The 105,274-nt window shown below is 40.8% G+C and overlaps 13 protein-coding genes and 1 long non-coding RNA gene across 18 annotated transcripts; 8 read left to right on the top strand and 6 right to left on the bottom strand.

Annotated features, from left to right (window-relative positions):
- Window positions 1–1,843: 1,843 nt before the first annotated feature.
- LOC115761389 (trafficking protein particle complex subunit 1) lies at window positions 1,844–3,267 on the bottom strand. Its single transcript, XM_030703141.1, has 3 exons — window positions 3,115–3,267; window positions 2,896–3,038; window positions 1,844–2,838 (listed from the first exon to the last, which is right to left on the bottom strand). Exons 1-3 carry the CDS (start codon window positions 3,211–3,213, stop codon window positions 2,643–2,645), a joined length of 438 nt encoding a protein of 145 aa, XP_030559001.1. The 5' UTR covers window positions 3,214–3,267; the 3' UTR covers window positions 1,844–2,642.
- Window positions 3,268–3,632: 365 nt separating this feature from the next.
- LOC115761246 (protein suppressor of variegation 3-7) lies at window positions 3,633–7,889 on the top strand. Of its 3 annotated transcripts, none has more exons than XM_030702945.1 (5): window positions 3,633–4,447; window positions 4,515–5,063; window positions 5,126–5,455; window positions 5,532–6,455; window positions 6,502–7,889. In XM_030702945.1, exons 1-5 carry the CDS (start codon window positions 3,765–3,767, stop codon window positions 7,865–7,867), a joined length of 3,852 nt encoding a protein of 1,283 aa, XP_030558805.1. In that variant the 5' UTR covers window positions 3,633–3,764; the 3' UTR covers window positions 7,868–7,889. The 3 variants fall into 3 exon arrangements, with proteins under 3 accessions (XP_030558805.1, XP_030558806.1, XP_030558804.1); XM_030702946.1 differs by having other exon boundaries at window positions 4,509–5,063; window positions 6,517–7,889; XM_030702944.1 differs by having other exon boundaries at window positions 4,509–5,063.
- Window positions 7,890–7,910: 21 nt separating this feature from the next.
- Window positions 7,911–11,006, bottom strand: LOC115761247 (TBC1 domain family member 5). Of its 3 annotated transcripts, none has more exons than XM_030702948.1 (8): window positions 10,491–11,006; window positions 10,027–10,431; window positions 9,864–9,966; window positions 9,661–9,806; window positions 9,464–9,606; window positions 9,047–9,408; window positions 8,454–8,988; window positions 7,911–8,391 (listed from the first exon to the last, which is right to left on the bottom strand). In XM_030702948.1, the coding sequence occupies exons 1-7, from the start codon at window positions 10,829–10,831 to the stop codon at window positions 8,500–8,502; spliced, it is 1,989 nt and encodes a 662-aa protein (XP_030558808.1). In that variant the 5' UTR covers window positions 10,832–11,006; the 3' UTR covers window positions 7,911–8,391; window positions 8,454–8,499. The 3 variants fall into 3 exon arrangements, with proteins under 3 accessions (XP_030558808.1, XP_030558809.1, XP_030558807.1); XM_030702949.1 differs by having other exon boundaries at window positions 7,911–8,388; XM_030702947.1 differs by having other exon boundaries at window positions 7,912–8,988.
- Window positions 11,007–12,124: 1,118 nt separating this feature from the next.
- On the top strand, window positions 12,125–13,103 carry LOC115761411. Its single transcript, XR_004017737.1, has 2 exons — window positions 12,125–12,345; window positions 12,847–13,103. It is a non-coding gene; the product is annotated as an uncharacterized LOC115761411 (long non-coding RNA).
- Window positions 13,104–17,913: 4,810 nt separating this feature from the next.
- Window positions 17,914–23,811, top strand: LOC115761270 ((11Z)-hexadec-11-enoyl-CoA conjugase). Its single transcript, XM_030702983.1, has 5 exons — window positions 17,914–18,235; window positions 21,585–21,903; window positions 21,987–22,323; window positions 22,414–22,760; window positions 22,825–23,811. The coding sequence occupies exons 2-5, from the start codon at window positions 21,585–21,587 to the stop codon at window positions 23,085–23,087; spliced, it is 1,266 nt and encodes a 421-aa protein (XP_030558843.1). The 5' UTR covers window positions 17,914–18,235; the 3' UTR covers window positions 23,088–23,811.
- Window positions 23,812–25,392: 1,581 nt separating this feature from the next.
- LOC115761470 lies at window positions 25,393–27,652 on the bottom strand. Its single transcript, XM_030703237.1, has 3 exons — window positions 27,587–27,652; window positions 25,920–26,319; window positions 25,393–25,865 (listed from the first exon to the last, which is right to left on the bottom strand). The coding sequence occupies exons 1-3, from the start codon at window positions 27,650–27,652 to the stop codon at window positions 25,393–25,395; spliced, it is 939 nt and encodes a 312-aa protein (XP_030559097.1).
- A 1,129-nt stretch (window positions 27,653–28,781) lies between these two features.
- On the bottom strand, window positions 28,782–29,238 carry LOC115761743 (protein apnoia). The gene is made up of 2 exons (XM_030703635.1): window positions 29,136–29,238; window positions 28,782–29,068 (listed from the first exon to the last, which is right to left on the bottom strand). Exons 1-2 carry the CDS (start codon window positions 29,236–29,238, stop codon window positions 28,782–28,784), a joined length of 390 nt encoding a protein of 129 aa, XP_030559495.1.
- A 3,352-nt stretch (window positions 29,239–32,590) lies between these two features.
- On the top strand, window positions 32,591–33,722 carry LOC115761625. The gene is made up of 2 exons (XM_030703455.1): window positions 32,591–33,330; window positions 33,394–33,722. Exons 1-2 carry the CDS (start codon window positions 32,592–32,594, stop codon window positions 33,720–33,722), a joined length of 1,068 nt encoding a protein of 355 aa, XP_030559315.1. The 5' UTR covers window position 32,591.
- Window positions 33,723–34,929: 1,207 nt separating this feature from the next.
- Window positions 34,930–36,629, bottom strand: LOC115761582 (wnt inhibitor of Dorsal protein). Its single transcript, XM_030703371.1, has one exon. The coding sequence runs from the start codon at window positions 35,863–35,865 to the stop codon at window positions 34,930–34,932; it is 936 nt and encodes a 311-aa protein (XP_030559231.1). The 5' UTR covers window positions 35,866–36,629.
- Window positions 36,630–38,008: 1,379 nt separating this feature from the next.
- LOC115761468 lies at window positions 38,009–58,719 on the top strand. The gene is made up of 23 exons (XM_030703234.1): window positions 38,009–39,219; window positions 39,300–39,397; window positions 40,119–40,436; window positions 40,505–40,623; window positions 40,722–40,807; window positions 40,879–41,284; window positions 42,138–42,792; window positions 43,705–43,938; window positions 44,016–44,371; window positions 44,461–44,608; window positions 44,679–45,212; window positions 45,281–46,218; window positions 46,297–46,937; window positions 47,385–47,398; window positions 47,460–47,496; window positions 47,558–47,973; window positions 48,709–49,079; window positions 55,989–56,136; window positions 56,197–56,718; window positions 56,783–57,075; window positions 57,132–57,275; window positions 57,337–57,828; window positions 57,891–58,719. The coding sequence occupies exons 1-23, from the start codon at window positions 38,034–38,036 to the stop codon at window positions 58,564–58,566; spliced, it is 8,832 nt and encodes a 2,943-aa protein (XP_030559094.1). The 5' UTR covers window positions 38,009–38,033; the 3' UTR covers window positions 58,567–58,719.
- On the top strand, window positions 43,732–47,083 carry LOC115761762 (glutamyl aminopeptidase-like). The gene is made up of 6 exons (XM_030703669.1): window positions 43,732–43,938; window positions 44,016–44,371; window positions 44,461–44,608; window positions 44,679–45,212; window positions 45,281–46,218; window positions 46,297–47,083. The coding sequence occupies exons 1-6, from the start codon at window positions 43,732–43,734 to the stop codon at window positions 46,973–46,975; spliced, it is 2,862 nt and encodes a 953-aa protein (XP_030559529.1). The 3' UTR covers window positions 46,976–47,083.
- Window positions 48,192–48,497, top strand: LOC115761231. Its single transcript, XM_030702923.1, has 2 exons — window positions 48,192–48,223; window positions 48,283–48,497. The coding sequence occupies exons 1-2, from the start codon at window positions 48,196–48,198 to the stop codon at window positions 48,495–48,497; spliced, it is 243 nt and encodes an 80-aa protein (XP_030558783.1). The 5' UTR covers window positions 48,192–48,195.
- A 16,865-nt stretch (window positions 58,720–75,584) lies between the features above and the next one.
- LOC115761466 (pyrokinin-1 receptor) lies at window positions 75,585–78,806 on the bottom strand. Its single transcript, XM_030703232.1, has 9 exons — window positions 78,440–78,806; window positions 78,214–78,379; window positions 78,019–78,151; window positions 76,874–77,072; window positions 76,590–76,804; window positions 76,420–76,530; window positions 76,179–76,349; window positions 75,896–76,100; window positions 75,585–75,766 (listed from the first exon to the last, which is right to left on the bottom strand). Exons 1-9 carry the CDS (start codon window positions 78,804–78,806, stop codon window positions 75,585–75,587), a joined length of 1,749 nt encoding a protein of 582 aa, XP_030559092.1.
- A 9,843-nt stretch (window positions 78,807–88,649) lies between these two features.
- Window positions 88,650–92,944, top strand: LOC115761465 (somatostatin receptor type 4). Its single transcript, XM_030703231.1, has 6 exons — window positions 88,650–89,136; window positions 89,209–89,374; window positions 90,918–91,050; window positions 91,121–91,319; window positions 91,835–92,058; window positions 92,129–92,944. The coding sequence occupies exons 1-6, from the start codon at window positions 88,650–88,652 to the stop codon at window positions 92,942–92,944; spliced, it is 2,025 nt and encodes a 674-aa protein (XP_030559091.1).
- Window positions 92,945–105,274: the final 12,330 nt, after the last annotated feature.

The raw sequence follows: 105,274 nt of genomic DNA, 5'->3' as shown, positions 1-105,274 counted from the left end.
AATATCGAGGAAATGTTAGGGCATGTGCTCATTATTTTCTTGTTTTCATTTTCCAAGTCGTTGCGGCCCAACAAACCGTTAATAACCTTGTAAACCATTCGGTTGACGAAAATGGAATTCATTGAGAGTGGTTCGTGATTTGCGTAACATTTGCGCAGCCCAAAACCACCAAAAAAATCAAATCAAATAAGATGAGAAAGTAGGAAAGTATGCGGCACGCCGATGATTTAATACCCTTGCAGATATTTGACTTTCGATTTTGCAGATATCTGCGAATAGTAAAGCGAATAGTAAATGCTGAGTTTGATGAAAATATTTTGCCTACAAGAAACTACTTTTCGATCGATCGTTCCTATGGCCGCTATATGATATAGTGATCCGATATTGATAAAATGTTGCTTATATGTGGAGAGCATGGTAGGACTCATAAATGCCAAGCTTGGCTACGATAATTTGAAAAACAAAACAGTTTTTCATTCAAGAAATTAATTTACGATTGATTGTTCCGACAGCAGCTATATGATATAGTAGTCCGATGTAATTAAGATTTGGTACATATATGAGGAGCATAATGAAGCTTATAAGTCCCTTGTTTGGGTAAGATATCTTGAAAAACAAAAAGGTTTATCGACTGATCGTCCCTATAGCAGCTACATGATATAGTTGTTCGATGCGACCACATCCGACATAAGTACTGCCTGCAGCAGAAAGACGGATCAATGCAAAGTTTCAACATGCTTTAAGACTGGGAGACCAGTTCGCAGAGAAACTGACAGACGGGCCATCGGACAGACAGAATCTAGAAAATATATATATATGTACCTGATGGAGTCGGAGAAGTCTCCTGCTATGCGTTACTCATTGCATGCCCTTCACAAGGGCATACAAATTGGGGAAACCAAAATGCATAGCACAAAAAAGCGAAAGAGCGTAACATTAGGTTCAAACGGGCTCGAGCCCGGGCTAATTGGGTTGCTGAACCTATTGTAATCGTGATCGTGTCCGCGATAAGCAAAATCAAAGCCAGCTAGCAAATTGAAAGTCAACGAGCAGAAGTTGCCGACTCCGACCAACCGGTATCTGTATTTGATAAACATAAATCTGAATACTTATATAAATGCAAATAAACTAAAAGAAAAAAAAATGAAAAACTCCCATGCATAAACGCAGTTTTGGAAAGGGCATTTTGTAAGATGCTGGCGCCTCCACGTGACAGTTCAGTTGATTAATTCAAAATAGGTTTGGTTTTTGTGTATCTATGAAATACTACTAGCCTGCTATATGACTATATCTTAGAGGACAGAAAAGTCGCAGGCCTAAAAACCCGCTTTGCGGTTCAATTTTTATTGTCTTCGCAGCTTTTGCAATGCACTGTTGAAACCCGGTTTCGAGTTTGACCCAAGCGACAGTGTGACAAAAATAAAAATAAAACAGATACAAAACACATTTAGACCAAAAACTGCAGATGACTTGCGTGAATTTTGTATAAGTGAGACATCGTAAAAACTAGCAAAAAAAAAAAAAGTACACCAAAATTAATAATTCGTATTTGCTGTGCCGAAGTTTAAATGCTCTGCAGATATCTGGAAAAATAAAAAAAGTTAAAAAAAAAATGATTCTATATATTTTCTTTTTGTTTTCTTTTGTACTATCAATACTTATTTTTAAAATAAATAAACAAAAATTTATAAACATAATTAACTTATATTTGTTTTGTTTAAAATTGAAAAACTGTGACGAGCCAAGGCTCAGACTTAAGCCTTGGCCATAAAATGGCTTATGCAGATTTTTTATTTATTTTTTTTAACATAATTATTATATTTTTTTGAAATCTGCTCGCTTTTTGGGCAGTTAGGTATTGCGTGTATCTTTGTGCCTGCATGTAGATGATAACAACAAAATTGAAATTTATTTAAAGCGTTGCACATTTCGTGACCCAGCTGAAATACCCATAGCAAGGGTATACATAAATTCACCAATGTTTACATAAATATGATTGTATGTAGGCATGCATATGTGGGTATGTATATGTATTAGCATGCCCAAAAGGTTGCTAACGGTGCTGCAGCGACAGGTTTTTTGAAAAGAAAACGTAAGCCAAAGTCGAACCTATAGTACATATATATGTATCTCTCTCTCTGTCTAGCTAGCTCTTCTCTGCATATGGCATCTACTTCTCTCGCTTGGCTCTGGGTATTTCCATATGCGCGCAGCCTGTGGCATTTTGCAAATCATTTTCCATAGTTATGAGGATTGCGCAAAGCCCTTGATGCGAGTGGAGCCAGCCTAAAAGTAACTGGCGTTTGGGGGCGAGTCGCGCACAGATTTAATCGCGTGCGGCAGCAGCAACAGTTGTCATATGCGAAAAGCTAACGAATTTCACGAAAATAAAGAAAAAATGATATGCAATTGCAAATTACAGATCTTAAAGCTGGCCCTTGCGCAAGTTTTGGCGGCGTCTTTCAAATGCCGCTGTGGGACATTTCGCATTTCCGTCGTGTGCTCCATTTGTACATATTTAAAACACGGGCATAATTGGAGGCCTCTGCAGCTGCCAACGACTACAATTTGGAGCGGCTGTGCGCTTATGACACATGATTTGGAGTTTTATACGTATCTATTAACTATACAGTGGGCTTAGTCTAAATATTTCTTATACCAAAAATAGGCGACTGTTTGATGAACTCGTCAAGTTTGCTCTGAAACAACTCCGAGGTGACCACTGTGCCGGGCGTCCACAGTGGATCGCGCACCACATACTCCACCCAGACCTTGGCGTATAGCTGCTGCAGCAGTTCCTTGACATTGATGGCTGCCGTGTCAGTGTTTAGCACAAATCTAGATAAATCGACAATTAAACTAAACTCAGCTCAGAGCAACTGTTGCACTACTCACTTTAATCCCGAGGGCGTTTCCAGATAATGCAGAGCATAGCGATTTGTTTTGTAGTAGAGAAACCCCTCACGCGGATCGTGTGGTGATATTTTGCTGACAAAGGACTTGATGGAGAATAGCATGCCATATGTAAGCTTTGCTTCCTGACAATATAAACAAAAAATAAATGTTGTTGTTGCTCGTTCGGTTTTTGTTAACATGACGTAGAACGGTGCCCACCTCCTCACGGGTTATGCCTGATTTTTTGGTACGGTTCCACTCGGCGTAATGCATCAGAGTGCCCATTTTGTCAAATATGTACAAATTAAAAATCGTCATGTTGCTTAAAACTTTACTAAATGCTATGCATCAGCAAGTTAACAATAACAAACGCCGTAACAGTGTGACCCTATTAAAAAAAAACTAAAAACTGAAAACTAAAAATATCGATAGAAACTGGTGATATGTACACAGACTATCGGCCAACTCTAGATAGCTGAGTTAGCCAAGATTGAGAATGAGCATTGCTGAAAATAATTAATTACTGAAAAATCGGGGTATTTTTAGCATTTAATAGTCAACAAATATAAAGTTGACATAATTGAGGTAATAAATGTGTGTGTTGTAAGTGTAAGTAAATGCGATATTTTTCAAATTTTCTTCGTTGTTGAACTATCGATAAATTCTTGTCATGCGCTTTCAGTTTTCGCAAAATCGAATGTTTTTCAATCGATGCCTATAGTCAAACGCTGGCTCCTCGGCTGCTGTGCAAATTTCTGCGATTTCAATTTAATTTAAAAGTGTAATTTTTTGCATTTTAAACGCATGGTGTGAACAGCGGTAAACTCGCTTTTTATAAAAAAAAGAGAGTAAATTCTGCTTAGGCAGAAATGGAATCGGAAAACGGACGAACTGGTGAGATTTGCTCACCAAAGCCAGACGATGCCGGCATTGGCAACAAAATGGCGTCGTCGTCCGCAACGCCGATAAATAAAGAAAAGACGGTCGAGCACGAGTTGAAAATATTGGATGTCGAGGGCGCAGTTACAGCGGAAACTACACTTACTATTGAGCTGGACGATGACGATGTGGAAGTCGTCAATGACCCCTCAGTGTCCGAATTGCCGACGGTATTAATTGATAATGCGCACGAGAACAAATCAACAGAGGATCCGCTGGAGGATGAGAAAGCGTCCACAAAGACAGAGCCCAGCAGTGACATTGAAAGTACCGGCTCTTACAATGGACCCGATCCTATGGGCCTGCTGGAACGAATTGATTCAAGCAAGGAAGTGGACGATGACGATGAGGAAGAAAGCGCTGATGAGGCAAGCAGCAGTGGCTCGCGTCGCATTAGCCGCAGGGAGCGCTGGCAGATTTGGATGAAACGCTGGCCCTGGCTGCTGCACGAGGAGAGCGACGGCGACTACGCCTTCTGCCTCTATTGCAATGTGGTTATAAATGTGAATAAGAAGCTCAAGCATGTACAACAGCACAATTTGTCGCTTTACCACCAGGAGCGTGAGAACAACTATTTAGCCTTTAAGAATAGTGATGATTATGCGCGGTTTGGGTTAGTAGCTATTATTGGTAGATGCCTTCTCCATAATTCTCCATTTCTCCCATTCCCCAAGCACTAGTGAGCATGAGGTCAAGCATGAATTCGGCACCGATAACTATGTGGCCGCCATGAAGCAAAAGCGTGCTAACGAAGTGGAGAAGCTAAACAACTTCAATTGGATGCGCTGGTTAAATTGGCATCAGTGGCTCGAGCGAATCCAGCCGGAGGGCACCATTGGTCTGTGCAAGTACTGTAATGTGCGTATGAACGTTGAGTTTGTCTACTTGCGCAAGCGGCACGAGACCAGCAAGGGTCACTGTGAGGCACAGCGGACACATCAGGAGAAGTCATCGCGTAAACGCAAGCGCAGTGCAAGCCAAGAGGACAATTCAGTTGATGCGGCGCAGGAGCCGAAAGCTCAAAATGAAGACTCAAACGTTATGACTATCGTTGGCGCCGGCTTAGAGTCCACGGATCCCAGTGACTGGTGTGAATTGTTGCCAGATACCAATCCGCAGCAATGCCGCTGCACGCTCTGCGACTGTCGCATGGCCATAACGAGCTTTATGCGTCACTTGAAGACAAAGGTGCACTGCAGCAATCTATTTGCACACAAGGGGACTCAGTCGTGCGTAAAATAATTATTCACGGCTTTAGTTTGTAATTTAATAAATTCTTGCTTTTCGTCAGGTCTAAGCTGAATCGAGGCATTTGGGCACAGTATGCGGAACAGCATCCCTGGCTAGTGGCCGACCCCACTGATCCCACTCTGGCTTACTGTCATATTTGCTCCAGGCGCTTCATATACGGACATTCTGAGATCAAACGCAAAACTCATGAAAATTCAGAGAAGCATCTGGCTGCGGTGGCAGCCTCAGTTGCTGCTGCAACTGAAGAAGCACGGAACGACGAGGAGGAACAAAGCGAACAGGAACAGTCGGAGGCGCAAAGCGAGGGTAGCGACGACGATTATGTTGACGAGGATGACAAGCTCTCCACGACGCCCAGAAGCTCCGCCGAGTATGACTCTCCTTCTATCTTTCTTTGTCTGTGGCAGTATCAGTAGTTATTGAATTTCTTTTATTTCTCAACACAGACCCACAGAAGTGACTGGCGAGTCGCGCAAGACCAAGCACGTGGTGCGGCATTTTTGGTGGTTGCGTTACTCCAGGGATCGCAAAATTCAGCAGTGCAAATTTTGTCGCGTGCGTTTTAGCAGCGAGTGGGCCAAGGTTCGTCATGAGCAAAGCGCTCGCCACCAAAGGCTAATACATCAGTATAAGGTGAGACAGGCAGCACGCCGCAAAGAAGCGCGCAAAAAGCATACGGAGGGTGCAGAGGGTGAAGCCGCCGAGGACGAGGAGGAAAACGACGAGGAGCAGAGCAATGGTGATTCAGCAGCAGTTGGTGAGGGCAATAACTCCGAAGCAACAAATCAACCCAAAGTGACCAGCAAAGCTGCACACAAGCCCGTGCCTGCCACTATGCAAGGCAAAGTGATGGTCTGGAAGGATCGCTTTCCATGGCTCTCTTGGAAGCGTAGCGAACCGCGTCACAACTACGGCTGGTGTAAGCTGTGCGAGGTGTCTGTCTTCTTGCCCAGCTTTAAGTACGCCTCAAAGCATCAGCGAAGCACGCGACATGTTCGGCTACGCTTTGAGCGCAAGAAAGCAGCACGCATGCCACCCACGGATGTAACGTCTGCGTCCACACCAACAACGGCAGCGTTGGCAACAGGCGAGGCGAAAAATAAGGCAGCAATGGCAGAATTGCAAGCCAAATACGATTGGTTGGAGCCGGATGCCATAGATGAGAATCACTGCCATTGCAAAACATGCGATACTCGGCTGCCCATCAAGCTGTTCTATTTGCGCCAGCACGATGGATCACGCAAGCATCTCGAGCAGTTGGAGCGACTTAGAAATAACAGCGGAGTCACTTCACTGACAGTCAATGTTGCGGAACCCGCCGCATCTGTAATGGATATGGACCAGGAGAGCGATGAGGCCCTAAGCGTCAAGTAAGTGAATGAATGCAGCAACTGTACGCTATCGATTTAATTGAAGTCCGTTTCTTTCTAGATCAGAGTACAGCACTGGGGAGCAGCCGCCATCCAAGCGAATGCGTCGTTCACTGGAGGTGCGTCGCATATTGCGCGTACTGCGCGACTCTGTGGGCAAGCGAAACGATGAGCGCAGCCAGTTGGATATGGCTAAGGACATGATATGCTCCTCTTTTGACATTGTGTCGCGTCTTCGTACACTAGAGCGTGAGAATGAATCACCTGCCACAGCGTCACGTAATCACGTGGAGTCCAACTCTTTTGCTGCACAGCCACGCGATACCATAGATCTGTTCTTCGAGAGCATAACACAGACCATGAAAACCCTGCCTGGGGATCTAGCAGCCGAGGGCAAGGCCAAAATTATGCAGATTGTTTGCGACTTGGAACTGCGTGGCATGCAGCGGAACGCTTCAGTGCCCACGATCGCCGAACCGGAAGCGGAGACCAGAAGTGCGCCACAGGTAAATGAAACAACAGCGTCATTAACTGCAGAGAATAGCTCAACCACGCAAACTTCCGAACGCATGACTTTTGAGGAGGTATTGGATGTGCCTCCCGCTTCGCCTGAGTCAGTATCCTCATCTATAACCATTGACGATTTGATGGACGATTCGCCGGCGCAGTCGAAACAGTCATTGTCTAACGACAACCATATAGCGGGCAATCTATCCGAGTTGACCGTTACGCCCAAGCAGCGCCCTACTATTCGTACCAATCCGAGTCCACCCGCATCAACCGTAACTGTTTCGGCAGCACCATCTGTTAATGGGCGTGTCAAGGAGGTGCCACTCAACATACGTCGCTACCTGCCCTCCTCCGTGCAGGTTGGCACCTCCAAACCGGACGCCTCGGATGCCCTGCGCATTGTGCCTATTAACAAGCTGACCACACCAAATGCAAATCCCAGCAATGTACGCAACAGCATGAATAGCGCCGGTCATTCATCGCCCTTGATGCAGCGTGGCGGCCAGCAGTCGAATCATGGTACGCCCAATTCAATTGTTATGCACACGCCGCCCAATTCCAACTCTAGCGTCCATTCGGACTTAAGCAATGGCACGTCCAGCGGTAGCGGTGGCTCCACGCCCATGTATCGTAAAATTCGAGTCAACAATGGCACTAGCACCAAGCTAATAACGTTCCAAAACTCTGGACAGCAGAAGCAGCAGTCGCAACAGCATTATCACCAGGTGCAGCCGCACCAGGTCAGTCAACAGCAGAAACTGCCCATGCGCTACTCGAGCGGTGGTGGCAGCACAGCTCTTACGCCGGTGCAGGTTCAAGCACAGGCGCAGCTGCGGGCACTGAGTGCAAACCGAGCTGTGGTGCGACAACTGCCCGCCAACAACAGAACGGCGCAACCATAAGGATCAGCAGGCGGGTTCGTTAATATAAAAATAGGATAAGTAGTTACGCCTTCCCCCCAACTGTTTTCCAGCATAACAAAAGCTGTCTAGAAATCAAATTTCGCTTTGCATGTGAATTACATATTCTGTTAAAGATTTGCATCACATATTTTAATAGTATATATTGCCTGATTTCGCGAAATTTAAATGGACTCAAGTCAATCATCTTGTTCACATACTAATGCCAGATAGTCTATAATTGAAAGATATTTTTTTCTTTTGTGTTCTTCGGCACAGTACGAAAATGGTAATTTACAAAAACCCTAAATGGGTTCGCAAATGTTATACGAGCTGTTTGATTGATATGGTTTGCACTCTAGTTAAGTTTACTAATCAGTTTTGTCATGTTTAAATTAAAAATATCTTAATTAAGTTATATATTAGACTTATAGCAACAGTACACAACATTTTGACATTGTTCAGTTATACATTTATAAGTATTTCAGCACTTCAAGTATGCATCCGTTTATTTCCTGTAATGACTGCTGTAATTCATACAAATAAAAATGAATTATTAAGGTTAATCAAGGATTCACAAGTTGTTCACTTAGTTTTAGCATATTCAGTCGATGGCAGCCGGCGGCGGCAATGCATCATTGCGGCCGCTGTTGCGGCTCAGCCGCGGGCAAACCATTTTGCAGCACCATTGTTTCCGGCCTCTCGTCGCTGGTGATGGTCGACAATTCAATCTCTCGGCGATCCCCCAGGAGCCTTCGTGTCGAGTTGTGCATGAAAGCATTCTCAGGCATCTCATAACCACTGGAAGCGGGCGGCGACAGCGGCATCTGGTTGATTGCCGGCGTGCTTACGGCGCTGTTGCTTCTAGTCGTATTCAATTGCTTGCGCTCATTGGCCTCCAGTGCCTCGTCAATTGGGGCGGTGCTCGCATGCAGGGGGAATACGAATTTGACATCGAGAAAACTGCAGAGCTCTTCAATGCCATCCAGAGTGCGATTCAGCTCCTCGTTGCCCTGCTTACCCATGTGCTGGCGCACAGTGATTAAATAATTGAACAGCTTGCTGCGCGCTATTTTGATGACAGTCTGTGCGTTCTTTAGCTCCAGGCGCATTAGCTCGGGACTCTGGAATAGAAAACATGGATTGCCTTCAAATATTATTTAGTAAATCCATTCAACTTACGTCCGCTAGGTAGCCATCCATGGCAACGTGATTGGTATCTTGTAGCTTGGCCAATGCGGCGGAGCTCTCAGCATTACGGGCCTTCATGTAGGTGATATGGCGATCAATGTGGCTGCCGCTGGCGACATTTGAACTTTCGGAGCTGGTACGCACACGCTGATTGGTCCCCTGTGACTCAGATGCGAGTGCACCGGCTGGGGGCAAATTGCTTGAAAAGGAAACACAAGAGAACGCATTCGCTGGGTATTCGAATTGCTTGGGATTGAGCATATGCAAGGCATGTCGCAGCACCAGATTTACATCCACATGGCTGGGATAGCGCATGAGATATGTCATCGAAGTCGTGTAGTCACTCAACAGAACTGCAAGAAATCAAATGGATGAGCAGCGGCTTTTTGGATCTAAGGCATTACGCACGCTTATCCCGTATGTGTACGAGCATGGCCACCAGTATGTAGTTGGGCAGATCAAAGCGATCGCTATCCGCGAAGATGGCATCCCACAGCAGCAACAGATCCAGCAGCATAAACTCGCGCCCAAAGAGCAGGCGCAGCCAGCGGCTGATAATTGGAAAATGTTGAGATTTTTAGCGTGGTTCAATGGCGGCCACTTACATGCCAAATATATGCAATGGTATTTCCATTTTGAGCAGATAATGATGTAAATGTTGATCCTGCTTGGCCAGTATTTTATCACGTATGAAATTCAGCTGGCTGATAACCTCAACCTCTGATTGCGGCTCAGCGTCAGCGCCCGAGAACTGTAAAGACGACAATTAATACTTGAAATAAACAAGAAATTGATTGCAATGGTTCACCTCGTCCAAAGTTTGCGTCTCCATGTGGCCGTCGGGTGTGGGTACTATGCTGGTAACGCGGTAGTACGACTCCACCGAAGACATTAGGCGGGAGAAGATGGAACTATCAAAATGAGAAAGAGATGATTTCAGCGACTAAAATGAATCCAAGTGCATAGCTCACTAGGTGTCCGCCTCGAGAAATGCCGGATCCAGCACATTCAACAATGTCTCACTTATGTTCGTCTTGGCAATCTCGCTGAAGTGCAACATCGACTGATGATCGCTGTAGAGCACAAATATAATGGGCGCCAAGATCTCATGCATGCCCTGGCGATAGCACATATACGGATGTTCGCGTGCATAGTAGAAGAGTATGTTCGTCATGGCATTTTGTATGAGGGGCTTGCGAAAGAAGTCGACACCCGGAAACGTGCGCACCACATCCTGACGTATGACCGCGAATAGCTCCTGATCGCTAAAGTATTGATTCCAGATGCTCTGTGTGGATTGCGATAATGGATCATCGTCTTCGGGTCCCACTAGTTCGTGAGGATTACGTACATAGTCCATACGAAACTTATCGTATCTGCAAAAACAAGATCTTATTAGTTTTGTTGTGCAATAAGCATGCACTTCTCGACTCACCGGCTGCGTTGCTGCTCACGCTGGCTGTGCCAGCTGCGATGATCTGCGTTTAACACTCGCAACAGGAGCGCCCAATGGATGCTGCGAAACTTTGACATTTTCAGCTGCCCCTTGAAGGCAGCTAAGCGCAAGGCTTCTGGGTTCTCATCCAAATTGGCCAGCAATTGTGTCCATTCCTGTCTATATCGCTCCACAGATGTCATGGCGTTACCTTTGTTAACAACAGGTTCTATTATGGCCCTACCCGTTTCCTCTCGTATGCTTGTTTTTATGGCTGCTGCTGCGTCTGCCTTTGACGTCGGCATGTACAATTTAATGGCTTCTATGCCGCGCACGGTCATTGCTTTGTTGCTGGCTGTGCACGAATTGTAATTGAGAGCATATTCCGCATGCCCGATCGCGTAAGAAACAATTTAATTTCAAAATACTATATAGCAATATGAGTGGTTTACAAAACAAAGCAGATTAAATTTGGCAACATTTGTGAGATAAGGGTGCAAGTGTGACCGAATGTCCATAACAATTTATTACATTTTAAAAGGTCTGGCAAGCTCCCAGGTGCTCCCCTAGTTTCGATAGTTTTTGGCATATCGATGTTAACGAAAGAATCGTTTTAGAATTTTTGTTATATGCAAAACCGTTACAGCCAATATTGGTCATTTTAATCGGTTTAATATTTTGAAATCTAATTTGAAATTTCGTCAGGTGCTGTAAGGTGTAATGAACAACAAACCAAAAAGAACATTACAAAAATGTATTCTTTTTAGAGACTATAAAATATCGCCAAAACGATAGTACGCCTCTCGTTTGTCCATTTGAACTTTAAACCGTTAAATCAAAATTGGTTAATGCCAAAACTGTGATAAGCTTTTTCCAACACAGATAATAAAGAATAATTTTATAAATCGAAAAGAAAAAAAAATGTGTATGGATGCGCAACGCTTACACACACACACACACACTCACATATTGAGGTCAATGCTTGTATCAGCGCTTCATACACAGCAAATTATCGATTATAATGTTCAACCGTCAACGAAACTGACAAACCAGGAAATACAGAAAATAACAATAAACAATGCCGCGCCGGCGCAGCAGCATTAGCGGCATTAGCATAAGCAACAGTTTCGGCAAAAGTGCGACCCCATGCTAAAAAGAAATATAAAAAAAAACGGATTGCAAATAACCTGCTGACTTTAGTTTTATCGCATCAAAACTCTTCTATTTATAATGTATTATGCTATGGCCATTGGCTGGTAGCTAAGTAAGACGGTCAATGCCGTTTTTTGATCTAGTCTTGAGTAATTTTTCTAACATGTTGTTGGGCCATTTTAAACTTGACCCAATGAATACGCCAGCTGCAGCTACAACAATTTACGCTGGGTGGCCGCCTGCTCGACGGTGCGTACCCAGCGTAAATGTGCTTATGAATGAGTGTTAAGTGTTGTCAACATGAGAACTATAACCACAACGTGCTCAGGGCCGGCTATTACATAATACAATGTATATTTGCATTGAACCATGAAATGCAATTTGACTGCCTTAAATTCAAATCACACGCCGACAACTTGTTTGAGGTTTTTTCCTGTTTCTTTTTTTTCTTCTTTTTTGCATATGAAAAAAATATTAAGTGCACACTTTGTCCATAGCGTGTCCAGTGCTTGTAGCGCAACCAAAACTTCGACGTGCACACACTTGCACGCACACGCATGCACAAGAAGAAGCATGCACACAGCAAGTATACGCCGCATTGGCTTCGATTTCATTTTCTCGGTCAAAGTCAATGTCAATGCAAATGCGAATTGCGAAGACGCAGTGGCTGCCATGGAGACGCATTAATTAACTAATCTATTGGGTCTCTTTTTTTTATATTTGATTTTTTAATATTTTTTGCTTATTGCTTTTGTTTTTTTTTCTGCTATTTTTTTTTTGTTTTGTCGATTTTCGTGCAACGGTCTAATGCGAACACGTTTGTATATTGGCTGCTTATCAACGGCGTTTGCTTTTTGGCCTGAGAACTTGTTTTTCTTTGGGCCCTGTTACAGTTTGCTTTGGCTGCTTTGCATTTTGTATTTCCTGATGTTTAATCAACCAACAGCTGAGCCAGCAATCAATTGAATAGATGGGTTTTCGATTTTTAAATGTTTTTTTCTTCTCATTTTTTTATTCGTTTGGGTTTTCGGCTTGGTTTCTTCTTTGGGGCTGCGGCCGCATGACGCAGCGAGGTGAACTTCGATTTTGCGCGACTTTGGCCTTTTTATATGACTTTGTATCCATTTACATATTTTCGTAGTAGTCGAGTCCACTTCTTGAATATGCTATCTTATTTATTTTCAAATTTTTGGATTCCTTACAGTTACATTTGCAGGTCGCTTGCTCGATACGCGGAAGACAAAGGGCGGAAGTAGCCCAACAAGTCCATGTCCAATGCCTCTGGCCTGTAATAATCGACTGAAATAAATAATAATTTTTTAGATAGCAAAGCCTGCGGCGTTGCCTTATTTAAATATATAATTTATGCATATTCTATGTAATATTCTAAATGTTAATTCTAAGTTCAAACCAATGTCAAGGTCCGCAATAAAAGAAGAAAACTTGTTCTTGTCAAACGAATCCCGCAATGCTGAGCAATAAATCAAATGTGGAATATCTTGAAACTGGCTATAAACCTAAATATTAGTGCCATTAAATGCTATGATGGACATACTCCAGATATTTTAGCTATGGCCTTGTCCTCTGCATGTATTTGTTTTTGGTTAACTTTAGTAACTGGCCCAACTGGTTTAGTCCAGACACTTGAAGGGCCGCTGTCCATCGATCAATATCAATACAGTTCTTAGTATTTTTTTGCTTCACTGCGAGCACAACTAGACGAGCTGAGCTGTTTGTATTTTTGTGTGTACACACACAGACATTCGTGCATATTTAACATAACAAGAAATCAAAAATTGAATATTAGAAATCCCGAATTAAATTCTAAGTGGCTTGGCTACCATAGGCCCAGGCTCTCAATATATATATATGTGCATACATATTTAAAACACGAATCAGGTTCTGCGGATTGTCTGCGATCCGCCTCTGAATTCTAAACAGCATGCGGTTTTGAACCCTATATCCATATGCCAAACATGATCGAGTTGTTAATGAAAATAGTAGTTTTTTTTTTTTTTTTTTTTTTTTTTTGGCAAGCTCTTAGCCAGCACCCAGCAACGGCTCGAAGACGGAGCGTATACGGAAACGATGCCAATAAAAACTGGGAAAGAATAATATCAGACGTAAAGTTGTATATAACGCGGGTTTTTGGCACGTGATCAATTTGCTAATATGCTCGGGCAGCTACTCCATTTTTTACCCATTTTTGCATTCTTTTGAGTTTTATTTTTTATTCTTTTTTTTTTAAAAGGTTACTCGAAAACCAAACCTAATTAAGTTCTAGAGAAAATTGGAAAAAGTCAAACATATAAGAAAAAAAGGGTTGCACATTTTGAATATTCTTAAATTTAGTTTAAATAAAACTCGATTACCAAATTGATCTTTTATGTTAGACGAGCAGAAGAAGAAGAAATGGTTTGTTGCTCGGAGCAAGCTTTAACTTGGCTCAAAGTATTATGCAAAGGAATGTACCCGATTTGGTACCTAAATAGAATCACGCATGGCCTTAACTTTACATAGCTTTGGGTACTTTTTATGACTCTCTGCAAATATATGTATGTGTGAATGTATGTACACATGTATATTTGTGTGTGTGCACATATGTGTGCGTGTAACAATCGTGTCTTTAATTGAGCTCTAATGGATTTTATTTGTTCTGGCCTACCTTTTGGATCGTTCAACCCAATGAATGCTTGATGATTGTGTGCTGGATAATCTTAAAATCAAGAAACATGTTCTACAGCCACAAGTTGTTATGCGACATCCAGCTTGTTTATACATTTGTATATATTTGTTGCAACCCTTTTGTGCGCTGTGTTTGTTTTTCTCAACAGATTTACACGGCACATTTGATGCGTATTGTTGACTCGAACGTGTGACATCGCGTTCTTCCTGTGGCTGTGTCTCATTTCGCAATTTACATAAGCATTTGACTTGAAGCGATCCAGCCTAAATTAGGTTTTCACGCACCTTAGACTTGGAAATGCAGCCTTTGCCTTGTCATTTTAGTGATCTGTGCATTTGCAATTTTAGTTTAAAACTTTTTATGCACGTCCCGCGGGCCGCATTTCAATTAACTTGCCTTACAAATAGTTCAAGCAACACAACATTTTACATAATAAAAAGGAGAAATCTGTAGGATTAGGCGAGCGTAGGATACCCTATATCAAGCTGCGAGCGGGCATCAAGCCAACGATGAAACTGCTTTACTTTGACATGATATTCCCACTGCGAAGGAGCAGGTATTCGTATTCCGGATTCGTATATACTATCTGATCATCTTTACCTTTATATTTACAACATTTAATGGCTCTAGCTATTATAGGTTGCCAGATATGCTCAAAAACGTAGTCTCAAAAACGATATTTATCGATTTCATGGCAGTAAGCAGGGCTATCGATGATCGACAAACCCTTGTGCGGCCTCCTACTGCAGCAAACTAATATACTCATTTTTTGCAACAGGTACAGGGTATAATCACAGAGTGAAATTGATGTCATGCCAAAGGTTAAACAGGCGCTGTTGATAATTGTGAGTTAACTAAATAACAGAGTTTCATAATTGTTTTAGTTAATTGACTTGGTTCAAGAACTCGCAAATGTTCTTGGCTTCACCTTGGCTGCTTTGTTGGCTCAACACGATTCTTTGTGCATCTTATAGATGGGGCTTGTTTCTTTATTTATTTTTTTTTTCATTTTAAGTTTCTGTTTTTTTTTTTTTTTTGTTTTTTGTGTTTTAATGCTGCAAGTCATTAAGTGTTTTGGCAGCGACATGGCCATTAGCTGCTAACTGCTGGCAGCCTTTCAATTACACTCAGGAAGGCTAAGACCTCTTCAAGGGGTTACATTTTATGTTGATGTTGCATACACTAAATGTGCTGCACAGTGGCACAAGAGTTAACATCGCAAACTGGCTAAATATTTCCAAATTAGCATTAATATTATTATTCGGTTTGATCTAATTTGCTTTTAAGGCACGTCCTCTATATACCCTGCTCTTATTTTTATAAATTGAGTTTCATTCAGTTAAAAAAACACAGAGAGCTGATATTTCATTCAGCAAGTGCATAAAACAAGTTGAATGCCCCATTTAATGAGCATTTATTCAATATTTGTGCTACGCACACGTGAGCACGTGCCGCAAATTAATGCTTTGATAATGTTGATTACACTATTAAATTCGCACATGCGTGAACTTGTAAATGCCGCCCAACTCGGGAGACAAACCGGTTGAACACAGCCGACGGCTAGTTAAGTTAGTTGTGTGTTAGTTGCCAGTTGACAGTTGGCAGTAGAGTGTAGAGTAGATCTATGTGCGGCTTGGCTGTTGCGAGAGCATACTCAACCACACTGTGTGCAACATTTGGCTGCCACTTGGCGACCTTCAGCTATTGCAGCAGGTTGCAAAATGACAGCTCATCGTGTGGGCCTTTTGACACCTAGAGACAGTCGGGGCCCGTCTGTCCAGATAGTAAACAATTTTAGTGGCCGTCACTAAACAAAATTAGACACAACTCATTTCAACAATAAACATCTGACCGAAAACTGTAAACAGTTTTTTTTTTTCTATTTCTTATTTTTGTTTTTTTTTATTTTGTACTGTCGCGCCACAAGAAATAAATACAAATAGTTATTGGCCCAAAAGCCTGCTAAGATTGTGTTGCCTCAGTTGGAGGCCTCGGCTTGAGTCTTTGCGGACTTTTGTCACTTTGTGAGTGGCCAAATATTGACGCGGATTAAACAGCAATTAAGTTTGGTCATGAAATGCTTATTTTAGAACTGTAACTAGACCAAAAATCGCCAGCAAACTGTGAAGATTAAAACCAAAAAACAGGTCGACAGCTCAACAACAGAAACTATGTGGAAACGTCTCGAAAGAGCGCCTTCAATTTTCAAATTTTGTTTTAAAATAAGTTTGTTGCAAACTTATTTAATTTTATTCATAAGATTGTGCTAAGAAATGTATGTATTCATGAATCTCAAGTTATTAAAAAAAAAAAACAAGAATTACCGTTTTATTTTTTATTACTTTTTCGATACATATAGTAACATATCAATATTTAATTAAACATTCTCTGTAGAGAAGCTTAAGTAACTAAGTCCTTGAGGCTACAGAGAAAAATAGAGGATCTGGTGGATCTGGATCGAAATGCGAAACTCGAGATCTGGGATGGATGAAATATGAGTTAGCCAATGGCCCTAGTTCTCTCTTGGGTGTACCATCGCGTAATGTTGTCCTCTCAAGAGGAATCCTCGCCTTATTGAGAAGGAATGGAAAACCTGAAGCACATAATATGTGCGTACATTTAAGGTACAACACATATCATACATATTCTTTGAAATTAGAATAGGTTGTTTAAGTCAACACGCGCCCGCTTTCACGAGAAACGGCAGTCGCATAAATGCGCAAATACGTGTGTGCCACATAAAATTGAAGTAAATCAAGAATTTGAAGCGTCAAATGCTGTTATTAGCCAGTTGGCATGCATATTAAAAAGTAAATGAAATACAGCAAATGACAGCTTAAGCAAGTTAAGCAGCCAACGCGCTCAACTTGACCGATAGGTGGATAGTGCATGACCTGCAGCTAAAACTGAAACCGAAACCGAAACCGAAATTGCCGACCCTGTTGAGTAAGCCAAAGTCGCGAGCGGGCCGATAAGAAGAGTCCACAAAAGTAAAGAAAACGACAAAAAAAAAAAATGTTGTTGGGCAACTTTGTCGCGAGAGTCCGGGCCTGAAGAGGCCTACGTGAGTTCGGCCAAATAGACGAGACGTCGAGTGCATGGCTAAATGCTAATTTCATGACGGTTCATGGCTTCTGCCCCGCTCCACCCGCAACAACAACCGTTTTTCACGAAAACTCAATTGCGGTTACATACAATTTACTTAGCCGCTTTTATCTAAATCGGTTTACTTAATATTATTCCCAAAATCAGCCTCAGCCACGCGTCGTGCATTAAGCCGAAATGAATAAAATACAAAAAATAAATTTAAAAAAATGAAAAAAAAAAAAACACATAAGCGAGCCAACGCAACCGCTGCCCCGATCCCAAAGACAGCGCTCGTCACAGCCCAAGAATTGCCAACGAGCCGTAGACAGAGCCGAGCCGAGCGGATGGCCGAGTGTTCATAAAAATCGGCTTTAAAATTCGGTGTTGTTAACTATTTGAGGCACTGTTGTTCGTCAGCATCGGAGCACCAAAGCCGAACTCTCAGCTCTTCGACTTCGCTGTTGTAGATCGGGTGTGTGCGAATATATATAAAATATATATGTATATATATATATATCTATTTTGAACTAGCCTAGCTTAAAAACGCTCTGCGACTCGTTCCGTACTATCATACGCCGTGCATTCTTTGCGGATCGTGGATGTGCCGTGTGTGTAGCCATATAAACAAATATCGAACATCCTTATAGGGATGCTAAACGAACTATTGAGTGCGTAGCTCGTAACTCGTAATTGGTGTGTGGTGATAATTGAAAAGCAAATAATCTTTAAGCCAAGGAGCTCTGCAACACGAACGGAATTTACCTGTGCATCAAATATATATAAACATATACAAACATATCTCTAGTCGAGTACAACAAAGGTGAGTGTATGCACAATGCAGAATAATGCAACAAAAGGATTTAACATATCAAAACCAAAGCAGAGATGCAAATTTGTTTTATTTTTTTCTAAAAAAAAATGAACAATATTTAAGCAGCAGCACAAAAGGTTAAACGGAAATATTAAACGTATGCATAAATTTAAGCATTGGCATTTATTTCCATATCATTGGCTGCGCTTCTTGAAATATTTGCGGAAGTAACAAAAAAGAGAAGAAGAATCATAAAATGCGTCAAGAAGCTATCACAAGAGTTTCACAAACAGCTTCAATAAACAAATTCGAATCAAGCGAATTGATTTCGAGCAACAAATTGTTTTGTGAATCATCCACAAGTAGGAAATCGCCGAGCAAAGATCGCAACTATGGAGCGCGGATTACGCGTTAAGAAAGAGAATCAAATAATTAATAAATTAATAAGTGAGGAATCACGTAGCATTAATAACAAAAATTATGCTAGCCTTAAAAAGCTTAGCTAAAGTCCGAATGGAATTCTATAAATTATGCAGATAAGCAGCTAGTTTTCATATCAGACTCATGATATATAAAGGGATCATGGTGAGGGGAGGGGGGCACAGGTCGTATACGCAATGAGCAATTGCGCCATTGTTCTGGGGCGGCTCCTTTTAAAATATTTCTATTTTTTAAATTCAATTTCTTTTGCGCACGCCGTATTTATGAATGCGACACAAGCCCAGCGTATGGCATATAGTATCGGTCCGAGTATAATGAATATTGATGCCACGCATAATGCGAACTGGGCATAGCTATAAACACATTAGAGCTGACCATGCATATAGAACAGTGGCCGGCTAAAGTCACGTTCCACTCCCCAACTGTGACTGGTCGCAGTCGCCGATTGCTATGCCAAAGGTGTCGTTAGTTGCGTCCGCTAAGCAAATCGATCAATGGACGTATGCACACAGTCATAGCGAAAGACATCGATACAGCTACAGATACAGATACAAATACAGATACAGATACAGATACAGAAACATTCAGCACATTGAGCGTGGCTCTAAGATTTATTATTGTTATTGCCATTGTGGCTGCAACGTGATTTTTGGTTGCTGTGCAAATGCAAAAGTAGCCAAATACCTATTAATACGATCCATTGATTTATAAACCTCAACCCAGCGAAAGAGAAAAGAAAAATACGAGCCACAACTCAAGCGCAAACCTCAAGTTTGTGGCCAAACTTGTTGTCATAAGCTAGAACCTTGATCCCAAAGCAAGTATCAAATAAATTTATATATATATATATATGTATGCATATAGTCAGATATATGTATATAAGCCAAACAAAAGCAGTTTCTTGAATAGGTAATTTGTTCTTGGTTATTTAACTATGCTAATAATTCCGGTAAGGATGGCAGCTTGCGATGTGCCTTATCTCAGATTGAAACAAGGCTGGCCAACTTCTCAACATATTATTGGCATTGATATTGCCCAAAACTTGTTTCGATCGCATATAAATATTTTGATAATATGCTGCACAGCGCATGTCAGTCAATAGCAAACTGCGTTCTCTTCTGGAACCCACTCTTCGAGGTAGGCATACAAATTCAGACTTTGTCTGGACGATGCACTCGCTGACTCTGCTGCATGATATAGTTAATTTTATTAATTAATTCGCATTGGCTGCAAAGTTGCAAATTGCACATGGCACAGGCCAAAGTTGCAGGTGAATGCTTGCCTTGGCTCTTGTAAAAAAAAAAAATATATATATATATATGCATATATATATATATATATAAATATATATATGGTATATGTGCAGCCAACAAAATTGTAATCAACTATTTGCGTATGTAATTTTTCGCAAATGTAAAACCGAAATGCTTCTGTTATTCAATGTCAAGGGTTTTTTGGTATTTGTTTTTTATTTTGGCGAAATATTCAACTGTTGGCTTTTGTGCACCTGTAATTCAATTTTCGATTAAGTGACTGCTTAACTTGACATTGGAGCCGAGTCGAGTTATTGACTTGAAAACGGGCTGAGAAAAAAAAAAAAAAAATACATAAGAACAATTTTTCGCGTTTCAAATGTGGCTATAAACAGCAACCGGTTGTCGATTCTAAAGAAGCTGCCAACTGTCTGCCAATGCCAGTTGCCTCCCCTCTAGCTCTCCTCTAACTCCCCTGGCCAACCAGCCAACCAGCCAACCAGGCAGCCAGGCAGCCAGTCAAGCGTTTAAGCCCAAAATCACACAAGCACTTGAGAACAAGTCGGGTAGCTGGCTGCAGCTGGCCATGTTGCATGCTGCGCGCGGCACACATTGCAACTGCAATTATCAATTCAATTATAGCAACAGATTCTCACACGGCCAATGTCAGCGAGTCTTGAATATTTAAGTGGCCAAGTGCTTTGGGCCAAGTGCATCAGATGCAGCCAAGCCAAGCAAATGCTACATGCCGTGCAGCACACAAGACGTCACAATCTCTGTCTGTTAATTGTTGTTGCAAAGATTATCAAAAGGTAACTCAAGTTTGGTGCAATGGTGTCGTATATCGAATCGAGCACCACGTGGCGTATGAGCAATGTCAAATTAAAGCTATGCATGTCTGAACTTTGCATTGTTTTGCCTATTAACAAATGTGCCTCACGGCCGTGTACTAATTAAAAACGACTGCATTAGAATTGCTATTTCTAATGGAATTTTTAGCTGGCATTAAGTTTAAAAAGCCTACCCCAAGGCATTGTATGGAACGCTTACATTTAAATTGTACGCATTTCGTTTATGTAGATGATATACAGATTAGTATGCGTAATTGTTTATAAGAGATGGTTTTTCGCTCTAGAAACCAATTCAATGCGAATTGGATTATTGATTGCTTGTAGAAGCCAACAGAATTGTGCTTAAATGTGCTGTTTTTCATCTTTTTTTTTCATATCTTATGCGTTGCTCTTTGCGATTTGCTTCCGGTTCGCTTTTTGGCTTGCCTTTGTATCGGTTTTTTTGAGTAGCAGCTGAAGTAGCACAACTATCGAAGGTCGTTGGTAATGAGGCAGCTGCCTAAAGCTGGTCCATAATTAGCCGAGCAGCTGTAAGGCGGGTGGCAGGTGATAGGCAGGGTGGGGGGTGGGCCTGTGGGTTGCCATTTATGAAGAAAGCCAAGAGACATGCTCCGCATAGCAAATGAGCCTGCTTTGCATCTGAAAGCTGCACACACACACACACACACACACCCGCGAATACATAATAGAGCTGTCAACAACTGGCTCTGACAGCCCATTAATAAGGAAGCAAACTATGGAGATGATTCATTTCTATTCCGTAAACATACAGACCACCATAAATATTAAGCTGTGAGCTTTGATCTTTTGCAGATGGCACCGAACATAATAGGCAGCACCTTCATTTTAGCCGAGACGGCCATTGCCGACACGAACAACAACAAGATGTCAACAACAACAACAACAACAACAACGGCCGCAGCTGCACCTGTTAAGGCAGCGCCCGCCAAGCTGACAAGCCCTGTGCCAGCTGCCGCTTCCCAAACGGATGCAAAGCCGACAGCAGCGGCAAAGCCCTTCAAGGCCCAAATTGTGTATCACAACATAGTGCTCTTCATAATCTTGCACTCGATGGCACTGTATGGACTCTATTTGATACCAGCTGAGGGCGCTTATCTCGAGCTACTGCCCAGTAAGTGGCCACTGTGCCTGTTAGCCGGTTAGCCGGTCAGGCAGGTCAACTAGACCACTAATTGGTTGTTCTGTCTATTTCAGTTTATCTGTTTACGTTCTTGGGCGGCTTGGGCATAACCGCTGGCGTGCATCGGTTGTGGTCGCACAAGGCCTACAAGGCGAAGATGCCGCTGCGCATCTTCCTGATGCTGTGCCAGTCGTTAGCTTTCCAGAACAGCATCTGGGAATGGACGCGGGATCATCGTGTGCATCACAAGTTCACCGATACAAATGCCGATCCACACAATTCGCGACGCGGCTTCTTCTTTGCCCACATGGGCTGGCTGATGTGCAAGAAGCATCCCGATGTTGGCAGCAAGGGCAAACAGATTGATATGAGCGACATTGAGGCCGATCCCGTTGTGATGTTCCAGAAGAAGTGAGCTTCAGCTGCCGGCTAAGTTTGAATCTGCAGGACTCTAACTTTCTCTCTCTCTCGTCTCCATCTACCCCACCCAACCAATTTTAGATACTATTTTGTTGTGATGCCAATTTGCTGTTTTGTTCTGCCCATGCTGTTGCCATACTATCTGATGGGCTCCTCGTTGAAGGTGTGCTTCTTCAGCTGCTCCATGCTGCGCTATTGCCTTTCTCTGCACGGCACCTGGCTGGTGAACAGTGCGGCCCATTTCTATGGCATGAAGCCGTACGATGTGAACATTAGCTCCGTCAACTCCAGACTGGTCTCAAACATCACCTTCGGCGAGGGCTGGCATAACTATCATCATGTCTTCCCCTGGGACTACAAAGCAGCCGAGCTGGGCACCTACAATGGCAACTGGACCACGGCCTTCATCGATCTGATGGCCAAAATAGGTAAGTCATTGGCCAAGCCGTATAAAGCCTAGCGATCTTATGTCACAATATTCCCTCAATATAGGCCAAGCCTATGATCTGAAGTTCGTCTCCAAGGAAATGGTCTATAAGCGGGTCATGCGCACCGGCGATGGCACCCACATTGCCGCCATGCTGGATGCTAATAATAATAACAGCAGCGAAGTGCCCACAAATGAGCTGGTGATGCATTTGGATCATGATCTGGAGGAGAATGTCATCTGGGGCTGGGATGATAAAGACATTAGCGAGGAGGATCGCAAAGGCGCCTCAATTGTGAACAGTGTCCTAGAAAGTAAACAGGATTAGAAAAAAGAGAATGTTAATGATTGCGTCTCTGATGCGTTAAATGCCCCTAACATATTGATAATTATGCGTGCCTCTCAATGGTTTTGAAAATTGGAACTTTTAACATTTCACAATAATATTCATATAATTGTCCATGCCCCAAACATGGAGTTGGTTACAAGCTTACAACAAATTTAACCAGAGAGTCCGCTTCAAGTCGAACTGTTTACATGGCTCAGCAGCGCATCGGGCGCAATGATAGAAATGGCTTCAATTCCAAAAAAGAAAAACAAAACAAAACAAAATAACAAACAAACCGGAACATATTCGAGATAAGTCCAAATTTGTAAGAAACAAAAAACAACTAACAAAAGCAGCTCTTTTTACACGTTTTTTTTACCACTTTATTACATACAAATATTGTTCTATGATGAACACTTAATATTGTAAAATATATGTTTTAATGACGCAAGAGGTTCTAGAGTTAACTGTACTTAATAAGGTTTACCCATTAAGTCTCGTAATTCTCGATTGGAGAGTGTAAATTGTTTTTAGTTATTAGGTGTGTAGGATATTAAGCATTAAGACTATTGTATATTTAATCACAACAATTGTAGAAGAACAAAATTCGAAAAACAAATCGCTAAAATTCCAAAAAAAAGAAAAAATATCAAAAAAAAAAATATATATAACGCTGTCTTTCGTGTTACACTTAGTCACGGGATTTAGGCACAGTCTGGCAATGAAATAAAACGGTTTTCTTTTTGCACATTTACAGGAAACTCTATAAAATATTCTTCAAAGAGCCCTGTACTAGGTGATCAAATGGTATATCTTCCTAAGATCCCCTTATATGAATCCCAGAACAGTTTGAAGAGTAGAGTCGATAACCTCCTCGTTTGTCGAGAATCGATAGTCGATAATCGATTAGTGAGCATATCTATCTATCTATTAAAAGAGCTGTAGAGAATCCAGATTGGTTTCTAGTACACACAAATAAAAGATATTTTATTGTATGGAAGTCTTCACTTTTAAATTAAAAATTTGTGCCATAAATTAAATAATTAAGGAAGCATTAATGTAGATAATATTCAAGAGTCAGCTTTTACCAAAGCAAAGCAGCTGCACAAAACAGTTGAGCTGTATAATTTAAAGGGTATCTGCTGGTCGTGCACTCTGCTACTTGTATATTACAGTTAGAATCGCATTAGGCAGGCATTATAATTATTATTAATATTTTTTTTTCGGGTTTTGCTTGAAAACCTTATTCGTGGTTTCATTTTGGTTGATTGGGAAGTACCAATAGCTTAAGTGTCATTGTTGTTGTTGTTGTTGTTGCCATTGTTGTAGTTATTGCTATTGTTGTTGTTAATAAAACTAGTTGCCTTTGTGTTGTTGCTTTAGACGCGCGTGCACCCATACATTTTTAATGAGCTGCGCAAAAAAAAAAGAAAAATACAAAAGCTCGCATATTTATCATTTAAAGGTCTTATTGAGTTTTAGAAAATGTATTTTTAGAACTGACGCAAAAATATTCAACTCTGTGTTGGACTTAACATAAATAATTAATTAAATAAAAACCTAAATTTTATAATTTAATTAACATTCTAGCCATAAATTTGCATTTAACAATTTTATAAAGTTTGCGCAAGCTGTTAAAACAATGCCGTTTTTAATATTGTTTTTTGATTGAGCCACTTTTTCTAACCTGTATATGAAGTCTGTTCCGCGTCTGCTTCGAGTGGAAACAATTTGTCTTTGCGGTGCTTGGGTCTACTCCTTATACGGATTTAAGTATCTATAGAAGGTTAGATTTATAAGAATTTTAATTATCAGAATATGTACTTATATAATCTCAACACTAGATGTTAGAGGAGGTCCGATCCAAATTTTTGATTTTTGTTAAGATAATTGAGACAATTGTAATTCACGTCTAAGCCAAATTAATTTGATATTTTAATTTGTAGATTTTATGCCATATATGCCTGCAATAATAATATAATCAATATTACCTAAAAGTCAGTTTACACTTCAAATCCAATATTCAATATCCAAACTTTTTCGAATATTCAAAAATTAAAACAGTTGAAAAACTTAAGAAAAATAATGTTTGCTTCGGGTTTTTGCACAGCATTTATTTATTTTCCTTTTTCGCGATTTGAGTCAATTCAGGGTCAAGAAAATTGAAATTCTTGACGCGAACCGGCTTGGCTCCCAGCCAAAAAAACGAAGCAGCTAAGTTAAGTAAAGTCATAGGACAAGAGACAGCCTTTATTGGAAGAGCATTGGAATCATACAACACATTAATCTAAATTACATTTTTGGATTAGTGAAAGCCATCGGTATAGCCATAGCTGATGTGCTGCGGCTGGTTGCTCGCGCTGGAGGCGGAGGCCGAGGCGTAGGCATAGAGCATGGCGGCCAAAAAGGCGCCGTTATTCATGAAGAGCGATAGGATTGTGGCCATTTTGAGTGTGGGCAGGACAAACGGTAACAGGCTGGCCAGCAGTATGGCGGGCAGCACCAGTATGGGCACAGCCACCTGCAACATTGTTGTCTTATAGGATTGCTTCTTCTTGCGCTTATTGAGCAGTCCACCCCCGCCGGCGGAATCGCCCGCATGAATGCCGGCACCCAAGCCGCCCTGCTGCTTGGAGTCACCCTCCGGCTCTGGCTCGTATGCCTCCACGCTGGCGCTGGTGCCGGCAACGCCGCCGGCCATGGAGGGCAGATTCATTAGATTCAGCTGCAGCTCCTCGGTGTCGCGTCGGCGTGCGCGACCCAATCTGGATTTGATGGCTAGAAGACACAGACATTGTCAGCGGCAGAAACTCTCTTAGGGCTGAAACTCACCCTTCTTCAGGCTAAATTTGAGTTTGTTCTCTTTGCTAGGCACAATCTTGACCAGCATGCCGGGCAGAAAGTGCAGCTTGATGTCGCGATTCTTGAAGAATCGCTGAAAGTTCTGCACCAGACGCTGGTTCAGCTCCTTCTCCGACATCTGCCGATACTTCTCCGTTATCAGGCTGCCCAGCTGCGTTTCCTGGCCAAAGAACTGATCCATAAAATCTCTGGTCATGTTGCCCGTCTGTGGCAGCTGTTTGCGCTCCTCAAGCTTCTGCAGCACAAACAGCTTTGTGCAGCGCAACATGCTGCTCTCATGCAGACACTCATAGATGCGCATCGGTATAGAAGAGCCATAATTTCGTGTCACGCAATTTGAATTTGTGGCATCGCAGGTTTTAAACGCGCGCTGCAAAGTATGCAACATAAAAATTAAGCGATGCGCCAGTGTGTGTGTGTAGCATAAGCTAGCATAAGTTCAATCTCTTGCATGTCTTTTGTTTATACATATGTATATGTTTTTTTCAAACGCTTCTAGAGGTAATTGCAATTTTGTCATGCAATGTGAAACGCATATAAGGAGACATCTCCGACCCCAAAAGTTGATATACTCTAGATCAGTTAATATAACAATGTTCGTCTGTCCAAACGTCCGTCTGCCTGTGTCTATGATAACAAGTCTCTTAGCATTAAGTTAATCGTCTTCAAACCGTCTTTTTGCAGGCAGTACATATGTCGGATCCGACCGGATCACACCACTATATCATATAGCTGCTATAGGACGTATCGGTCAAGAAGTAGAATCTTGTGGGGACAATTTTTTTTGTTCATCAAGATATTTTGACCAATCACGGCATTTACTACTTTTACTATGCTTCTACTGTATGTGCCAAGTCTTATCAATATCGCACTACTATGTTATATAGCTCTATAGTAAAAATCTTTTTGCATGCAAAATATTCGGTTTTCAAACTCAAATCTACGATCTTCACTATTCACACTTATCTGTAACACCGTACGGCAAATGTCTAAAAGGTTATTAAATTTTCGGCGTGCCGAAGATATTCTTACTTTCCCTCTTATATCTAATCTTGCCGAGAGTTGTTTTGTTTATTGTGTCACGAAATGATTTCATTTAGTACTTAGTACATATAATAGCCCATAAAGTACTTAATCAGTATTAATAGTTGTGTCCATAAAGCCACATCCAAGTCGGACGGATCGAACGGCTATATTAATAGCTGACAGAAACTATTGGTTAAATGCTTTTTCTTTTGAAATAAACTAAGGTCGGAAATGACAATATGCAATATATGGCAGAAGGCAACACAAACGTAAAGTCTTAACAGGATCGAACTTATATATTCTATAGCTGCAATAGGGCAGCACCTTTTTATTTTTACTCCAATCGAATGTAGAAATTAAGAGCCTAATAATGCTTCTAAGAAGTCTATATAATCTTCACAATATATATGTATACCACTATATCATTTTGATTCTATAATAACAATCGGTCGTAAATTTGGACCTGAACACCTTTGTATATTTTTAACTATATAAATGATTATCAAGTCGGCCATCTGCTTGTCAGGGAATTCTTTGCCCACCCGAACTGTCCCTTTTAGTTAGAAAATTATTTTAAGTTTTTATTATTTATTTTTTAAATGAATTTTTACCCAGTCTATAGCCTGCACGAGACCAACTCCCAGCAGGATATGCACAGCAATTAATGTAGCGCGCATTTTGAAGTATTGTTTTTTGAATAGTTTTGTTTTTAGCCAACTTTTAATCTCGATCTGGGCACAACTGCACGAGAGCAGCAACAGCTTTGAACTGAATGCAGCGCCCAGATCGGAGTCGCCACCAATCCTGGCCAGCTCTCTTGATCAGCTGCCGCTTTCGTCTGGCCAACTGTTGGCCAACTGGTTTGCTCGAGCTCAGTGCTCAGATTTAGTTTAGCGGGTCAAAGCGGCTGCTGCTGCTGGCTTTTGCTTTGGCATTGACTTTGGCATCGGCATCGGCATCGGCTTGTTGGCCCATTTGGTTGAGTTATGGCCGCCCCAATTGTTGGTCGCACAAATTTCAATGTCATGAGCCGAAAAACCAACTGGATTATCACACAATTTAATGATTGTTATTTAAGGCATGTTTCGATTTTGTAGCACACTCTTGGCGCAGCCTTATCTTATCAGCCAACTATGTTAGCCACTTAGCTAAAGCCAGCCACGAGCGTATATCAATCAGCCAGGGGGGAGATGCCAGCGTTTAGAAATTTGAAATTGTCGCAAAGTGGAACAAATTGTAGCCGGACTTAAACTGGTTGACAATTGGCTAGTTCAGATTGGCGGCGTCTTAATTAAGTGACTGCCAATCAAGTGAGAGTTCATTAATTAGACGCTGGCCATAATGAGATCTAAGTACTAGAGAAATTCAATAATTATTTTTGTATCGATTTTCTGCTATCTGCGACCCATTTTAAGCTGCATTTGCGACGGTCGGGCAGGGGGTCGGGGAGTACTTTCTATACGCCCGCTTCCAAAACTGGAACCGTCGCAACGGAAGAGCCAGCGAAAGAACCGTAAATCGTGGCTAGCTCCTGAGCTGCATACCAAATGAGAAGCCCATCAAAATTTCACTTTTCATGAAAAACAAGCAGAAGAAAAAAATTAAAAAAAAAATAAATCAAATGTATAAATATTTGATTTGATTGATGAGCCTTTCGTTGCGTTAAATAATTGCGTTGTGTATTAAATAAACGTTGTAAATAAATAATTTAAACTAGACTTAAATTATTATTTGGTTGCACGCTCGCTGAGGTATACTTTGTGGCCTGCTACCAGCTCGCTAAATCCTTAGACACGCCTCCATCTGTTACCACTCCTTCTCCAGCCAGACGGGCTGTTGTGAGTGCGAGTGCGAGTAGACAATGGGCACGGGAGCGGGCGCTGCGGCATAGGCGGCAGCGGCTGGCACGGGCAGGGCACGGGACAGCATCTGGCCAATGGCCAGCACGAGCAGTATGACACCGACGCCCAGACCCTTCATGGAGACCACTGTCAAAGCGGCCAGCAACGTGGTTATGACGCCCACAACAAAGGCGCCCGGCACCAAGGCAAAGCTAATGCGACGCAGAAAATGATGGCCAAAAGTGCGGCTCTCTGTTGGAATATAACAAAATCTGGTTAGCTTTGGTTAGTCAGTTAAAGCTCCATGCTAATTACTGACCGGCCACATCCGAGTCGTTGCCGGCCTGCTGCTGGCACAGCACCAGATCGCACACCAGGCACAGGCCGAGTAGCGTGAGGGCGATTTTCTGAGTGGCAGCCATTTTGTTGAGACTCTTTAATCCTTCGTTTAATCCGTTTGCTTTGAGTTGCGGCCCGTGTCCACTGTACACTGCTCCAGCACTGTCTGACAATTGAATGTGCTGTCCAAATTGACATTGGCTTTTATCAGGGCGTAGGTCTTGGCCACTCGCTGTTGGGGCTACTTGAAATTCGACAGCCGGACGTCGCACGAACGTGCGCCAAAACAAGCAATTCGTGCCGCTGCTTTGAGGAATGCCTCGCTCGATGCCCAATCTGACAACTGGTCACTTTTTTGGTATACCCTGCCATCCATTGAGAATGCTTAAAAAGTGTATGCCAGTTTCGTGCAAAGGTATGTAACAGACAGTAGGAGGCAACTTATATAAAAAGCGAACACTCAGGATTGCTTTTTCTAAATTCCACCATAAAGTGTGTACAAATTGCGGAATAGGTAATATACAAATTTTTGTTTGCCATCCGGTTGACCAAGTCTACTCCTCCTCGGTGAAAAATGTTGGTAAAAATCTTTTGGTCAAAGTCTTCAGTTTCGTCCGTTCGCATTCAAGCTTGTTTTCAAAGCTCTACGATAATTCCACCTGCTTGTCTTTACATCAACCGATCAATCTTTGTAAAAGTTTATTCAGACGTGCTTCACACTTTTCGCAAAATTTTGTTTGTTAGACTTTAAGCCTTAGCTTTTCATGGGTGGAAAATGGATGAAACAGTTATATCATAAATGTATTTTAATTCTAGTAAAGTATATTAACTCTAGATTAACGGTAGATCTGGCTATCAGATCGATAACTCACTCCGTTTTCTCACAATCGATTATTATCGATTTTAATTTTTCCGCAAGTTTAACTATATTTTAGAATATATGTTAAGGCAGCTCCGCGCTTGTTATAAGATATATTCTAGTCGGGCTTTAGGAGGGTTCTCCTTTAAATTTTTTCATAAATTGTTTGAATATGCATAAAGCTGGTGATGATTTTCACTGTGCACCACGGCGGTGGCGGTGGCGGTGGCAACTGCGTGCCCTTTAAGGTGCAAGCGTTGGAGTTTACTTTTGGCTTGCCTCTGAAGACTTCGACATGGGCATTCTTTCACGACGCGTGTCTATATATTGAGGGCAGCGCCCACAAATGGGCGGAACCATTCGCTTTCATTTCTTCTTTTGTTTTTACGCTGAAAAATATTGATTTATCAGCTAATTGACAATGAGGCAATGCATATTAATTTTACGTATTTAACTTACGTCGTCTCTAACGGCTTCTCATTGATAAATATGTTTATATACATATGCTGCATACACATGTACATATGCTATATGTGCGTACATACTTATCGTAGGCATTGTTCAAGTCCGCAATTCACTTTCGTTATGAACTGTTGAGCGCTAAAAACGTCTGTCTGGCCTTATAAAGAAAGAGAATTTTTACAAATTTTATGGCATATTGTATGCAATTTATTCTGTTATAATAGAGTGGACTAGACTAAAAAATCATAGAATCTTTTAACAAAATATTACAATTTTATTTTTCTATATACTCTATTATAAAATGTATCGATCTATAAGATAATGGCTCGCTCACCTAGAAAAACTTTCACAATATTTCGGAGTGTATTCATTAAAATATTATCCTTTTATATTATATTCTACATATATTTAATTTTTCCGCAAAATAAATAAATATATCGCAAAAATACAGATAAAAACAAAATTATTTTTCATTTTTGTTTTTAATAAACTATGCCCCAGACCTCAAGCCAGCTAAATAAAGATTTTAATATTCCCTAATATTTAGAGTATTATTTTCAAGCTTTTTCGATAAGCGCATCATTATCATATAGATATGAAACACGTCCCAAATGGTTTTTCATATAGATCATTGGTAATGAATTTGCCAAATCTTTGATCCCCACTTCCACCAAGGAGGAATGCATTTTTCGAAAAGTGTGAAACACCCCTCAAATGAATTTGAACAAAGATCTTTGAAATTGAGTTTGAGGCCGATTGAAGAGTAATCAAAAAAGTTTCATACAAACTTTTTTTCACGATTTTTTCACACTTATGGTTGAAATTTCCCGAAACCCCGTCTTAACGTGCAAATTGCACCTTCATATGGTTTGGGCTGTGCATTGATCATCAATCAGTCAGTCATTCAATCATTCAGTCAGTCAGGAAAAATAGTTTCATTTATAGAGTTTAAGAAAACTATAAGAAAAGAGAGTATTATAAAAAGATAGTTTCTATCAAAAAATTTATTTATATAAAAAGAAGAAAGAAGAAAGAAAGTCCTATAAAATTAACTCTTCCTCTTAAATGTAACTACTCTATAATCAAATACAAGGAATAAATCCAAGTCCACGAAATGAAAATAATTAATTATAAAACATTCAACTTCAGTTGTGTCAAGATCTATTGCGAGCCATTATATTACATGAAAACAGTTATCTACCAAATTCGGTTTCAGGTTTATGTAAATTATGCTGAAAAATGACTCAGAATCGTTTTACAACGGGTTTCAATAAACGACATCAGTTATGTGAAAGTTGTTAGTGGAAAGACCAAATGTGTTAAGCGGATTTTTCGTGCTACAGAATTTACTTTCTAGCCTGGATTTCCAATTCAGTTGTGGTCTTAGTAAGACACCCGCTCCTAGCTCAACCAGAGCAATTTCAGAAGACGAAGATGAAGAAGAATAAGCAGGAGAAGAAGAAGCAGGGCATTGGCAAAACAACCAATTCTGTCAACAACTTTCTCATGCTATAGCCGTCAGAGCTAATTGTCTCTGGTTATGGCCAAAGAATTACACGAGCGACCGTTACCATGGTCCACACCAGAGACCAGCTCAGACTACTTAACGTTTTCATATTATTTATGGCTAATAGCCTGAGGGGTTGAGTGCAGGGGGCGCGGCAATTACAGCTAAAAGAAATCAATGCTGGAGCTCAATGAGAAATTGCAGGCCTGCTCCAATTATTTTTCATGTTCGCAGCGCGAGAGTCCGACTATGTTTTGAACACAATTTAATTGAGGAAGATTCAGAACAGGCGCAGCGCGTCTCATTCTTCGATAGACACATGCGGCAGCTTGTTGCCACCGTTGCAGTGACACCGTCTAAAGCTGGCTGTGCCCAATTCCAATGCCAATTCCAGCAGAATGTAGCCAGATCTGGTCTTGGCTTTCCTCGCTGCGGAGGCTGCAACTGCAACTACAACTGCGACTGCGACAGCGACTGCAGCTGCAGCTCCAACTGCTTCCACTGAGTTGATAAAATACATGTGGCACATCGATCGTGCCACATTCTGTGTCTGGCCAGCGCGTGGTGTACACACAGTTTTCGTTAAGAGCAAGTGACATGCGCCAAAGATGAGCCGCTTACTGAATCTCCTATTGTTTTGTGCGCTGTGCGTCAGCTTTGCCAGTAGCCAGGACACCAGCGAGGCAAACAGCCCCATTCCAGAGGAGGCTGCCACGGAGGCAGCACGCGGCTTGGCCAGCAGCTATGAGCCGGAGGATAAGCAGGCGTTAAAGAAGAACTCGCACATTTATATGGGCATCTATAAGAACTACAAGAGCACCTATCTGGGCAACAAGACGACGAGTGAATACAGAAAGCGACTGCGGGAACGCGTGAGTGCGGCAAAGCTGGCCAACAATGAGGCGGAGGCTGCCACAGAGGCAGTCGAGTACCAGGAGCTGGAGCAGCAGCAACAGCAGCAGCTGGAAATTGATGATGCACTCGCGCAGGAGCTGCGCAACGAGGCAAATGCGGAGGCGCTGCTGGAGGCACAGACCGACACGCCCATCTATGATGACAATGAGACGGCGGGCGGCAAGAAGAGGCGCAAGCGCAAACGCAAGAACCGCAACAACAGCAACAACAACAACAACAACAGCAACCAGAGGCTGGAAGAGCAGCTGCTCGAAGCAGAGCCCAGTTTGGCAGAGGATGCCACATTCGATAACGTGCAGCACTACCATGTGGGACCCGGTCTCAATGTCAGCCTGGACATGAGCAATCACATTGTGCGGGTCAAAATGGATGGTGAGAACCTCAGAGAGATCATCGGCGCTCGCTGGCTGACCACGGACAACAGCGAGGAGGGTGAGTCCGCAAGAGATTATTGCATAATAACAGCCATGTTGAACAGTTGCATTTGAATCCTAGGTCGTGGCAAGAAGTACGATATGATCACCAAGGTGTTGCCGCTGTTCATATTGCCGTTTCTCATCCAGTCGGCGATTGTGCCGTTTTTGGTTACCAAGCTGAAGCTGCTGCTGGTCAAGTCCATATTGGTGGGCAAACTGGCTATATTCTTGCTCATCCTGTCGGCCATCAAGAACAGCAACAAAATGATGCAATCGTATGAGGTGGCGCCCTCGTATTGGGCCAGCGAGCCAAGCCGAAGGTCCGAACTGGCGGCAGCTGCCTCATCCGCAGCTGCGGCCTACAATGGCTACCGGGTGGAGGGCAAACCCACCACCTGGGTCAATTAGCGGGAGGGAGGCAGAGACAGAGAGAGAGAGAGAGAGAGTTTAGACAGCTAGTTAAAAAAACAAAACATACAAATTGCATAAGTATCGCATTAAGTTACAAAATATATAAAAATAAATAAAAACAAATCGGGTGTCTCGCTGTGTTTTTAATTGGGTATTAAAAAATAATAGATATTAGATATTAATAGATTAAAATAGCTTAGAAAATCATCTAAAAAAGCAATTAGATATAATCTAGATATAATTCTCATATAAGAGCTGGATAATGAAATTATCTGTTAGCATATAGATCTTTGATAATAGATTTATTATTTTTGTAAATAATTTACCTTTTTTTTTTTAAACATATATCTTCAATCCGTTGGTTCTTTGAAAAATGAAGCTAAAATATTAGTAGCTTCATAACAAAATTTGTCTATGCGATTGTTCTAAAAAATTTGAATCATAAACAACACGATATGTGATATGAGATGGTTCATAGTTAACTATATAGTAACTAGTAAGTGCTTAAAATTTCTTGAAACAAAAAATGTTCTTAAGAGAACCTAGTTTTTGACCAATCGTTTCTCAGGCAGCTATTTGAGATAGAGGTCCGATACGGCCTGCAACAGAATGTCGGACCTATGCAAGGCTACAAGACAATAGCTTTAAAGCTGAGAGATTAGTTCGCGTAAAAACAGTCAGACGGATATGGTGTATCAACTTGGCTTTCGCTGCTGATCAACAATATATATACATATATAAATTATAATACCTTCTACAAGGGTATACAAATCAAGAAACTACACTAATTGTTGGCTTTCAATGTAAAAATACCTTCGCAGACATACATACATACATGCATATATATTTTCTTTTCTATGGAAACAAATGAAAAACGTTTAGAAATAAACTATTTTCAACAGATACTTTACACAGACTTTACACATGTGCAAATAAATGCAGTCAATGTCAAGAGTTGCCTCAGTGATTTATGCACAAATACAAAATATCGATTTACAGTTACGTATTTATTTATTTTTGTCTATTGTTATTGTCTAGGTAATAAATTAGTGCTGAGTACAAATAAATTAACTTAAGTCTAGGCAACTAATTAAAGCTATTGTTGTTGCTGTTGTTGTGGCTGTTGCGTGGCTCAACCAGCGCCCCAAATTGACATTTCGCTCAGTCTAGCACTCTCTCCCACTCTCTCTCTCTCTCTGTATGATTAGTAGCAGCTGTATTGTCGCTCCAGTTGGACGCAAACATCGCACTGCAAACGAAATCCCCAGGCCAGCTTGCAGTTGCATCGCCGCTCGCTGCGCACATGCTGGGAACGCACACGGAATCCACAGACGCGGCACAGTTGTTGGCAGGAGAGACGCTCATCGGCGCTGCTGGCCGTATGTTTGGCGCACTGGCGGCCACGTGTGCCCGCCCAGCGTCCGCTGGCCTCGGGCTGGCAATAGTTGGGCGAGTCGAGCATGTAGACGAGCGAGTCCAGCGGTATGTTCTGCCACATGATCTTCAGATTCCTTGTGGTCGTGTCCAGCTGTATGGCATCATCGTACATGTTCAGCAGATCCTGTGCCACAGACTCGAAGGGCTTGAGCACCTGCACGCACTGCTCCTCGAGGCAGCCGCCCTGTGCGTTGTGCCGCTTGCAGTGGCACTCCTGCTCCAATGAACGCTCCAACAGGGCACCAACCACGCGCTGATTATGCGCCGGAGCACCGGCACCAATGCCATAGCGCTGCTCGTAGAGCTGCATCGCCTTGGCCGGCTCATGGGCGCAGGGCACGTTCAGGGCATTGTCGCTGCAGCCGCAGCCGGCGATAACACCATTGGCACAGTCCTTGGTTAGCGTGTGCAATATGGCGGCCATGGATATGGCGGCCACATAGACATCCTCGCGATCCAGCTCCTGGGCGCCACTCGGGGCCGTGCGTCGCCTTATAAAGTCGCTGCTGGGGCAATTCCAGCGCTGCCATTTGAAGCTCTGCTGGCAATTGCTGATGGCCTGGTCCAAGCTGCTGCTGCTGATGGCCTCCCAGGAGAGCGGCGCCTGGAATTGTGTATACTGATAGTAGTTCATCGGCTCCACTAAGCTGGCCGACGAAGCGCTACTGGCAAAGCTCAGGAAAATTTGTATGATATAAAACATAATGTCGTTGGATGTGTGTGTGTGTGATCTCTGTGATGTCGTTGGGTCGACTGTGGGCTGTCAGGAGCCCGGGCCTAGTTTTTATACCAAGTCACAAGCTTGGGCCGTGGGAAATACGAGGCGACAGCGAAAAACCGGAAATTTGCCTTTTGTCCACTTGGGACTTTTTCATGAACAGAAGAAACTCCCAGCGCCTTACAAATAACCCAACAGATCCTGGCCCGACGCAATTGCGGAGCAGCCCAGTTTTATTCCCCTCTACCTGCCCGGCGTCCGTCCTGCGGCGTCGATCCTCGTCGCCATCAACTTTCCCACGCTTAGGCAGGTAGATCTCCTACAGCGCACGTACGTGCTCATGAATGAAACTCAATCGAATCCATTCACTTTCGTGGATTTTCCCAACTGCTCAATATCAATGCTCGGCGTACGGCGTGCATTTTCAGCCGTACTCCGGGCTGTAGTCCTGTGTTTTGCCAACTCGGCTGGCAAAGCCAATTATCTAACAAAACATATGACAAATAAAAGAATATGGAAAATTAATTGCGCTTTGCGGTAAGCTGTTTGTGAATCCCTCGACCAGGCTCTAGCCTGCCAGCCAGAATTGCCCATGCTCGCCCATAATATTGGTATTTCCGGACAACAGTAAATGCCACGATTTGGCCAAAACGGCATGAGTCAGTCGCATAAGGCAAAGTTCAATTACAAGCCATTATCATAAATCAACAAGTTTTATGATAATTTCTGTAATATATGTATGCATGTATGTACAGACATACTGATACCCTGTACCCATTGAAATGGGTTCGCTTATACTTGTGAATATAGAATCTAGAAGTATAATTGGAATAAAAACACTAAAGTTATTTAAGAATACATATATATAAACTAAAATCGAACGATTGTTAACGATCTGGTAACTCTCAGTCGGACAGACTGGACTACTGTTATTTAGATAAAAATTGAATTCAACTAAAATTATTTATACACATTTGAATAGCGTGAAAATTTAATTTTATTTCTAGAAAAACTCTGAAGTTGTGAAAGAAGATATTTTAACTAAAAAAGGACATATGTTGCCGGTCTGGCAACTCTTAGACGCACAGACTGTACTTTAATTTGTCCACTGCTTTTTGGATAGATGCTTGATTAAACTAAAAATATTTCAATATACATTTGAATGTGTTCTTAATATATATGTAATATAAAACCAAATAAACACATAAGATCTGGCAGCTCTGTCCGACACATACGCGAGTCTCTCCTAGTGGATAGATTACCATTTGATTAAACTATAAATGTGCTTGTAATAATGATAACGGCTTAGTTCACTCACAACTCATATCTAATCCTAATTTATAGCCAAATTTCCAAATTCCATGGACGAGCGACAATATTATTGGCATAGATTAATGGATGTATATGCGCATGTTCCCGTAAATCGTGCCACACTTTTTTTCCTATGATAAGGGAAATAATATTACATATTGCCAGGCATTTGAAAAACATGCGCGGAAATTTCATGTTTTGGGTTTTAACACAATGAAAATACCAAAAGTCTCTAATTAGGCCGAGAATCCCGCGTTGTCGTAGGCACCGGAAAAGGGTTTTTTAAATACCTAAGGCGCCGGGGTAATACACAAAACCAAAGCCGGGCGAGCTGCTCGCAATCGATCAGGTAGTCAATTTGGGTAAAAACTTTGGTCAATTGGTCTCAACACAAATATAGGATATATATGTATACATGTACACACATGTGGGCGCCGGCGCTAGGGAAAGTTAGGAAGCTGGCGCCGGGAGTTTCTGCAATAATTTTTCAAAAGATTGGGAATTCTTGTTGCGCAGGAAAAACGCGCAGATTTTTGGCTTTCTAATCGAATCCGCTAATGCGGACAGAATGGATTGGCCCGTAAATATGCCAGATAAATATGTATATATATATGAAATACACAAACTTATGGCCGCATCGCAGCAATTGCTCTTGACGTGGATGAGTGCCGGGTTCGACTTGCGATTGCGATTAGATTAGCAATCAGTCCATGACGGTATCACTCAGCGTCCAATTAAGATATAGTGTGACGGCTCGTGAGCTACCTATCATTGTGCGTCCCTGCTGGGCGCTTAGTTGCGATTCAGATGTCGCCGGTTTTGGATTGAGGCCGCAAACGAAAATGATTATAACCGCTAAATTGATTAGTATTTTTCTGGGCGTCGCGCTGACGGCGTTTACCGTGTCCACAATTGTGCTGGCCGTGCAGAAGGCGAACTTGATAGCCGATTTGCGCGACGCACAGGATAAGCTCGATCTGCTCGAGGCGGGCCTGGCGTCCAGCACGGCGGCGCCGTCGAGCACCAGTGCGGGCCCAACTCCGGAGCCGGGCACAACTGCGGCGCCGGAACAGATTGACTATCGCCTGCCAAGCGCCTTGGTACCCAACAATTATGATCTCTATTTGTATCCAAACATTGATACGGGCACTTTTACTGGCGAGGAGACAATCAACATAACCGTCAACGAGGCCACGGACCAGATAATACTGCATTCACTTTATCTGGAGATCAATGGAGTGCATGTCTTCCAATCGGATGAGGCCACCATTTTGGTCACAGATCACACATTTGATACCGTTCGGGAATTCCTCATTATCAATTTGAATACGAAACTGACCGCGGGCGCCTTCGTGCTGCTCAATATCGAATTCTCCGGTAATATGGCCAGCAAAATTGTGGGTCTGTACAGCTCCTCGTATGTGAAGGCCGATGAGAGCCGCAAATGGATAGCCACCTCCAAGTTTGAGCCAACCTACGCTCGTCAGGCGTTCCCCTGTTTCGATGAGCCCGCTCTGAAGGCCACCTTTGAGATCACTTTGGTGCATCCGACGGGCGACAATTATCATGCGCTCTCCAACATGAACCAGGAATCGGAACTGGACAAGGGCACCTACACGGAGGTCAGGTTCGCCAAGAGCGTGCCCATGAGCACATATCTGGCGTGCTTCATTGTCTCCGACTTTGACGCCAAAACGGTGCAGATTGATACCAAGGGCATTGGCGAGGCCTTCGACATGGGGGTCTATGCCACGCCCGAGCAGATCGACAAGGTTGACTTTGCACTAACAGTGGGCAAGGGCGTCATCGAGTACTATATTGATTACTTCCAAATTGAGTATCCGCTGCCCAAGCTAGATATGGCGGCCATACCCGATTTCGTGTCCGGTGCCATGGAGCACTGGGGTCTGGTCACATATCGGGAGACATCGCTCCTCTACGAGGAGGCCACCAGCTCCACTGTGAATAAGCAGCGCATCGCCAGCGTGATAGCGCACGAGTTTGCGCACATGTGGTTCGGAAACTTAGGTATGTCCCCTCCACTGATAAGGAGGATTAACCCAACTGATATACATATATATATTTTTTTCGATTTTTCCTGCTATCAGTTACTATGCATTGGTGGAATGATTTATGGCTAAACGAGGGCTTTGCTAGCTTCATTGAGTATCTCGGCGTGGATGCCGTCTTTCCCGAATGGCACATGGTAAGTCGATCCATAAAGTCGGGCCATAAATTTATTTTATATATACATACAGTTTCTTTATTATTATTTTATTTATTATACCCTGAAATCATTGAAAATGGTTAAAAATATTATAGCGGTGCAAAGGTTTATATAGCAGGCAAAAGACAGCATCTGAGGATGCTACCCATATAAATATTCTTGATCAGCATCAACAGTCTAGTTGATATTGCCATGTTCGGCAGTCCGTATGAACTATATGATCACAGAAGCTATAAGAGCTACAGACTTCAAATAGGCCCTCCTAGTGCCCGCGCAGTAAAAGTTTGTTTCCGATAATCGATAACTCGCCTCGTTCCCAAACAATATAAGGCAATATAAGTCGATATCGAGATCCTCTATTTTGCGCAAATCTCTTTGTTTTTTTCACCATGGCAGTAGCTTCTAGTAGGTTATAAACAGAAGTATATTTCATGTCGGATGAAGGTAGTCACGGGCTTAAAACCGGCAATGTGAAATACATTTTTTAAAATTTTTTTTCATACCTTGTCCTTGTCCTTGCCCTTGTCCATTAAAAAGGTAATGAAAAGTGTGAAACTAAGGCATTTGGTGCTAGTGGAAAAAAGTTCTTCCCCTAATCAGGCACCTCCGACTAGGCCACCCTTAATTATTTTATTTTATTAAATATTATTTTTATTTATTTATGTACAATTTAATTAATATATATTTTTTTATTTTACAGCGAGATCAGTTTATCGTCAGCACTTTGCATTCAGTGCTTACTCTGGATGGTACTCTGGGCTCGCATCCCATCATTCAGAAGGTTGAGAATCCCGATCAGATAACGGAAATCTTTGACACCATTACGTATTCCAAAGGCTCCTCTCTGGTGCGCATGTTGGAAGATTTTCTGGGCGAGACAATCTTTCGCACAGCGGTTACCAATTATCTAAATGAATACAAATACGAGAACGCCGTTACAGACAACTTCTTTGCGGAGATTGATAAATTGGGTCTGGAGTACAATGTGTCTGATATAATGCTCACTTGGACAGTGCAGGTGAAGTAGATCGCTTTGTGCAGCATGCCCGCCAGATTTGCATAGACATTTAACCCAATTCGTTGTAGATGGGTCTGCCGGCGGTCACGATCACCAAGGTCTCGGACACGGAATACAAATTAACGCAGAAGCGTTTCTTGGCCAATCCGAATGACTATGATGCAGTGCACGAGTACTCGGAATTCGAGTAAGTTGCCCAGCTATTTATTGCCTTATCTTTATTTGTTTACTGTCTGGATTATCAGATTGAAATGTTCACACATATATTATCTATTATTATTGCAGCTATCGCTGGTCCATACCCATCACATATACCACCAGCGCAGATGCCACGGTGCAGCGCGCCTGGTTTTATCACGATCAGAGCGAAAGTAAGTGCCGGCATCTATATTCCAGTCCATACCAAACCATAATGATCACTATCAAATCAATCTATATACAGTCACCATTACTCTGCCCAGCGCTGTGGATTGGATCAAGTTTAATCACGATCAGGTTGGCTATTATCGCGTCAACTACGATCAGTCCCTGTGGCAGGCGCTGGCCAATCAGATGGTCGCCAAGCCGGACGCATTCAGCGCTGGTGACCGTGCCTCCCTGCTCAACGATGCCTTTGCCCTGGCCGATGCCACGCAGCTGCCCTATGAGATTGCCTTCGACATGACCAAGTATTTGGCTAAGGAGCTTGATTATGTGCCATGGAGCGTGGCTGCCTCCAAGCTGACATCCCTGAAGCGGACCCTGTTCTACACCAGCAGCTATGTCAAGTACAAGAAATATGCCACAGCTCTGATTGAGCCCATTTACACGTCCCTCACCTGGACTGTGGGCGAGGATCATTTGGATAAGTATGTGGCGATTTGTTAAAAGCTAAGCACACGGGGAATCCCACGGGGTTTTCTCTGGCAATGGAAATTTTTAACAATTTATGACAGGCAAAAGAAAGCTGCTCCGATCGTGACCGTCGGGTGAATGGTGTCTGCTTTAGAGGAGAGCTTGCCTAATAGAGGAGGAATAGTTGAAGCCGGACTAGAGTCAGAGAAGCCTAAAAGAAGTGTCCGTTAGTTTTAGCCTAAAGTAATTGCCTAGTTTTTACTGTGGTGCAGCACTGTAGTATAGTGAAAACAATCTTGGGCGAACAGCGACCAAAAGGAGCGTCCGCCCAATAGCGGCAAGTGAACTGAAAAGATCTATAATGGCTTAAGAGCTAATGTCCGCATAAAAGCGGTGCCCGACTAACAGGAGTATCTGTTTTTAGAGTTTTCATTGTGGAACATACCTATAAAATATAATTGATCATGAAGTCGGGCTGAGTCTAAATAAATTGATTTAAGACATACATTTGAGTTGTAGGTTATAAGGACTACATTTTCTTGATAGGTCTACGATATAAATATCGAAGCTTTTAAGAACTACAATATGTTAAATTTTATTTTAAGTAATGGATAACTACTGACATGTATCGGAAATCGATCAATTTCGATCTTAAAACCTAGATATACTAATTTTGGGATATAAACAGGCGAGAATGTTTCACCATTGAAAAATATCGTCACATCAGTTAAAAGCAGTGTACAGGGTATTTCGCAGTCGTGCACCCTTGACTATATCGTTTCTAATTTGATTGTTTGTTTTCTTTTGTTGCTCTACTACAATTTATCTAACTCGGATTCTCTTTCCTCGTTTGTTTTCTCTCTTCAGCCGTCTGCGAGTGACCGCCTTGAGCGCCGCCTGCTCCTTGGGTCTCGAGTCCTGCCTGACTGAAGGCGGTCAGCAGTTCAAGAACTGGCTGGCCACGCCCGATGAGCGTCCCAGTCCCGATGTGCGCGAGACGGTCTACTACTATGGCATGCAGTCGGCGGGCAATCAGGAGATTTGGGAAACCGTTTGGCAGCTCTTCATCAACGAGGCCGACGCCAGCGAGAAATCGAAGCTTATGTATGGCCTGGCCGCCATACAGGAGCCTTGGCTGCTGCAGCGTTACATTGATCTGGCCTGGAACGAAGAGTATGTGCGTGGTCAGGACTACTTCACCTGCCTAACCTATATCTCGGCCAATCCCATGGGTGAGCCGCTCGTGTGGGACTATGTGCGCGAGAACTGGCTGCAGCTGGTGGAACGCTTCGGTCTGAACGAACGATATCTGGGCAATCTGATACCTTCGATAACGGCTCGTTTCCACACCCAAACGAAACTCGAGGAGATGGAGCAGTTCTTTGCCAAGTATCCAGAAGCTGGCGCGGGCACAGCAGCACGCGTCCGTGCACTGGAGACGGTCAAAAATAATATTGTCTGGCTGGCCGAAAATCTCGAAAGTGTCGACGCCTGGCTGGACACGCAGGAGCAGCGACTGCACTAGGGCAGGCAGCTGACCAAGGGGGCTAACGGAACACCGCAAAAATGTCACAGTATCGTGCTCATCGAATTGCCATAATAAGAAAATACACGTTGCGTATACGTAAAATAAAGATTAAACGTTTCTTGAACAAAAAAACAAGCAAGGCTGCTCTAGTGGGGGGTGCCCGACTAGGGCATACTCTCAACCTTTCTCTATTAACAGCAAGTGCCTTAGCTTTTTACTTTTTCTTACCCATTTATTGGGTAAAGAAATATAGGACTTAATAAAAACAAATTAAAGATAAAGTAAGTTTTTTCCCCTGGGGAATTTTTGGAGCCCACAATTAGACCTCACATCCATACCAACAATTTGCTTGGCCCCAGAATGAAAGTACATACTATACTAGAAGCTACATGTCGAATCTTGTAACTCGTTGGTTATCAGGTCATTAAAAACATGTTTTTTATGTTATCTATTTGACATGTCGTTGGTAGCGTATCTGTGTGACATTTACACGTTACCGATTATCAAAGCTGCCAGTGGGCGTGGCACTTGGACAGACACAAGCCAAAATATGCAAATGGAATTGGTTGAATTGTACACAGCACAAGCCCAATAGGCCCACCCCTTGCCCCATGTGGTATGAGGGTAGAGTGTAACAGCTCGATAAGTGTCGAAATAATTATATTGCTTGCGACTCAGTTTGTCATCGCTGAGCGATCTCTGCTGCTCCATTAACTATGTTAGCTATCAGGTGGGGCAGCAGCAAATGGACGGCAAATCGCTTTTAGTTCTAGTTGTACGCGCATTATCGGCGATGTTGGCCATAAAGTGACTCAAGTGCCCATTATTAAAAATGAGCTTCAAAAATATGGCTACAATCGGTTGGCTCTATTATGAATATGGCTAAAGTGTCGCCAATTTCTTCAGTTAGCTGCCGTCGTCCGAGCCGCTAAGATGTTTCTGCACGGCAATTGTTTACGGGTGGCTCTGTTTTGGGCCGTTGCGGCCTTTGCGGCGGCCACAATTGTGGTCGCTGTGCAGCGCAACCAGCTGGAGGCGGATTTGCGGGATATGCGCGAAAAGATTGACATGTACGAGGCGCTTAATGGATCGCAGCTTGCAGTGGACAGTAACCGTCAGAAGCGTCAGACTCTAGAGGAGGTAAGTGTCCGTGTGTGTGTGTGTGTTAATGCTTAAAAGCGGGTCGGTTAGCTTATCAGCATACTCTGTCCAAGCAGATTGATTATCGCTTGCCAACGGCACTCGAGCCCCAGCATTATGATCTGTATCTGCATCCCGATTTGGAAGCGGGCACCTTTACGGGCCAAGAGAAAATCAAAATAAAAGTGCTAGAGGCGACCAACCAAATCGTTTTGCATTCCCACAAATTAAACATAACCAGCGTTTATGTGGAGAATCGGGAGCTGGAGAGCCATGAGCTGGACGAGGTGCGCGAGTTTCTCATCATCAATATGCAAGAGCAGCTGCCCGTGGATGCGGTCATCACGCTGGGCATCGTGTTCGAGGGTCAGTCGATCAACAAGCTGGTTGGGCTCTACAGCAGCAGCTATACAACGCCAGCCGGTCAGCTTCGGTGAGTAGAGCGCGGGCCTCTGGGCTTCATTGTGTCACAGCCTAAAAGCATGCCACACATTACACACACACACTCTCTCTCTCGTGCAGCGAAATTGCAACCACCAAATTTGAGCCCACCTATGCGAGACAGGCTTTTCCCTGCTTCGATGAGCCCGCCCTAAAGGCCACGTATGCCATCAGCGTGGTGCATCCCAGTTCCGGTTCCTACCACGCTCTCTCCAACATGGATCAAACGGTAGGTGAACGTGTGTGGATAGCATTGTTTTCTTTTTCTTCGAGCCTGGAGTTCATCTTATTTAATGCAGGAGACGACAAATCTGGGCGAGAACACGATGGCCACCTTTCAGACCAGTGTGGCCATGAGCACCTATTTGGCCTGCATCATTGTCTCCGATTTTGACTCGGAGTCGAGCACGGTGAATGCGAATGGCATTGGCAATGATTTCTCGATGCGCGCCTTTGCCACGCCCCATCAGCTGAATAAAGTGAAATACGCGTTGGAATTTGGCACAGCCGTCACCGAATATTACATACAGTACTTTAATGTCGAATATCCACTACCCAAGCTGGACATGGCTGCCATACCGGACTTTGCCTCCAATGCCATGGAGCACTGGGGCCTGGTCACCTACAGGGAGACTGCGCTGCTCTACGATGAGGACTACAGCTCCACGCTTAATAAACAGTCCATAGCCGGTGTGTTGGCTCATGAGATTACCCATCAATGGTTTGGCAATCTGGTCACCATGAAGTGGTGGAATGATTTGTGGCTAAACGAGGGTTTCGCACGCTTTATGCAGTACAAGGGCGTGCATGCAGTGCATCCAGATTGGGGCATGGTAAGCTCGAGCTCAGGGACTCATATCGAACAGTCCATCTTATTCGCATTCTCTTTATTCTCCTTTAGCTGGAACAATTTCAAATAATGGCACTGCATCCGGTGCTCTTGTTCGATGCCAAGCTCTCCTCGCATCCCATTGTACAGAAAGTCGAATCTCCGGATGAAATCACGGCCATATTCGATACCATCAGCTACGAGAAGGCGGGCTCTGTGCTGCGCATGCTGGAGTCCGTTGTCGGCGCCGACAAGTTCGAGCTGGCGGTCACCAGCTATTTAACCAAATTTCAGTACGCCAACACTGTCACCGATGACTTCCTTACGGAGGTGGCCGCTCAGGTCAGCGCCTTCAATGTGAAGCAATTTATGCGCACCTGGACGGAGCAGATGGGCTATCCGGTGCTCAACGTGCGGCGCGCAAGCGAAACCAGCTTCATCATTAGCCAACAGCGTTTCCTCTCGAACAAGGCCAGCTATGAGGAGGCGGTAGAGTCCACTGAATTTGGCTATAGGTGGAGTGTGGCCATAACCTATTTCCTGGACACGTCGGAGAGCAACGAGGTGCACAGCTCATTATTCGAATATGATCAGGATGAGGCGGACGTGCCTGTCACCACGGATGTTAAATGGCTCAAACTGAATTCCCATCAGCTTGGCTACTATCGCGTCAACTATGAGTCCAGCATTTGGCAGCAGCTCATCCAGGAGCTGGTGGAGCAACCAACGCGTTTCGATATTGCGGATCGTGCACATCTGCTAGACGATGCTTTCGCCCTGGCCGATGCCAGCCAGTTGTCGTACAGCGTGCCGCTGGAGATGACCGCCTACCTGGCGCAGGAGACGGACTTTGTGCCCTGGTATGTGGCCACCTCCAAGCTGCTGACGCTCAGAAGGAACCTCATGTTCACCGAGAGCTATGTCTCCTATTTGAGCTATGCGCGCACGCTGCTGACCAATGTCTACAAGGAGGTCGGCTGGACAGTCGACAAGGACAACCATTTGGGCAAGTGAGTGAGAATCATACTAAATATATATGGGATATATCCCAGCTGGCTGCAAGCTACTCTAACTCGCTCTTCCCTTAGCCGCCTCCGTGTTTCTGTGCTGGGTGCAGCCTGTGCCTTGGGCGTGGAAGATTGCCTGCAGCAAGCCGAGGAGCTTTTCACCAAGTGGCTAAACGAGCCAACCGCCGCCAATCGCCCAGCGCCCGATCTGCGCGAGCTGGTCTACTACTATGGCATGCAGCAGACGAGCAGCGAGGCCAGCTGGGAGCAGCTGCTGGAGCTGTTCAAGGCCGAGTCCGATGCCAGCGAGAAATCGAAGCTAATGTACGGCCTGTCGGCTGTGCAGGATAGTCAGCTGCTCTACCGCTTCCTCGAGCTGGCCACAGATGAGAGCATTGTGCGCTCCCAGGACTATTTCACCTGTGTGCAGAACATCGCCGCCAATCCGGTGGGTCAGCCCATTGTCTGGGACTACTATCGCGAGCAGTGGCCACAGCTCATCAATCGATTTGGCCTTAATGATCGCAATCTGGGCAAGCTGATAACCAGCATAACGAGCCGATTTGCCAGCGAGATAAAGCTGGATGAGGTGCAGGAGTTCTACACCAAGTATCCAGACTCCGGAGCGGGTGCCAGTTCCAGGCAGCAGGCTGTGGAGACAATCAAATACAATATTAATTGGCTTAAGGAGAACTCCGACGACATTGCCAGCTGGCTGAGCGGTACGGCCGCCCCATTGACCTCTAAAATCCCATTGTAAAAATTTGACCACAAATTTCCCATATTCAATAAATTCCGTTCCGTGGAATATTTCCTCAATTACTTGCATAATAAGGCGAATGGCCAAGAAATATAACAATAAAGTAGACCAAAATCAAGTCGTAAATATAAAGTATGCATTTTATTTTACACATCCGAGTGGCGATTTTTATGGCCCTAAAAAAACCAGGCACAGGCACTTCGATAGCTACGATAAAAAATGCCTGTCATACTCGTAAACCCAACTCCGAATCAGACCGGCCACGTCGGATATATGGATATATTGGACAAAATAAAGTTAAGAGCCCCCCATTATAATGATATCGCACTAGCCCCATATCGTTAACTATGGCCCAGCCCAATTGGCCAGATATCAATAATCTGTTAATCGAGTCCAAATTGTTTTTCAGATGCGACTTTTCCAGTTAGTTTGAGTCCAAACGCGCTGCACAGTGCAAGTGATTTGGCAAGAGCGCGAATCCTAGAGCAAGGACTTTATATTACATAAAAAAATGGTTGCCTGTGAGTGTTACAACTGCTATAAAAATGATATATATGGAATTTATAATCCATTTTCGATCAGGGCTAACGGTCAAGGCGGTGGCCATTTGCTTGGGCCTGACCACAACAGCCTTTTGTGTGGCCACAATTGTGTTGGCCGTGGAGAACGCTAATCTGGAGAATGATCTACAAGATGCCATGGATAAGCTGGAGGTGCTCATTTCTAGTACAACCACAGCCAGTCCCACCGTGGGCACCACGTCGGGAGTTACAACACCCAGCGGTGGCACCTCCCCAGGTACATCTCCGGGCGACTCAACACCAGGTGCCGGCACCACTCCAGGTGGCGTAACCACGCCCAGTGGCGGTACCACGCCCAGTGGCGGCACCACGCCCAGTGGCGGCACCACCCAAGGCAACACTACGCCCAGCTCGACGTCTGCCAATCCGAATCCCATCTACCCCACTCTGCCCACCGGACTGCCCAATCCCGAAGAGGTATGTACCTTGTCTTATTTATAGCCCCAGTCATTGTGCCGTAAAGGCGGCATTAGCACCAATTCACATATTATCATACCATATAGGCCTTTAGGTTTTTTTTCTGGGGTCGATTATCGGCTTGGGTTTTTGCCCAGTTTTTTTTTATCTTGCCAAAAAAAACGCTGCGCGTTGACCAGCGGTCAGTTTGGTTGCAGCCTTCGTACAAATTGGTAACTTAAAATGGGCAGATTAATGGCGAATCTAAAGGGTGAGGCATGGTCAATACCGAGAAATTTCTGGGCTAAAGCTTGCAGTTATATCCGTTAGATAATATCACAGCGGAGCGTGTGGCCATTTTCTTTGGCCTGCTGTCCACTTGCCTGGCCGTGGCACTGGTCATTGTTGTGGTGCACAGGGACAATCTTATGCTGCAGCTGTCGGAGGCCCGAGAGAAACTCGATGTGCTGGAGGATTATATACAGACCAATGTGCTGTCCGATCCAACAGAACAGTTTGAGGCGCACTTGCGCAGCGAATTCTGAACTATTTAACAAACTGTTCCCAGATATGGTTTACTAATAAAGACAAGAATACTTACGGGATATATGCGTCAGATATTATTGTGGCGGACTCAGTCCAGTTAGTTAAGATAGCGACCAATAATAATGTTCTTTATCGCGTGCCTTATCGTATTTTAACGACTTCCTTGTTATCATTTATGTATATTCACCTAATCTTTACAACTGCAACTAGATTGTATATCGGCTGCCGACTGAGCTGAGGCCCATACGCTATCGACTCTATATGCATCCCGATCTGGAGACTGGAACCTGTGAGGGCACCGTCTCCATACAGTTCCAGCTGGACGCAGTGACAAACTTGATAGTGCTGCACGCCAAGGATCTGAATGTGCATGGCATTAGTATTTTGAATATGATGGCGCGCATGCGCATCGCCATCGACAAATATTATTTGGATGATACGCGAGAGCTTCTGATCATCGAGCTGAAGGAGGTGCTGAGCATGAACAAGGCCTATACGCTGTCCGCTAGCTTTGACTGCAATTTGGACAATCTATATGGTGCCTACAGGAGCAGCTATACGGATGCGGATGGCAATAAGAGGTGAGTGTATTGAGGCATTTAGTTCAGAAATTAGATTTTAAAAAACCAACTACGCGCCTAAAATCCTAACTAAACTACGTTGAGTAAAAGCTCGTGAGCGTATTTACTCCTCTGACTGCTTGGTGCTTAATGAACTGGTGTGTGCTCAATAAATAAGCCGGTCTCAGCTGAGCTGAGCAAAGCTTTCGGGAAAGCTTGCACGCGGCCGCAGCTTTGACAGCCGACTTTTAGTTGTAATTCCAAAGCTGAGCGCGACGGTTGTCGTTTGTCAATGCGCATCGCTTCAACGAGCTCCGATCTCTACTCTCGCCCTCTCGCTCGCTCGTCCTCTCGCGCGCTCGTGCGAATGTGAAACGTGCGCGGCATCGATTTGAATTAAGTAAAGCAACAGCTTAAGCCGAGTGCCGTTATTAAATAGAGCTGTTATTGGTTGGGCATGGTTAATAATTAAGAAAAAAAATCTGCTGTCACACTGTCTAACTGTAAATCAAGTAGAGCTGCGCAAAGCGCAATGCCCACAAAAATTAGCCAACCAACTGTTAAGTGCGAATTATGAGCGTCTGTGTAATAGATATCCATATGTACATCTTACATACATACAAATGTATGTGTGTATTCGTGCAAATAATGCGAATGAATACCGTTTAAGTGATTTTTATTTCTAGGTACCGAACAGTTTTTGTTGTTGTTGTTGTTGTCATTGTCCAGGCGAGGGCAATGTGCCATTATATGACTAATTGAGCGCAGTGAGGCGAAAACTTATTTTAATACGTTTTCATAATAATAATAATAATAATAATAATATAACACAAATGCGGCCATTGAATTCTATGCCAACTTTGACTTTCAACAATAAACACAATAAATATAAACGCAAGCGGCAGCAGAAGTTTCACGCACGCAAAACAGGTTGCAACTGCGTTTGCGCCCCCTTGGCCGCCCCTTCTACTCAGAGCTAGCCGGCAAACAGGCTTCTGCTCAGCCTCTCTCATAGTTCACTTGCCGCGCAAGTTCTTGGCCTTAAAATCGGCCAATACACGACGTCGACGTCGACGACGACAGCGACTGCGACTGCGACTGCGACTTCGCCTCGCTTCTGTCTTGTGTTTACATTTACAAGCTGCGGCCAAGCGCTTGAATAGCTGCCAGAAGCTGCTGCTCGTTTATCTAGAAAGAAAAAAAAAGAAATACTTTCCTCAAAAGCTCAAACGAAATGGGTCGACATCGACTTTAATGTTGTTTCCGTTTCTTGTCGCAGTTGACTCTGGTTTTCTTACAAACTTCTTTTTGCTGGGTTTTCATGTTTTTGTTATGTTTTGGTTCTGAGAAGTTCGGGCAACGCGCTTTATTCAAACCTTTTTCGTTTTCATTGGCACTGATTTCTTTTCTTTTCCTTTCCTTTCCTTTCCCATTTCACTTTGACGCCTTTGGGCCAACTGTCAGTCGATCTATTTAAATTTCTTTCACTTCTTTGAAGTTTGGCAAAAAATGAAGGTCAGCATTTTTTGATAAATAGCCAAATTATACTCGAGCATGTGTCTGAGAGCTCAGTTTTTGATTAATTTGCATTTGTGAAAACTAATTCTTCAATCAAAAGTTTCTCACATTCATTCAGAATGCATGTGAAAGCAGTCAGAATAATCCAAGAAACACATTTTTCAATATAGTGAAATGTAGATAAGGGAGAGTATGCTTGTAAAACAAATATAAAGATCAATAAATGGTTTTTCGAAAAAACGAACAAATAATTTAATTAGTAGAGATTAAAGAAGATTATGATTATGAGGCTGAGAGATGAAAGGGTATTACAGATCTTAGAATAGTAAATGAGTAGATCAAGTGATGTCCTGAATGAAGAACAGGACCAATTGGGTTGATATAAACCTACATCGTGTACCTATATTGTGTACATTAGAGTACTTATAAACAAAGTAATGCATACTTATAATAATAAATGATGTGTACCAAAGGAATAATTACTTTTGTAGTCTTTAGCCTTTTTTGTTAACTCATAAAATATACTACCGTACATAAGAAAGGCATATACGTATGTAGCTTTAAGGTATATCATGCAGATATACATATATTAAACTAGTTTCTTTCGTTTCAATAGTGTTATAATTAATTTTTATGTAACGTGTAAAAAAATCGAATACTATTTAATTATTGTGCAAAACAGGCAAACGGTTGCAAGCATTTCTTCGATTTTATACCCTTGCAGAGAGTATTATAATTTTGTCTCAAACTGTGTAACGCATAGAAGGAGAAATCGCCGACCCGATAAGCTATATATATTCTTGATCAATATTAACAGCCGAGTCGATATAGCCATTTCCGTTCGTCCGGCTGTTCTTGTTTTAAAGCTATCATCATGAAACTTGACACACGTCCCTCTTTCGGATTCGGCTGCTTCGTACCAACATATTATATATCTGCCATAGGCACGATTGGTCTTGTATAAACAATTTTTAGTTTTACAAGATATCTTAACCTTACTCGGCATTAGCTATTTTCCCTGTGCTTTTAAATACGAGCACAACATTATGAAAATTTTCGGTCTGCAAGGGTATAAGGATTTCGGCGTGCCGAAGATAACTTTCTTTCTCGCTTTGTTTTGATTTTCCTATTTTTTCATTTTTAACTTTCGGGTGTGCGTTTGAAATACTTATCATATATGTGTCTGAGCGTATTTTCAATTGCAGTCACGTATTGGGGGCCCTCCATGCGTCACAGTGACCCAATCAGAGAGCTATCAATGGGCCTGGGCTTGGGCCAGGGCTTGGGCCTGGGCTTGGGCAATTGTTATGTGGCCGCGACTCACTTTTTGGGCATTTGTGGGGCGCACTTTGCATTTAATTATTTATTTGGGAAAGTTATCAAGTTGAAAAAAAAAAACTCACTGAACGTTTCAAAAAAACGAAAATTATTCTTAATAACAATAACATTCTGCGAGTGCAATCAACTTGAGTTCGTGAATTTAATTAAATGGAAATGTAAACGTATTTGACTTCATGCCACATTCATTAACAAGGCGGCATAACTGTTCTGCCATTTGACATTTTCCTCGAGCTTGATGAGTAACCAAGCTTAGATCTACACTCAACGAAACCAAATGAGGAAAAGAAAACTATTTTATATTTGAAGATAAATCAAATGTCCTAAAAACTTGAGAACGAAGTATTCTTGAATATTCTTAAATTAAGTACGGAAATTGGAAGAAGCACAAAATACTTAAAACCAAATCATTCTTGTATTCACGTATTTCTGCTTGTAAAAAGTTCCTCAATAAAGAACTTCTTGCAGCTGCTTGGCTAGATTTGACTATTAGGTTCTTGGGCTTTTTCTCTGAGTGTACAAGATGCAGATACAATGGGGCGTATAAAATTATGCAGTCGCAGATACTTTGCAGCTGCCACATCAAGTGTTTGGCTTATAAGGTAGTCATGCAATTTTTATGCCGCATTTGTTGTTTATGCTCTTTTTTTATTGTTGTTTTTCCGTTTGTCGTTGTTGTTGTTGTGGCTTTTGTCTGCAGCCTAATTGAGTCAACGCCAATGCATTGCATCATCGTAGGCTTCAGAGTCAGAGAGACGACACAATGATGAGCTGGATCAGAGCTGGCATGCGCTTGCCTCTGCCCCAGACTATTTGTGCAGCTCACTCGATATTAGCATATTCATAATATTCATCACTTTAGATTCGCATTCGCACAACTTGCCGAAATTAACGCACACGCTCACATTGTGCATAGCTTCATTTGAATCTTAATAACTTTGTTGCGGCCAGAGCTACTCAAGTGTGTACACAAATGAGTATGAGTACACAATACGACTTCAAAATCACAATTGTGGGCACTGTATTATGGGAACTCAAAGTTAAGACACTTTTTTATTGGCTTGCATAAAGAAGGAAATCACCAGTGTAGTGTAACAAAAGCTGTTTCTAAAGAAAGGAACACTCTCTAGTGTTGTTAAACAAAATAAAGCTTTTTCTAAAATAAGATAAATATTTTTCTAATTCAAGAAATTAATTTAAAATGTTAACAATTTTTTACCATCAACATTTCCCATATGTGCCTTAACTTTTTGAGACTCCAACACAAAAGCTTCCGCAAAAAGCTTTCAAAGCACCTTAAAGCTTTTAATGTGCTTAATTGTGTTTTAAGTGTTGCCAAAGGCTGGATATAATGCCTATTGGTTGGCTGTTTGTGAACAAGTTAATCATTTTTATTTGCCCGAGTAATCTTTCGGGTTTTAATAATATCATTTTGACCATAAACTTTATGCTTATTGGTTTATTGCTCATCTATGTATGTGAGATAACATGAATAAAGCAGTATTGACTACCGCATCTGCATTTTCTGGATAATTCAATACAATTACAATGCAAAATTAATATTTCCCATGACACAAGCCCAAACAGAGAGAGAGACAAAGCGAGACATATATATATACATATATATATAGAGAGAGAGAGAGAGAGAGGGAACTGCCTTGCAAATCATCTGAAAAAAAGCCAACAACCTTTCCAACCATCAGTCAATCACACAGACGACGACGCCGACGCCCATATAGAAAGTGGCCTGTGGTCGTATTACTGCAATTGCAATAAACCTGGAAATTTGTAATACAACATTGCGGCTTACCAGCAACAATACAACAACAATAACAACAACAACAACGACAAAAATAAGTAAGACTTGGCCTAAGTCGCTACAATTACACCGAAAAGGCGAAATGACCAACTCCATTACGTGACAGCGTAGAGATTACATTTGATTGATCCTGCAATGGAGACAACATCGCATCAACTCTCAATGAAATCAAGTCAAATGTGACGGAAACGATATACAAGATACAAAAGCAAAGCAAACAAATGTTATGTCTCTGTTTATAGGGAATAGCTGTCGAAAATGTGATAATAGCAACGTCTGTAATTTGGTCTGTTTACGATAAGCTCAAATTACGTGAGACGACGACGCACTACTCAATCGCAGCTTAAATTAGTTTTTGAGCTACATTTCGAGACTTGAAATGCAGTTAATAATCAAATAAAAATAAGTAAACTATTGCTTATTAATTAAAACTTTTCATTGAAATAGTTGTAATATCTTCCAATAGTAGCTAATTAAGCTAATAGGGCTGTTTTAGTAGACCAGGAGATACGCTCTAACCAGGTTTTAAAAGAACCGGGCAGTAAATCGATAGTTAACGATATCACGAAGTATGGAATTGTTTAATGTCACAAAATGTTTTACTTTAAAGTTTAATGCAATAACTTCCAATCGCAGTTAACTAAGCTAATATGACTGCTCTATTCGACTAGGAGATACTCTTTAACTTGATCTGAGTTGCCGTTCGCCCATTAAAAGATCCGAGCAGGAAATCGATATTAATCGATATCACAAAATGTGGGATTGTTATCGAAAAATTGATTTCAAATGTCCACTGTAAATTTGGAGCATCGAGTTTGATCTTTGTTTAAAAAAATTACTGTTTATCAATCTAATAAGCTCAAATAGAAAGGCAGATCCATGTACACTAGCACTCTAGCTAATGTAAAATGTTTGTTAACCGTTTCATAGATCGCCAAGTCATTTTAAATGTATCAGTACCAGTGTAAATAGCGCCTAGTTAGTCAACAGCTAAGTACATAAACATCGAAAAACCAAATACTATACACAAAAACAAAAACGAAAAAAGTCAACGGCATGTACGCGACGAAAAACGTGCGTCCACGCAGCAGCCTCTCCACAGACGACAATCATCGCATCAAGGACACAAATCGTGCACACAAGAAATCGCCGAGCAACACGGTCCTCACTCTGGTCGCGTTCTGTGTGTTTCTTTTGGTGCTCTGCAGTTTTCTGCTCGGCGCTCTGGTTTATGTCGGCAAAAATATTGCTGATGAGCATCAGAAGCAGCAGGCGAGCGGGAGTACGCTGAGCGTAATAAATGACACAATACGCACCATATATGTGGATCGTGATCAGTTATTGTCCACGAAGCCAATTTTGAGCGTGCTCTCAGGTTTGTGTTAAGCTGAAAAACAAATGTCTTATTTATTAAAAGTTGTTCAATGCAAATTCAAATGCTGAGCAAATGCGCGCCAAGCAACCGCTGCACTCATAGCAATCAGCTTTTTGTTGCCTGTAGGCGTTTTGCTCAGCAAACCACGCTGATATCGTTATCGTTATCGATAACGCAACAGCTGTTCGGCGCACTGACTTTGTATAAGTTGAAGAAATACAAATTTGAACTAATTCATGAATTACTGATAAAAACAAACCATAAAAAAAAAACAGATAATCGCGCACACACCACCCAAGTGCCCACCACGAAAAAGCCAAACGCCATGGCCGCCATATCGCCTGAAATACGTGCTGCCAGCCGGGTCCTGCAGAAACTTGGCTTCCGTTTGCCCAAAGCGATAAAAGCACGAAAATATAATTTGCACTTGAGGCCCGATTTTGACTCAAAGAGCTACACGGGCAACATAAGCATAAATCTGCAGGTGCTGGACCCTATCGCATTTATACCCGTGCACGTCAAACAGCTGAATGTGAGCCACGAGCAACTGCAGCGTTTGGATGATTCGGGTGCTCCGCTGACGGAAATCAAACCAACGCTCACCTTCGCCTATCCCGAATACGAGTACTTTGTCAGCGAATTCGAGCAGCCACTGGAAGTGGGCAACTATACGTTGCAGCTGAAATTTAATGGCTCGCTAGCCGATCGCATAACGGGGCTGTACCAAAGTTCATACTACAATAAGCTGAAAAACCGCACCAGGTAGACGCAGCTGTGACCTTCTTAAGCTAACAAATGCATGCACCTAAATTAACCCAACAGCCCTATGAATTACCTTAAAAGTTGTTTTTCTTATACTAATTTCTCAATTTTTTCACAGATGGATTGCCAGCACGAAACTCGAGCCCACCTACGCACGCCAGGCGTTCCCCTGCTTCGATGAGCCGCATCTGAAGGCGCAGTTTGCCATAACAATTGCCCGGCCCAGCGGCGATGATTACCATGTGCTATCCAATATGCCAGTTGCCGTAAGAAAAACACTAAAGCCCACATATCACAGACATTCTCTAGAATTGCTTCTTTTGCAGAGCGAGTATATTGACGGCGATTTGACGGAGGTTACTTTTGAGGAGACGTTGCCCATGAGCACCTACCTGGCCGCCTTTGTCATCTCGGACTTTGCGCACACCACAACCACCGTGGGTGACACCAATATCGAGCTGCGTGTGTTTGCGCCACCCGCCCAAGTTAGCAAGACAGAGTACGCGCTGGAGATCGGTGCCGGCATTACTGCGCATTATATAGATTACTTTAACATCTCGTATCCGCTGCCCAAACTGGATATGGTTGCCATACCCGACTTTGTATCCGGTGCCATGGAGAACTGGGGTCTTGTGACCTTCCGTGAAACGGCACTGCTCTATGATGCGAGCACCAGTTCCAGCGTGAATAAGCAACGCGTCGCTGTTGTGATCGCCCATGAGCTGGCGCATCAATGGTTTGGCAATTTGGTTACCATGAACTGGTGGAATGATCTGTGGCTAAACGAAGGCTTCGCCACATTCATTGAGTATAAGGGAGTGCACCATATGCATCCCGATTGGGATATGGTAAGATCTGCTTATTCATTGGCTTGTCGGTGTCCTTGCTTATATACTCTCCTTCAATACGTAGGTGAATCAATTTGTGACTGAGGAGCTGCATCCTGTACTGAAGATTGATGCCACACTCGCTTCGCATCCCATTGTCAAGTCGATTGAGAGTCCTGCTGAAATTACCGAGTACTTTGATACCATTACCTACTCCAAGGGCGCCGCTTTGGTGCGCATGCTTGAGAATCTTGTTGGCGAGGCAAGACTGCAGAATGCCACTGCGCGCTATTTGCGTCGTCACACTTACAGCACGGCCACCACCGATGATTATTTGACGGCCATTGAGGAGGAGGAGGGTCTCGACTATGAAGTCAAGTAATTACAGCAATTGCAGCTGCTCCTTAACCAATCTAATTGATCTGAGCTTACAGGCAAATCATGCAAACCTGGACGGAACAGATGGGTCTGCCCGTGGTTGAAGTTGTGAAGAATGGCAATGTTTGCAAGCTAACCCAAAAGCGTTTCCTAGCCAATCAGGATGACTATAGTGCTGAAGTCGAGGCATCTTCCTTCAAGTAGGTGCACTGCCTTACACTCTATTAGCAACCTATTCAACTGTTTCTGCTCCTTTCGCAGTTATCGCTGGTCCATACCCATCACCTACATAACCAGCGAAGACAGCACGCCAAAGACCACAATCTTTAACTATAACGACAATGAGCTTAGCATCACACTGCCTAGCACTGTCAGTTGGGTAAAGTTGAACAAGGATCAGGTGGGCTACTATCGTGTCAACTATGCCGAGGAGCAGTGGACGGAATTGGTGTCAGCTCTGAAGGCATCACGTGAAACCTTTAGCACGGCGGATCGTGCACATTTGTTAAACGATGCCAATGCTTTGGCAGACGCGGCTCAGCTGAATTATACCATTGCGCTGGAGCTGAGCACATATTTGGAAAACGAACAGGACTACGTGCCCTGGAGCGTGGGCACCGCATCGCTGACAGCGCTCAAGAATCGTGTGTACTATACAAATGCCTATAAGGACTTTACGAAATATGCGCGCAAGCTGTTGTCTCCCATTGTAGAGAAGCTTACCTTTACCGTGGGCACGGATCATCTGGAAAAGTATATGCGACTACATTGAACTTAAATTTGTTATTTATTATACTTTTCTTTATATTTATTAGTAAACTGCGCATCAAGGTGCTGAGCGCTGCCTGCGGTGTTGGATACGAGAGTGCACTAGAGCAGGCTGCCACCTTGTTTAACCAGTGGTTGGCCAGCCCGGACACACGCCCCAATCCCGATTTTCGCGACGTTGTCTACTACTTCGGTCTGCAACAGGTTAACACTGAGTCCGCCTGGGATCAGGTCTGGCAGCTGTATCTGACTGAGCCCGATGCGCAGGAGAAGCTCAAGCTGATGAACGCGCTAGCAGCTATTAAGGTGCCCTGGCTGTTGCAGCGCTATATCAATTTGGCTTGGGACGAGAACAATGTGCGCCGGCAGGACTACTTCACGCTGCTGGGCTACATTTCCGCCAATCCAGTGGGTCAGAGCCTCGTCTGGGACTATGTGCGTGAAAACTGGGACAAGCTAGTGGAACGCTATGGTATCAATGAGCGTACCTTAGGTCGCCTTATTCCCACCATTACCGCTCGCTTTGCCACGCAAACCAAGTTGGAGGAGATGCAACAGTTCTTCGCTAAAAATCCAGAGGCCGGCGCTGGCACTGCAGCGCGTCAACAGGCACTGGAAACGGTCAAGGCCAACATCAAATGGCTGGAGCTTAACCAGGAGCAAGTGAGCAAATGGTTGGCCAACTTTGCGGAGCAGTCGGCTGTGACAAATCGCATCATCTAAACTGTTGCTCAACGGCAACCTGTAAAGTATCCTTAATGTAAAAATTACCAACTGATTTTTGAATAGTCTTAGCCTGCAATTTGAGTGCATTGCGTATGTGAATGAAGGAATTGTGAATACTATTTTGGAATAAAATACAAATTGAAACAAAAATTGTTACCATTCTATTCTAACCTTGACTATAGGATATTGTTAATGAAATCGCCCTCATTGGAAATTTGAAATCTGAACCATATCAAAAAGAAAAAAAAAACTGGCTTAGATAAATAAAATTCTTGTTTTATTATTAACATTGCTACATTTTAGGCACGCTACATTATTTAAATTAATTGTAATTTTAAATATTTATTTAATAAGCGACAAACTAGTTCATGGATGTGAGAAATCTGGTTCATAAAGGGAGGAACACTGGAGCAAACAATTCAAATTGTTTTTGTCTATACTTCTTAGCATAATATATTGGTATTGAAATCAGCATAAAGTTTTCCCTGCTCAAATGGCTTTATTATCTCGTATATAAATTACAAATTTTTGGGCTAACTTTGTCCTATCTGTTATTTTCAATAAAATGGCGGAAACGGAAACGCCAGGCAGAATGGAGAATGTGCGCGTGCCTGTTTAATTTGAACGCCGTGCGTTTTTATGAGCCATGCCAAATTTGATGTTGGCCAAGCTGTTTATGGCAACAGGACCTCAGTTTTTGTTTACTTGCGGACGCACAGTTTTTGGCCGGGTCTCTGGCGTCAGCAGCGAAATTGTTGACGACTTAAATTGAATAAACTCCATTGAATTTGCCAACTGATTGCTAAACAATTTTTTGTTTTCATTTATTATTGTTCACATAGGCCTCATCTGCACTGGAGGGCCAATCACTCAAGAGACGCCCACAAATGATGGCGACATTTCATTGGCAACTTAGTCGGGCAGTTGCATAAATTTCAGCTATGGCCCATTAAATTATCACCACCAGCAAAATATACAAAATGGCCATATTTTGCAGAAGCACGAATAACTCACAGATTGGCCTCAATAATCTGTCGCCTCAATGTTGGCCATTTATTTGATTTCGATTTCATATGAATTTGATGTTTTGGTAGCTCGTAAATTCCTGATTGCCTCACATTTAACTGCACTGTGCACTGTGCACTGTGTTTTTTGTCCACACGTTAAAGTGCTCGGTTTCTGTTGGACATTTAAGCGTAAGCTCCCCCCCGGCCAAGGTCATGCGTATCGACCCGGCCAGACGGTACTCCAACTATTAATGGAATTGCACGGCGCCCGATTGAGACATGATAATGTGTGTATCAAGGCAGTTGGACACAACTTCTTCAATTGTAAATGTGCTCGCAACAGGCTGCAGGCGTTTAAATTGGTCGAGCAGCTACGCTCCGATTCCCTCTTGCATTGCTGGACTCATTTGGCCGTTGGTCTATGCCCGAGTGTGCCATAAAGTGCCCAACTTCTGCCACATTTTAGGCAACATGCATTCTTGGCCCTGATTGGCCCACGGCCAGGCAAAACTAATTTCGCTTTGTCTACAGCATCATTTGGCCCAACTACATAGCTCAGTTTGTGAGCTCTACTGAGTCATTTGCATTTTCTACTTGGGCTTGTAGCAACACTTTATTTTATTTATTAATTTAAAATATATTTAAATCAGACTTTCAAAAGTATTGTTTTGCTTTAAATTGAATTTAAGCTTTTTTCAAGTTGACTTTAATGGATTTTACGCCGCGAATTAATTAAACAATTAATATTTTATTATATGTCAAAGCCATATATTATATTCTTGTGTGTCTCTATACAAGGCGTCAGGCTGCATAAATCCAAAGATGTGTCTTGATTAAAGCCATAAACTTTTTTCTAGTTTTTGCCGTGTGCACATGCATATGCGTGCAGTTCATTATAAATAAATATGCATACTTGGTCTATTGTCTGGCTATCAATAAAAATTATATTATTGCCTGTAGTATAAACAAATGCCAAAGAGATTGTCATGAAACTCGTTTGTTAGCCATTTAACTGGCTTTTGGCATCGCTCATACGCCCCATTGTCAGGTTCGGGCATTGACTTGCGCGTTGCCGGCTATCTTTCATCTAAAATGGCGCGCATATTGAGTTCTTAATTGTGCATGTAAGTGAGTGTTTGGGTGTTCGTGTGTTTGTGTGTGTGTGAGTGGTAGTCAATAGCAGTGACCCTTGATTTTATATTGGCCTGCATTGGCATTTTTATGACGTCAAACCTGTTGATGCGTAATGTAATTAAATTTAATGCTATGGATCGTGCGTAAGGCAATTCGCAAACACTTGAAATTACTTCATTAGTTGCTAATTGAATTGCCATTGCCCTTGACTGTACAAAAAAGAAAGCACAACGCTCCACGGACTAAGTGATTAATATTTTATTTTGTTATTGCTTTAACCGGCTCAAAGAGGCGCGTCTGTTGCCAGGCGGCAACATTTAGTTGGCGGCTCTTGCGGGCACCAATTCACCATAGATAAGACAGCCGCCGGAAGCGCCGGCTTCAGTTGTCCTTATTTATGTTGTGTTAATAATAGCAACATCCTGCCGAAGCCAGCGGGTTGCCCTGCCCATTAATCTTAATTCGGCGCAAATATTCAATCAAGCGGCCTGCGTTGCTTGGTTTTGTAATTAAAGGCACATTAAGCGCCTCGTAAAAATTAAATTGTCAGTTGCGAATAGGCCCAGAGACGGCTGCCAACGGCGCCTGGTGCCTGTCTTGTGGCACTAATTAGCGGCACTTGAGCCCGGCCATGCGACACTTTAAGCACTTTTTATGGCCAACTATCGATTCAGCCAAGGCGTGGTCGTAGCTTAAATTCGCCAAATGCTTAAACAAATACTATCAAATGGTTCATTTTGTAAATATATATATTCCTTTGCCCAAGCAAGCGAATGTTTATCGTGCTTATAACATCTTGTTGATGGGCCTCTTTCCGGCGCTGAAAAATTCATAGACGAGTTTTTATAAACAAACTAAATTAATGAATGAGGGTTTCTGTTTATACAGCGCTCATTTACATTTTATATATATATATTTTTTTTTTATTATTTCTTGTGTATTAGTCATTTTTAAGATTTTTTGATTTAAATTATTCTACGCATTTGTTTTTATAAAAAAAAAAACGGCTTACACATTCCAGAATAAATTTAAAAGTGTTTATTAAGAGAAACGAGCAAAATGTAGCAGTCGAAGCCACTCAACTACGTGATACTCTGTAATTAATATACTAGCTAATAATTCATGTATTCTCTAAGTACTTGCGTAGACATTTTTTTGTTGATTCTTCAATTGTAATTATGGAACATTGTAAATTATGGAATATTTTAAATATTAGCTATTATTTATATTGTTATATTAATATTTAATATATGATCAATTAATTTTAAAACTAGACAATATTTTTTATTTTAAATTATATTTTCATTTTTTTTTTTTATATTATTATATATATGCTCTATATATTTTTTATTTTATGTATTACGTTTATTCATATTTTATTGCATTCTCTAACGGACTGTGAATACTCTCTATACGCCCAAAAGATACTTCACAGTATTTGTAATTAAATGTTTTCAATGGACACTTCCCAAGTTTTTTCCACCGCCAACAAAGTATTTAAAAACCATAAATCAATTAGCTAAGCATTAAAATGCTTAATATTCCAAATATTTCAGCGTATCTGTTTCATTTCGACGTTCAATAGTTCTCAATGTATTTATCTACTTTTGAGTAGTTCGTTTTATTCGTTTGCTGATGGAACGCTGTATCTGAATTTTACAACTTTTAGTTTTATAGACATTGGCAGCTCGGCAATTTTATGCATGGCTCGTTTACATATTTGCGGAGCTATATTTACGATATGGACAGACAACTGCTGATGCGTAGCTTTATATGCCACAGTACACACTGGGATACACGCACTCAAATCCACACACACACACTCACATATGTGCAGTATGTTTATGTGTGTGTGGGGCTGACTGTGAACAGAATGTAGCTGCTATCTGCCTGTCTGCTGTCTGTTGTTGTGTTTATATTGTGTGTAGTTGTGGGTGTGTGCAAAAATGCATAAAATGGCATAAAACTGCGGCTCATGTCGTTGGCCGTAAAATTCTTTGCCAAAGAAGTGCAATAAAAAGGCTTTAATGATGCGACTCTCTGTAATTAAATGACACAGAGCACTCCCACACATGCACACACACACACACACATGTGCAGACGTCTGTGTGGCCACACACGGCGTATACGCGATGTGACTGAACTCTAAACCAAAGGCGCAATGAATTGCTCTTCAAATTCATGTTTATCATTTTAATTGAATGCTAAAATTCGCTTTTCTATCCTAACTATATCTTAAATCTAAAATCCTTTTGAATTGTGTTCAGTGTATTTATTTTTTATAACATTATTGCTTGGAGGTTTTTCGCAGAGGGGGTATTGCAGAGCCATTGCCTGTGTGGCCAGCATATGACATTTGATTTATGGCCGCTTGTTTTTCGTTTAACAAACAAGGCCATAAATACACACACAAAAAAAGTAGAAAAATAGCCAAACAAATGGCGAATGCGACAAATGGTGCTTTTGGAAAGTAGCATTCAAGGGAATACCATTATGCAATGCTCAGTTAAAGTCAACTGCTAATTCGAATGCCAAATTCGGCTCATTGCGCAAAGCGTTTGACTGTTTGCACACACACTGCGTATTCTTAATTTTGCGTATGCGTAATGAAAATCTTTACCGTCAACAGGGTGACTCAGTTCGAGGCTAAAATCAATGCTTTGCGAAGGTTCGCTTCGTGAACCTCGTTTTTATACATCTATTCACCTAGCTATTGTTATCTCTATATATACAGCTGTTTGTCCTGACTGACTGATTGATGATCCAAGCACGACGAAAAACGTTAGAGCTAGGAAGCTGAAATCTTAACACTAGTTACCTTATATGAGGAAGGTGCACGCTATGACAGGATCTTGGCAAATTCCATCCGCAAGTGTGGAAATAACTTGAAAAACGTGCAACAGCCAAACGGCTTCCAAAATCATTACCAAAGATCTTTGTTCAAATTCATTTCAGGGATGTTTCACATTTTTCGAAAGATTCAAAACTCCTGGGTGGGAATGAGGGTCAAATATTTTAGATACGTCATGTTTCGAGCTCCAATTCATTTCTAAGAAACTTTATGAAAACTCTTGTCGCCAAATCTATTCCTCTAAGATCAAAAGTGTGGGTTAAGAAGTTGAATTAAGAAGTGTAAGCCGATGCGCAAATTCGCAAAGATCCTTTAGAAAATTCATTGGAGGCGTGTTTTATACTTTTCGCCAAGTATAGGTATTCTAGAAAACGGAAAGCTCTAAGTTTTGTCCGATTGATCTTAAATTTACTTGTGTTTAGAAATTCCACCCGCAATTTCGGTAAATTTGCAGAAAACGGTTAACTAAAATTTTCAAAGTGTTTCAAAAATGTATTTAAATAAATTGAGGTTCAAGTTTCAGGTTTCGACTGTTTCCTTGTGCTGCTAATTCGGTTCAAGGTTCGGTTTGTAGTAAAAACAAAGTTAATAGTCCGAGCTCCGAGCTGGCAAATGGCTTAGATATTTCGACAGTCGCAGCGCAAGCAATTTCCATTAGCGCTTTTCCCATTTGCATTTGCTTGCATTTTCCGCTTGTTTATGCCATGTCCGCTGCGTATATCTTTTCCGATGCCATTTCCAATTCCAATTCCATTGCCATTCGCATTGCCTTCAGCCTGATAAGCCGCCTTTATTGGCAAAGTTTCGATTGCGTTCGCTGCGTGCGTCGCCATGTTCGCATTTATTTAAATTTATTTCCGCACAATTTGTTAAACTCTTGCATTTGCCAGCCGCGTTTGCATTGCGAATGCAAAGCGCAAAATTAGTGAGGTGAAAATTGTGCACTTCGCACGCGCCCACATAAAGAATGGCCATAAATTTTGCCAACCGCACGGTTGACAACTTCTGGTCGGCATCGTCCGCTTGTCCACTTGTCCACTGTCCTCCTGTCCACCTGTCCAAATGGCCAAATCATCTGACAGTTGTGGTCACCGTTCACATGCACATTAAATTCATTAACATTTACATAGCTTCATTTTTAATGAACTGACAAATCTGTGCGGCTTTCTCGATGCCTATAAATAAATCGAGACGCACATAAAGGTGTGATACCTCGCATTCGCATAAATCTTGTTCCAACAAGAGAGTTAAATCGAGTGCGCCTCACAGGGGGATGCCCTGTAGCCGGCCATAAAGTAAGCATCAATATCCCTCTGAAACATAGTCTTTAGTTATATACTTCTTATAGCTCCCCTATGAAGATTTTTTTTCTTTAATATGCAAAAACCTTAAAGAAATACGGATATTAGCCACAGCCAGTTTATTTTATTTAACATTGAACATATTTTTGAATAATATAAAACTATATATTCTTAACCAATGTTTACCTTAAACATTTCTGAGAAACTCCACGTCATACGGTTCGTGCATACATATAATAATTATTATTTATTTATTATAAAAGTAGTATAAAGTATTCATAAAAAAATAAAACAACCTCGAGCCAGCTAGACATCGAGCTACAGAGCAGAAAGTTCGCCAATACAATCAACATATTGTTCAAAAACTTGTAAAAAAATGTTCAACAAAATGCGTATCCGAAATTTGATTACACTTGAAAAGTGCGGCATATTAAGAGCACAGTCGTGATACCCTACACGCGTGACAAACGAGATTTTTAAGTAATATTACCCGATAAGGCAATACATTTTTGTACAAAATATTTTTCTCAGACGAATTTATATGTAAATTAAGATGTTCACAATATTTAGCGTTAATAATAATAACCATATTTTGATCTGACCGGCCAAGCAGGCGCTTCATAATGAAACACAATTTTATTGACGAATGAGGTATTTGGTTCTGCCGACGACGTTGGTGACAGCGACTCGTGCCCACGCCTTGAAGCTCCCACGTCCAATCACTTAAAACGACGCATAAGATGCGTATTAATATAAATATAGAAATGCAAAGAAAGGAAAAGCCAGCGAAATTAAAAGCAAATACTTTATGTACATATGTCTGAGAAGCTGAGTGCTAGAAATTGCAGAGTTAATTGCGGGCATTCGAGAGAGAGAAAGAGCGAAAGTTCGTCTAAGACTAAGAATTAGTTTGAATATGAGAATTATTATTGATAATGTTTTTTTTTTATTAATAATTTATTATTAATTATTTAACTGCAGACCTTTTAATATGAGCATTATTATTTAAAGTTATATTAATAATATTTTTAATATTCTCGAACATTATAATTTATTAAAATTGAAACTTATTTTTAAATGAGTGTTATAAAAAATGTATTAAAAATTCATTTTGTTAAAAAACACAGCTTATTATTTATAACGTTTTAATATTATTATTATGAATTTTGTAAAAATAATAATAATAATTTCTTAATACTAATTTTATTAAAAACTAAACATTTTATAGTATGAGTATTATTATAAATAATTTACTTATATTATTATTATTATTATTTTTTGGAACCAAACTTTTTTTTATTGTTTTATTATTGATTTATTAACATTTATGTTTTTTTTTTTGAGACATATATATATACATTAACATTATTAATTTCATTATTTTTAATTTATAAATATATATTTAGATATGCAGTTTATTAATTTGTTAATATTTATTTCATTAAAAAGCAAACAGTTTTCAATATGATTATTATTGTTATTATTAATTTATTTATATTAATTTGGTTAAATTAGTTTTATTAAAAACCAAAATGCTCTTAACATTTAATCTGTAATTATTTTGCTTTAAATGATAAATTTTTAATAATTATTTAAATTGTAAACTATTTTTTAAGATATTTTGCTAATTAGCTGAGCTACTATATTAACCAGATTTATTTATAGAGCTTTGATCAGCTCTTTTTTACTCAGATAATGCAGACAGCTCATCTAAATATTTTTCCGAGAAATTCCTCAAAAATAAAAAACACGCACAATCGTAATATGCATGTGTCTATGCACATGCTTATATATATAAAAAGATCTAGTTAAGACGAATGCGTGTACAGACAGATATATAAGGTTAATGACTTGCTTTATTAACTTGCAGAACAATTATAAAGAATAAAACATTTTTAAATGTAATTTGAGTGATTGAAATACGTCATGTTCTCAGCATTCGCTTTCGTCTTGATTTAACAACTTGTTTTTTGTAGTGTCATAAATAAAATGACATTTTATTGTGTGCGCGCTTCCTCCTCTACCATCTGTCGGCTGCCTTCTGCCGGCTGCTGCTGCTGCTGTCTGGAAAATTCAATCACAATATTATTGTATGGCATACAAATAGCGAAAGTCGGCGACGCAATCAATCTTTACCCACTTACTTACTGGGAACTCACGTTGCATTTGCCACAGCGCGGCATAAACAAACCTCACATAAGTATGATATACAATAAGGAACTGGCCCTCGCCAACTGCTTCACATCCCCTACCCTAAATTCAGTTCCTGGCTGCCATTTGCCTGTCCACAAGAGTCACAAGTCAAAATGGTCTCTGAGTGCTGTGGGCGTGGCGGGAGGTGGGTGGGGTAGCTGCGGTTTTTGCATGGCTTGTTTACAATTAATTAAGATTGTTATGTTGCCATTTTTTCAGTCATTTCTTTGTTTAATGCGTCTGCTTTTTATTATTTCGACGGATCTGTTTGAATTCAAGAGTTCCATGAATTTTAATAGCACACATCAAAGTCAAATTATTGTATATTTTTCAAGGTGCTTTATTTATAATTTTGTTGTATTTATAAGCTGCGTATTTGGGGGCAAACAACTTCTTCTTACAGCCAACAAATGGGAAACTGGATAATATCTTTCAGGTTAAAGAATCAGAAAACTACATATTAACCGCGTTAACTGCTGCAAGTGCCAAAAATTACTTTAACATTAGAGTATCGAAGGGTCACAGCTTATTAGCTTCTTTAATAGATTTTACTAGAGGAAATGCAATTACTATCAGTCACGTAATTTAATAGAAATTTCTTTGGTAGTTTTGTGTTAAGGTTTTGAAGCATATTAAACGCATACAGTAGCTTTTTCTGAAGATATGTTGCAGACTCATCTATCACAGTGCAATTGACTATTCGGATCGCATTCAGACTCAAATAATTGAATCCAGTACTGGTGTACATAACTAACAAAGTATAACCCATATTGCCGTTGCACCTAACACTATGATACCTTTGAAAATATTACTATTTTCTTCGATAAACGATTGGGTGGTATCCGTGATATACATTTGACAATCACAGACCAACTATCTACCAACTATCCCATTACTCATAACATAACAAAACCTAACCTTACTAAACCAAACCTAAACTAATGTAAGTTAACCTAACCTAACTTAATATGACGTAACCTAACGTAACATAACATAATTTGACCTACCCCAAGAAAACCTTAGCTAAATTAACCTAAGCTAACCTAACCTAACGTGAAGTAATTTTACCTAAGCTTCTCTATCCTAATCCTAATGTAACATAACCAAACTCTGAGCAATATATTTGCTATCTTAAGCATGCGATTTATTTAATATTTATACGTAATTGCCCTTAACATGTTTGTATAATACCGCCTAGATGTTTGGTTCATTATGCCATTTTCCCAAGAATTACAGATTTGGTAAACTTAACTCCCATTGGGAGAGGCAGCTAACGTTATCTGCTCATTAAAAACAGTTTACATATAAATTGTGCCAATTTAAAACAGCGAAGGCATTCGACAACAGGTTCACGGCCAATCTGACTGGTTTAAATACTTGTGTACACAATAATTATGCACATATATATATTTTAGCTGAAAGTTCAGTTGCCTTTGCGTGTAGTCAATAATAACCCGGCGACATCCTAGATAAGTCTTAACGCACAGACAAATAGACAAGAGCTGAATTGCTTTTAAGTTTCGCTTAGTTTGGTTCAGTTAATTTCGCATAAGATCTATATTTGAGATATATACGTATTGGTAGATGTGTGCCAAACTTTTAGCTAGGCTATTAAAAGTTAACAGCAAGAACTATTTAATCTGCCGGTTGAGTCAGCGTTCTGTCTAATTGGATCAAACGCAGTTTGGCTGTGGTGCGATGTGGTGCGAAGTGGTTCGACTTGTTGGCCTGTCGCGCGCCAATAAACATTTTGCATATATTAAAGCTCACTTTAATAAATAAACAATAACACGTGTCTTTTATCGAATCAGCTTCGATTTTTGGGTAGCCGTTTTAAAATGTTTTTGCTCTGCGATCTTAATTTATTCAATTTGCTCATGTTAATATTAAATATAAGAGCTATTTAAAGTTTTAGGTTAAATTCCACAGGTTATTTTTGTTAGCATTAAAGTAGGATTTAAAGAACTCGTTAAACCCAACGAATATGAGAAACACACCCTTTTGAATTTTTCATAGAATTTTGGGGATTTTTTTATACCCTGAACACATTTAAAATGGGTATAAGGGTATATTTTATTTGTGCAAAATCCAAATGTATGTAACAGGCAGAAGAAGCATCTCCGACCCCATAAAGTATATATATTCTTAATCAGCATCAATAGCCGAGTCGATCTAGCCATGTCCGTCTGTCTGTCCTTCCGTCTGTCCGTCCGTCCGTCCGTCCGAATGTATGAACGCAAGGATCTCAGAACCTATAAGAGCTAGAGACTGAAATTTTAGATTTAGGTGCTCCTAGTTCCCGCGCAGAGCGAGTTTTTTTTTCGACAATCGATAACTTACTCCGTTTCCAAGCAACTGATAAAAATCGATATCGATATCCTGTTTTTTGTGTAATTTTGGTAAATAATAAGAGCTAGAGTCACCAAACTTGACATATAGCTTCTAAAATAGAATATATATATGCATTTGATGTTGGAGCTCCCTCTAGTCGGGAGCTCCCGACTAGAACCTCTTACGTGTTCTTCTTTAATTTTGTACACACAAATTTTAACATTTTCAGGGCCCATGTAAAATCATGTTACATTTAAAAGCTGTTTATGTAACATTTCATAGGCTGTTATTTTAACATTAAGGTATTGCAACGAATAAAACATACACTTCTTTCGAATTTTACATAAAAGTTAGAGATGTCTGACGATTTTGTATTCGCCAACACTTTTGTTATTCACATAAATTTTAACTTTTGTGTGCCCATGTTAGATATTTACGTTAAGTTTAAATTAAAGAGCGGTTTCTTAGAATTAAAGTGGGATTTATGCAGCGAATTTTACACACACCTTCTTTAACATTTGAAATTAAATCTTGGCAATTTCTGCCGAATTGGTCAGTTGTCTATATTTTTGTTATTCATACAGATTTGAGCATTTCAAGGGCTTATACCAAAACCAACTCCCACGGGTCACCATAGTTACTGACAATGAATGATATAGGCATTTGTCATACTCTAGCCTGAGCGGTGATTCGCCCTCCCAGTGTATCATATTTTCAACGTGACCCAAGCCACACAGCAAACACACAAGAATTTTACGTAAGTTTTATCGAAGGGACTGGCATCAATTTGTGGCAAATTCTTTTTGCAAATTATTTTGCAAGTTGACTCTGCTCTGAAGGGGTGTAACAGCGTGTGTGGGGTATTCGGGCATTTATAGAAAATACTGTTCTCGTATCTTTCTATCAGTATTCAGGCTAGAAATATTGTAGACCGCATTCAAACATTTGCAACATTTTTAGCTGTTATACTCTGTTTACACAGTGAACACAAGTCTATTTGTTGTGTGCAAAGTCCCAATATGTTACGGGGGGCTGAATATAGAAAATCCAAATTTGGAATATATACACTTGCTGTAACCGACAACAGATATAGTCAAAGAACTGGTTTAAATGTCCTTAAGATAAATACCTCTTTAAAATGTATTGAATCTATATTTGATAATTGTTATAATCAAGAAGACCCCTTAGCAACTGTATTCGGCTATTATAACACTCTGTGCAGGGTATTGCGCTGTCAGTTCCACCCAACTTAACTTTTTGGTCTTGTTTTCTATTTTATATTTGGCACAGCACAAGACACTGTGATTGAATTGCAGTTTATTTGGCATTTAGGCAATCGCAGGATATACATACTTGTGTGGGCAGACGCATTTTCCATGTCATGGCCTATCAAATTCCATTTTACGACTATCGCATACTCCCAAAGGCCACTAACAACGTGCCAAATGCCAACAACAAATGCCACAAAAACAACTGCCAGCAACAACAACAGTAATAACACCAAAGGAAACGGATATGAAACGAAAGATCATCAAGTCAGGGCGTATAGTCAATGGCAAAAAGCTAAAGATTTGATACGTTATACCAGGCTTAAGCAAACATCAATCCCCACACCCCACCCGCCAGCCGTACCTCTTTGTGCACCCCCTGGCAACCAGAACGATTCGTACGTGCCAGCTAAACAGCATCAATTCTCAGAACTTTGATATCAAGTATTGTTGTTCTTTTGTGGTTTAGGATGGGGCTTAGTGCAGGTTGTGCGTGGCTGGCACCTTAATGTAGAGATGGGCGCGTGTCCGACACGAAACGGCACGATCACGCAGCACAATTGAGCAACACGCACAACTTTTGGACAGTTTTTGTAAACGAGAGAATATTGTTTTAAACAGATTTTAAAAGCTGTTAACTTTATTACTGACACGCTTTTTAAGCTTCGCGAGCACGAAGGCAGACACGACACGCACGACTAATTGCACATTTATAAATTTCAACTTCAATAATAACACAAATTAAATTTTATTATAACTTGATACAACAGCACATTTTTAAATGAGACCTAAATAACAACACGTATTTAATTTTATTTTTTAATAGCTTGATATTTATTTCATTGTTCTCATATAATTTGAGTCGCGTTCACATGCTCAATATGAAAATGCGCACGATATTCAGTTTTAAAACGAACACAAAGCAACCTCGACAAATGGTACGCTTCCTTATATGATACTTTAATATTAACACATATTAAATTTACTTGGGTTGACCTTATATTTTTTCGATAGTCTTCATTGGGGTTAAGTCGTGTTCACGTGCTCAATGCGATCGAGCACGTAATTCGATTTTATTACGAGCACGAAAGGAGACTCAATACAAATGAATAATTGCAGATTTTTAAGGTAAAACTCTAATGTAAGCTTTTATAAAATTTAATTTGTTGGATATCTTAACACATTATCAGATAGTACACATCGCACAGGGATCGTGTTTAAGTGCGCAATGAGAACACGCACGATATTCGAGGCAGACACGAGGCCGAATATTTATCCAGTACTTCTCATCGTTATTTGAGTCGTGTTAACACGCTCAATGTGAACACGCACGATATTCGCGAGCACGAAGGCACGCACAACACTTAACTTGGCATCTCAAATGCGCACTCTTATTTTGCAACATAACAGGGCGTGTGCCCATGTATTTGCCAAAGTAAATGTGCGTGTGTGCTTGCCGCAGGCTGCTTACGTCTGGCAATTACAATGAAAACGAGGCGTGTGTTAATTAATTGAGCCTTGTGTATGTTGGCGACAAGTGTGAGCCAATTCAGAGAGCGATAAATAATTTCAATTGTCGCAGCTGCATTAAGCGCAGGTTTGCGGCGCCGCTAAAAAGTAGGCAACTATAATTTATAACTTAATTGCCGGCCACTACGCCCTTACGTTCGGTATTGATAACGCGCATTTGAATTGCTAACTGGGCTCATGCATACAAATGGAATTGCGAGTTTATTGGCTAGCCCCCGACCCCGACGAACTGGCAGACCCTTTAAGCAGTACTCAGTACTCGGGGCGCCGGCTTCAATTGCCGCATTCTAGTTGTATTTGTATGCAATTTATGCGTTATGACCATGTGTGCGTGGGTGTGCGTGTGTGTGGGTCGATATAAACAAAGACGTATTGGTAAATTTAAAATACAAAACAAAAAATAAAGGCGCATTTTATTTGCCAGTAAATTGAATGATACAGTCCCCGCTCTGTCTGCTCGGCCAGACAAGTTGAACGCATGGCAAAGTGATAGTAAATTTTTTTGATGGCATAAGGGACAGTAACATTTATTGTGCGGTTGCCAGCGTAACCAATTTTTGGCCATGTCTGCATATTATACGCTTATTTTGTTTCGTTTTTTGTTGTTGTTTCTATTCGGGCAGCGCATAAAAACTGATAAAGTTCATCGGCAACTATTCGCAAAGCCTTTGACTTTGATGTCACATACGATAAATACTGGCAAATTTGATGAAAAGGTTTTTTTTGTATTTGCGTCGGGCGAGACTTACTGAATGTTGTGCCTGTTGTCGCCGCCGGGCCATAAGGCATATGATTAGCATAGTAAAGTAAATCAGATACTTACTCAGCTCAATTGACAGCTACAAAATGCCAGGCTGGCCATTGACCAAGCTTCATTTTGTGACTCACTGCGTATACTTAATATTTGGTGCAAGTAGCTAGGGGCGTATAAGAATGTATGTAAACATAAACTTTCGTAAGTAAGCTTGAATAATACTGCACACGTGCATGTCTCCCCTTTTACATGTCATGTGACATGCTTTGCCATTTGGCAGCTATAAATGCCTTTTTCATTTGGCAACATTTCGCCGTGTTGTGGCCGTAGCTGCATCTAATATGCTCATGCATATTTTACCAACCAGTTTTCAGCATATGCTGTACTTTATGAATTGCTAAACATTTATTTTGGCTCACACGCGGTTTTGGTCTGGCTCTTAATTAATTTCGCTGACAATTAAAACTAAATGCGCCAAAGTGCACAGCTGGCACTCTAAATACCTGCACCAAAAATAATAATAAATGGGCATATTGGCAGTAATAATTTCATCCAATCTCTATATATAAAACTGTTTGTCCTGACTAACTGACTGACTTATTGACTGACTGATTGGTGATTAACGCACAGCCCAAATCATAAGAGCTAGAAAATTTGTAATATAGCTACCTTATGTGATGAAGGTGTACGTAAAGACGGGGTTTCAGGAAATTCCACCCGCAAATATGGAAAAATTACGAAAAACGTTTGTATGAAACTTTTTTGTTTACCATGCGATCAGCCTCAAACTCAATTTTAAAGTTTTTTGTTGAAATTCATTTGAGGGGTGTTTCACACTTATCCAAAAATGTATTCCTCCTTGGTGGAAATGGCGGGTCAAAGATGTGGTGTATGACGTTTCGCGCTCGAATTCATTTTCATGAATCTATATGAAAAATCATTTGAAACGTGCCGCACATTTTTCACAGAATCCAAAGTTCTTCGGTAGAAATACATACCGTTCGATCATTTTCAAAGCTTATTTGAGAAAATTTGTTTATACGTACCATGGGCAAGGCCTGGCTATATATATATAAAGCCTCAAATATCAATAAAATTCAATTATAATTTAAATCCTTATCTGACCTCAATCATTATATATACCACTTTTGTTTATATATGCTATACTGCATTTGAAATATTAACAAATTTCATAAATCCTCACCTAATCTCAATCTTTACTGCGCATTTCAGAGTTGTGTTCTTACCAAATAAGTGCAAAGGTATAAAATATTCAGTAATGTGTCGCAATGCCTTAAATCTCCTCTCCCATACATACTATACACATATATGTTCCAGACCCCTCTAGTAAGTGTTAAGGTTAAGCTAGAAAGTTGGCTGGAGAAAATGGAGGCTCTGGTTTTGCATTTCACTCTAAAGTTTAAACAGTTTGAAAGTTTGCAGTTTAATCTGACGAACTTTTTTCATAAGCACCCATAATAAATTAGGATAAGGATACGGTAAAGATTTATGGAGAAAATTGTTGTAGTTATAAATATTATTAATATTATTATAATTTTTAGTATGGTATAGCATTTTAACTATCCTTGTATGTTTTAAATAGTAATATTAAAGGTGTAGTATAGTATAGCATTTTTCAGATTTGCTACAAATATAGCCAGGGTTTGAACCTGGCACCGCGTGATTCAGCTAGCTTTGGGTAACCTTTGTAACCATTTAGCCAACTGACATATGTATTGACTATTATATATAAGCGCAGTTCGAATCGAAGCTTGTATCAGAAAATTTGCCCCAAAAACAGCCGAGTGACTTTAATCCAAAAGCTCAAACTCAATCCGGGCTATCATTAACGTTACAAGAGAGAGGTCTGCAAACCGAACCTTAAACCGAGGAATTGGTTAATGCCAATAACGGTTTTACGGTTTTTTGTTTTACTCAATTTAATTAGCCATTTATTATTTTGGCTTTATGACTGGACAACTGGCTTAGACAACCAGCCAGTGGGTGTGCGGGTATATGGAAGTCGGGGTGCCTAATTACATGTAATTAGTCAAGGGCATGGACATGCACTCACACACACACTCGCACCCGCACACGCTCATACGCCATTTTTAAACGTCAGATTCACATTTTACAGCTGCCGCCTGCTAAGCCCCTCGAACAGTTGCCAGCGTCTAGACCAAAAGCGAATTTATGCAGCCGATAGACATCTTAATTGCTGGGGGATTATGCTTCTGCGGGAGCTGCACTTAAAACTTGCATGGAATTCATTAGTCTGAGAACTTAATTTGGATGCGCGCCGAGAGATACGCTTGCCAGATATCAAATACGAGAGTTAAATTTGGCTGCTTTATTAAGAGAAAGAGATAGAGATAGAGAGAGAGAGAGAGAGAGAGACACATTTGAGCGGATCAGAGTAATATAACGAGTACATGCGTTAAATATATGTACAATATATGACTAAGTATTTGCTAGGAATATAGTTGGCTCTTAGTTGGCCGCAAATTGGAATTGTTTGTTGTTGTTGTAGTTGTCCTGCTGCTGCTGCTGCTGCTGCTCTTATCACAGTTACGAGTACCTGCCCCCTGGCCCCAACCCGGGCGCCGCGATCTCTGGAATGGACTGACTGAACGAGCTGAAGTGCCTTCAGTAAACGCCACTTGGCGTTGATGCCACACTTGACTGCGGCATTTGTTGCCCATCAGCGCTGTCGTTGGCGCTCTCCTTGTGCCTGCCACGCCAATTCAATTTGGCCCGGAGACCCTTGAGCGTATTTGAGCGTTTAGCCTTTGCCTTGCGCACTTTGCCACTGCTCGTTGACTTTGCCACTGCTGTTGCTGCTGTTGCTGCTGTTGCTGCTGCTGTGGCTGTTGTTGCCGCTGGCTCGCTGGCAAGTGCTGCTCCACTTGTCTGCATTTGTGGCTGCCGCGTGATGCGCGTCAGCTTGAGGCGTGCACGGGATAGACCCGCCGCTGCGGCGCCGCCCACCACACTCGATTGACAACTGAGCTCATCGATGGCGCCCATCGCTGCATGCGGACACTTGTGCCGTGCCGCCAGCTCGTAGTGCTCCTCGGGCCACTGCAGCTCCGCCTCGAGCAGCGAGTGGGCATCGCCCACTGAGGACAGTTGGGAAATTTGTGTTTGCAGCGTTCGATGTGGCTGCGAATGTGTTGCTGCAGCTGCAGCTGCTCCTGCTCCTGGTGTTGTTGCTGCTCCTGCTGCATCAGCTGCTGCAACGCGTGCCGCAAACAGATCCTGTCTGCTGCGACTCTGCGTGCTCAGCAATGTGGCATGCGAGCTGCTCAGCGAGCCGCGCTGCAAGCGCTGAGAGCTGCGACAGCCGCCAACTGCGGCCCCATTGCTGCTGCCATTCAACGTAGTTAGCGTCGTAGTGGTGCGCACACTATCCTGCAGGATTAAAGTTAAATACAATTGGTTTGGTTTCAGCAAAAAGCAGTGTATTTTAGCATGTGTTTACCGTATGCAGACGCAGAGAGCCCGTCTGGTTGCGTCGCAGCGCGCTGTAGTTGTGCGGCAGGCCCTGACCCTGATGCTTGCCCGAGAGACGAAATTGACGGGCCAAAGTGACCTGCAAGGGTCAAAGTCTTAGAGCAGCCGCCGACAGGCCCATTAACCACATGCACTCACCTTAAAGGCCTCACGAAACTTGTGGCTCATAATGTTATACAGCAACGGATTGATGCAGGTGGACAGAAAGTAGAGCACACCCGATGTATAGTTCAATATATTGAAGACATCGTTGAACCACTGCGACTCAATGCCGAACGTGGAGCCGTAGACTGCCATCAGGCGCTGAGCATGAAATGGCGCCCAGCATATGAAGAAGGCAACTGCCACAGCGACTGCATATGCCAACAAAATGTATTATAGCTGCGATGTCAGCGCCTTTAGCCGGCAGAGCCTCAACTCACCCAACATCCGTATGACGCGCGTCTGGGCGCTGATGCCGCGATTAACGTCGTAGCTGCGACGCGGCAGCGCCTGCAGCAGACGGCTCCGCTTCAGCTTGATCCCAATAAGCACGTAGAGCACACAGATGGCCGTCATCGGGCCGCCAAAGAATAGAAAGCCGGATACGGCGAATACATGTGCAAAGAAGTCATTATTCATCTGTCAAAAATAATACGAATATAATGCGATGCGCGAATACGTCTAAGCTTATCGAATATACTATACTCTAACAGACGAACCGATATATAAGTAGAAGAGAACATGCACATTCGGCGTGCCGAATACTGAATACTGTTGCAGTAGGTTATAGCATTACTATGCTATGTGACCTACTGGCCACAATCTAAGCTTTGCCATATTACGAAAACTTAATTTTCAGGCGATTGGGCGAATTAAAAGCTACATACTATAATCGAACTCATCGATTTTCCCCTATCTTATATACCTCTAAGTTTATAAGACTTGTAAGTCCCAATTGAAGATAAATTATCTTGAAAAACAAAGCAAAATCGTTGCAAAGAAACAAAATTATTGACCGATCGTTCATGTGCCTTTTTTGTGATTATCTTTTGGATTATATTTTGTTCATACATCAGGATTATTGATGAGCCCGATATTGTGGTGTTTGTGCAAGATATTATGAAAAATAAAAATGAGTTTTCTATAACCTGTTAGGCATACAGACTTGTAAGTCCCAAGTAAAGTTAAGATATCTTGAAAGACAAAGTGAAGCTATCATGATAAAAATGACATCGACGTGATATATCTTTATAAAACTGGGAGACTAGCATTGAAACGAACTGATCAGCTCTTAAAACTCAACTTGGGCGGACAGCGTCGTCGGATATTTGCTGTCCACTCAAGAGAAGGGTCCATTTAATGGATCGAGAATAATGGTTTGAGAGAAAATGTCCGCCTAAGAGCGGTGTCCGCCTAATGGGAATATGCGCTTCACTGTATAAAACAAGCAGCACATGGGGAAATGGTCCCCTTTTTATTTGTCAGACACTCCTCTTGAGCAAACAAAAATGACTCGATGTTCTGCAATAAAATACATTCAGTTTCTGTTAGGGTATATTGATAGTCGTCGTTAAACAACATTTACCGTACATGATGAGCCAGCGCCCTGGGTTACCACGGAGAATTGTATGGCCTGGGGCAAGGCGAGCAACAGGGCGGCTATCCAAATGGCAAAGATGAACTTTATGGCACGCGACAACTTGGACATGGTGTGCTGCCTAGTGGGAACTGACATCAATCAAGCCAACGACAGGGCCAAGGCCAGCGACTGGTCACTCACCTGAATGGATGGCAAATGGCAATGTAGCGCTCCACGGTGAACGAGGTGATGGTCAGAACGGTGGCATTTGCCGCCGTCTCGGACAGCACGCTCTCCAGTATGCAAATGCCGTCTGAGAAGGGATAATTGTTTGGATGCCATAAGTTGTACAGATCCTGGGGCATGCCTGCGAGCCATACGGTTAAGCAGCTAGTTAAGGATTACGGATTACGGTAGGATTACCTACCCGAGCACAACAATATTAGATCCGATATGGCCAAATTGAATAAATAGAAATTGGTCGCCGTGTGCATAAAATTGTTCCTCGAAATGACAATGCAGGTTATTAGATTGCCCAGCACGCCGGCCACAAAGATGAGGGCATAGCCGACGCTCAGCGTGGCCAGCAAGCCCATATGGGTGGCCATCGGACGCGGCGACTGCTCCAGCAGATCATGTGGCTCCAGTTCTTGCAGCAGGCTGGTCAAATTGTCCGCCGATATGTTTAGCACTTGGGTTAAATTCAATAGGAATTTCTCACTGTGAAACATTTGTAGCTCAGACAAGGGGAGCGTGCCTTCGCCCAGGGCGGACACATTTGTGGCCAGCATCATGGCTGACATGTGAGTGTGTGCCTGTGTGTGTGTGTGTGTGTGTGTGTGTGTCTTCAATGTCCCGTTCAAAATGTCATTTGATTATCCAATGGAAGAGAAGGGCTATGCGAAATAAAGATGCCAATTGATGTATTCGATTTGTAAAACCAATTTCATCTAGTTTTTAGAGAGGGGGTTTCTTATGTACACACATACACATATATATTTTAAGGTCTGCGACTCTTTAGCAATAATGTTTTTATAATGCGCAAAGTTTGCACATTAAATTTTCGTTAGCATCGAAGAGGCAAGCACCTGCAGCGTCTTTTTTTTATGTACATAAATTAAATATTATCCACAGGTAAACCAGTTAAAGAGGCTAGCTGCCAATTTAATGTCCTTGCTGGATCAACAATATCCTCGGAATTTTCATTTGCATCATTAAGTCACATTTAATTTAATTTCCTTTAAGCTAGCAACCGACTAGCAAGGTCACACACAGATCCCTACTATATAATAGGCAATACTATTATTTGTATCTATAGATATATATAATATCTACAGGGCTTGTCGTAAAGTTATTATTATTATTCTTAAGCCAAAAAATGTATATGATATAATGTTTTTTCTTATATTATGCATATTTATGCAAAATGTGTACGTTGACTTTTTTTCAAGAATGTCGATTTGGATTTTTTATTTTGATATGAACCGAAACTGGTTTCGATTGTGTTAACTTGGTATCGTTTTTATTAGCTATTATTATATTGTGTCGGCGTTTTAAGCCATTGGACATCGTGGCATGGCAATCGCCTCCAATGTGGGCAGCGCCATGTCGCATCGCGTATCGCATCCATAAGTTATGCATTGTCACTAACCATAAAGTGTTTTTTTCTATCACTTGTTATTTTGATTGTATGTTTTTTATATTGTCTTCTTCCTTTTTGGAAAGTTTTTGCATATGAAATTTATTATATTTGATTTGTTCGCATTTTGCTATTTTTTCTTAATTTTGTCAAACTTTATGGCCTTGCCTTAAATGAGGATCGAGTTTGCACCGATTTGGTTTAATGAATGGCGGGCTCTAGCGATCGCTAGATAACATTAGCTTCTGAAAGCCCCAACAAATCGCTAATAAATGTCAGAATTTGGCAAAAAAAAAAAAAAACAAACAAACAAACAAAGAATGAAGCTTGCTCTAGTCAAGAGTACCCGGCTAGGAGATACCCTAAGCCCAACTACAAGCAAACCAAATTTCTAGCTTAAACTTCTATACTGCGCTTCTTCTACCCTCATGTCTCATGCTTTGGCACTTTACTTCTTGAAGAGTTTGATGCGACCCCTAAAATGTGAGTATATACCCAGCGCCAGCTTAAAAATGAGCTTGTTGGTTCACTTTTGTGGGAATGGGTCAGGTATCCAAAAATGAAAATATTCTCTATCATACTCTATATAAGAACCTACATGCCAACTTTGGAGTAAATATGTTGTTTCTGAGTTATGCTTGAAAACCCATATCACACGATTGATACTTTTAACCTACATGTTGTACTTAGCTCTTATAGTTTCTGAGTTATGCTCAAAACCAAGTCTCAAAATAAAAATTTATCGATATTCTGGAAATAAGTGAAGCTATCGACAAAACAAAGATAAAGATGAACCTACATACCAAGTTTGGTGTACCTAGCTCTTATAGTTACGAGTTATGCTCAAAGAACCGTGTCCCAAAATCGATAATTATCGATATTTTTGTAATAGGTAAGGGTATCGAAAAAAGTTATAAAAAAGAACCTACATAAGAAGCTGATTGTGTCTTTGCTCTTCTAATTCTCTACTTAGAAAACAAATCTTTAAATCGCATCCGCAAATAATTCTACACAGTAAAAACTCCAGGACATCGACCGTTGCGGTATTTTAGTCTAGTTTCGGGATCAGTCCCGGTCATAGGACCTTTATCTGTACTGGTTCTTCACATGTTATGCTTATATATAAATCTCAAATTTGAAGTGTTTTATAGTAGCCCAGATCGAGGTGGGCATGGGAGAGCCTTCCTTTAGCCTACTACATGACATTTGCAGAAGAAGATAATACACCCGTTAGCCGCTTTTTATGGTTTCAGGGTATACAAAAATAAAGTGGAAATTTTAATTGGATTTGCATATCTTTCTAATGGCTCATTGAAACATTTTGTATATACACTTAGAGCCAATTAATTATAATTTGTTTTTGTATTTGTTAATCAGCCAGTGCTGGAAATCGTTTGTGCATTTTAAACACGTTTAATTGAAATTTATTAAATGTTGCCTGCCACATTTTTATGTATTCTGTTTTTTTTTTTTAACATTTCTTTTTCGCCTTTTTAATTTTGTTTATTGCTTTGAACTGTTTTTCATATTGTTTTGAGTTATTTTGCGAACAATGCACTTTGCGTTTTGTTTTGCACTTATTTGTGTTGCATTATGGCCCGAACATATTAGTAACAATTTGCTAAAAACTTGGTTATGAATATGTTAACAAGGTTTATGGCCGTATTGTGATTATTATTTATATTTAAATTTTGGAATTTCTGTTGCGTGTTGCGGGCCACACTTTTGTGTATAACATATAAGAGGAAAAAATGCGTATATTTATGATTACTTGTTTTCAAATATCGCGTATCTGACGCGTCACGTTTCGTATTCGCATTCGGCCCACGAGCTGGTCGACAGCGACAACAACTGGCCGCAGCATCCGAATAACAGCAACTGAATTTTCGGCCCAAAAATCTTGTATCAGTTGGCGCCGCGCACAATAACAGCGACGCAACAGACGCTGTCGCTGCTGCCGTTGACGTCGGCAGCGCAGCAAGAACTACCGGTTGCTTTTGTCAGATTTTGCGACGGCGCTTTCTCTCTCTCTCCCTCTCTATCTCTCTCGCTTTCTCTCTGTGGCAGTTAAATAAAAATGCAAATACTTAATATTGTGGCATGCACTTAATCTTATTTAGTGGCATCTTTAAGTGTTTGAGGCTGGCTGATTACGTGTATATTGGCCACAGCAAGGACCCTGCTAATGATGACCTTTAGCCGCAGACAATATAAAAGAACATACGCTCTTCTTATTGTATTGTCTTTGCCTTAGCCGTCTAATGACCGCAATGTTTACCAGCGTGACATAGGTTCAATTAACTGCACTTCAGCTTAATGAAACAGTATTCAAGTGCGATTTCTATTTAAGTCAAGTTCTTAAGTTTCCAATCGATTAAGTTTCCAGACCTATATATACTTCAAATCTCATATATCGGCCAAAAAGGATTTAATAGGATAAAAATAAATATAATAATATATTCTGCATCTTAAATATGTTCATTTTTATTTTATTTATTTTATATATTTTATACATTTTTTTTAAAGAAAAATTATTTTTCCGGTATAGTTTTGGGAAATTTTCTGTTATCAAATATTATAAAATATTATAAATTAAAATTTTTGGTCAAAAATAAAGCCAGAAGTGGCAAATATTTCAAGATATGAAGCGGTTGGCATTTAAATGTTTATTCAAAATGTAAATAAGTTCTCCATGTTTGAGTACACTTTGTTGGCTTGAGTCTGCATCTAGAGCAAACAGAGTTTATAAAATGACAATTTAGATTCATATATTTTGTTTTAAATATGCTTTGCACTCCCATTAAAATATTTGAAGAATATATAGTATATATCAGATGATGTATTTCCTAACAATTGCAGATACCGAAATTGGTATAAAATGTATTAAATGCGAGGAGTAAGTGGAATGTTGGCCAGTTAAATGGCCGACGCGAATTGGCGCATGCCATTTTATGGCTTGTAGTTGGTAAGATTTAATGTGTCCGTTGGGCGTTTGTTGGCCGTCAGTTTTATAGCCGTGTGCGAGGGAATCTATCATAGCTTTACGGCTCATAAAAGCTAAGGCCTGGTCCCTATAAACGCATAAATGTTATTTGATGCGATTGAGAGAATAGCGTGCGAATTGACAAGGGCAAATAAATCAAACTCGTAGCAAGCATTCAATTTCTCAATCTTTATGCAAATAATGCAAAACAATTTTTGGGCACTTAATCAAAACAAAGTCCTAAACAAACAGCGGGCGCTAGATATGTTCACTGGCACACGCCGACCAGCCGGCCAGATGGTCGCATACCCAGGACATGGCACATGTATCCTTTTCAATGCCAAGGCAAACCTACACACACACACACACACACACACACAGAGCACGTGCCAAGAGGCACACTCAAACCAGAAATCGCCTCTCTGTCCAAACTGTCAGCTGTCGCTTTTCAATTTTCAAGTTCTGCTGCTGCTGCTACTTGGCTTTTCTTTCTTTCGCTTACGCTCAAGTCAAAGAATTCGGTTGTTTTCTTTATGAACAACAGGCATGACATCAGCAGGGCGTCTCGCCCGGGCTTTCACATTGGTCTTTTCTGTTTTCTTTTTTTTTTTTTTTTTTTTTTGAAGTTTTCCCATTAACGCTGGGTAGTTGGTGTAGTTGGCGCTGTCAGCAGTTCAACTTGAATTTTGTGCAAGTTTCCAATTCATTTAGTTTTATTGCAAGCCAAGCCAACTCGGGCCGAAAGTCATTTGCAGTTCGACCAACCCGTTGCCCATTGTTTGTCCTGGCCAAATGTTCTATATAATAACTTTCTCATCAGGCACGCAACGCACATGGTTAAGATACATTTCGGCTTAGAACATGCATAAATATATACAAATTTTTATTTAGTTTCTATACTCTCATTTAGGAAACAGCAGCTCTTGACAATAAGTCGAAAACTGAATAAGGTTAATGTTAAAAAAGTTCTAAGAACTTGACGGCAGTTTATTCTTGGTATTTTATCTCAGCTGTTCTTTATTTGGAAATAAAATATGTTTAGCAATTTCTATTTACTTCCTAGAAATTTAACAATTTTTATGAATATCTATATCTATCTATAAGCTCAATTTATTTCAACTATACCGAATATCTATTTTGGCTAGAGTATATCGCTTTTGGCGTGCTGCACTGTCATGACAGGCCATTTTAATTGAATTTCTTTTACTTTTTTTTGTTGTTTTCTATTTATTTGACATGAGCACGCGGACAACAAGTCATCGTCGGCCTTTTGTGAATTTCATTTTCTGGCTAATTGTGGTCTTCGATTAGCAATTGAGCCGAGCATTACTTGCACGGCCTTGCCCATAATTGAATTCTCGCAAAAAAAATTCTTAATTCTGACAGCGGCTTCATTTGATTAAAAACCTACCCGCCAAATGCCAAGAGTTCATACTAAGCCCGTGCAACGCGTCGTATGGGTAATGTAAAAAAAAAGCTCTCTAATTTTCGATGAAAAGTTCAATGAGCCTGCGCAGCCAGCAGACCCAAGGACAATCGCATCTAGCCCTCTTTCATGCAATTAAAATCTACTTAAATTAGATGGCACATTAAAGTGCGCTTAAAAACATTTCAAGCACTCACAATTGCGCCTAACGTGGTAAAGTTATCGCTATCGTTATCGTTATTGTTATCGTTTAACGCACTGCACTCGCAAATCAAGATAAACGCGCCAGAGAACCCATCAGCTCTGCGGTCGACCCTTTTTGATTTAAGCCAAGCAATTCAAGCAGCCCCCCCTGCTGCCCACAGTGGGTGGTCCACATGTGCGTCCGCTAGCCAATTTATGCTAATCAGCTGCGATGGCCAGCCCGAGCGGACAACTGGCTCTGCTCAGCAATTACAATTGAATTGTCAACAGCCAGCGCCAAGGTGGCGTATACGCAATTAAAGAGTGCCAGGAAGACTGAGGGAAGTGCTCACATGAATTGTGTAGTAGAAGTTGTGTTGTAGTGTTTGCCCAGCTGTATCTTTATCTGCATATCTCATGAATAATCCATTGAATAGAAGAACTGATTATGGACTCTGATTATTTGCGCCACATTCACTTAAGATGTCATTGAGATTATATATTTATGCAGATAGTATGCTGAAACATTTGAGCTGTGTTTACTGTGGACTAACGGCTTTAAAAAGGAAAGTAATTGAGTATATTTCATAAAATTAACTCAAAAGAGTGTGAACTAGTTGTTTTCGATTTTTTCCAAAGCACGTTTTCAAATATTTAATGAAAATAATATCACAAGCTTTATTCGTATACGAAATGCAAATGTCAAATGCGGTTTCTAACTGTGAACCGGTTCGGTTGAAAAAACAGCTTGCAGCCTAAGTACATCATGATATTTTAATTATTTCTATTTAAATTGTTTAAATCTTTTTTATAAGTTTCTGCCATTTTCTTTGAAGTATTCACTTACACAGAAAAGCGTAATGTTTGTATTTTAATATTTAATGCTTACGCAATTTGGCTCATGCTACATTTAGCGCGTATTTACGAGTCGCTGACAAAGTGTTCATGGTATTGGCCTAAAGGCATATACATAAACCATTACGAAAACAGCAGGAAAATCCGCTTTAAAGCCACAAGCGACACTTCCAGCCGCGAGTATTAGAGCGGCCAAAACAAAAACCACAAATCTGTGGCTGGTCCAGCCAAAGATTAATATGCGGTCTTTCTGCATTGACAGAGTCTGTCCTCCATGTCCTGTAAAACTGAAATAAAAAAGAAAAAACACAAAGGGCAAAGCAAATGGAAAAAGTGGAACATTTGTTTTGGTATTTTATGGGCATTCAACCGCTGTCAGACTAAGAAGAAGCTTTGATTTCGCGTGAGTTTTGATTGTTTCGCTTGCGATCCGGACTGTCTTGGAGCGAGCGGGAAACCAGTTGAACGTCAATGGGCGGCGCCTTGGCCAATAAATATTAAATGTAAGTGTCAGTGGCTCGGCCAATTTGACATTTCAATAAAACGCTAAATACGCTTGTCTAAGCCTGAATTCAATTCAATTTAATGAAATTGCCTACCATTTATAGCAGCAGCTCTTTATTACGCATACGTCATGTCAGCCTCTGCCCGTGCCTCTGTGTGAGTGTGTGTCTGTATGTGTGTCTATGGGCCGACTCGACTAGCTCGTTGCCAGCGTCAAGGTAAAGTGCATGAATTTATGAATGAAATTATGCCCAAATGCTAACAGCCCGCTAATAGAGCGAGAGAGGAAGTGCAAGTGCCGTTTAACAGGACGCGGCAATGCTGTTAGCTAACAGCTGTTAACCGTTAACAGGCGCGGCCTCAAGTGCGCCCGCAACAGCCACACGGAAATTCAGTCTAACATTGGCTGCGCTGCAGAACGGACGTGTGCGAGCCTAATAAAAATGATTAACAACTATCCAGCGCGAATTTCAATTTAACAACTTATTATCCTTGATGTAAATAGAAAAATATAATATATTTAAAAAAAATTCTGTGGTAATTTCCAATAAAAGTTGTGTAAAAAAGGTGTTGAAATCGTCGGTAAATCTGTTTTAAAATTCTCAACCTTACTTAAAGTCATAAAGTGCTTAAGATATCATCGCAGAAGCTCCTTTGTGTGCCCATTGTCATGGCCGCTATCAGTCGGAGCATAGCAACAATAACTATACAACGGTGTGAGACTGAATTAAATTATAATAAAAATGATGTCAACAATTGTTGTCCTTATCCGCGAGTTCACTTTTAACCAAGCTCAGTGACAGCAAATCAAATAAAACGGCTGCACTCCTTAATGGCCTTTGTCATTTAAACGCATTTGGGTACGCGGAGTTTTCATTTAAGCCAACTGACTGGACTTAAAGAAAGCAGATCTCTTGACATTCTTACGGTACAGCAGTTAAAAGAGTTGAAGCGGAAAAGTATAAGAATTGGCTTGACCTTCCACAATATATGCTCGACATCTGACAAATTAAATTGTCAATCCACAAGCTTGGACAGGTTAGGTAATTCAGAGTCTATTATCATTATTCCAATTGCAATATTTGGACAATTGATTGGCCTAAATTAGTAATAGCAAGAGCTAGTGTGCGTTGACTTGCTGCACAACTTGAGGTTTTCGGTTGGCCTTAACATTTACGCCTGATTTGGCAACTTAATTATTAACGGCCCGAATGTCCGAACTGTTTTGTCCATTGGGTTTTCCTATTAATTTCATCGCAATAAATCAAGAATATAAAATTTCGAGGAACATTTAAATTTCTAACTTTCGCTGTGGATATATGAAATGTCAAATATTTGCAAAGCACTTAAATTAAAATATAGACATTTTTAATATTTAATAAAAGTCTTGCAAATATTTATTCATTGCCTCCATAAAAAAAAATTATCAAAATTTGTTAAAGTTTCCGTTTATCCTTTTTAGTCGGAAATATCAAATATTGAAAGCAATTCATGTGTTGATGTCCTAAAAGCATTTGGCGTTCGTTTTTTTTTTTTTTTAAATTGGCTCACAGCAAATTTTCTTCGAAATATCAAAAAGAAATGTGTGTAACAATTTTGATTTGTTTTTTTTTTTTTTTATATACATAAGAAATGTGTTGCTGAAAAGTGAGAAATTTATAAAAGTAAAAAGTGAAGATATAACATGATTTATATTATATTTTTAGTAATCTTATTGGTTATATTATATTATTATTACTGTCATTTATTAATATTGCTATAAGTTAAGTAATTATCTTTGTTATCATTATAAATATCATTACTTATAATTCTATTACCATATATTACGCTTACATTTTGGTGCAAATTCGAAACTATTCCACATAAAGAAGCTCATGGCTTAAGTTGAATTTCCACAAAAGTATTTTAACTAACCGCGCATTTAATTATGAGCAGAGCGCATAATTGTTCTAGGAACAATTTCCTTTTAAGCCTCAACAACTTTGCCTAAAGCCACGCATGTTAAATGCTATGATGCATGATAATCACATCTGAGCCTTGTGGTTTTTCACATTGTTCAATTTGACTGGTGAGTGCTTTAAGAAAATGCTGTCGGACGCAAAACATCTTCAAACGGTATTCAAAATTCAAGGTAGCCTAACTACACGAGCCGAAAATATGATTAATGCTAAGTGGTTGGCTGCTGTTGCTGTACCACATGGCATATGCGAAACGTGGCCAGGAGTCAAGCAAGGTTCAGGAGCTACGGGTTGAGCCTGTGATATTGGCAGCTGTAAGATTTACGTATGCATATTGTCAACGTGCCAAGGAAATAATGAGTGAATTATGAGCTCAAAATACCATTTATCAAAGATGTTCCAAATTGCGTGGCTTCGCATTGAGCCATGGCTTAAACGTACAAAATATTTTACTTAACCAACTCGTTTGCCCACTTGCCAAAGTTTTAGCCTGCGGCCATTATTTTGCTCAATTCTTTGACCAACTTCATGCCACACAAATATGAAAAAGTTTTCGGTTTTGTTTGGGACAAGCAATTCAAAAGGAAACTATGCCAACTCGTGGTCAGGACCCAATGCAAGATGTTGTCTATTTATAGCCAACAGATTTGCGATTAGACCATAAAATTTCCACTTGAAGTTCTTATGCTTAAAGTGCCGCAAAAATTTTCCACAATCAGTTGGCCCAAATTGCGCAGTTGTAATTGTGGCAGCTGGCCTTAATGCCAGGTAGGAAGCCACCTGTTGTAAACAGATTCTAAGGAAGAGGGCGGGTATGCTCGCATATCATAATGTAAGCCAGCTGGGCGTATTCAGCGTATTTTGGGATACAATTTAAATTCATACTTGAGACTAATGACTTTTAATGTTGTTTGCTTTACAGACGAATGCACAATAATTGGGGACCTGCTGACGGTCTGCCTCGCTTATCAGCCATGTGCACGGTTAGCACGACGAACCTTAGCACAAACAACAGCAGCTGGCGCTGCAGACTATATTAATAATAGTGATAAGGCCACGCCCACAAATTAATTGACAACTGGCAGCAGAATGATGCAAAGCGTTGACTTTGCTCTTGCCAGCGACAACGATGATGGCCCCAATCAATCATTCATGGCTCATACGTTGCCAAATGCGAGGCCAAGTCTCCGGCCGAGTACCAGTCGCAGTCCGGGCGACAGTTCCAGCCCGGAGCTGTTGTTGCTGCATAATGATAAATTCCTAACACATGTCGCTCAAATGCTGAACATGACGACCGAGAATCTTACAAATCTGCTTGCCGCAAACAGCACAAACGGCAGCTCAGCAACAGCAACAATAACGGCAACAACATCAATTACTAACATGGCCAACAGCTCGGAGGAATCGCCCACGCTGCTCATCATCCTAACCATTTGCTATGCCCTAATCTTTGTGGCCGGCGTGCTGGGCAATCTAATCACCTGTATTGTCATATCGCGCAACAATTTTATGCACACGGCCACCAATTTCTATCTGTTCAATTTGGCAGTCTCTGATTTAATTTTGCTCGTCTCAGGTAAGCTGGCCAAAATCCACACGGGCTTACCTTGCGTATGCTTAATTTGCGGCATCCGGTTTCCTTCATTAGGCATACCGCAGGAGCTATACAATCTATGGTGCCCCAACTCGTATCCCTTCACGGACGGCATATGCATTGTGGAGAGCGTCCTCTCCGAAATGGCCGCCAATGCGACGGTGTTAACCATAACGGCATTCACCGTGGAGCGTTACATAGCCATATGCCATCCCTTCAGGTAAGTGCGTGTGTGTGCGTGTATGCGTGTGTGTGTTGACTTGAAGATAACAACTAATTAGTTACAACAGCACATGTCCATAAATTATCTCTATAAACATAATATTGGTATGCTTAATTAACCACAAGTATATATTATTTATTGCCATTTACCACTTACAATATTACATTGGAATTTGTTTGAGCTGTTTTATGTTGTTTGATAGGCTCATCTATGATATATGTAATTAATGCCAAATAAAACACATAATTAAATGCATATTCAAGGCATAAGGCTACAGATATGGGCGGATAGATAGTAAAATGGCAATTAAATAAACCGACTGAAAAGAGTTGTCATCATTTGTTGAAATATTCTTGAATAGCAACTGATTTTATTGCATGCCGCCAGTTGTCATAATTGAATGGAAACAAACAGAGAAATCAATTCATTCTGTTCGCAGAAACATTTACTCGCATTGTTATTATTATTTTTGGGTTTTTTTTCTTTATTTATTGACTCAACCAGTTTTGCCAGCCGCGGGCTTAAAAAACTTTTTTCTCCACTGTTCAAATGCTTAACACATTCCAATTAAAAAGACAATACGAAACGGTTATTATCCTTTCAAATGAATAATTAACAAATGGTTATTCTAATAGTACTATCTAAATAAATTTCAATCTTAGCAATTTCAAATCGCTTACCGTCAAGTTATGAAATTATTTTGAGTAATTTGTTGAAATGCTTCGCTTCTCTCACATCAAAATGATTGACATTAACGAATTATTCGAAGTAAATTGCCTTTGAGGTGATGCTAGGCGACTGTGATATACACTCAAGTTATCGATAATTATCGATCATAAAACGAGAAAGTAAGAAATCTACGGCCGACGATTAAATACCCATCTAGACATATGCCTTACTGTTTTGCAGATAAGTGAGAAGAGTGAAGCTCGTTAATGCTGAGTATGATAAAAATATCTTGGAAAACATATTGCCATGCCAGAACTTATTTATCGACCGATTTTTCCAAGGAGCTATATAATATATAACTGCGATCTTAATAAGACGTAACTGATATTTAAGCAGCAAAGTTTGACTAGTTAGTGCTGGGTTTAGTCACATGTGCAGCCTGCAACAGAAAGTCGGACCTATATAATGTTTCAAAACAATTACCTTAAAGCTGAGAGAGAAGTTCGCATAGAAACAGACAGCCAGATGGACGAAAAGACAGGTGGACAGACAGACGGAGATGGCTACAACAACTCGATTGTTGATGCTGATCTAGAATATATACCTTATGGGATCGGAGATGTCTCCTTCTATGCGTTCCACATTTGATGACAAAATTATACAATCTTCGACCAGGATATAACAGCTGAAAGTATAGCTGCAATGTATTTGAACTGCAGCACACGAAAATAACAACCTTTTAAGTTGTGTACTGTTGATACACACATATGATAAACACACATACACATATGCACACACTCACATCCCTTTGATGAGAGTGGCGATTGATGGGCAATCCATGTAACAGAAAAATGAAATGCAACATTTACAGGCAACACACCATGTCCAAGTTATCGCGGGCCATCAAATTCATCTTCGCCATTTGGCTGGCGGCTTTTCTGCTGGCGCTGCCGCAGGCGATGCAGTTCTCTGTGGTTAACCAGGATAATGGCTACTCCTGCACGGTGGGCACAGGCAGCAACTTGATTGCCCATTAATGCCAGTTTAAAGGAAATACTTTGATATTTTTTATAGATGGAGAACAACTTTTACGCGCATGTGTTTGCCGTCTCGGGCTTTATATTCTTCTGCGGACCCATGACGGCGATCTGTGTACTCTACGTGCTGATTGGCATGAAGCTAAAGCGGAGCCGGCTGCTCCAGTCGCTGCCGCGACGCGCCTACGATGCGAATCGTGGCCTAAACGCGCAGAGTCGCGTCATCAGAATGCTGGGTAGGTGGATTTTGATTGATTGAAATCAGCGGCCATCGAGCGTTAAGCACACTGTCAAACTTTGCCATGCACTCAGAGAAAAACGTGACATTTTTGGTAAAAACTGAACAAACTGCACAGAATTTTAAACATTTGTTGAACTAAGCTGAAATAGCCAAAAGAATTTGCAGACTTAAAATAAGAGTTAAACATGCTCAGTTTCTTCACATTTAATTTAAGATTTCGTCTTAATATGAGATTTACAATTTCGACAATATTTGTATTTTATTTGAAGAAGCTGATCAAGGTTTTTTCTCTGAGTGTCGAAGAGTTCAATTTGAAATTACACTGAATACACACACACCCTCCTACACAAACACACACACAGTGGGCGGCGCACATTGAAAACTTTGCCCAATGATGCGCATACGCCATGTGGGCCGCAGCGCTAGCGGAACCCTCATGGATATATTTATATACAAATGTACACACACCTAATTCTAGTCATTTGGTACCCCACTCCCCCCTTTTTGCAGTAGCTGTAGCCGTTGCGTTCTTTCTCTGCTGGGCTCCCTTTCACGCCCAACGTTTGATGGCTGTCTATGGAGTCTCGCTGATTAATGCCTGCCGCTGTCGAGATGCCTTTAACGATTATTTCCACATACTTGATTACACATCCGGGGTACTGTATTTTCTGTCCACCTGCATCAATCCGCTGCTGTACAACATTATGAGCCACAAGTTCCGTGAGGCCTTCAAGGTACGTATACGTTCTGTCAATCTTGGTTTTCTTTGCTTTTCACTTAGTGAGCGTTGCAAATGCGTTGCAGATCACGTTGACACGTCAATTCGGTTTAGCCAGAAACCATCAGCAGCAGAGCCAATATCGTCAGCACAATTACAGCGCACTCATGCGGCTGCAGGGCTCGATGCGGCTGCAGCCCGTCAGCTGCAGCAACAATAACAATGCACTGGAGCCCTATGGATCCTATCGTGTGGTGCAATTTCGCTGTCGCGATGCCAACCATCAGCTGTCGCTGCAGGATAGCATACGCACCAATACCACAACCACAACCATTAATAGCAGCAGCCTGGCCGGTGCTGGTGGTGCTTCTGTTCCTGGTAGTGGTGGTGGTTGCGTTGGCGGTGGTGTCGGTGGTGGCAATGGTGGTGCTGGCGGCAGGCGCCTACATAAACAGGAATTTTATGCCACAGCGCCGGGTAGCGCAGTGCCACATCGCTTGCTGCAGTCGCAGGTCTCCAGGCTAAGTGATGGCAATTCGCACTCCTTGCTGGACACCAATGTGGCTGATGTGGGTCGCCATAGTGCCGCTGGGCGTGCCAAGCGCACACTGCTGGCGACAAACAATGGCGCCCTGCTATTGGCAACGGCCCAGCCAGAGGACGCACAGCCCCCAACGCGCCTCAAGCTATCACGGGTGATAAGCCGTCGAGATGAGCCGGCTTACAGTGGCAGCAGCAGCCTGCCCGAGCAGGAGCCCAACAACAGCACCAACACCACAGACACAAATGGCGGCGAGCTGCGCAAGTTTCCATGGCGCAAGAAGCGCCAGAAGCAAAATGTGGCCAACAACAATGAAACGGGCGGTGGCAGAAATGGCTATGCCACGCCCAAGTCGCTGTGATAAATGGTACGCTCCCGCAAGCTCTGCAACTTTTTAGCTAGCAAATAAACGTTTACAAATAGTTAGATTTACATACATATTCAGTGTTGAGTTAATGTTAACAAATAGTTAAATATATCTATGGACGAAAACTGTTTTTGTAATTCGTCTTTTAGTCGGGTGCACGAAACCCGCTTTTCCACACCCATTTGCACAGATTTGTGCTTCAAACTTTGTTTCCCAATTTTCCAGTTCTAAGCACAATAATTTAATTTAAAAAGAGGCGAGAAGCGCAAGAACTTAAACTTTATCTAGCGACAAAAATAAATTGTAAATCAAGTAACTATTAGTTTATTTATAAATTTGTATATAATTTACCCAAAATAAGTTTGGCACAGATATTGCCCCCCACACACACACACACACACACACATTTCTATTGTCACTACTAGTCCCCTCCATCCTCCTCCCCAAAACACGATACCCCTTATGATTCATGTTGCGGTAAGTTTCCTATTTCTTGTAAGCTCTGGCAAAGATATGTACAGCTTTAAGTGTATGTTATATAAATCCTCAATTTAGAAAACAAAATGATTTGTTTTTATATTTTACAGAAAGTTGGCTCGAGATCCGAGTTTCATTTGTAAAACAAAAAGGTAAAACTCTTTTATTTTAATATTTATTATCCGATATAAGTTCGCTAAAGTCGGTATCAAATAAAAGACATAAATATTATATTATATATTATATATATATATATGTATATATATATATATATAGTTAATTAAATTGATTTTCATGTTTGTTTTAATTTATATTTTTCCGATATATTTCGGCTACATATCGGCAACCGTCTTCAAGACGAATATTGTACACTATTTCTTGAGGTTGAGATGGAAAAATAAATGTTAATACTTGAAAACATTTTGAGTCCAACCAGTTTTTAAAAACTATGTAAGCTCTCGCTCAAGCCTAGCTTTCAGCTAATCCTTTTACAAAAAATCTGTTTCAGAGTTCGATTCATTGAAAATAAAAAAAAAGTTGAAATTTCTCGCTTAAACAAATAATGTTAAAAGAGTTCTGCTTATATATCTGATGTATACTCAAATATATATTCTATATGCACATTATTTCAACATATCCAAGTTTAATTATTGTGTCTAGCAAATATGAAAGGCTTTGCCAACTACTTGTACCCACACACACACACACACACACACACACACACACACAAGTTGACTTACTTATAGGACTTAAGGTATCTAGATATAGAGAGAGACTCTTCAAATAAGGTCAGAAAACTTGTTCGCATGGAAATTTATAGCCATATAAATGACAACGGCTGCATTAGCTGGCCCAGACGATTTATGCCACGGCATAAAGCAACGACAATGTCGGCTGCAAGTGACGAACCGGCTACGTCATGGGCTTGCCACAACTCTAGTACTTAAGCGCCACACATAAATTAGGTGTTTAAGTGGCAACGAGTCTATATAAAACAAATAAAGCAGTTCACATGCACCGAAACGAAAAACAACAAGTGAGAAGATAATTCTTCTTATTTTTCTAGTTTTTTTTTCTTATTTTCCTCGAATGCACTGCCAGCAACAGAATTCAGAGGCATCTAAAGTCCACATCGAATTCAAACAGAAAAGGATATTTTTTTTGAGCCTGTCAGCAACTGCTCCTTGAAGGCAGCATCTGTTATTTTGCACTTGGCAGCCATTTTGTCAGCTACTTTTTGCCAAGTGCGCTTTGTCTGCCTGATGGAAGGGATTTGCACAGCTATGGCATAGGGCTTAGTCCTTGCACCTGCTAGCTGCCCAAGTGAAAGGCTCTTAAAAGGCAAGTAGAACGTCAAGTAGGATTTAATTATTTTAAATGAAACTGATTATAAAACAAAAACTTCCATATCCTGCCCAAATGTGTTTATATTTATTCGTGCTGCAGATATAATATAATTCTAACAGTAAAAGATTTTATATATACTTTATTAAATGATGTATAGTATATCATTTGTCTGCTAGGTATTTTGTTGTTCGTTTTTGTCCTGTTTCATTTATTAACAATATTTGCCAAGGCAAATTAAGTCATACTTCATACTTTTCGTAGCAAAATAAAGTATGCTTCCTACGTGCAATAATAAAGTTAATATTGTCCTGTTTTGTATTAAACCAAGTTCAAATTCGTTTGTTTCTAAATAAATTTTCAAGCTGAAAAAATCGTTAAAAAGCTAAGAAGTTCGCTCACGACAAACGTCTTATTAAACGTCAAAGATAAAGTCGAAAAGCGACATGAAATATGAACTAAAAATTTATGACAGGACATAGAAAGAAAATTGCTGAACTTCAGGCCCTCGGCATGAACTCCATTTACCAGTTGATTAACTTTACATTAAAAAAAGTCAACTTTGAATATTGTTCATGAGCAAATCTTTAAGTCTGGCCGCACGAGCAGCTCACTGTGTTGACAACATGATTTCTCCATTAAACTTGCGCTTAACTTTTGACAGTCAGTCACATTTAGAAGCACGTTTATATGAGATGCATGCAAGCTCTTTGAACTGGATTTGACAATAGACTTATCCTTCACGTTTTGAACGTTAAACAGCTTTTCCGGGTACTCATCGCTGAAGTGTGTGTATGTGTGTCTGTGTGATCAATCAAAATACGGGGTATTCGTAGGGTTATCAGTTGAATACCTTAAAGTCTCGGCTGTTTTTTTTATACCCTCTTCCCAGTTGAAGTTGAATAAAAAGAGGGTATAGAAAATTGAACTAACATACACCAATATATCTCATTACATTTTCAATACATCCATAGTATGTATGTACTCTGGAAATTGGAAGTTATTCAATACGAAATTTCCGATTCGAAGAAGCAGCGAAGAATTTAAAAGGTGGTTCTAAAAACCAAACCAAACTAAAATCCGAGCACACTTGACTACAGCGACTCGACTCTTGCTAGTTTGAAGTGTAGATTTGTGTGGTCTGTGTCAAGCATTATGCGCAGACAGTTTATTATACATTTAGTATATGTGTGTAAGAAACGCTCGTACATTGTATTCCATTGTCGTCTGAGCAGCACGCAAAAGTATAAAATTATGAGAGTTTTGTATTTCATAAGCTGACATGCTCAGGTCCAGATTTTAAGCCCACATCCTGTCATTTAGTTTTAAGCTACATTTTTTTATTTTTGTGGCTTTTGTCTGCGCTTAACGAGCAAGCGGCTAGCCGCAGAAAGGGCTTTGAAATGTGCATGAAACTCATTGAAGGTCTACAGCAAAAGAACCACACACTTCTCTCAGCGCCAGCTTTAAGTGCTGAACCAACAAATTGCAAATTGCATAAGTACCTTCAATGGTTTGGCAATTAAAAATTTACACAGCACTTAATTTGCCGGAGCCCGAAAAAGGTATTTTCTGTGTGTTTGTGTGCTGGCTAAAAAGCTGCTAAGAGCGAGCGAATATGCAGTCATCTGTATGGAGATATATGTGTATAAAAATATGCAAATATATATGCATAGATGTATTTATTGGTCAAGTTATTTTTTGTATGTACGAAATTCAGCAAATAGTATCGATGAACCCAATTGATTTCCATTACCGGCGCTGCGAGGTCAACTGCCTGCCTTGGCACTGTCTTGGCATTGTCTTGGAATATATAGAAATCTATGAAATTTATACCCTGAACCCATTGAAAATGGGTAAAAAGGGCAAATGTTTGTTACAGGGAGAAGGAAGCTTAAGGTATATATTCATGGTCAGTATCAATAGTAGAGTAAAGTAGCGCCATGTGTGCCTGTCTGTCCGACCGTCCGTCCTAACAGAACGAGTTTGTTTCAGATAATCAATAACCTGCCCCGTATGCAAGCAATCGATAAAAATGTATATCAGAATCATGTTTTTTGTGAAGATCTCTTTGGTTTTAATGGCTAGAGTCATTAAACAGCAAGAACAAGTATATTTTATTTAACCGATTTCCTTACTTTAGCTTTTGAAATTTTCCAACAAAAATATACTAATTTTATTATTATTTCCCTATTAAACAAAAAATAAACTTAATCATTTATTAAACATTTAAAATATAATAAATCATTTATTTTATAAGATAAATAGTAGCAGATGCTTGACAACATTTTGTATAGCATACTTTGATGCGCTTCGGGAAAATTTTAATTAAAATTCAAACGAAAAGTTTTCAGCTGAGAGCGACAAAAGTGCATTTTAGTTTTCAATTTATTCTTTATTAATCCGTAAAGTGCATTGGAATTGAATTTTTGATTGTAATCAGTTGAGGTTGCATTTGTTTAGCTGACGAATCCATTATTGATAGCGTGAAATTAAAATATAATTGCTAAATTTGATCAACATAAACATTAATTAAACTTTATTTGGTGGCATTGTGTTTATTTCAATATTTTACATAATTTTCCTTTGTGTGGAATACTTGGTAAAAGAGCTACACTTAACTGTGTCAGGTTAATGTTATTATAAACAAAAATTGTATAGCCAACGTATATTTCAAAATTTAAGCAAAATGTAGTCGCAGTCGCAAGTGCGGCAAGGATGCAAGATGTCAGCTGGCAGCTGGCAGCCGCATCAAGTTTGTCCCGCAATTTTTGACAACAAATTAAACGGAGCGCCCCCCGGTCACAGTTCAACAAACTAAAAGTGCTTGTTTTATGGCCTCCATGTACTCTGGCGTTCGTTTCAACCAACACACAAGAAGCTAAAATGGCAGGGGGCTGAGAAGAGCGCCAAAAGTGGCAACAGAGGAGGGCAAAACAAAAGGGCGAAATCGCAAAGCAGACAGCTAAAGATTAGCTGCAGCTTGCCGCCACACAAGTGTAGGGCCAAAAATAGCTCGAATTGCTTGTACAATTGCAGCCGTACAATAAAGACCCTTAGCCTTGACCAAGGACCCATGAACCAGCCCAACAGCCCACCGTCCCAGCAGCCCAACAGGCCAGCAGCCCAACAAGCCAGCAAGCCAAACAACCCACCACAGCCCATCGAATCCAGTCAGCTAAATGTCCCTTTATATTCTTTTCTCTGTTGTATTTCCACAGCCACATCATCTCATAATAATTACTTGGGTCTACAAATGCCACTGAAACTTTAAGTTTGCCCTAAAAATTTAATCAGCAGCCATGGTTGGCATTGTCTGCGGGGCTTCACTGTTGCGGCCGATACGTAGTAAAGGCCAACTGCCCGATAGCCGAGCAGGAACGTGTCTTTTGTAATCCATTCCGGCTTTATTTAACCCCGGAGCTGCCAACGACTGAGCTCTCAATTGGAATTTATTAAGCAAATGCACACGGACTCATTCAAATGGACGAAACTCGTGCGAAGCCAGCAAAAAGTGTCACATTTTCCAACACTTCAGTAACTGAGGAGAGCACAACAATTGCCTTTAAAGCACTCACATTATATAGCTGCTAGTTAAAGCAGGGTATCTGCTAGTCGTGCACAATTTTCACACGCTAACAATGCCCATTGCAGCGCAGAACTTTGGCAATCGTTCAGGGGGATTAATTAGAGGTTTGACAACAATTCCAATAATTTATTGGTGTATCAAAAGTTTATTAATTAACGCTGGTTTTTGGCACTTCCAAACACTTTTCGTGCTCAACAATTCTAACAAAGTGTCTGGCAAAGGGGCAAAAGCATTCGCCAATTGCCAACGCCATGAAAAACAAACAGGCAAACAAATGAAAAGAGTTTTATCAACAGCAAAAGCGGCAAATAATACCCCACGCGCAGCAAATAAAATAAATTAGCTTAACTAAATACTAGTCTGTACACAGAACTAAGCTCTAAGCTCTCTGTTTATCACAGTTTTTTAAAGTTCTTCATGTACATACAAATGCACATACATCTGGATGTACAAATATATAAAGCTTTAGCCATAATCCATTCAAGTTCCAGCTGTGGTATTTAGTTTCACTTAAATTTCAATATAAATTATACAAAACAATAGAAGGTATTTATTTAAAATATTCATGCGCTTTAATAGGTAAAAAACTATTATAATTAGGGACAACATTTTAATTGATAATGTCAATTAGTGTCAAGTAATTAATGAAATTATTTTTTTATGCCAACCATATACGCATCAGCCCGTCAGTTAATTTTAAGAGTTGCAGCGACAGAGAAATTTAAACAAATAAAAATAACCACATTTAAATTTAAAATGTAATTTTTATTTGCATACACACAGACTCTAAAAGAATCTATAAGTCATAAAAACATAAATATAATATTAAACAGTATATATATAAATAAATATATACCTACAAGCGAATTCACCTAAAGCTTTAAAGAGAAGGCATGAAGAGATGGATAACTATATATATTAAAAATTGTTGAATATATAAAATCTATTTCAAATATGACAATATTTAATTCTGCCCGTACTAAGTATATTGAAAGTATGTTTACAGTCGATCGAATAAAGAACTAAATGTTCTACCCAGATTAGTCTTGTACTAAGAATCTCGAAGTCGAAAAATAAACTCTTGTTCATCAAATCTTAGAACCACATTTTATATCAATTTTCACAAAGATCTCTGAAAATGAGTTTGAAGCCGATTGTAAACAAAAATCTTTCATTCAACCGTTTTTTCACGATTTTTCCACACTTGAAGGTGGAATTTCCAAAAACCTGGTGTACTTCATATATTATAGCCACACTACAAGTTTAAGCTAAGTCTTAAGATTTGGGCAGAGCGTTTATCACCAATTAGTCAGTCAGTCAGGACAGTCACATTAATATTTAGAAATAATAGTACTAAATAATTAGTACTAAATAATTAAATAAATAGGCATTCTTTGGAAAAGTGTGAAACACCCCTCAAATGAATTTGTACAAAGATCTTTAAAATTGAGTTTAAGGCCGATCAGATGGCAAGCAAAAAAGTTGCATACAATCGTTTTTCGCGATTTTTCCTGAAACCCCTTCTTAACGTGCACCTTCATCACATCACACAGGTAACTACACTGAATATGTCAGCTTCCTACAATAGCTCTTACGGTTTGGGCTGTGCGTTGATCACCAACCAGTCAGTCAATAAGTCAGTCAGTCAATCAGGACAAACAGTTACTAAGAAAATAATTGAAATAAATCGAATTTACACATGTAATATACATTATTAAATATTAAAAATTAAAAAACTTAGTGTCAAGTCAGACCAAAACCAATAATATTTAAATATGAAGCATTAATTGAAAAACAGCCTAGACCTAATAACATACATCTTACAAGCTGTCCAATTCAATTGCATATTTATTTATAATAGTATTGTTTTTAACCAGAATTTCCAGCTGTTTGTGTGAAATTTATTCCCGTCAAATGCAACAACAATTGCAGCAAAGTATTTGAGTTATTTCGATAAAAGAAAATGTTAAAATGTAAAGCGGGATACAGAGCAGTGAGCGCTCGTTAAAAGCGGCATGTGTCTGCATGTATCGCAGGACATGTGGTGAGGGGTGGGGGGGCACATCCGTTTTACAAATCGCACAACAAACAAATTGTAATACACACAAACGGAATTCTCAGCTGACTTCTGATGTGGCAGCTGTTGTTGTTGTTGTTGTTGCCGTCTATTATCCAATAGACGTATCTTACGGTCTGCTGGAGCAGCAAGAGCTCCATGGTAAGCGGAATAGTGGCCCCTTCGGCTATGCTTTAGTTGTATTGTAAGCCACATATAGTTAGCCCTGATATGGAGCCGCATGTGGCCCACATTTGCGTGGGGCTAAGTCGACGCTAATTGAAATGATTTGGGTGCGAATCGAAGCTTGCTATAGCTCAGCTGTTGTCTGCGTGCTTGTGTGGCCAGTCGAGCGGCAGGCGAGGAGGAAGTGGAACATGCCAGGACAATCCCACGCAGTGGTTGCTGCTGTTGCCAAAATTAGCAGTCAAGTGAAAGGAAAGGCAATAAACGAGAAACGCGATAGGACCCCGCACAAATGAGCAGCAAATGGCATTTAATTTAGGCCAGGCGCTGACAATATTTAAAAGCGATTCCTCGCTGTCTTGCACATGGACATGTATATCACAACCTGAGGCGCTAGAGTTGAAAGTTCACATGAGTCAACGTGACCTTTGCCAGGTGCCAGGCGGCCACAAATCAAGCCCAGGCAAAAACAAGACACGCCTACAGCAGAAGAAAAAAAAAGACAAACACTCCCGGCATAAATCAATGCTAAAAAGGCCAAATAAAGCTAAGCTAAACAGTTGCAAAAAGTAAACGCCTCGAAGTATGCTACACTTTCTGCGCATTATGCAATATTTACCGTACATAAATTTAAATAACATACAGCGTGGGCACAGGTAGCGTGCATAAATTGTATTAAACAAAACTAACAATGGCAAATGGCCAAATGAATATGAACATAACAAAGAGACAACATCAACATTAAATCAATTGAAAATACAAAATGTTTTCGCGCAATCCCAACCTGATTTATGTGCCGTAAAAGTCGCCGCGACCTCAAATCGTCCGCCGTTGTAATTGTTGCTGTTCTAGAATGAACCACATAATTTAAGAGATTTAGCCTGGTTCACACTTAAATATAAAATGTACTTTCATCATTTCTTTTCTTTTTCATTTGCGTTTAATGGAACGCTTGCTGCTTCAATTCCTCTTTACCATAAGGAGGACGCACATATAGGAGATTTCGCCAAGCTCCGACTTAAAATTCTGCTCCAGCAACTTTTAAGGACCTGGAAGTTTACGAGACATTTAGGGATTTTTAGGGCTCCACAAAAAATTTCAGTTGCTTCCATTAGCCTTTTAAAGACTATCCTAATCCCTAATTGGCTCAAAGGAAACTATCCTACCAAATATAAATCATTCCAATTCCTGCAAGAAATATTGCGTATTTGGATACAAAAACTATTTTGATCGGGCCTATTTTTGTAAGGTCTATTAACGACACCCAAATCGCACTGATGATTTGCAATGTACGAAGGATTTTCGAACGGTTTCTTACGGCCTTCAATTACCAAAGCTGAATCATGTTGTCCCAAGGAGGCGGGTTTTCATTTAAACATGTACGGCCTTTTGTTTTACAACATATTTATACATCATTAATTACAGGATATTTGGAGTTATTGATTAATTTAATTGGAAAACATATATTGACAGGATAGCTGATCGCTATCGCTCTAATGAGCCTGTTGGGCAGCATGAGTGGCTCTCCCTGAGTCTTCATCAATCCTCAAAAGCCCCGAGTGGCCAGTTAAGCGGATAACTTCTCTTAAATCGGCGGGTTGTTCAGCAGATTTCGCGTTGAAATGACAGAAGGGCGGCGTTAGCTACCTCATGTACATTGTGTATGTATATGTATATATATATATATGTGTATGCGTGTATGTATCTAAGCATGTTTGAATGCATGTATTATGTATGTATAATGTGTGAATGTGTTCTTGTGAATATGTGAATATGCATGTGTATATAGTATATGTCGTGTATGCATTTTTATATATATATATATATACATATATATATATATATATATATATATATATATATATATGTATGCATATGCTTTGTATGCTTATATCCAAGACTCAGTTTACCCTAGATTCCTCAAAAAAAAATTCCCTTCTTCATAGACTTCTCTTTAAATACTAGAGGCGGCTGCTTATTATTCGAGGAGGCGGCATCAACTATGGAGGAGGCGGCAGCTTGAATAATACAGCAGATGGGAACTTGAGCAAAGGAGGAGGCAGGTTCTAGGAACCCGAAATTTTCATATGTGGTGGAGGTACACACTAAAACTGGGTTTTGAGAAAGTCCAACCGCAAGTGTGGGAAAATCGCATTTGTATACAACTTTTTATTAACCATCCGATTGGTCTCAAACTCTTTGTACAAATAATATTCAAATATTTTGTTGGCCGAAGTTATAAGTTGTACTAAATGAATACGTGTTTCAAAGATATTTGAAGTTTCTCGCTATGAACCGATTGGCTTAAAATTCATTTTCAGAGATCGTTGTAAAAATGTATCTAATACGTGTTTCACAGTTTTTGCAAAATCAGCCCCTTTTGGATGAGAAATGAGGGTGAATGGTCGTTCTTTTAAGTTTTGATTGGAGTTACAGTTAATTTCAAATCAAAACATAAATACATACTAAATGAATAAGTGTTGCAGCGATTTTGAATATTCTACCGACAGCTGTGGAAATTTATCAAAATAATGTTGCATGCAACTATTTTGCTTACCATCGGATCGGTTTCAATTGTATTCAGAGATTTTCATGAAAATTTATTTGATATGCTTCTCGCAAAATCCATCGCTCTTAGAAGGAATAACGCTTCAAAGGTTTATTAAATGAAAGATTGTTTTCTACTTCATTTTTAATAAATATTTAATATTATACGTTTTATTATCACAACGAATTAAGAAATGTTGCAATAATTTTTGGGCCAAATTATTTGGACTGTTTTTCAATAGGGTTTAAACTGAGTGTCATCTTGAAATCGTTTCGAATTGGTTGTAATAGAAATCTTTTTCCCAAGTGCGCATACGAGTTGAAATTGAGAAGAAAGCGAAATCTAGAATTATATTGCTTGGGCAGTCAGGTAATTAAATCATTTGCAGGTGAGCGCGTGCTCTGATTTAATTACGCCTCCTGGCTTCAGCTCAAGAGCTGTAGACGCTGCCGGCTGTTAGTCTATTCATGTCGCATTTCAGCGGCAGTTTTGACGCCCAGACAGAAGGCACGAGCTTGCACATCCACCCACACACAGACACACACAAACACATACAAACACATACACACATGCACATATAGAAACAATGCATCATTTGTGCTGTGCACAGTTCGTAAATTAGGCGTCTAAGTTAGCGCAACGAGACGCGGCTACCCAAGAAACTCGTGCGCCAATTGAGTAAGAGTTAGGAAAAGTTGGCGATTAAGAGCAGGAAGGAGTGTGGGGAAGAGGGGGCATGCTGCAACCGCAGTCTGATGAATGGCGCAACTTGGCTTCCCATTGCCATTGCCAGCTCGTGCATTGTCTATGGCTAGCCAGGACTCGAGTTGGAAATTGGAATATAGCTATGCGTACCGTTTTGTACATATTTTTATGTGAATATATTGCAACTGCTGCCATTTGTGGCATCCACAAAATGAACTGTCGACTAACTACGTTCAGCTGTACACGACTCGAAGCTATTCTCAAGGCTGCGAGGTTGACTTCATAAGTAATAAATCACAACCTAAAATGTAGAAATTGATAAAAATCAATATTATTATATTAACCAGAAGGAACAGTTATGTAAGCCGGAACACTATTCTATATAGCTCGCAAGGAAACATTCGCTTAGAAATTGTGATTGAATTGAACAAAAGCACAGCAAACCTTTACAAAGTACCTCACACAGATGGAAAATTAGTTTTTCTTGGAAAAGCTTAACAGGCAGAAGTGTTAAAAATTTTTTTTTTACCGACTCGTTCATTACTAATTCGGTTTTACTGAAATATATGTTATATTATATAAAAAATAGAAAATATAATAATATAAAATATAATAATCCAAAATGCTCTATATAAGTTCTTTATATATGAATAACCGCCAAAAAAACGGATATATGATTTTTTTTCCACAATTCAATTTGATTTCCACCAAGCGAGGGACCTTCAAAATGGAGTGTGGTTACAAGGTTCTGTAGCCTATAGGGTATATACAATGAAAGGGTATTTACAATAATAAGTTATTTACAATGATGTTGTTGTGAGCAGAGTGTATTCAAAAGATATGATTTAATGCGCCCTATTGATAGATTGCAGGTGTGTTTCCTTTGGAGGCACTTTTCTGTAATGATGTCAGCCAGGACCCTGGCGATCGCGCTTTGATGCCAAATTTGATCTGTTCTTCAAACTTTCTTAAATGGAGATCTTGTTCGATGGCAGCATTTGTGACACACCATGGAAGGGCGGCAAACACTCGTGCTGCCTTCTAGATTTGGACAATTCCTAGTAACGATGCCGTTCCCCGGACGTAGACAGGCACTTGGCCCGATTGGGCTTCAGCATCGCGATTTGCAGCTTGATCCGGGATTTCGAAAGACATTCGAGCTTCTATAACCTTCCCAGGCAATTGACAGTTTGCTGAGAAAACGTGCAAAGTTTTATCAAGACATGGATGCTTATTCTGATGAGGAATACGCATATCTCTTTTATGGGGTATGCTGACTTGTTCAATGTGCAGTACATTTCTGGCCAAAATACACGATGCAAGTCTATAAAGAGGTATTATAAGGCGGCTGGAACTTCAAAGGCTACAAATAAGTTTTGTAGGGCAGTTAGGAACTTCAAAGAAGCCATGTAGGATTTT

Source organism: Drosophila novamexicana, unplaced genomic scaffold, assembly GCF_003285875.2.
Source record: "Drosophila novamexicana strain 15010-1031.04,08,12 unplaced genomic scaffold, DnovRS2.1 tig00000485-arrow-pilon, whole genome shotgun sequence".
Taxonomy (NCBI): Eukaryota; Metazoa; Arthropoda; class Insecta; order Diptera; family Drosophilidae; genus Drosophila; species Drosophila novamexicana.
Note: the sequence above shows the minus strand (reverse complement) of the source record. Positions and strands in the feature narration are given on the sequence as shown.

Coding starts and splice junctions, on each gene's coding strand:
- LOC115761389 (XM_030703141.1), bottom strand. CDS start 3,213: ATGACGATTTTTAATTTGTACATATTTGACAAAATGGGCACTCTGATG. Junction 3,039..3,114: donor CAGGCATAACCCGTGAGGAG/GTGGGCACCGTT, acceptor TTATATTGTCAG/GAAGCAAAGCTTACATATGG. Junction 2,839..2,895: donor GAAACGCCCTCGGGATTAAA/GTGAGTAGTGCA, acceptor CGATTTATCTAG/ATTTGTGCTAAACACTGACA.
- LOC115761246 (XM_030702944.1), top strand. CDS start 3,765: ATGGAATCGGAAAACGGACGAACTGGTGAGATTTGCTCACCAAAGCCA. Junction 5,456..5,531: donor ACGCCCAGAAGCTCCGCCGA/GTATGACTCTCC, acceptor TTCTCAACACAG/ACCCACAGAAGTGACTGGCG. Junction 6,456..6,501: donor GATGAGGCCCTAAGCGTCAA/GTAAGTGAATGA, acceptor ATTTAATTGAAG/TCCGTTTCTTTCTAGATCAG.
- LOC115761247 (XM_030702948.1), bottom strand. CDS start 10,831: ATGACCGTGCGCGGCATAGAAGCCATTAAATTGTACATGCCGACGTCA. Junction 10,432..10,490: donor CGTGAGCAGCAACGCAGCCG/GTGAGTCGAGAA, acceptor TTGTTTTTGCAG/ATACGATAAGTTTCGTATGG. Junction 9,967..10,026: donor TTTCTCGAGGCGGACACCTA/GTGAGCTATGCA, acceptor TCATTTTGATAG/TTCCATCTTCTCCCGCCTAA.
- LOC115761270 (XM_030702983.1), top strand. CDS start 21,585: ATGGCACCGAACATAATAGGCAGCACCTTCATTTTAGCCGAGACGGCC. Junction 21,904..21,986: donor TTATCTCGAGCTACTGCCCA/GTAAGTGGCCAC, acceptor TGTCTATTTCAG/TTTATCTGTTTACGTTCTTG. Junction 22,761..22,824: donor CGATCTGATGGCCAAAATAG/GTAAGTCATTGG, acceptor CCCTCAATATAG/GCCAAGCCTATGATCTGAAG.
- LOC115761470 (XM_030703237.1), bottom strand. CDS start 27,652: ATGCGCGCTACATTAATTGCTGTGCATATCCTGCTGGGAGTTGGTCTC. Junction 26,320..27,586: donor TCGTGCAGGCTATAGACTGG/GTAAAAATTCAT, acceptor CATACTTTGCAG/CGCGCGTTTAAAACCTGCGA. Junction 25,866..25,919: donor CAAATTTAGCCTGAAGAAGG/GTGAGTTTCAGC, acceptor TGTGTCTTCTAG/CCATCAAATCCAGATTGGGT.
- LOC115761743 (XM_030703635.1), bottom strand. CDS start 29,238: ATGGCTGCCACTCAGAAAATCGCCCTCACGCTACTCGGCCTGTGCCTG. Junction 29,069..29,135: donor CAACGACTCGGATGTGGCCG/GTCAGTAATTAG, acceptor ATATTCCAACAG/AGAGCCGCACTTTTGGCCAT.
- LOC115761625 (XM_030703455.1), top strand. CDS start 32,592: ATGAGCCGCTTACTGAATCTCCTATTGTTTTGTGCGCTGTGCGTCAGC. Junction 33,331..33,393: donor CACGGACAACAGCGAGGAGG/GTGAGTCCGCAA, acceptor TTTGAATCCTAG/GTCGTGGCAAGAAGTACGAT.
- LOC115761582 (XM_030703371.1), bottom strand. CDS start 35,865: ATGTTTTATATCATACAAATTTTCCTGAGCTTTGCCAGTAGCGCTTCG.
- LOC115761468 (XM_030703234.1), top strand. CDS start 38,034: ATGATTATAACCGCTAAATTGATTAGTATTTTTCTGGGCGTCGCGCTG. Junction 47,497..47,557: donor ACATAAAAAAATGGTTGCCT/GTGAGTGTTACA, acceptor ATTTTCGATCAG/GGCTAACGGTCAAGGCGGTG. Junction 47,974..48,708: donor GACTGCCCAATCCCGAAGAG/GTATGTACCTTG, acceptor AACTGCAACTAG/ATTGTATATCGGCTGCCGAC.
- LOC115761762 (XM_030703669.1), top strand. CDS start 43,732: ATGTTTCTGCACGGCAATTGTTTACGGGTGGCTCTGTTTTGGGCCGTT. Junction 45,213..45,280: donor TGCATCCAGATTGGGGCATG/GTAAGCTCGAGC, acceptor ATTCTCCTTTAG/CTGGAACAATTTCAAATAAT. Junction 46,219..46,296: donor AAGGACAACCATTTGGGCAA/GTGAGTGAGAAT, acceptor CTCTTCCCTTAG/CCGCCTCCGTGTTTCTGTGC.
- LOC115761231 (XM_030702923.1), top strand. CDS start 48,196: ATGGGCAGATTAATGGCGAATCTAAAGG. Junction 48,224..48,282: donor ATTAATGGCGAATCTAAAGG/GTGAGGCATGGT, acceptor TATATCCGTTAG/ATAATATCACAGCGGAGCGT.
- LOC115761466 (XM_030703232.1), bottom strand. CDS start 78,806: ATGATGCTGGCCACAAATGTGTCCGCCCTGGGCGAAGGCACGCTCCCC. Junction 78,380..78,439: donor TCTAATATTGTTGTGCTCGG/GTAGGTAATCCT, acceptor TATGGCTCGCAG/GCATGCCCCAGGATCTGTAC. Junction 76,101..76,178: donor AGGATCTGTTTGCGGCACGC/GTTGCAGCAGCT, acceptor ACACATTCGCAG/CCACATCGAACGCTGCAAAC.
- LOC115761465 (XM_030703231.1), top strand. CDS start 88,650: ATGATGCAAAGCGTTGACTTTGCTCTTGCCAGCGACAACGATGATGGC. Junction 89,137..89,208: donor TTTAATTTTGCTCGTCTCAG/GTAAGCTGGCCA, acceptor TTCCTTCATTAG/GCATACCGCAGGAGCTATAC. Junction 91,051..91,120: donor ATAATGGCTACTCCTGCACG/GTGGGCACAGGC, acceptor TATTTTTTATAG/ATGGAGAACAACTTTTACGC.